The 133,110-nt window shown below is 39.5% G+C and overlaps 3 protein-coding genes across 9 annotated transcripts; all 3 read left to right on the forward strand.

Moving 5' to 3' along the window:
- The first annotated feature begins 6,404 nt into the window (after nucleotides 1-6,404).
- LOC128508389 (histone-lysine N-methyltransferase set-1-like) lies at nucleotides 6,405-14,935 on the forward strand. 6 transcript variants are annotated; one of them, XR_008355913.1, is made up of 11 exons: nucleotides 6,405-6,963; nucleotides 7,380-7,503; nucleotides 7,587-7,749; nucleotides 9,147-9,339; nucleotides 9,961-10,029; nucleotides 10,257-10,322; nucleotides 10,558-10,626; nucleotides 10,732-10,803; nucleotides 12,077-12,150; nucleotides 12,983-13,060; nucleotides 14,163-14,935. XR_008355913.1 is itself a non-coding variant. In XM_053479708.1 (11 exons), the coding sequence occupies exons 2-9, from the start codon at nucleotides 7,392-7,394 to the stop codon at nucleotides 13,058-13,060; spliced, it is 822 nt and encodes a 273-aa protein (XP_053335683.1). In that variant the 5' UTR covers nucleotides 6,405-6,963; nucleotides 7,380-7,391; the 3' UTR covers nucleotides 14,163-14,207; nucleotides 14,304-14,935. The 6 variants fall into 6 exon arrangements, 4 of the variants coding, with proteins under 4 accessions (XP_053335683.1, XP_053335681.1, XP_053335684.1 ...); XR_008355914.1 differs by having other exon boundaries at nucleotides 12,983-13,056; XM_053479708.1 differs by lacking the exon at nucleotides 12,077-12,150 and having other exon boundaries at nucleotides 14,163-14,207; nucleotides 14,304-14,935.
- A 5,295-nt stretch (nucleotides 14,936-20,230) lies between these two features.
- Nucleotides 20,231-41,432, forward strand: LOC128508390 (fucolectin-1-like). 2 transcript variants are annotated; one of them, XM_053479710.1, is made up of 8 exons: nucleotides 20,231-20,257; nucleotides 20,455-20,494; nucleotides 20,652-20,696; nucleotides 30,789-31,068; nucleotides 32,550-32,683; nucleotides 32,846-32,937; nucleotides 39,164-39,251; nucleotides 41,344-41,432. In XM_053479710.1, the coding sequence occupies exons 1-7, from the start codon at nucleotides 20,246-20,248 to the stop codon at nucleotides 39,239-39,241; spliced, it is 681 nt and encodes a 226-aa protein (XP_053335685.1). In that variant the 5' UTR covers nucleotides 20,231-20,245; the 3' UTR covers nucleotides 39,242-39,251; nucleotides 41,344-41,432. The 2 variants fall into 2 exon arrangements, with proteins under 2 accessions (XP_053335685.1, XP_053335686.1); XM_053479711.1 differs by lacking the exon at nucleotides 32,846-32,937.
- Nucleotides 41,433-63,881: 22,449 nt separating this feature from the next.
- On the forward strand, nucleotides 63,882-80,287 carry LOC128508425 (fucolectin-like). The gene is made up of 6 exons (XM_053479767.1): nucleotides 63,882-63,918; nucleotides 64,049-64,093; nucleotides 70,557-70,836; nucleotides 78,008-78,141; nucleotides 78,292-78,383; nucleotides 80,213-80,287. The coding sequence occupies exons 1-6, from the start codon at nucleotides 63,882-63,884 to the stop codon at nucleotides 80,285-80,287; spliced, it is 663 nt and encodes a 220-aa protein (XP_053335742.1).
- The last annotated feature ends 52,823 nt before the right edge of the window (nucleotides 80,288-133,110 follow it).

Below are 133,110 nucleotides of genomic sequence, written 5' to 3' on the forward strand. Positions count from 1 at the left end.
AAAAAATAACGTGCCTACCAGCCCACTATTATTTTCTGTTTAAATTTAAAGATCCCCACGCGTGTCTGCAAACAGACGAAGTACAACAAAGAATACAAAAGTGGTGAATATGCCACATATGTTATTTAAAACGTAAAAATGTGTCACCATCATTGGAAGACATATAATATATATATATATATATATATATATATATATATATATATATATTATATATCATTTATATATTATCATATATAATTATTTTATCCATTATTTGACCACGCCTCGGAATAAGAGCGCGATAGAAAGAGCAGCTGATAGAAAAGGAACAGCCAATCAGAAGTAGTGTGTGGAGCAGCTGATAGAAAAGGAACAGCCAATCAGAAGTAGTGTGTGGATGTCTGTGGTTGGTTAACACTGGACAAATTTGAGCGAGCGTACAGGCAGAGTCGAGCGCTCACAGAAAATAAAGGTTGCACACGCATGCAGGCAGAGTTGAGTGCAATTAAGAAGTCGCGAATGCGTGAAGAACATGTTGAGAGAGCAGGGGAGACACTGCACGCTCAGAATCGAGTTGTTGAGTGCTTTGACTGCTTCCAAAATGTCAAACCCCATGCTCAGAATTGTGGCAGAAATATATATAGTATATATAGTACACATGTATAATTTAAATTAAATGAAATCTTGTTAGGATCAAATTTAAGCAAAAATAACACAGTAAGCCTTTAGATTTTATTATGTGTAATTAGAAAAGCTATGCATGTAGGTTTTTTTGTGAGCGTGATGTGAGCTGCATTAATTATTGATAATGAATTAATTATTAAATGGTGGACACAAACAGCAAAAAGAACAATATTATTCTTTTAATAATTAATATCATGTTCTTTTGTTGTTTGAGTTCAGAGTTGAATGATTATTTGAAAACTGAAGCGTTTCGTGTAGATTCACGAACATTTTATCATACAAAGATTATTACGTTGTGCTCGGACCACTAAGCGTCTGTGGATTACAAAATTGACATTTTTACCGTTTTTTTAATCACTGGAATGGAAAAGATAGAAAATTTCCTTATCATAACATGCCTTGTATTGTTTTTAATTGCTCGATACACAACCCATTATTTTTCATGCTATTTTAATAGGGTAAATACGAATAAAATAATTTTATTTGGTTTCTTTATTTATTTTTAAATAAAATCTAAAATTAAAACATTGTAGAGTAATTAAAAACAGTGTAGAGTGATACAATGCATGTTATGATAAGAAAAATCTAATTTCAGGAATTAAGAAGGTAACAATGTCAATTTTAGAGTCTAGAATATTTTAAATTTACACAAATTTAAGAAGAGGCCTGAAGCAAGCTCCAAGATCCTCCCCAGTTTGCTGAAACCATGCACAGTGGGAAGGGGTGCATTTTAGTTTTTGTAAAGAAAGAGTGTAAAGGTGAGAACAGGCGATTCACACCTGGGGAGGGTGTCTAACATTGCAAAGCACACACAGTAACACTGAAAGAACAACAACCTAAAGTAAATGGAAATAAGAGGTCCTGATTATACTGCATAAATATTATTTAGTGAAACAAAATTCCTTCGCGCTCTCAAAAACTTTATGCGTGCGGTTGAGCACTGATTGGACTATGTAGTAAATTTGGGGGGAGAATTATTAAGCTGGATCAAACTTTAAAAAAATATTATTGATTAAATGTGTGCTGAAAAAAATTTTGTCACCAAAGATGTAACCAATGAGGACTCATGTCCATCAATCTGATATACTGTATGCTGAAGAAACTCCCAGGGGGAAAGACACAGCTTTGTGTCGTTAACATCAAAGACAAAAATAAATAAATGAAATAAACATCAACAACTTCCACCAAAGAGTCTGGAACGCAGAGTACAGGATGCGTCACACAGCCGCGAAATATTATACTATGACCATATTATACCAAAGATAGAAGTGTTTTTTTTTTTTGTTATTTTAATGTTATATTCTTAAGGTCTATTTTCCCAGTTATTTCTATATTTAAATTTTTATGTCTTTAAATGTAATTTCTTTTATAATACCAATAAACCGATACAAACAGACGCTACATAACAGTTCATTCTTTGTACAAACAAAATCATTAGCTAGTATATACTTAATTACTTAGTCTAAATAATAAAAATTAGTGCTTGTTTGGCCAGCCAGTTTCCTTGCTGTTTTCCCCAACGCATTCATAATCATTAGTCTACTTCTGCCGGTGTGGTGTTCCCCGCAAGAGGTTGGGCACGTGCGGTCCACTACACTGAAAAATTATGTAAGTATATTATGGCTGAAATCGGCGTGCGTTTCTCACAGCACCGCATAGACAGTGCTTATTTAACACATATAATTGTGTGTTTGTTGTATTTCTGGGAAAGAGAAATCTCTTATAAATCTCTCATATCGACGCGCGTTCATCTGATGTTACAGTAGTTCAAAACTCTGCAAAGTGAAAGAGCGCACACGTGCTGCGAGTTCACGCAAACATTTTACATTCACTAAAAGGTTTATTCACAACCACACTTTAGCCATTCACACACATGCATTTTTTTTCATCTCCCCTTTGATAAAAATGCTTTCGATACAAGCAGCTTTGTTTCAGTCAGAATATTAATCTATTATAAAGATAGATAAAAAAAGACATATACTGTACTTGCTGATTAAACTGCATTTTTTTTAAGTGAAAGCGCGTGCGATGTGAGCAGCTTCAATTATTAATAATTTAGTGATAATTCAATGCTGAACATGAACAGCTAAAATCACGATGATTATTATTCTTTTGATTATTATTATTATTATGTTCTTTGCTGTTTGGGTTCAGCATGGATCAAAAAGCCGGACGCACAACTCACTTTTACTTTGCACAAGGCAGTGTTTATTGCTTAGTGTATATTTAAAGCGCATAAACACAATAAAAAATAAACAATGTTTTGGGATAACATATACATCTTTGTAGTCTTTTTGGACATGTGCGTGTGCGTTACAGTAATAATAAGAATAATACCATTTATAAATTTGGAGCACTACTACTTCTACTAATAATAATAATACTGAATAGAGAATGCGCAGTTAAAAAAGTATCATAATTGAAGGACAAGAAAATGGAAAACAAATACATATCAGTATTTACAGTTTGAGCTTGACACGTTAATGAGCTCTGTCGCTTGCTGTCAATGGGTGCCTAAAAGACATAACACGTTTTCAGCTTCAGTAGTCACACAATACTTCAGACTGACCCACGACTGCCCTCTACAGGTAATTTTCACAGCTTGCCGCGGCAAGTCAACACGTGCGTTCTTAATGCCCAGATCTGTAACTGATAAGCTTAGCGCAATAGGTAGTGTGATTGAAGAGGAGGATTAGATTGTAACAGTGCTGGAGAGTTTGCCATCAAGCTATACTACAATTGTAACTGAGCACTGTAATTGTCAGCACTGTGTCTAGTGGTACTGCGACTAGTAGTGTGGCAGCAATGTCACACAAAATACAAGCTGTCTAGAAGGCCTCACAAATCAGTGGGAATCTGTTCCAAAAGCAAATTGCAGTTGGTCCATAGTGACGTCTGTGGCCCCATGCAAACTGAATCTATAGGTGGCTCAAAGTATTTTGTGAACTTTAATTAATGACTATCCTAGGTGTTGTAAGGTTTACTTTATGAAACAGAAAAGCAAAGTTCTTATCAAATTCAAGGGATTTGAGAAAGCATTCTCCAATGAGTGCAGACAGAGAGGGACAAGACTAAGAACAGACAATGGTGGGGAATACACATCCAAAGAATTTCAAGAATACTTGAAGGCTCAAGGTATTCAAGACCCATGCGCTTTCATGCTAAACTACCAAATTTGTACTGGGCAGAAGCTGCAGCCACTTCAGCTTACACACAGAACAAACTGCCCACATTTGCTTTGAAGCAAGAGACACCCTATGAGAGATGGTGCAACAAAAAGCCGGACAAAAAGTCTGTAAAAGATCAATATGTTATTGTTTGCTATTACACAGAACCAAGCACTTTGAAGGAGGCAATGACGAGTCCTAATGCAAAAGAATGGCAGGAGGCGGCTAATTTGGAATATGAATCACTGCTGGAAAATGAGACGTGGGATTTGGGGGAACTACCAAGGGATCTAAAGGCTAAAGGATCAAAATGAGTGTTCAAAGTCAAACATCAGAATGATGGACGAGTGGAGAGATACAAATGCCGACTTGTTGGTAAGGGGTATTCACAGAAGTATGGTACTGATGAGACTTTTTCACTTGTGGTAGGGTACTTTGCTGTCCTTTGCTGTCTCGAATAATTTACATATGCACCAAATGCATGTTGTAACTTCTTTCCTAAATGGACACTAGAACAGTAAAGGAAAATCTGGTGTGCAAACTGAAGAAGTCAGTCATCTATTGCAAAGAATCCAATCGGTCATTTAAGAACCAAGCACATTCGTTTGTGCATGCTAAATGGACAAATAGAACTGCAATTAAGTTCTACAGTTGCCATAAGGGCAGGTATATTGACTAAGCCATTGCTAAGACAAAAGTTTGAATACCTTACAAGTAAGATCAGATTTTGTTTTATTTAATTTGTGTTTAGTCTAATATTAAATAGGCTGGACTGTGTTTAGTGTTAAATATTTATGAATGGACTGTTGAACAGTTAACATGGTAAAAGAACAAAGGAAGAAATTTTGTTTCTTTGTTCACACTTATAAACCAAATAAAAATTTTTCTTAAGAAATAATAGAAACTCAAATAATTCATTCCACAACCCCCAAAAAAGTTTGCAATTTCATCCAGACATCAAGAGTCTTGCTCTTGTTTTTGCACATCTTGTATTGTCTCTTTTTTGGTTGTTTGCTGGTCTTGTGCTATTGTCGGAGGTTTTAGTTTGTTTTTTTCTTCGGTGCTTTTCTGCAAGAAAGCAAGAAGCAAGAAATTAACTAAAGGTAGGAAACATAAGATCTTGCAAACATTAAATTCTTCCAACACGCAAAATTTGTCACAGCTATAACAAATAACCTGATATTGTATGTGGCTCATCAGTGTCTCATTCTGAGGTGTCTCTGAGATGTATTGGAGAATAAACAGCAGGCTTATACACAAAATAATGAGTAAATAGTAAAGTACTTGTAACTCTAACAGCCTAATTAGCACAGCACTTGAGTTCAAAGTAGCAGACATGAGGAGCATTAAAAAAGGATTATCCTGCATATCTTATTATATTCATTTTAAATGTCACTACAAGATCCACAGACAATTCTCATGAGATGGGATGATAATATAAGGCTCTCTTTAACAACCTTAATAACGTTAATACAGTGTGATCTTGGATTATGAGCATAATTTGTTCCAGAAGCGGGCTTGTATTCCAAAACACTTTAATTCAAAACAATTTTTCTATAAGAAATAATGGAACTTAAATTATTCATTCCACAGCTCAAAAAAAAATACATAAAAATAATTATTAGAAAATATAAAGTAAAAAGAAAACAAATTTACCTGCACTTTACCTTCAAAAAAAGTAAAAATAAATCATGAAAAATAATTGTTTCCGATTATGCACACAGGCGCTGTGTGTGTGTGTGTGTGTGTATATATGTGTGTGTGCGTGCACACATGTGTGTTATAAGAAACAGTACACACCGCTGTACACACGTTTTTAAACACAAAATAAAATATGTTTTACACACACACGTGGTCACAGTGTTATGGTAAACAGACCCAGCAGGGTAAAACGACGACCCACAATTCCGCAGCACAAGAGAGAGAAAAAACTTTGGCTCAGTTGTGATCACATGACACGAAGCATAATACATGATACTCGGTACTCGTAAAACTCGTCTTGCGGTACACTTGTAAACCGCGTTACTCGCAATCCGAGGTTTCACTGTATTTAATATTGACTTCGTTTGCAGGCTCTCTAGCTGGACCAGGCTCCGCGCTGTTCTGATGATAAAGTTAGATGTTGTGGGACAGAGTGGTTCTGATTGGATCACACAGGATGGTTTTCATCTTATCATTTGTCTTTTCCTCCGTTGATCTTCCTCAGTTTAATATCACACTGCACGCAGTGTTTGTTCAGTTTGTTTAGCATTTATCTTTGCACGGCATTGCTAAGTGCTGCTGTACGTGCACGCATGTAAATTCTCACAGATACTTTTGTAAAGATCTGAGTTTTTATGTGTAGTGTCCAGTGTTGGGTGTAAGGTGTTACAAAGTACCTATTTAACTAATATTTAGTCATTTTTTCAAAAGTGTAATCTGTTTTTTAGACAATTTATGTAATCAGTGAGCCAGACAGCAGTCATTCCCAATCTATTAGTGTGTGTATGTGTATTTGTGTGTGTGTGTGTGTGTGTGTGTGTGTGTGTGTGCGTGCGTGCGTGTGTTGGTTTTTGTGGTTTAAGAGGACTTTTGACCTGAATACGCACCAGCATTAAAGGGACATTTCCGTTTATGAGGACAGGGGCCATGTCCTTATAAATCCGACCTTGTAGCAGTCATTATCTCAGTCTAGGGATCAATTCTGTACCGTTTTTGGCCCCATGTCCGTATAGACCACATAAACCTGAAAAAATACCACACACTGTGTGTTCTCTAACCCCTCCATGCGCCCCTGTAGACCGGTCGCGGAACTGCACCTACGTCATTAAGAATTTGCATATATACACAAGTGTAAGTTTTCCCGGTCTCTGATTGGCTGGCTACAAGAATCCTCGTCGGTGATTGGCCAGCAGTAACAGGAGAAGCGCTTCCGCTAAGGGGCGGGACCTTAGAGGGACCGTGCACATATAAGGCCTCGCTAAGAGGCGGGACTTCCTTTAAGACACAGCTGCAGGTGATTTAATACAGCGGGGTTTTAATCCTCGGAGTTTGTAAAGTAATATAACACACGACGAATTAATATCGAGTTTGGACTCTCTGCACCCTGGAGAAGAGGACATCGGTGTCGGAAGCCGCTGGCATATGAAAGGTGAGTTATAACGCCGTTTAATCGGTTTAATTACTGCACGTGAGTTAGTTTGGTTTGTTTATGTCAGTTAAACGGCGCCAGAAAGTGTCGCGTGCGCTGTTAAAGGCGCGCGCGGATACATATAAGTGTTTAAAATATTAATTTAACTTTTGGTCAGTTAGTTTTAAGCTGTTTTATTATATTTAATATATAAATTGAGCGTGTGACACGCGCCTGTGACGTCACGGTAGCGCGTCGTCATGACTACAGTCTTTGTTTGGGGGAGGGGGGGTGAGAGGGGGGTGAGAGGGGACTCACAGTACAGCGTTCTGGTTAAGATAAACATATAAATTAACACATATTATAAATAAACACAGATTAATATGAATTTGACCATGAATGAAGTGGTATAAAGGAGGTTTTCCTCTGTGAAACAGTCTGATTAAAACATGATGATGAGGAGGAGGAGGAAGCCCAGTCCACTGGAGGAGGCCACACACTTCAGCCTTAAGAAGGAAGATCAAGATGGCCTGGAAGCTCAGTTTATAAATGAGTTTAAAGGTGAGTGTTACGTGTTCAGGTGGGATTGTTTAATTAATGATTAATGTCTCAGGTACATGACATGCTGTACTCCTCTTATTTAGGGAGAGGTGTGTTTAGTTGTACTGACTTTGATAAGGTAGATTTCCTATTGGAGTACAGAGGGGATCTCATAAGCAGAGAAGAATGTGAGCGGAGGCAAAGAATATATCATGATGCCCTCAAAGTGTTCATGTATGAATTTCGATTCAATGGCAAATTCCTTTGGTATGTACAAATATTATATACATGGGGGAGATGTGGAAGTTATTTGCATGGTTATTTAGCACTAATGATCAGGGCTCATGTTCACCAAGCGTCTCAGAGTCGGAAATCGCTCCTACTGCAATTCCTAAATGGTCAAAAACTTCAGAATGATGCTATTTTGGCCTTATTTTCATGAGTGGGGAGGGGTAAGAGCTATTCATCAAGATTCTTAAAATAGGAAATCATTCCTATCTTCACCAAAATGTTGGAGAGCGCCGGAGGTGTCCTAACTGGTTAGGAATAGTGAGGAAGTGGTGTTCAGGCAGTAACACATGTAGAGGAGAGATGCTTAGAGCACAGAGCTCATAACGGGCATGTTTAGACAAAAATGGGGTGGGGGAGTAAAACTTTTTCTCTGGCTACTAATTCCAGCAGTCCGAAATAATAAATTAAACTTCATAGATCACGCACATTTCCCCACCATGCAGCATGAATGCATAATCCATGGCACATATTAAAATAATTATATTCATATATACATTTTATCTTGTATTAAATTATTTAAGTGAACTGTTTTCTTGTTTCCTTGTTATGAGCAGCACTTCATCGTTTCATTAACATGGCGTATCCCCATGTTTCTCACTCCTCAGGGGTACGTGTAACAAACTGACTGGTTACTCTGATGCTTTTACATATTGCATCCATTGACTTTTTATCTTTAGAGGTAAGAGTAGGACAGAATATTACTTCAATTATTTCTTTACATTTTACTCCCTTCGCCACAAGCAAAACACTCTCATCCTCTCGTTTTATTTGAAGTCATGTTGATCAGATTATGACTGACCTAGACAGCTCTATTATAGGGGCTTTAATCAGTTGTGATTGGAGCAGAGTGATTAGAATAACGTCATGCAGCGAGTCACACATCTATAGGTTTTGTTCATGTGCATAAAACCTTCACATAACTGCCGCTGATTTTAGCATTTCACTTTTTCACCGTTTAAAACTTTGTACACTTTACAACACCTCCTATAATGTGCAGACTACTTTGCGGCTCTGTGTCGTAAAAAGTGACGTCTCACACTTTCCTTGTCGCAGTCTTACTCCTTGCCGAAAGTAAGAATAGAAAGCTTTATAAATAACCTATATGTCCTTCTCTGAGGTGAGACTGTCTTTAGTCCTAAATAAACTTTGATTCCTATGAGTGATTCTGAGATGCTTAGTAAATATGGGCCCAGTTTTATTTTCTTAAAGACCATTGACCATTAAATATTCAATGATAATGTTTTCAAATAATATAATATTCGATGAGAAGCTTTTGGTGCTGATATTCTCAGTTGTTGTGTTTATTTGGAATAAGAAGTATGTATTATTGTAATAGTAATGCATCATTAAGAGATTCACTGTCATTTGTTCAGTGTTGATGCAGCCCTGGATGATGGCTCCCTTGGGAGACTGGTGAATGATGATCATCTAAAACCAAACTGCAGAATGAAGACCATCCGTGTGGATGGTAAACCTCATCTTTGTTTATTTGCCATAAGAAGCATCTGTCCTGGTGAAGAGATCACATACAATTACGGGGATTCTGAGTGGCCATGGCGATGCAAGGTATGTAGATGTTAGTAATTTTGTGCATTATTTTAAAGCATTGGTGTATATTAAATGCTTTAAGCAGTTTAACACACTTAACATCTGGTTTCTGCCAGAGAATGTGTCTTACAGTCTGTTGATATAAGTTCAGGAGCAGGATGCTAATTTTTCCTTTCAAAGTTTTTTTTTTTTTTTTTGCATCCTTTGTCTATGGAATCATGCTCACTGTGTTGTTAGGGATAGTCCATAAGGACGCTAGTTCTTGGGACAGTGTTCTGTATTAGCTTTTATAAATTGGTATCAGGTCTAAAACAGTGCTGATGTGCCTGTTCGCATGCAACATGTTTAGCATTCAATGCGAAAACATTGGCACATGGAGAAACACAATTGCAGCTCAAACTGTGAGCTAAATAGCGATATCCAATATTTAGCATGTCTGTAATGTAAGTTAACTGACTTTTGATAAATTCAATATTTAAGTTTGCATATACAGTAGTATAGCCACTTCTGTGTGAAAGCTTTATAAGATTATAAGAAATAAGATTGCTGAGTCGACTGATTACATGAAATAGCATAAAAATATTTTTGTTTGCTTGCTTTATGCCCGTAAATATTTAAAACCTTCAAAACTTTTTTTAGATGACATCGTCTAAGAATTCACCACCTCCAGAACAAAAAGATACAGCAGATAAAAAGGCATCCAAAAAGGTGATGTAGAAAAGAGTAAAGTGTTATTCTTACGATTACAGTTACTCTTACAAATGTGTGCACTGTTTATTATATCTGTGCACAGTGTGGACATTGTAGCATTTTTATTTTCTGAATATGCAAACTTTGACTTTATCTTTTGTATACATTGTTTGATATTCTGCTGGATAAGTGTTTTTTCTTTCTCTTAGTAAAAGTGTTTCTGAATGTGAAATTTTATTTCTTAGTGCCCGATAAGCGAGTTGCCATCAGACAGTGCTGCCTGTGAAGAACTGACCGTAGAAACAGACGAGGTAAATTAGTTATTCTGCATTTAAGTAAAGTTGTGTTTGTGAGAACTGTGTTGACGTACTCATTTAGTGCAGTGTTTTACCTTTCTGTAGCTGCATATAACCTGATAATTGTTTTGTTCAGCATTCTACCCATGAATTAAACACCTCATCTCAGTCAGAAGTCAGAGCTGAAGTAGAATTTAATATTCAAACCCTTTGCCTGTAGTAGAATATTTTTCTTTTTCTTGAATTTCAGGTTACCCTTGGTATGGCCCAATTGTCCTCAGAGAAGCAGAATTATATTGAGAAGAACGGTGGGGAGAAGGTAATATTGAGAATTACATGATTCAGGAAAATGATTACCTGTAGTCTTTACCTATTGAGCTATAAGTCTAATACCTGGATGTTTTTCTATTCTTAATATTTCCAGGTTTATCCTGTCAAAGAGTCGTTGGTTAAAGAGGAGCTGAGCTTTTGCTTATCAACACAAGGACTTGAACAGGTATTTAAATATTTAGATGGATATGTTAGACATTATTTACAGTATTTCACCTTTTTTATTAAAACTGGAACAACACATTGTCAGTATAGGTTTTAATACTGTGTGAATGTGTTTGTATACACCGTTCCACACTGTGCCTAACCCCAGGTTATCATCTTTCTAAACCCTACTTTTAACTCCATGTAAAGGAGTGTTTCACACTTGAAATTAAGGAGTGGGATTATCATCGCATTTTACCTGTTGTTCTAAAACACTGCTCTGTAGCAGGATCCACACCGCTTCTGCAGGGTTAACACCGCATTGTGGTGCCAAACATGTACAATGTGGAACAAAGCAGGGGTAGAATGTTATGACTTGATACTTAGCAACATACAACCAATCAGAAAGGCCTTGTGTAGAGTCACAGAAACTGACCAGCGTACACCTCATATCAATAACTCTACACGCTGTGTAAACAGCCATATCACCATCTGAGGAAAGTGTAAATACTGAAAGAATACTGTTATAAACACCTGAATTGGAGTAATAAAAAAAAAAAACATTGCAGAACTCTTAAAACAGTCGAATTATTATTGGGAAAGTGTTTTGTAGTGTTGATAAAGTTGTGTAAGACATAAATCTGTTTTATAAGGACATCCCCCTGAACATGTTCTAAGAGTATGTCCTGACTGAAGAATCTGTGTGTTGTGAGTTTTACAAAAACCTTGTCTATGAGGACACTAGTTATTATTGGGACAGTGTACTGTATTAGTGTTTATAAAATTGTGTATGACTGAAACCAGTTTTAAGAGAACACTGTTTTATTAGGACATCCTCAGAACATGTTCTCAGTGTTTGATCTGACTGAAGAATCTCAGTGTGTTGTTAGTTTTACAAAAATGAAATGCAGAAAGAAATGCAAAATTTTAATTTAAAATTTATATATAGAAACACAATTGCAGCTTAAACTGTAAGCTGAATAGCGATAGCCAAGATTAAGCATGTCTATGATGTAAGTTAATTGACTGATGTAAGTTAATTGACTGATGTAAGTTAATTGACTGATGTAAGTTAATTGACTGATGTAAGTTAATTGACTGATGTAAGTTAATTGATAAATTAAATATTTAAGTCTGTATATACAGTCTGCCTATACAGGAGTATAGCCACTTCTGTGTAAAAGGTAGTAACGAAATAAGATTGCTAAGTCGACTGATCACATGAAATGGCATGGAAAAAAATGTTTGCTTGCTTTATGCCTGTAAATATTTTAAACCTTTACAACTGTTTTTAGATGACATCATTTAAGAATTCACCGACACCAGAACAACAGGATACATCAGATAAAAAGGCATCCAAGAAGTTGATGTAAGTGACACTTTTTTTTTCCTTACGAGTACAGTTACTTTTGACAGCTAGTCAAGTTCTTCCACACCAAACGTGCTCATCCATGTCTTTATGGACCTTGCTTTGTGCACTCGTGTGCAGTCATGTTGGAACAATTAAATTCAATTTTATTTAAATAGCGCTTTTAACAATTGGCATTGTCCCAAAGCAGCTTCACACAATCAGGAACAGGAAGGGGACATCCCTAACCGGTCCCCAAAAAGTTGAAAGGATGAAATTGTCTAAAATGTCTTGCTATGCTTGAGCATTCAGAGTTTTTCACTGGAAATAAAGGGCTGAAACCCCTGAAAAACAACCTCACACCAGTTCCAACATGACTGCACACCAGTGCACAAAGCAAGGGTCCATAAAGACATACAGAACATCAACAGATGCCTTTAAAAAGCTCTATACTTCAGAGAGTTGATTTCACACACTGCCTTAGTTACACTGATTGAGGCCAAATTTAACAAACCATTAACACTATCATTCACCCAAGATGTACAGTGTCTTTATCAGTTCCTTGAGAAGACTGCAAATATGGCGTTTGGGAAACTCAAAGAAACATCATCTCAGGTCTACATTGATCTAGCCAAAGCAACACTTGCAAGAATGATTGTTTTTAATCATAGACATGCTGGCGATGTGTAAAAAATGCTGCAAGTTTTCAGGAAAGGGACAGTACTGCTCTTCATGATTTTGCCCTGGGCCTCAGCAAATTTTAACAGAAACTCTGCAGTCATTTTAGTCCATGTTTGATGTTGTGTGCATGTTAAACACATTTTGACATTTCTCATGTCACTTTTACTTTAAGGTGAGATTGTGTGACAGTGTGAAGCCAGTGGACCTGATGCTGAAGATAACGTTCCTGCTGGTGCCTCTAATCATGTAGGTATGGACTCATCTTTATGTATATCTGTTAATTTTTTAACCCATAATTGTATTTAGGGAATAATTACCCTATAGACTAAATGTTTTATATAGTTGAAATGTTTACATTTATTAATTAGTGCATGACTAGAATATTGTTGAAATTAGAGATGCTATATTTAGGACGAATTTAGTTATTTCTTTCCTTTAAATATACTTTTCCTCTGTATTACACAGCTTTAAATTTGTAATCAAGCAAGTTGTTAAGTGGTTAAACTGTATATGGTCAGGTTTTATAAAGTGTTTTTATAATTTCCATTAAATATGTGATGTCCATACTGTAGTGGCAATATTTTAAGGCATATGCTGTATGTATAGTGTTGCAGTACATGGGGAAGTTCCTATTATGCAGATGTACAATTCAGGGAGATTATAGGTAAAATGTCTTTCATATTGACACCAATATGCATAAAATTACCTTTTATAAAACTTGAGAATGTACACTTGAACTACTTGTTCAACTTAAGTCAATGAAACCTTGTTGAAACCAGATATTTACATACACTTTCAGAAAAAAAAAACAGTTCTTTCTTTACTGAAAAAAATAAGGGTACAAAAGTTCTCCTGTTTTACTTTGATTTAATGTTTGACAGTAAAGGAACAAAAGGTTTTTTTTTATTTAGTATTATTAATTAATTTTTCAAGTGCATGTAAGTATCTGGTTTTAACTGTATATAGCTTTTCTCAATTGTCATAAAGTAGTAGTTATAAAGCAGCTTTACGTAGAATAAACATGATGGAAATACAGAAAAATCAGGAAAGGATAAATAGTATCACTTGGCTGTAAAATGACTTGGCTTGACTTGTTGCACCACTCATTTTGGGCCCCACTTTGGCCTATTTTCGGCCCAGCAAAAAGAAGCCCCAGACCTTACATTTCCACCACCATGCATCACTGTTCGTAGAATGTTCTTTTTTTTAGAATTCAGAGTAGCAGTGATCAATATAGGTTGTTTTACATATTGTATTTTCTTCAGATGTTTGCTGGCCGTATAATTAGAATTTTGGGTATGTGCTTAAGAACTGTTGAGGTTTCTTATCAGTGCATTGCTTATGTCTTGCAGGTATTCAGAAGATGCCCACTGAAACACCTCCTGAAGTTTCTCAAGGTACCTGAGATTTTACATTGGAATATAGCCAGCAATGTAAGTACATGAACCTCCCACAAAATTCAGGCTTAATAAAGTAAGTATTCTTATGTACAGGAAATGAGTCCGGGACAAAGATTGGGAACCCATGAATAAGTTGAAGAGTGTGTTGGTCCAATGCTGGGATTTTTTTACAACTGTGATGAAACTTTTGAAAGCACATATAACTAAAGGGAAACTCGGCACTTTGTCTGAATGCCAGCAGTGTTAGACTTTGTAAGAAATGGAGGTCTTTGCTTGAAAAGGAAAGCCCAAAATAAGTGATACACAAGCAAGTACGTTATTTCTTTAAGATTTTTTTGTCCACTTATTTTGTTTTTCATTTATATATGCAGCAGATTGTTTTTAAATTCTACAGTTGTTCTTAAATTCTGCTTTAACATTTTATTTTGAATAACTGGTTTAGGTTTCATCTTATGTTTTATTGATTATATATATAGCTATGCCTTGTTTTATTTAGATTGTTTTGAATGGTTCAATGGATTAAGATGCCTATGAAAGTACATAGTTGTACATGATGGATGTCTGTTTCTTCACTTGGCATGCTTGAACTAAAAAAAAGTTTTTCAATATTATCTAAGGGATAAAAATTTTATATAATAGTACTTGTGTTTATCCTGGCAATGCACTGTTGTAAATTTTGTGTGTTGCATTTGGATATGTTCCAATAAAACACATTTGTCCCTGTAGTACTGTAAGATCTTTTATTGTGTGTTGTATTTGCAAAACGGTTCTTTCAAATCACCTTGGTCCTGGCAATGCACAGTATTGTCATGTTTGTGTGTTGTTTACTATAATGTGCCAGTAAAACACATTTGTTCCTATAAACTAGCAAATTTACTTTTTCTGTGTTGTAAACTGCATGGCGTCATAAATCAGTAGGACCTAGTAAACCCCAATTTTCACAGGGGCGGGTACTTTTAGGAGTGGGCGGGGAAGTCCTTATGTACCACTTAAATATCATGTTATCATATTTTGAGTTCTGTTGTGTGTATAGGAAATCCTGAGTGAGGTTCTTTTTCTGCAGAACAAAAGAAATTTTTTGATAGTATTCTCATCTCTGTAAAGCATTGGGAAAGGTGGGTCCCCTTAAACCACCACCCTACTGGTTTGGCCTTTAAAGACCTTATAAACCACAAAAACCAGTATGTGTGTGTGTGTGTGTGTGTGAAAGCCCCGCCTTCCGATAACCGATGCACGAAAAGATAATCACAGCGTCAAAGCTTGCGGTGAATCATAATAAACTGTACTGTATGTACAGCCACCGTGTGAAACTTGTAGGTGAGATAGGGGTATTAGTAGTTAACAGATTATGGGCCAAACTTTGCTGAGCAAAGATGGTAGAATAATTATAAAGGTCTTGACTTAAACAACATGCATGAGAAATCACAAAAAAGTTTTAATTTTCTGCAATGGAAAAGTAATCAAACTAGTTACTTTTATCAGAAAGTTAAACTGGCAGTGTCTGATAGACTTTAAAAGTTTTTATCTGTCTAAGATTTTTTAGCAGCCACATTTGAGTCAAATATTAATTACAACTCTTCCTCTTTTGAGCACGAGTAAGTACACATGTCCTGCCTACCTTGCTCGGGAACCCATGAATCATTCCTGAAACACCCTCTGTAATTGGTCCATGGATTAATTCCCAAGCTTGGAATGATTGCATGCTCACAGAAAAAAATCAACTGGTCCTGGGGCCAAGTGTTATCTAAAACAGTTCCCAGACCCCAGTGAGAAAACGCCCCTAATAACCCATGGTAAAAGCTTTCTGGATTCTCATTTTCCATCCTCTATTGGAGTCTTAGTGTTGTTCTGGGAAAAAGCTAAATGCCTCCCACTGTCCAGAACATTCCGAAGCGCTTCAGAAACCTGTTCAGCGCATGCCATCTTCCATACGTGCAAAAAAACTCTTTGAACCTATGAGTGTGTGTGTTTGTGTGTGCTTGCGAGCTGGGGGCATTGTATGTAGATTGTCCAGACTGTTTCGCTGTGAATAGCATGTGGGTATATCCTGTCTCAGGTTATTATCAAATAATAAAGTGTGACAGAAAGACTGTGCCTCTCCCTGGATTCATGCGGATTATATAAACTGAGATTGTGTAAGCTTTTTTATAGCTTTTAAGCTTTTTATAGATCTATTTCTAATGTCAGTGTGTAAACTACAGTGGCTTGCAAAAGTATTCGGCCCCCTTGAACTTTTCCACATTTTATCACATTACAGCCACAAACATAAATCAATTTCACGGCCTCAGAGATTGTCTAAGAGAATATTGGGAGCAACAACACCATGAAGTCCAAAGAACACACCAGACAGGTCAGGGATTAAGTTATTAAAAAATTTACAATACTACAAAACTACAAAAAGATTTCCAAAACCTTGAACATCCCACAGAGCACTGTTTAAGTGATCATTCAGAAATGGAAGGAGTATGGCACAACTGTAAACCTACCAAGACAAGCCCGTCCACCTAAACTCACAGGCTGAACAAGAGAGCGCTGATCAAAAATGCAGCCAAGAGGCCCATGTTAACTCTGGATGAGCTGCAGAGATCTACAGCTCAGGTGGGGGAATCTGTCCATAGGATTAATTGTGCACTGCACAAAAATGGCCTTTATGGAAGAGTGGCAAGAAGAAAGCCATTGTTAACAGAAAACCGTAAGAAGTCCCGTTTGTAGTTTGCCACAAGCCATGTGGGGGCCACAGCAAACATGTGGAAGAAGGTGCTCTAGTCATATGAAACCAAAATGGAACTTTTTGGCCAAAATGCAAAACGCTATGTGTGGCAGAAAACTAACACTGCACATCACTCTGAACACGCCATCCCCACTGTCAAATATGGTGGTGGCAGCATCATGCTCTAGGGGTGCTTCTGTTCAGCAGGGACAGGGAAGCTGGTCAGAGTTGATGGGAAGATGGATGGAGCCAAATACAGGGCAATCTTGGAAGAAAACCTCTTGGAGTCTGCAAAAGACTTGAGACTGGGGCGGAGGGTCACCTTTCAGCAGGACAACGACCCTAAACATAAAGCCAGGGCAACAATGGAATGATTTAAAAGAAAACATATCCATGTGTTAGAATGGCCCAGTCAAAGTCCAGATCTAAATCCATTCGAGAATCTGTGGCAAGATCTGAAAACTGCTGTTTAAAAACGCTGTCCATCTAATCTGACTGAGCTGGAGCTGTTTTGCAAAGAAGAATGGGCAAGGATTTTAGTCTTTAGATGTGCAAAGCTGGTAGAGACTTAACCTAAAAGACTGGCAGCTGTATTGACTCAGTGGGCTGTATAATTATGCACACCCTACTTTTTAGTTATTTATTTGTAAGAAATGTTTGGAATCATGTATGATTTTTGTCCACTTCTCACGTGTACATCACTTTGTATTGGTCTTTCACGTGGAATTCCAATAAATTGATTCATGTTTGTGGCTGTAATGTGACAAAATGTGCGAATACTTTTGCAAGCCACTGTATTTGTGGAGTTTCCAATTATTTTAACATTGCATTTCAGAAAGATATTCCAGGAGACTAAAAACTGTTCATTTTCGTTATACAAAAGCACAATGTTTTAATGATATTGTGAGTTTAACATAAATAAAACTATATCTTTTTACTGACTCAAATGATGTACTTTGCTTACATCTATGTAAAAAAAAAATGACAGGGTAGTTTAAGTTTTTTTCACGTTTACTGGAATAAAAATATATAAATAGTGCATGAACTATTCAAACATGTGAGGATAAGGATTTAGTGACTTAGTGAACACAGGTAAATAAAGAAGAACCTTACTTAAAGGCTCTGGAAGAACTGGTGTTTTCTATTCACAGGAGTAAGAGCTGAAGGCTGGTAGGCAGAAAGCGAAAGTATGAGATTTGACTGAAATGGCACTGTTAGATAGAATGCGAGGTTTGTCAGAATAGGAATCAGTTCAGAAACAAAAAAACTGATGATTAGCAGGCAGATGTAACATTGAAGACAGGACAAAAAAATTAATGAGTATTAATCACAGACACAGGCAGACAGACAGAATTAAAAAAACTATTGTTTATATTTAGGCATTTGGCAGACGCTCTTATCCAGAGCAACTTACATTTTTATCTCATTACACACCTGAGCAGTTGAGGGTTAAGGGCCTTGCTCAAGGGCCCAACAGTGGCAACTTGGTGGTTTTGGGGTTTGAACCTGGGATCTTCCGAACCGTAGTCCAATGCCTTAACCACTGAGCTACCCCTGGCCTGAAGGTAAAAATGCAATAATTTCTTTTAAACAGCTGATATTGAGTGTGTTAGCTACTTGTGCTCAATAAAGCATTCACAAATGTTTCATTAAGGTCTCATTGAGGTTTTCATTATGGTGTAATAGGTTTTGTGTATATTGTTAGTATATATAAATAAAAGTAGACCCTTTACAGATTTAAATGATGTGATACACTTATTTATACAATAAAAAATGATGGAGCATGTTAGGGTTAGGGTTCGATTTTCCGGTTAATGCAAGTGATCCTGCCAGCAAGTCCGCTGACCCCTAATTAAGAACTTGTTATGTATATAGGGTAGGACTCCTTTATGGCATGAATATCACAAAGTTTATAAAATTTTAGTTTAGATTATTTTATTTTATCTTATTTTCAAAAGAAAGCATATGCCATACTCTTATACAACTGAGACCAGCCTGGACTGTTAGTCTACCATCTTTTCAACCCTCTTCAATGGAAGATTTTCAATCTTTAAAGTATTGTTTTACTGAGTCCATGCCCATTGTCGTTTCTGTTCTTGGCTAACAGAAATGAAACCCAATTTAGTTATAGCTTATAGGATTGATTGTAGCTTTAATGCTTTGTGTAGTTAATGATGATGCTTTTCTGCTCACCACAGTTAAAAAATAAAATGTTACGTCAGGTTCTCCAAATATCTGTATCTAGATGATGTATGCATTGTCCTGTTGCTGCAAACTTGGAAGCTTGTATGCATGCTGCAGAAGCAAATAGGACACCAAACTCCGTCACTCCAGGAGCTTTGAGGAGCAGAAATGCAAAGCTCATGCAAAATCCTGATAAAGGGCAAGACCTTGGATTAAAGACATATTTTGCAATGTTGCAACCACTGAAAGAATCATTAAATTATTTCATAGCAAAATTAAATTAACTACTACTACTACTACTACTACTACTAATAATAATAATAATAATAATGTTTAATTTAAATAGTAACAAACACCCAGTTTACAATTACAAAAAAAACCCAATATTTTTAAATATAAAAATGAATTATTACATACATAGTTTTGCCACATTACTTGTAACACTCAGATTAAAAAAGATTACACGATGTTACACGAAAAGAAAGATGTGTGAAGAGAAGCTCCTGTGTGAACAAGAACAACAAAACAACGAATAATTCAAACAACCCAAACATGTATTATACAAAAGGAATATTGTTTTTTTTTTTGTTGGTTTTCTTGGTTGGTGCACCTTTTTGTTTAGTTTTTTGTATAATACACATTTGGTTTGTTTGAATTGGTTGTTGTCTTGTTATTCATGTTCACTGTGTTTTAAAGTGCCCTGACACAAAGAGACGGATCTCTCTTTCTGTGTAACATCGGGTGATCTTATTTTATTTGAGTGTTACATACTGATCTTGTGTTCCTCATACTGGGTGATTAATTAAATCAGTTTTAGGCAAAACATTTGTACTTTTGTCTTTTTTGCAGCAAACTTGTACCAAAGTTTTCTTAAATCAGATATAGATTGAATTATGCGTCAGTTGTCATGGCTGTATGATTTTTTTGAATTCATATAATTTATAACATTTATGTATAAATAAAACCTACATTTAAGCTTCTTGTTTTATGCTTTTTACTTAAAATGTTCATGTAAGGCAAATTCCATCTCATTTGTAAACACAAAGTGCATTTGCCTTTTAAATAACCTACATAAACATTTAACACAAAGCACCAAGTGGACAGCTGAGAGCTGAAAATGGTCAGAGTGGTGTCTTTTTTTATGTCAAGCAAGGTATGTAAGAAATCCCTTTATACTGTGCTGTAATAGAGTAGTTTTGGTATAAGGCATGTCATATAATTTGATGTGCACAGTAAAAGTCTGAATATTGAGAAGTGAATAATATGTTGCTTTCTTGTTTCTCAATTTTTCTTTTTTTCTTATTTTTAAATGTTGTAAATGATCTAAAGTTGTTTTTCTATTTTAAACAGAAAATGAAGAACTCTCAGAGGCTCACATTTCTGTTTTTAGGTAAGGTCTGATTTTCAGTATCCTGTAAATTATTATAAAAAAATTAAAAAAATTAAAAATGAAAATATTTTTGTATAGATTACAAAAAAACTATTACATTACCTTCCTGTTACATCTCTCCATAAATGGGCAATAAGCAAATGCTTTTTTTGCACAGGGGTATGCATTTTTTCATCACGGTGGATACTGACCCATCAGAAAGGTAAGAATAAGCTGTAGTACAATATAGAAACACACAAATATTAAACGTTTGATTTTTTTCCCTTAATTATAATTGAGAAACTATGTTAACTGCTTTTATAAAAAAATATTAAATTTTCCTCTTGTCTAATCCTTCTGTTAAAGCATGTGTTCAGACAACACTTAAATGACATTTTTGCACAAACTTGTGGAGTCCATGCCAGATATCTGAAAAATGTGTATTGAATATGTTAAACCATTCTAAAAGCTGTTCTAAAAAACATTGTGGCAATATTACCCTGCCAATATTACGGATGGTAGGACACAGTTGGTATTTGATTGTTTTTGAAAGGTAAAGTTACTGATGAAATGATGTTAGACCAGTGCTGACTACATTACTTTAAATGACTAACCCCACCACTTTGTTGCAAATATGATGTAGTGATGAACAGAGCGAGAAAAGCAGTCAATTGATCACATTCCAGAGACCCCCTCCCAGTCTGCATGTCAAGACACATGCCTTTCAATGAACAAAGGCATACAACATGGACACTACTTTAAACCATCTTTAAAGTGTGCCAGTAGGACAAAACGCGGATACATATACTTACTCAGTATGTTTTATTCCTGTGTGTATGTTTGATTATTCTTCATAACTTTAAAGGTGTAATCAGCATTAACAAACCCCTTTTATTAGATAAAGGAAAGAATGAGTGGGTAAGATACGTAATGTTTGATGTCAATCTAAAGCTGGTTTTATTCAAAGAACGTTGGTGAACACGGGAAATTGGTAGCATGAACCGAGCTCACGCAAAATTACTTTATAAAGGATATTAAAAACTTCAACCGGATGGGCCCCACGTGACAGCCAAAACACCGGGCTAAGGTATGTACAAAAGGGGGAACCACTGAGGTGTGGCTAAGCCCCGCAACCACATCCGATTTGACCAATCACCTGTGGGACTGACTGACCCTGAAGGAACAAAAACCCTAAGGAAATCTACAGCTAAGTAAAGTTAACATCACTACTGCAACCTACAACATCTTTCAAGCAGCTCGGGCTCAGTCTTTCATTTAAGAAAGCAGCTATTCAAATGCCAAACAATTGAAGTGCAGCCATGCAGCACGCACTAAACCTCAAAAGGAAATAAAAAAATAACCGCTCCTTTCACGAGGAGTATTCAAACTTCATGAATGACATGTTTGAAAAAGGTCATGCAGTCAAGGTCCCTACACCTCCCCTAAATCGACAAGATGGTCAAGTGTGGTATATATTGGTCATGGTGTATATCATCCTCAAAAGAAAAAAGCTAAGGGTGGTTTTTGACAGTGCTGCCAGCTATCAGGGAGTATCATTAAATAGCGAGCTCCTACAAGGACCGGACCTAACAAATTCAAATTCAAATTTTATTTGTCACATACACAGTCATACACAGTATGATATGCAGTGAAATGCTTAGACAACTGCTCGTAACCTAAGGATATAAATAGGAAATACATATGAAAATTAAAATAAAGGGTAAGTTTAACTAGGGAAGAATAAAATAGAAATATACAAATAAAAGTTAAAAATAAAATATCTGTACACAAAATACACAATATAGAAAATATATGGAAAATATATGAAAAAATGTAAAACAATAAGAGCAGCCGAATGAATGGTAATAAAAGAATGGTTATGTCCATGGTTCTGCAATTCACATATTAAAAGTGACTTGTGCAGTGCAAATATGCTTAAAGTGCTTTGTGCTGGAGTGATTTGATGTGATTTGATTTGATGACCACGAAGTGTAGTTGTGCAGTGGCCAATAGTGTAAACAAATGTCCAGAATGTCCAGTGTGTATGTAAAAACCAGATGTGTGGGTCAGTACTGTGTGGTGGTGTGATTGTGATTAAGAGACTGTATTGCCTGCGGGAAGAAGCTCCTCCTCAGTCTCTCTGTGTTGGCCTTTAGGGAGCGGAATCGCTTTCCTGACCTCAACAGAGAGAACAGTCCATTGTTGGGATGGCTGAGGTCCTTCACTATCTTCCTGGCCTTAGTCCAGCACTGCCTGCTGTAGATTGAGTGCAGGTCAGGAAGCTCCGTGCGGATGGTGCGCTTAGCTGATCGCACAACCCTCTGTAGAGCTCGTCTGTCCTGCATGGTGCTGTTCCCGAACCAGGTTGAGATGTTTCCCGTCAGGATGCTCTCTATGGTTAAAAGTTCCTGAGCACCTTGGAGGGCAGTCGGAAGTCTCTCAAGCGTCTGAGGTGGTAGAGACGCTGTCTGGCCTTTTTCACCACGGTGTTGATGTGACAGGACCATGACAGGTCCTGCGTGATGTGAACACCGAGGTATTTGAAGCTGTCCACTCTCTCCACTGGGCTCTCGTTGATGACAGGGGTCTGGTAGTTCCTCTCCCGCTTGGTGCTGAAGTCCACTACCAACTCCTTTGTCTTACTGACGTTTAGAAGGAGGTTGTTCCTCTGGCCCCAGTTCTCCAGATTCCTAATCTCCTTCAGGTAGGCCGTTTCGTTGTTATCAGAAATCAGGCCCACCACGACGGTGTTGTCAGCAAACTTAATGATAGTGGTGGAGCTGGTAGTGGCCACACAGTCATATGTGTACAAAGAGTACAGCAGGGGGCTCAGAACACAACCCTGGGGGGCTCCAGTGCTGAGAGTGATGGAGGCTGAGACATGTCCGCCCATCCTTAATGCCTGTGGTCTGCCAGTTAGGAAGTTGGAGATCCACTGACACATAGATGAGCTGAGTCCCAGGTGCTCCAGCTTGGTGGTGAGTGTGGAGGGAATTATGGTATTAAATGCAGAGCTGTAGTCGATGAAGAGCATTTTAACATAATTCCCCCTTCTAGTGTCCAAGTGAGTAAGTGATGTGTGGAGGAGATGTGAGATTGCATCGTCTGTGGAACGATTTGGACGGTAAGCGAACTGTAGTGGGTCCAGTGGGTCGGGTAGTGATGAAATGATGAAGTCTCTGACCAGGCGTTCAAAGCACTTCATCACTACTGAGGTGAGGGCTACAGGGCGATAGTCATTGAGGGAAGCAGGATGAGGTTTCTTTGGGACAGGAACAATAATGGACTTTTTGAAGCATGTAGGGATCACCGACTGAGATAAAGAGATGTTGAATATCTCAGTGAACACAGGTGCTAGCTGGTCTGCGCAGGCTCTGAGAATACGGCCTGAGATGCCGTCTGGTCCTGCTGCTTTCCTGGTGTTCACTCTCTTGAAGGCTCTCCCTCACGTCATGCTCGGTGATGATGAACGCATTTCCGGTGCTGGCAGTGTCTTCCTGTCTGCAACAGTTAGCGCCGCTAGCATTAGCATCGCTAGCGTCTTTAGCTGCATCCTCGAAGCGAGCATAGAAAGTGTTCAGCTTGTCTGCCAGAGTCACGTCCGCGTTCGTCATACCGGTTGTTGGTGTTTTATAGTCCTTTATTGTCCTTAATCCCTGCCACAGGCTCCTAGAGTCACTCTGTTGGAGTTGTGACTCTAGTTTCCTCCCGTAGCCCTGCTTCGCTTCTTTTACCAACCTCTTGATTGGAGATGTAGTTCTAATTATTGATGAAGGTTCTCCAAGAAATTCATGGGTCGTCGGAAGAATCACGAAAGTGTTTCCTGATAAAAAAGGACTTGTGAGACGTGTGCTGGTTAAAACTAAGACCAATACTCTGGAAAAACTAATTGACAAGCCTCATATGTGAAATGGACTGTTAACTATTACATAATTAATATGGTTATCTTCTTTGGTACATAAAGATACAAATACCTTAAGTTAAATAGTAAACAAAAGGGTTTAAAAGGTTAAGAAGGTTTAATTTTGTGGCTTCATTGTTAAAAACAACAACAACAACAAAACAACAAAAAAATGTGTGTAATTGTCAGTCTCCCTGCCCTTCAATTAGGGGCTGGAAATGTAGGAGCTATATTTCATTTTGTGATTTGTTGTTGTGTTTATTTCTATTTCATTAGTTAAGCATTTAGCATTTAATTTATTAGTTAGGCATTTAGTGTGATAAATGCATAGTTGCATGTCTATCATGCATGTTGGCTGTTGTTAAGATACGGAAGTGTGGAGGACACAAGCTTTTGACCGTAATATCGTGAGCTGAAAAATATAACAAATAAGTTGTTGTAACGATAATTCAAGACCGCAAGCTACAGGACACAGTAAACAACTTGTCGTGACCACGGTGGATGAAACTGTAAGAACTGTTGAACTTTGATGTTAAAAATAAAACAAGAGACAAAGAATTCAACAGACGTCAGTTTCGTGAGTAACCAAGTGTAACAACAAAGATACGCGTCAGAACTTGTGAATAACATGCCCGTACATACACTTATCAACTTATCAACATACACTTATCAACAAGTATCAAGAATGTGCATTTTATATGAATGTCCATATGAATGTCAAATATGAGACACAATCACACACAAACTCTCTCCGTGCATACACATGAGAAGCGCGCATGGACACACACAAACTCTCCGTGCACGCACACACAATCTCTTTGCGTGAAAACAACGTGAATAGCCTATATACAGTACAGTACATGTATTTGTCTTTGGTGCATTTCTGTCCGAGAGTGTCTGCATTTTTATTGATAAATTGCGAGCGATTAGCAGCATTTTGATCAAAACGGTGCCTTTTGTAAAGTAAAAATATGAGCCGCTGGTTTCCGCACGGCAAAGAACAGCTTTATTTTTTTCAGTCATAAATTCACAATCACATTCCAGCTCTTATTCCCAGCCGTGGTCAAATAACGGATAAAATAATTATTCACTGCTGGACACAAATAGCAAAAAACATGATGAAAAGCCTGAAGCACATTCGAAGGACATTTGCATAGTTAACACTATCAAATTATAAGTTAGCCTACTATCAGGTAATTAAATTAATTTAATTTAAGACCATTTAAACCGGGGCAATGCCATGTCTTTCATAAAGTCCTTCCATGCGCCATCTGGTGGATGTTCAGTGAAGCACAACACATTTATTTAAATTCCCGAATGTTGTCTTAATGGTGACATCTGTATTAATGGTGAAAAATGCGTTGGGCATTGTGTGCACATTAAAATGTCTATATTTATTGATGGACATTGATGTCATTTGTTGTCATTATTATGTAAACCCTACAATGATTTTTAAACCAAATTCAATCATAATTTTCTCCTCTCTCCGCTGGAATACATTCTTAAAATTCCCATAGAACATTAATTGTAGTGTTTGTTTTAATTATTTTTTTCTACAATTAAACTGATGCATTGAGTGGTACTCAAACCCTAGTCTTAATATTAACCGTGGTGCAAGCTAACCACTGGTCCATTATGGAACATGCTGTTCATGGTAGTGAATGCATATATATTCATTTACATTTAAGGATTTGGCACAATTCTGTCAAGGAATACCCCTATACTGTTTGTTCGCCCTGCTACCCTGCCCAGGGAACTTACTTTCCAGCCTCGCTGTTGGCAGGACTGACGACAACGCTCCAGTTAGCGTCAGTGGAGGGCCAGACGCTCCAATTAGTCTTTGTGGAGGCCCAGACTCTTCAGTTAGCCTAAGTGGAGCCCCAGACCAACCAGAAAGGCCTGCTGATGGACCAACCAATCCAGAAAGCGTCTCGGGTTACTGTGCTGTAACCCTGTTCCCTGAAAAAGCTGGAACGAGATGCTGCGCGAAAGCGCTATGGGAAACGATTCCTCGTGACCGGTTTTGAAGCACGTGTGTAAAACATGCCAAATATTTTGGCATGTATAACATCAGGCAGGTGACGTCAACCGATGAACTGCAACTGGAGGTTATAAATAGGCATGAACCGGAAACCCCCTTAGGTCAATTTTGTCTAAAGGATGTCCAGTCGGGGAACAGGGTTACAGCAAAGTAACCCGAGACGTTCCCTTTCAAAAGCTACACTCGATGCTGCGCAAAAGCGCTATGGGAATGAGAATACCCACTCCGCCGCACTGCAAGTGTCTGGCCCCCCAGGGTTGTGTAGTGTGCGCACAGTCGCCCCAAGGAGTTTAGGCGTAATTCTGGGATGCTGACTCAAGGACCCGCGAGCCTGGTATCCAACTATGAAGCCTGACAGATGTCTTGCGGAAAGGCAGCCTGCCGCATGACATACTTGGAAACCCCTCTTGCCAGAGCAATTGATGAGGTAAGCTTTCTGGTCGAATGGGCCCTAATCACTAAAGGCGAAGTGTGCCACGCGCCTTATAGGCTAGGGCACTAGCATCTCTAGCCCGACTCGTCTAATAGCGGCTGCCCTTCGGCTGCGGCCCCAAGACAAATGAAATCTGCTCTGATTTACGCCACTGGCTAGTGCGGTGGTGTACTGTAAATCCTGAAGAGCATGAACTAAACACAGTTGATAAAGTCTTACTGCTCCGTAGCTGTAACGGCGGAGAACAGAGGCTTCGAGGACAACTGCGAAAGATAGTTGGGTGAGGATGCAGAATAGCTCTAGCTAGCCAATGGCAAAGCCTAAGCACAATAGAAAGGCTGATGAGGCCCGCGAATAAGCCGGCAACCAATGGTGGTGATGGTGGTGGCCGTTAACGGTCACCGTCATGGTCCTGAGGCCTTTCTACTCTCATTTAACATGGTCCTCAGGTCCGTTCTCCTCGCGACGGCTCGTAAAGCGCAGCGACCTCCACCCCGGGGGTGCTCGGCTCGCCACACTCTCTCTCTGAACCCTACGCCTTGGGGCGGCCAGAGCTGAATGGCCAACAACTTCGCCTGTTGGGCACGGCAGGAAAGGAACCTCACAAAGGCTTCCTCATGGAGTTTTGTGTCCCGAAACTTGTTCATGATGTTCGTGACGGCGTCACCGAACAGTCCGGAAGGCGAGATAGGGGCGTCAAGAAGGAAAGCACCATCCCTGTCTTTGATGCCCGTAAGATTAAGCCAAGATTGTAGCCACCAAGGCAGCCATGGAGCGGCCAATAACTCCAAAACACACACTCCAAAAACGCTGCTTCGTTAGCAGCCCCACCAATGGTCAAGTCATTTAGCAAGTCAGCCTGGTATGCCTGTAGGACCGCCATGGTGTGCAGAGCAGAACCAGCTTGACCTGCTGCCTGACAAGCCTTCTCCACCAGCGAAGATGTCAATCTGCATGGCTTGGAGGGGAGCGTGGGCTTTTCCAGGGAGAATGACGTCCCAGGAGAGAGATAGCCCGCAAGCGTCTCTTCTATCTGGGGCATCACCACATAACCTCGTGCTTTTGCATTAATGACGTTCTAATAAAACGAAGTCGATAGTACAAAAATACGGGGAAAAAAGACTTACTCCAAGAACGAGATAACTCGTTGTGGAGGTCATCAAAAAATGGGAGAGAGCGGCGTTGTGGCTCCATCTCCTGGCCACCCGACAGAAATCTGTCATCTAATTTAGATTGTTTTGGGTGAGCCTGCTCCTGTGGCCAGTTAATATGCAGTCCTTCGGCTGCGCGCGTTATGACTTCGAGCAATTCCTCGTATTCTCTATCATCTTTAGACGATCGTTCTGAGAAAGCTACTTTCATTTTCACAGAAGCAGGAGAACGAATCTCTTCAACACACCCACGAGAAGCACCTAAGTGCACTCGTGAAGTGTAAGGAGAGACTTTGGGATCGGGGGAGAGGGTGAGAAAAAGGAGGGACTCCGTCTCTCGCACCTCGGCCAGATCTGCTTGTGATCCCCTCGAGTGCAGCGCGGCTCGTGGTTTCCTTAAAGAGCGCAAAGCGCGTGAAGCAGCTTTATGGGAAGAAGATCACAGTGCTCACACTTTCCATTAAGCCATTCGAGAGCGTGCTTTCCACCGCCCTCCACGAGCGTGCATATCGCCCTCAAATTTTCGCAAGGAGGGGGACATCTAAATCTAAACTCCGCCATATTATCTGGTGAGTTTTAGAAGTTTTAATTCTGGTTGTTTATATTTTATTATGCTTTTACTGACACGCGTACAATGCGGTAAAGAAAAAGTTCTGAGGAATGTTGCCGCTTCACTCCTATTTACAGTGGTGTAAAAAAATATTTGCCCCCTTTCTGATTTCTTATTCTTTTGCATGTTTGTCACATAAAATGTTTCTGATCATCAAAAACATTTAACTATTAGTCAAAGATAACACAAGTAAACACAAAATGCAGTTTTTAAATGATGGTTTTTTATTATTTAGGGAGAAAAAAAGTCCAAACCTACATGGCCCTGTGTGAAAAAGTAATTGCCCCCTGAACCTAATAACTGGTTGGGCCACCCTTAGCAGCAATAACTGCAATCAAGCGTTTGCGATAACTGGCAACGAGTCTTTTACAGCACTCTGGAGGAATTTTGGCCCACTCATCTTTGCAGAATTGTTGTAATTCAGCTTTATTTGAGGGTTTTCTAGCATGAACCGCCTTTTTAAGGTCATGCCACAACATCTCAATAGGATTCAGGTCAGGACTTTGACTAGGCCACTCCAAAGTCTTCATTTTGTTTTTCTTCAGCCATTCAGAGGTGGATTTGCTGGTGTGTTTTGTACAAAAATATTTTCATTGTTTATGACAATTAAAATTTTCACACATTATATTTTTATTTAGTTTATTTATTATTTATATTAGCATTGTCCTGATGCAGCACCCAAGATCGCTTCAGCTTGAGTTAACGAACAGATGGCCGGACATTCTCCTTCAGGATTTTTTAGTAGACCGTAGAATTCATGGTTCCATCTATCACAGCAACCCTTCCAGGTCCTGAAGCAGCAAAACAACCCCAGACCATCACACTACCACCACCATATTTTACTGTTGGTATGATGTTCTTTTTCTGAAATGCTGTGGTACTTTCACGCCAGATGTAACGGGACACGCACCTTCCAAAAAGTTAAACTTTTGTCTCGGCGGTCCACAAGGTATTTTCCCTATATTGTGCAACTGGCAACCCGGCCTGTTAGTTAAGAGGGCTGCGTTCCGATCGGTAAGTAGTTTCTGAGAAGTAGACTGCACAGGGAGCAGGAATCACACTTTAAAGTACACTGCGGCACGGACAGCAGCAATCGGCTCTCCACTGCTCTTCCTGTGATATCAAGGATGTGAAGACCTGAATTTTAGCGACTTAAATTACCTGAATTTTTGCAACTTGAATTTGTAAGATTGAAAAATAATGAAGATTGTATTTTTAACACTTAAGAATATTTTTGAACTGCAATTTAGTAACTTGAATATTTTTGCATTGAATTTTAAATGCTTGGATTACATTTTTACTTGAAATATACAACCACAATATATTGGACTGGCAAAAAATTCAAACATTGTAAATGCTCTATGTTTTTTTTTTCAATTCAGATTAAATTGCAATGCAGAAAAATTCAAACATTTTTATTGCAACAGGTTTTTTTTTTCAGTTAATGTAATTCAATGCGCTTAGCATTAGCGCTAGGTGGAATGTACACTCTAATCCTGCCCACTCGCCATGCTTCCAGTTCCTCGTACACCACTTTCGATGTCCTTCCTACTCCACCCACCGGCAACGCCGAAGGGTGGAGGCCTGGTTCCCGCAGCAAGCTGAGATCACAGACATTTTTCCACAGCTCATCGTGAATGTACTTATTGAGGTTTTTTTTCAAAATTGTCTGGTAGTGTTATATACAAACATTGGTCGCGCCAATGTCCATTTAACGTGTAAAACAAACATGCTACGACACCAGGCTGCTGCGTGATATTGCCGTGCCACCATCTTAGATCCAGTTTAGTAGTGATGAATTGGGGGAGGTTTTGTGAGATGATCCTGATCATTCTGGAAGGGATCTGATCTGAAAAGCAGGTAGCATACATTCTGTAAATGTGGTACAGTTCTGTTGTGTAGGAGATTGTTTTTTAATATTTTTAATGGGTAATCCATTCAACATTATTTCAAAATCATTTTATGAAAATCCCCTCCTAGCATTCAAAAACAAAGTTTTGCAAAAGTGTTTTAAGTGGTGGATGTTGTACCCTAATTATATAATTTTAACTGTATGGCATGGGTTCCTTCTGGGTTTTGGACTGTGTACACATAAAAACATGTATAAATGTGTATACATATGGATTTTAATATAAAGTGTGTGTGTATATAAAATGTTATAATCTCTTCTCTTCTCCAGTCAACTTGGCCTTAGGGGGAATAGCAACACAATCTTCTATATCTGGAAATGCTATTCCCAAGTTGGCTATTGATGGAAACACAGCATCTTCCTTCAGTTCTGGCTCATGTACCCATACAAATACAAACTATGGTCCATGGTGGAGGGTGGATCTGTTGGCAGAGTATGTTATTGGGAATGTAGTCATTACAAACAGAGGCGACTGCTGTTCAGAACGGATAAATGGTGCAGAGATTCACATTGGCAATTTCCTAGACAACAATGGCAACAATAACCCCAGGTGAATTATTAATAAATAAATAAATAATAAGTTATACAGTACCAGTCAAACGTTTAAACACACCTATCTATTTCAGTGATTTATTCATAAGTTATTTCTTTTCTTGACTCTAAAACAATACAATCGATTTCAAAACTATGAAATAACACTGATGTTATTAAATATATAAAAAAAACAACAACAGTCAATTGTTATTTTAAGATACAAACTCAACTGTTCAGGATCTGGTATTGCAAAAACACAATGGTCACGTGCAAAAACCCATCAGGCACCATGATGAAACTGGTGTTCAAGAACACTATCCCAAGAAAGCAGGACCGAAACTTACCTCTGTTACAGAATTAATAGTCTAAAAAATTACCACTTTAAAATACCTCATATTGGCATTATGAATTATTTACAGGGAGCAACAAATACAGCTATTCAAAAGAGTTGCATTTATACAGTGCATCCGGAAAGTATTAAGAGAGCATCACTTTTTCCACATTTTGTTATGTCACAGCCTTATTCTAAAATGGATTAAATAATTTTTTTTCTCAGTATTTTACACACAACACCCCATAATAACAACATAAAAAAGGTTTACTTGGGATTTTTGCAAATTTATTAAAAATTAAAAAAATGACAAAGCACATGTACATAAGTATTCACAGCCTTTGCAAAATTGAGTTTAGACGCATCCTGTTTTCCCTGACCATCCTTGAGATGTTTCTGCAGCTTAATTGGAGTCCACCTGTGGTAAATTCAGTTGATTGGACATGATTTGCAGAGGCACACACCTGTCTATATAAGGTCCCACAGTTAACAGTTCATGTCAGAGCACAAATAAAGCAGGAAGTCAAAAGAATTGTCTGTAGACCTCCGCGACAGGATTGTCTTGAGGCACAAATCAGGGGAAGGTTACAGATTTTTGCTGCTTTGAAGGTCCCAATGGGCCTCCATTATCCGTAAGTGGAAGAGGTTTGAAACCACCAGGACTCTTCCTAAAGCTGCATGGCCATCTGAACTAAGCGATCGGGGGAGAAGGCCAGTCAGGGAGGTGACCAAGAACCCGATGGTCACTCTATCAGCGCTTTAGAGGTCCTCTGTGGAGAGAGGAGAACCTTTCAGAAGTGAATACTTTCCGGATGCACTATATATATATATATATATATATATATATATATATATATATACACACACACACACCACTTTATCCTGTATTCAGGGTTGTGAGGGGTCTGGAGTCTATCCAAAAGTTCTAAATTAATCAAATGTGTTAAAAAAGCTAATATTGACAGCCCTGAAAATTCTTTGTTTATGTAGTTTGGAATTGTGATTAATATTTTTAATATGCCTAATTGTAAAATGAAAACTATTAAAAATTACACAAACTATTAATTTTTAAAGAGCTACACATAAGCTATCATTACTGGTTGTAAAGTCTTTTTTTAATTTTTTTCTGCATGCTTGTCATATCCTTTCTTTCTCTATTGTTCCAGATGTATTGTTATCCCTAGCCTCCCTGCTGGTGCCTCAGCAAGTTACACCTGCAATATGAGGGGTCGTTATGTGAACATTATCATTCCCAACATTAACCAGGTTCTCACACTTTGTGAGGTGCAAGTTTATCAAGGTTATATATTTATATTCAGATATTCAGGTTACATTTCCATGTGTGTATACAGTGTGTGTGTGTATGTATGTATATATATATATATATATATATATATATATATATATATATATATATATATATATATATATATATATAAAATGTTGAATCAAATTTTTGTAGGGCCTACTATTAAGTGGGAATTTCTAAAATTAAAGATTAAGAGCAGTGAGGATCTCAGCAACCCTACCATGAAAGAGAACATTCTTCAAAAGGTCTGTGTTTGTAAGAATATACACTTAGTAGTCTGTTTATAAGGTTCACATACACCTTGTACCTACAGTCACCGACCATTACTGATTGTATTTCCTTAGATCCACCACATAGTTTGCTGCCCCTGCTCTTTTAGCAAAAAGGGGCTTACTGTTGGCTGGACTACTACTCAACCTGCCAAAGACCCACCAATTTTTATTGCTTCAATTGATACACATGTAACAGTCCATTGCCATATTCCGTCACCATGTTATTATCACCACATGTTGTTTAGAATTTATTTAGTTGCAGTCTAGTAGCATTTCCTTTCCACAAAGTAATTCAAATCAAATTCACATTCTAATTTTATTTGTCACATACACAGTCATACACAGTACGATATGCAGTGAAATGCTTATACGCCTGCCAGTGACCGTAAAAGAAAAGAATAGTAAAAGCTTATACATAAGAAATAATAGGAATGAAAGAAATACTTTAAAAATAAAATTAATTAGTAAAGTATGCTGTACAAAGTAAAATATACTGTAATAACAGAAATACGTTGGAAAATAAGATTAACTAGTGCAAATGTACTGTACAAAGTAATAGTAAAATAAACTCTACAAATAAGAACAAGATATCTATAAAAAGCAAAATATTAATATATAAAATATAAAAATATAGAAAAGAAAGTAGAAATTTGTCCAAAACAGATTTAGAATTTTTTTAATGGCTGTGGTTGTCATGAACTAACCCGGATTGAACAGAAGACGTAGCGATTAGCGGTTAGCCCTTTGTAGCGTGGATGGTAAACCCAAACGCGGAAGCTAGCGAGTAGGCAGGATAACCACGCGAATTAGTCTAAGGACTCTCTCGGAGGGAGAGCAAGGGAAGAACACAAATTCAAGCCGCGCCCTACAAACACACACTCGAATCAGAAAGTAAACCCAAGAAAGTGAGTACTCACGTAATGGCAGACGGATGATCTGAACCGACATGGGCGAAACTCAATGACTGAGCAATGTGAAGCGCCATCTTGGCTCCTTTTATGCTTCCTGTTTGTCGACCGTACTACTTCCGGGTCCTAGTGCCGGTCGCAGAGCGGGTGTGTGTGACAGTACCCCCCCGTCCAGGACCGACTCCTGACGGTCCTGGGGTGGAGGATACCCGACGACGGTAGTCCCTGATGAGCTCGGGGTCGAGAATAAACCGGGCCGGAATCCAAGATCGCTCTTCGGGACCGTAGCCTTCCCAGTCGACCAGGTACTGGGTGCCTCGGCCCCTAGGTCGCGAATCAAGGATCCGGCGTACGGTGTAAGCAGGGCCACCGTCAATGATCCGGGGAGGAGGAGCAGGGGGGGCGGGTGGAATCATGGGAGAAGTGGTGAAGGGTTTCAACTGAGAGGTGTGGAATACCGGATGGATTCGGAGCGCCGCAGGCAGCTGGAGCCGGTAGGTGACAGGATTGATCCGGAGGGTGATGCGATAGGGGCCGATGAATCTGGGTGAGAGTTTCCTAGTTTCTGTGTGGAGGTGAAGATTCTTAGTTGACAACCATACCTTGTCACCTACATTGTACAGTCGTCCCGGAGGGTGTCGGCGGCGATGTTGAATGGCGTAGCGGGCGTTGGCCTGTTGGATCGCGTGGTTGGCTTGTCGCCAGAGCCGCCGACACCGGCGGACCAACTGTTGGGCTGACGGTACGTCAACCTCCGGTTCCTGGTGTTCGAACATGGGAGGTTGGAAACCGTGGCATACTTCAAATGGGCTTAGGTTAGTGGCCGAGGAGGTGTGGAGGTTAAGCGATAGTTCCGCCCAGATGAGGTAGCGGGCCCAGGAGCGCTGGCGGTCGGCGATGAAACATCTCAGGTAGCGCTCCAGTTGTTGGTTGGTCCGCTCCGTCTGACCGTTGGTCTGGGGGTGATACCCAGAGGATAGACTGCAGGTAGAGTCGATCAGACGGCAGAAGGCCTTCCAGAACCGGGCAGTGAACTGGGGCCCCCTGTCCGAGACGATGTCTTTCGGGAACCCATGCAAGCGGACTACGTGTTCTAATATCAGCTCGGCTGTTTTTTTGGCTGACGGGAGTCCGGCGAGAGCCACCAGGTGCACAGCCTTGGAGAACCGATCGACGATGGTCAGGATGGTGTTCTTTCCCTCGGAGACCGGCAGGCCCGTGATGAAATCGACGGCTATGTGTGTCCAGGGCCGACGCGGAACGGGTAGTGGTTGGAGTTCCCCTGGCGTTGGCTGGTTATTGTCCTTGGCCCTGGCACACACAGGGCACGCCTGGACGAACTCGTCGACGTCCTTCTTCATCGATGGCCACCAGAAGGCGCGCTGAATGAATTGGAGGGTGCGACGAGTGCCCGGGTGTCCAGAGAGTGGCGATGAATGTCCCCACTGAAGAACCTCCACTCGCATGGGTTGTGGCACGTAGAGTCGTCCAGGTGGCACACCTGCCGGTTCGGTCTCCCCGGTCTGCGCCTGGCGAACTCTCGTCTCCAAATCCCAGTAGAGTGGTGCGATGATTTTTGATGCAGGAAGGACAGGTGCGGGGTCCACCCGGGGGACGTCTTCCTCGTGTTGTCGGGAGAGAGCGTCTGCCTTGGTGTTCTTGGATCCCGGGCGGTAGGAAAGATGGAAATTGTAATGTTCAAAAAATAATGCCCACCGCGCCTGCCTGGGGTTGAGTTGTTTCATGTTTCGGATAGTAATGAGATTTTGGTGGTCGGTCCAGACAATGAACGGCTCCCTGACGCCCTGGAGCCAGTGACGCCATTCCTCCAAAGCCCACTTTATGGCCAACAGCTCGCGGTCCCCTACCCCGTATCGCTGCTGAGTGGAGTCAAACTTTTTGGAGAAGAAACTACACGGGTGTAGTTTCTGGTCTGGACCTCGTTGGGAGAGGACGGCCCCGGCGCCCACATCCGAGGCATGCACCTCCACAACGAAAGGTTGGTTTGGATCTGGGTGAAGAAGGATTGGTGCGGTAGTGAATCGATGACACAGTTCGTGGAAGGCGGAGATGGCGACCGGGTTAAGGGTGAAATGATGGAATGATGGGCGAGTCAGGGCGGTTAGGGGTGCTGCAACCGTACTGTAGTCCCGAATAAAGCGACGGTAGAAGTTCGCAAACCCGAGAAATCGCTGAAGCTGCTTGAGGGTCTTGGGTAGGGGCCAATGACTCACAGCTTCCAGCTTCTGCGGGTCCATGGCCACACCCTGGGGCGAGATGACAAAACCCAGGAACGTGGTGGAGCGCTCGTAAAAAGCGCACTTCTCCAACTACCAGTACAGTTGATGGACGAGCAATCTCTTTAGGACCGCCCTGACATGTTGGACATGTTCTTCGACTGTGCGTGAATAGATTAATATGTCATCTAGATAAACAAATACCCACCGCCCTAGCATGTCTCGGAGGACATTGTTGATGAATTGTTGGAAGGCGGCGGGTGCATTGCAGAGACCGAAGGGAATCACCAAACTCTCATAGTGTCCTGTAGGTGTAATGAAAGCCGTCTTCCACTCATCACCCTCTCTGATGCGCACCAAGTTGTAGGCGCTCCGAAGGTCCAACTTAGGAAAGATGGTGGCACCAGAGAGGGCGTCCAGGGCTGAGTTAGTAAGAGGCAAAAGGTGTCGATTCTTGATGGTGATGTTGTTGAGCCCCCGATAGTCGACACACGGGCGAAGTTCACCGCCCTTTTTTTTCACAAAGAAGAACCCCGCGGCGGCGGGTGAGGAGGAGGGCCGGATGGTGCCTTGACGAAGGGCGTTAGCTACATACTCCTCCATCGCCTGCGTCTCTGTGGTGGATAGGGAGTAAAGGTGGCCGCGGGGTGGAAAGGCACCCGGCTGAAGGTCTATGGCCAGGTCGTAAGGGCGATGAGGAGGCAGGTGTGTGGCACGCTTCTTACAAAATACTTCAGCCAGGTCCCGATATGCGGTGGGGATGGCGTTGGTGTCGACGTCGGGGGCCTCGGACTCCCTAGAACACGTCCCAGCCGGTGCCCGTAGACAGAGTTCGGTGCAGGTCGGCCCCCACTGTAATATCCTGTTCTGTGTCCAGGAGATGAGGGGGTCATGTTGGAGGAGCCACGGATGTCCAAGGATGATGGGAGGTGATGAAATGGAGGTGAGGTGAAACTGGATTGATTCGTGATGCTGGTCGATGATGAGGGTGATGGGTTGAGTCTGAGCAGTAATGGGGCTGGATGAGAGGGGGCGACCGTCTACAGACGTAATCCGAACAGCCCCTGGAGGGGGCTGTTATCGCCTCTGGGATAACGCCTCGATCTTTACCCCCAATTCTTTGGCATAGTTAGAGTCAATAAAGTTACCCGCGGCACCGGAATCGATGAACGCAGTACTTCGGACCCGTTTGTGGCCAAGTTGGAGGTGTACCTGGGCCGTGAGACGAGAGACGCTGGAGGTCGTGGCAGAGAGGTGAAGATGGCCCGGTGAGCTGCTCCCATCGCTCACCGAGCCTGGGCGTTTCCCGGGCGACGAGGACATACGGCTCTGTGGTGCTCAGCTGATCCGCAATACGCACAGAGCCCCTCTCTGAAGCGCCGTTCTTGTTCTGCAGCGGTCAGGGAGGCGCGTCCTAGTTGCATGGGTTCCCCGGCTCCGGTGTTAACCACGGCAGGAGGTTGAGAACCAATGTGTTCAGACGTGATGGAAGTGGCTGGGTTCGATGGTCGTTGAGTGGTGGAGGCGAAGGTGGGTGCTGGCGGCAGGGTCCTCGGGGCTGGCTTCGGACGAGAAAGAAGGCGCTGGTCGATCCGGAGAGCGAGCTGAATCAGCCCCTCCAGCGTGGCAGGAAGTTCTCGCCCGGTTAGTTCATCTTTGATCCTAGAAGCCAGCCCCTCGTAGTAGGATGTCCGGAGCGCGGCTTCTCCCCAGGTGGTCTGGACGGCGAGAGTGCGAAAATCAGCTGTATAGCGGCTCACGGACGATTCCCCCTGCCGCAGGTGGTATAGCTTGGTGTCAGTTTCCACCTCGCTCGCAGGATGTTCGAAGGTTAGCTTTAGCTGGCGTGTAAATTTCTTATATGAATGGGCGGTGTCTGAATCGGAACGAAGGACTGCCGTGGCCCACTCAGCTGCCTGCCCCGATAGCAACGAAATGAGAAGTGCAATGCGCAATCGATCTGTGGAGTATTTGGTGGAATTAAACTCGAACACCAGATCTAGTGCAGTTAAAAAAACACTACACCTCCCGTCCGTGCCGTCCCATTTATCCGGAAGGGAGATAAACACATCAGAAGTTGAAGGAGAAGAGGAGGGGGGCGGAGCTGCAACCACCGCGAAGGGAGGCCGGTTAGCCGCGCTAGTAACAGCTTCGCGGAGAGCCGCGTTCTCCCGCCGAAGCTCCGCCACCTCGCGGCGCAAGGCCGCGACGTCTTGGGCGCTCCGGCGAAGAGTAGCAAGCTCCCCGGTTAGCTTGTCGATTAGCTCAGCGTGCCGGTTCACCACATCGTAGAGGTGCGAGTGATCCGCTGGGTTTACCGCTCGAGGCTCAGTCATTCTGTCATGAACTAACCCGGATTGAACAGAAGACGTAGCGATTAGCGGTTAGCCCTTTGTAGCGTGGATGGTAAACCCAAACGCGGAAGCTAGCGAGTAGGCAGGATAACCACGCGAATTAGTCTAAGGACTCTCTCGGAGGGAGAGCAAGGGAAGAACACAAATTCAACCCGCGCCCTACAAACACACACTCGAATCAGAAAGTAAACCCAAGAAAGTGAGTACTCACGTAATGGCAGACGGATGATCTGAACCGACATGGGCGAAACTCAATGACTGAGCAATGTGAAGCGCCATCTTGGCTCCTTTTATGCTTCCTGTTTGTCGACCGTACTACTTCCGGGTCCTAGTGCCGGTCGCAGAGCGGGTGTGTGTGACAGTGGTGTGCAAGTATGCATAAAAAGTGACTTTGTAAAGTGTCTTATTTAAAGTGATTTGTGCCGTAAAGTTACAAAAAGATGGTAGTTAGTCCTGTGTTGTGTTGTGGTTAAGAGACCTTATCGCCTGCGGAAAGAAGCTCCTCCTCAGTCTCTCTGTGTTGGCCTTCAGGGAGTGGAATCGTTTCCCAGACCGCAAGAGAGAGATTGCGGTCCCCATTGTAGATGGGGAAAGAAAAGCACAACATTATCTCTGCTGAAGTTTGTAAATCTATATGCATATAAAGTGTCTCATATATTATGTGAAGTATTGTGTAACACATAATAGTACTTTTTTCTAGATAAAATCTGCCAATCTACAGTCATCTGTATTTCAAATTCGCTGGACAATGGAACCTGAACTGGAAACCAAAACTTAAGATAAGAAAGGTTAGAAGAATACTACTATTACTCGTACTCCTATTCCTTTTAGCACCAGTGCCATTACTTAAATTAGCTTGCATGAAGAAATAGTAGGATAGTAGTCCTCAGCACTATTTAGCTTGATGGGATTTAAATGATTGCTAATTGGTCAATGACAGCCATGTTTGGTTCATGATTGGATCATCATATCCTCATCATATCATCAAATCATTTACATATTAGCACATATACTCTGCTCACTCCCATCCCCCCACCCCCTCCCAAAAAAAAGGTACCTTTGGATTTAACTAAGCAAATATTTCAGAGCTTTTGAATAATTACTACAGTAATAAATATGCTTAGTTAGCAACATGTTTTACTGTATTACTGAGTTTCAGGAAGCTCAAAATTATTGGCTTGCATCAAGCCAGGAGAACGGATAGAAATATTGTTAACATTACTGGAATCAGGTTAAAAACTGTCTACCAAATTATTAAAACCTATGCAGAAGAAATGTGGCTGACAAAAACCCATGCTAGAGTGTACTGTAAATGGAGACCACTTAAACAGTTACTTAAGTCTCATCATAAAGATTAACAGTTGGAATCACAGCTGTTTAATAAGGAAAGTAAAATCAGACAGCCCCTCTCACCCCCAGACACATACATAATGCGACAAAAATCCCAAAGGACTGCTACTAAACAGCTGTATGGACATAATAAAAGATTATTTAAAAAAAGAACTATGCCAACAATAATAACACCAAAATCAATGTAAATGCTGTAGCAAGAAGCAGTTGATCATATATTCAAAGTTAAACAGAAATGATTAGTGTCAAAGATTTTGCAGGTAAAAATTGTTGCAGAAATTTAGTATGGCCTCATGTGATATAAAAACATTATTTGTGTCACGATTCTTAGGTCGGCTTGAGTGTTTGCGTGGCATAACTGCAGAGGCGAGCTGGCGGTTCAGTAAAAAAAATTTATTTAACTCAAAACACAAAAGTAAAGCTCTTTCTTTTGAGCACTTCTGAAGCTTTAATGTAACAGCTTACAAAAACACAACCGACATAAACCATAATTATAATAACAAAAGCTAGATTTTGTTCTCTATTTACTGTATAATTAAATTGATTACCTTCCTCTGTTCAGGTAAATGCCAACGTCACCTGACCGAGGTGTAACCTGTGAACTGAAGTTTCCACCTAAACAGAACCAAAAAACAAACGACAAACAAAGAGTCTTTGGGCGCATCGGCGCCCTCTAGGGGTTAACCCTTACAAGTTGAACCCAGATCATAGTTTTGTGAAACAATATTATGTTCCCAGACAAGTGGAAAGTACAAAGTTCAGAAGATACTGCCATAATAAAAAAAAATCTATTGAAGAATAAAGGATCATGAATTACTAACACATCCCTTTTTAGTTTTTGCCTGACATGGTGTACCCAAAAAAAAGAAAGAGCACTATTTCCATGTAAATTGAACTACATTAATGATACTGGTCTCGTTTGAAAGGTTATACCATAAAATTCTCCCCAGAACAAAATGTAAGAATTATGGACACAGAGAAACATAGGATGGAATGGATTATTAAATTTTTGACTGAATTTTAAACTGATCAATGTCTATATGACTAGGTTATTAGTTCTCAGTTTTCAGCTAGATAGTTCTCAGTTAAAGACATTAAATGTTTTTTTCAAACAGTTATCACAATACTATAAAATTCTATAAAAATCTTTAAAAACCTTACTGTACAAAATTTTCTTTTACAGTGCAAAAAATGTATATAGGCCACCAAAAATTGTATTTTTGATTTCAATGACTTTAATATTAGTGACGTTGACATAAGTTGTAGATTTGGACATATTGTCAGTTGTTTAATATGTACAGTATATACATATTGCATGCAAGGACATTGCCACTGATTGTGATTATAACAATATATATATATAATTTTTTTTTAGAAAACACTGTTTTCTCCTCTACTAGACATTTTAAGTCCTATCTGCCTGCTAATCATTAGTTATTTTTCAGAAATTTTGAGGTTTCTGACAATCCTCTCATTCTGTTCCATTGTGACATCTCTGTCAATTTACATCCCTTTGCTTTCTTCCTACAGGTCCATCTGCCTCCAGCCATTACTCCTGAACACTGTGAGCACGGTGAATGCCTCTATTCTATCACTATTCATCACACTTTGACAAAAGTCATGCATTATTATTGCCTTTGTACAATAAATATAGAAAATATTTTATCTAGTGTATTGTATTTGTGTCCTTTTCTGAGTCATGTTCCATGAATAACTGAATGCTTTTATTTATATATCTAATAAAGTTACATTTGCTCTCTAACACAAAGGGAAGGTTTCTGCTAAAATGTATTAAACACTTTAAAACTGTATATAGTCACTTGAAACTTAACCACACAACTTCTTTCTATTACATGATTAGTGAAATATAACTACCAGCTTTACAAACATTCTCATTGTTTTAATTTGTAGACAATGACTCACTACAAAAACACAACCAAAGCATAAGTTTACTATATGGTACATGAAACCCAACCAGCATATTATTAACACTTAAATTGTATGGTTTAATCACTATAAATACAAATTAGGATGATTTGTCCATTGTGAACAAATTGTAAGATACATTGTGCTGTAGTGTTTTGGCATTTGTCATGTTTCTGACTCAATTAGATAAATATATAGATTGGTAGAATCTTCCCAAACAAGATATTCAATGTTTATTTACATAAAAGTAGCATACTTTTAACAATATAACTGTTTTCCTTTTACAATATTCTGTTTTCCTTTTCATGGTGTACTGACATGGTGTATACTTTTTTCATGCAATAAAAACTGTAAACATTAAAGAAAGTATAAACAATTTTTTTATTTTATTAATCTCATTTGATGACCATGAACGAAGGTTTAGAGCAGGAGAGAAAAAAAAACTAATTTTTGTCTTTTTTTTATAATAGTGGTTCGGAATTATCAGTTAAAGATCTTAATATACTGTATTGTTAAATAATGGAACAAATGGCGTGTGGTGTGGCCTGTTCTCTAGTTACACTTGTTACTTTATAACTAATCAAGTACTGTATAACTAATCCATATCTACGTCAGATATGAAAGAAAGGCAGGATCCAAATGCACTGGATGTTTGGATCTAAATATTTAAGTAGAGCTTAAATATTATAAGGATAAACATGAAAACTATGACTATGGCTTGGAACTATTGTTACAGCTAATGCAAAATTCCAATAACAATCAACACAACATACTGAACAGCAACACTACTCAAACACAGGCTGTATATAAACAGAGATTTATTTAGGAGAAGAATTTTGGTATGACCCTGGACATGGGCACAGGGTCTGAGCTGTACCAGCAGGGTGTACCTGATGCTGAGCAATGGTGGAAGCACAGTGTTCTCAAAGCCCCACAACCGCAGTACACTGTTGTGTGTAGCTATACATTGCAGAGTATAGGTCAAGCAGAACTAGGTATATGTCAAGTAGAGCATGGCATGGAACAGGGCATTACTCAGCCATCCAATATCATAGAATGATGGAATGATTCTAAATTTACTATTCAGATGTCCCATAGCATGAAACAAGGCATGATTCAGACATCCCAAAGCATGGAACTGGTTATTATTCAGTCATCTAATAGAATGACTTCATTCTCAGAATTTACAGCTCCTTGAATCTTTGAGGTCTCTGGCCTCCTCCTGGAGCTCTGAGCTCTCATGCCTCCACTTGGGCTTCTGCACTCTGCACTGTCAGGCTGTTCTGCCCACAACCTTGCTTCTGCTTTGAGTATGGCCCCCTCAAGAAAATAAATAGAATTGGGAGGAGACTAGTACCTTTGTACAACTGCCAAGAGGTGACGAAGGCCCAAAATCTGCCAGACCAGTGATAATAGAGAGTATCCTAAAGTAGTTGTTATTGTGTTCTGTAGGGTATGGAGGAGAGACAGGATGCAAGTACAGATGGATGTTTATTTAAGTGTTTTACATTATAAACAAAATAAATACAAACATGAAAACTATGACTATGGTTTTTAACTATTGCTAATCCTAATGCCAATAGCAACCAAAACATGATGCTAACAGAATAAAATAGTAAACTAAAGTAATGATGGTACATAAAATACGGATGCTCTAAAATATGTCATGCAGAAGGGGAAGTTCCAAATAAAGCCTCAAGTCATGTGTTGTTCATATTTGAGTAGATACAGTAGGGAGTAAAGTCCTTATTGTCATGCCCTCTGTTGTATGAAACAGACGCAAATGCAGGTTATTTTGTGAATCAATCATTTCTTTTTTTTCTTCTCTTTGAAAGTCATCAAACAACAATAAACAAAAAAATACAAAAAACAAACACCGAACGCGGACTCCTCAGGCTGGGTCTGCAGGCGGGACTTGAACGATTGAAGAAGATTATTCGAAGAACATAACAGACGCCATAAGAGTCTCACACACAAGTGGACTAAGTTTCCACATTGACCTTGACTTTGGACTGCCGTCATTAACTGGCCCTGCCCAGTCCCTGCAGACTCTGCTCAGGCCTGAGGAGGAAACAAAGAACATAGAGTTTAACGTGGCACATAGACAAACGTGACAACAACAATGAACAGACAGAGGTCTACGGGTACGGATGGTTTAAATAGTGACACACGGGAGAGACACAGGTGAAACCAATCTATTACTGGGAGACATACCGACATAGACACACTAGGGGAAGACAAAGCGGCGGCTCAATAATCCGGAGAACCAGATCTTATTCCCCAGGACTGTGGTGGCACAGGTGTGACACTTATCATTCCTCTATTCAAATTTAATTACTGTGTAACAAGTGTTCGGCTACTAGGGGTGCACAGGGATGCTGATTGGAGATTGGAGCAGTCAGATGTCTGTCCATGTGAACAAGATTCAATTAAACCAGTTGAAGTGTCAAAATTAATTTTGCCACTTCAAAATTAATTTTTATTCATTAATTTGTCATCTGTTAGGTTCTTCGACTGATTTAATTAAATCTTGTTCACATGGATGTCTGACTCCTTTAGTCAGCATACCGTTCACCCCCAGTAGCCTAATACTTTTTGACTGGGGGTAATTTGTTTTTCACTTAATTTTCAAAGATTCAAAGAATGGTAGTAGTTAATGGCGCAAGTGTTTCATTTGCACAGTGGATTTTAAATTAGCACAGAGAGAATCATTAATAAAATATTACTTGCAACAGCATGTCCAAATTAATTGTGCTGATTGCAAAGGGTTTATTTGCTACACAAAATGTGGCCACTGGGTGTCAGTACAATAAGCTCTTAAATGAAGTTTCATGAAATTAACCTTTTGGTAAAACTACTGGCTGAGAAGCCTTGGCACCTAAATAAAACTTTTGTATTAAGCAAAAGTTTGGAAGCCTGTGCAAAACATAACTGCAGTTTTTGTGAAGTAAAGTGCAGTACTAACAGTTACAGTAGAATGCAGTAAAATGCAGTTGTATTGAAATATGATTTTGTAAATTTGTCCCTTATGAAAAATAACTGCAGTCTCTGGGATAAAAACTGACATTTTACTTCAGTTACGGACCTCTGTGTGCATGGAGTTTGCATGTTCTCCCCGTGCTTGGTGGGTTTCCTCCCACAGTCCAAAGATATGCAGGTTAGGCTAATTGGCGTTCCCAGATTGCCCGTAGGGTGTGAGTGTGTGTGCGTGTGTGTGCCCTGCGATGGATTGGTAACCGTCCCCCGCCTTCTGCCCTAAGCCTCCTGGGATAGGCTCCAGGCCCCTGTGACCCTGATTACAGGATAAAGCGGTATAGAAGATGAGTGAGTGGAGTATAATTCAGATTAAATGCAGTTGACATGCAGTTGTATTAAAGCATGATTCTGTAACGTTGTAGTTTTTGAACAGTTTATTGCTAAAATTTAATACTAAATTGCTGTATCAAGGTAATTAACTGCAGTAACTGCAGTTATCCTCCCCCGAAGTCCTGCAATCTTGTACTGTACTGCAGTAGCTGTTATCCTAACTAGGTTGTTTTATTATTATTATTTTTATTATCTGTTTTACTGTTTTACATTAAATGTTTATTTTAGGAAATTATTGTAATATTTACTTATGGTGGACTATTATTATTGCGTGTTCCTGACAAATACTATAACTAATCTGTGCAAAAGATGCATAGCATGCTAATTACTTATACAGGTTGCTAGGATGAAACATATAAGGTCAGGAGACTTAAAATGTAGACTATGTACAGCTTTTAAAAATGTGTGATAACATTATAATCACTGATCATCACAGTATGTGAACAAATATCATGTTTATTGTTTGGTTCAAGAGGTCCTACTAAATGCCTAATTTCATTTAAGTAATGTGATGTGTGGCTCAATTGTAGTTTGTGATTCTGAATCCTTGGTTTATTAAAAAATGCCAATGTCAGTCTTATTTTCAGGCACAGGCAAACAGAAACCAGATGGAAGCAGGTAAAAGCAAACAGTGTTTGTTCAAAGAAAACAATAATGTCTTCCTCTTCTACTCTTCCATTGTAAAATTTAGACATGCTTAAAGCCAAACTGTATGATTTGTCCACCAACCAATAAGACTGCAAGATCACATCTAATCCTAAGTAAGAGTCTGATCTATGGAGCATGCAATACTGTCAGGTAACCCGCACATGTGCGGTATGGTTCTCATGCATTCAGAGCTGCATGCACATGTATTTTTATGTTATTTAACTAGTTAATGTTTCGTATATGGGGTGTTAAGGCATTGTCCTAAATGTGTGAGTTTTTTCTAATGTTTACTTAGGTGCTATATTGTTAGCATGCTAGCTAGGTTAACCAGAGGTAGCCCACTAGCATTGGACTAAATGTATAGCCCAGTTTAACCATAGACTGTATAAGTGCAAGTTGCTGTTTTAATTTGTAGCACTAAGAGGTGAGAGGTGTTAAAAGGCTGATAAAAATGATTCAGCTGTAAACTTCCTGTGTTTGTTTCTGTAGTAGACCATCAGCCCTTAGAGGAGAGACAAGATCAAGAGGAGGGCTATGTCACTCTACAGTGTCTACAATTTCTCAGATTTTTTTTGTTGGTGGAGTCTCAGAACACATTTATATTTTTGCTTAAACCAGTCTTAAACCTTTATGTCTTTAGGTGTCAGTATGACGTCAGGAGGTAGACATCACTTTGTGGAACAAAGGTGTGTTTGAATTTTACTTGATAAAATATTACAGGATTATCTAAAATTACTTTAAATGCCTGTCATTCACTCTCTGTATGTATACATATATTCATTAAGTACAAACATATTACTTAGTCAACTGTGTTTACTTATAGTCTAAATATATATTTATGTAAATATATATTTTTACTACACAGATGTCCATATTTTATAGCCAGATTGTATAGCATACATTTATACTGTTAGTATTTGTTATTTTATTTTTATTTCCCCTACTTTTATTTTATTTTACTTCATTCTGTTGTTTCTTAATTTTAACTTTGTACTGTTTAGTTGCTGCTGTGGCAAAACAAATTTCCCACTTGTGGGACAAATAAAGTTTTATCTTATCTTATCTTATCTTACTGTATCTTATCTTAAAATCTCACGCAATCTTATAATTTTTCTAGATAAGAATTAGTTCTCTTTTGTTAATAGAATCTGCAAAGCCTCAAACTCCACACATGACACTAAGGAGGCCCTCCAGGCCACAGCCTCAGAAAAAGGTTTAAAAAAACTAACTAACAAAGAAATCACAAATATTAGTCTAAATCTCTCATCCAATGTTAACTGCCAGATTTGAGTCATCAAATTCACATTGCATTCTGAAATATTAATTAATTAACAGGATCACATCAAAAACAGCAAACTTAAACCATTATTTAACAATTGTTTATGACATAATAATGACAGAAACGGATCATTTCTATCATTATCACAGATAATTGTATATGGAATGATTTGATTCTAAATATTTAAATGTGTTTTCTCTTAACTCTTAATGATTATGTGTCTCGCTGTTAGCTTTTTTTCTTAGTTTCAGCACATGTCAAGAACATATTTAAAGTGCAGGAAGTAAAAGTAGAAGAGTAAAGGTAATAGTGCTTATGCGAACAAAGTTGAAGACTTTATTTGGAGAATGCATTGAACCTCTCCAGGGCTCCAGCTGCAGACATTATCCTTGTAATATACTCACATAATCATATTTTTTATTTTATCTTCATTTTTTTATTATTATTTAATTGTGAACTTGTTACGATGCGGCTCGCAGGAAAGCAGAGCCGCTCTTAAACAGGCAGATCCGCAGGCTGCTACCATGCGGAGTTCTGAACAGGCAAAGACGCGGCCATTTACGCACACGGGTGCCAGTTCAGGCTGATTGCCTAACGGCGGCGTTGCCTGGCAGCCGTGTGCGTAAATGGCTATCTATATAAGGGTCCTGATACCTCCGCACTTTGTGCGAATATTAGGTAGCACCGGTAAGGTATCAGGGCCAAGACAAAGAAGGAAAGAAAGAAAAAAAAAAGAACAAGAAAAGCGCGCAAAGAAAGACAGAGGCAAAGCCCCAACCTCCGCCTCCTTAAGAAGCCGGCAAGAGATACTGTAGAGATAGAGAGAGGGAGAGAAGGAGAGAGCGTCAAGCAGCCGTGTAGCGTGCGCTCTCCGGTTAAGTATTAGTGGGCATAAAACACAACCCCTCTTTCCTCATAAATCCTTGGTAAGGGCGAACGCCCCGAGAGGATATAGTTTTTGTTTTGTTTTCCAGAGCCCCGTCTATTCTTACGTAGACGGGGGAGCTCTGTTTATTTTGTGTTATTAGTTTTTATTTGTTTTCTTTTAAGTTCTCCAAACAGGAAGGTCTTTCCGTGCGTATCACAAGCACTGTCACAACGTCCTATTTCACTGATTTTCTTTAAAGGCCTGCATCAGGGCTTTTATAACCCATATAAGATCTCGTGGTGTGGCTCTCCATACCGCACCACGTAACAGAATATTTGCACCATCAGTAGAGCCCGCGGGCTTGGAGAGGATGCAGGAAATAGTTGAGGGTCAAGTAGGAGTGCTTGATAGGCACGAGGAAGCACTAACCACAATAATTTCGGAGATGCGTGGGATTAATAAGCGCCTCGAGTTAATTTTTGGCCAGCTCGAGGCACGCACCACTTCCGGGTTTCCATCTGCGAGTCAATTCCGGAGTCGACTCGCGCCCCCGGATCAGTGTCACTCTGTCTTGTCACATCTAGCCAGCTAATTAGGTCTCTAAGTTAGATAGTTTTTTGTTAATGTATGTTGTTAAATTCATGTTGTCATGTCAATCTGTCTTGTCTCAGCTAGCCAGCTAATTAGGCTCCTTAGTTAGCTAGTTATTTATTTTTTGTTCATTTACAGTGGTGTAAAAAACTGATTGCCCCCTTCCTGATTTCTTATTCTTTTGCATGTTTGTCACACTTAAATGTTTCTGCTCATCAAAAACCGTTAACTATTAGTCAAAGATAACATAATTGAACACAAAATGCAGTTTTTAAATGAAGGTTTACGTTATTAAGGGAGGAAAAAAAACTCCAAATCTACATGGCTTTGTGTGAAAAAGTTATTGCCCCGCTTGTTAAAAAATAACTTAACTGTGGTTTATTACACCTGAGTTCAATTTCTGTAGTCACCCCCAGGCCTGATTACTGCCACACCTGTTTCAATCAAGAAATCACTTAAATAGGAGACACAGAGAAGTAGACCAAAAGCACCTCAAAAGCTAGACATTATGCCAAGATCCAAAGAAATTCAGGAACAAATGAGAACAAAAGTAATTGAGATCTATCATTCTGGTAAAGGTTATAAAGCCATTTCTAAAGCTTTGGGACTCCAGCGAACCACAGTGAGAGCCATTATCCACAAATGGCAAAAACATGGAACAGTGGTGAACCTTCCCAGGAGTGGCCGGCCGACCAAAATTACCTTAAGAGCGCAGAGACAACTCATCCGAGAGGCCACAAAAGACCCCAGGACAACATCTAAAGAACTGCAGGCCTCACTTGCCTCAATTAAGGTCAGTGTTCACGACTCCACCATAAGAAAGAGACTAGGCAAAAACGGCCTGCATGGCAGATTTCCAAGGCGCAAACCACTTTTAACCACTTTTCGTCTCAATTCTGCTAAAAAAAACATCTCAATGATTGCCAAGACTTTTGGGAAAATACCTTGTGGACCGACAAAACAAAAGTTGAACTTTTTGGAAGGTGCGTGTCCCGTTACATTTAAAAGTAAAGGTAACACAGCATTTCAGAAAAAGAACATCATACCAACAGTAAAATATGGTGGTGGTAGTGTGATGGTCTGGGGTTGTTTTGCTGCTTCAGGGCCTGGAAGGCTTGCTGTGATAGATGGAACCATGATTTCTACTGTCTACCAAAAAATCCTGAAGGAGAATGGCCGGCCATCTGTTCGTCAACTCAAGCTGAATCGATCTTGGGTGCTGCAGCAGGACAATGCTAATATAAATAATAAATAAACTAAATAAAAATATAATGTGTGAAAATTTCAATTGTCATAAACAATGAAAATATTTTTGTATAGAAAAAAAAAACTAACAAATTACTATTACATCTCTTTGTTAGCAGGAATTAACCAAATGTATATTGTTCCACAGGGGTGTGCATTCTCATCACAGTGGATACTGACTCATCACCAGGGGCTGAATATACAGTCATTAGTAAAAGATAGTACCGAATGTATTACTTCTTTGTGTTTTTGTGTAAAAACAAAATAAAAATAATCTGATCATTTTGTTTTAGTATTAGGCAAATACAACTGACAGCGTATAACCTTTTTCCACCATGCCATTATTTATTTAACAGAAAATTAGGACAAAAAGAAGAAAAAAAACATTTGAGCAATACTAAGTACCCCCTTATTAGCAGATCTCTGTCAAACCAGAAGTTTTGCAGGCAGTTTGCTGTCTGGAGCATGCAGGTGTTTGTTAACTTAATGCCAAGAGGGAAAGATGTAAGAAGTGGTCTTAGAGAGACAATTGATGCTGCAGATCAATCTCGAAGGGGTTATAAAACTATTTCCACACTATTTGGGGTTAAATAGTCTACAGTGAGTAAGATTATTCACAAGTGGAAAACACTTAAGACAAGAAAGTTGCCACTCTTCCCAGGAGTGGATGCCCCAGCACATTCTCCCCAATGTCAGTTCGTGCAGTGCTCAGAAAAATACAAAAACCCAAGAGCCACATCTCAGGTCCTACAGGCCTCACTGAGCATGTAAATGTTAGTCCATAAGAGCTTAATAAAAATAAAAAAACTAACAAGGACAGTTTGTTTGGGTTAAGGCAGGATAAATCTTCTTATGTCTAAAAAGAACATGGAAGCACTACTGAGGTTTGTAAAATTCCACCTAAAAAATTTAAAGACTTCTGGAACAATGTCCTATGGACAGATGAGACTAAAGTAAATTAGTTTGGCCTTACTGCCCAGCAGCACACAGAATCTTACCAGAAATACCTCATACCTACTGTCAAACACAGCAGTGGATGGGTGATGACTTGGGCTTATTTTATAGCCACATGAGCCTGGTTTTAATGCAAATATTTAGCTTATGCTAGCTAAGTTACTGTCATAAACATAGCTTGCATTTACAATTATCTATTCAATAATGTATGCTAATAATTTTTTATTAAATGGATCATAAATCCAAGATGGCGGCATGTATGGTCTGATGTGTGTTTGTCCCTTTATCTATACTCATTGGTTTGTTTTTTATGCTCATATATGGAATAAGTTTTTTGTAGATTTTATTATTGAGCTTTTTGGTTTTTAAATGAAATAATTTTTATTGGATTATGGATTACTTTGCATCAGAAAAATGATTACATTTAAGGCTAGGTGTTTACATCAGTAATCCACTTAACTGAACCAGGCGCCAACAGCTAGCAAGAATCCATAGGCCCTGCTAGTCCTCCAGGCCCTAGCAGCCCAGTTACTATCTTTAGGCTCTACTTGGATTCTGAGGCCCTGTTAGCCTTTTCAGGCCCTAGCAGTCCAGTTACCATCTCTAGGCTCCAGGCCCTAGCAGCCCAGCTACCATCTCCAGGCTGTTTGGATATTGAGGCCCTCCTAGCCTCTTCAGGGCCTAGCAGCTCAGCTTTCGTCTCCAGGCTCTACTTCCTAAAGCCCTGCCAGCTCTTTAGGCCCTAGTAGCCCAGCTACCATTTCTAGGCTCCAGGTCCTAGCAGCTCAGCTACCTTCTTCCATCTCCAGCCCAGCTAACATCGCCAGGTTCTGCGTGGATCCTGAGGCCCTGCCAGCTCCTCTTGGTGTTGCTAACATCTTTTGCTAACATGGCTCTTCTCATAATGCTGCTTTGTTTATTGTTTTTGCAGAATTTAAGATCAAGTGATTTTTACTGGGTAAGTACTTCTTACAACATTTGTGGCTCTTTGGACATAGCCTATGGATTCAACTGTTCAAGCTTTGTGCATTCCCCTCAAATGCCAAAAGAGTTGGCAAAGGACTTAAATTTAGCCTGGTTTTTACCTTGAGATATACTTCAGCTTCAAAATCTGTTGATTTTAAATGACTATTTTGCATTTGATGGCAAACATTACTGGGACTCACATGTTAAAAACACATTACACAATACAGATTCCTCATATACTGATGGCAAACAGAGATGGTTGATATTTTTATTGCTGCTTTTATCTGGCAATGTGCAGCCAAATCCAGGCCCTGAGTTGCAGTGTATTCCATTGTCATCTGATGTAAAATCCATTTCTGGTTTGAGTGTAATTCACCTTAATGTTCGCAGTTTGTTATCAAAAATGGATCTCCTTAGAATTTGGGTGAATTTAACAGATGCAGATATTGTTGTGTTATCTGAAACCTGGCTGACAAAATCAATCACTGATATGGATATTGGAATGGTTGGTTATAACGTGTATTGTGCTGACAGACCAAGGAAGGGTGGTGGGGTTGCTATTTATGTCAAATCTAAATTTAATGTGAAGTTAATTTGTTCAGAATCAATCAGTAAGCAGCTGGAATTTCTGGCAGTGAAGGTGGAATTGGTCAAGGGCCTTTGTTACTGTTGTTGGGTGTTATAGGCCTCCTTCTGCCCTGAGTACTGCATTGCAGACTCTTATTCAACTCTTATCCAGATTGGACTATTCTGAAATTATTTTAGTAGGTGATCTAAACTGGGACTGGCTCAAACCTTGTTCAGATGAATTTGTCATTTTGTGATTCTGTCAATTTTACACAGCTACAGTAATCAATTCTCCCATTCATCCAAATCTTAAGTGCCAAGAGAAATCCACCTTAATTGATTTAATTTTGACTAATGCCCCGCACAAATTTTCTGCTGTTGGTGTTTTTTGCAATGACTTGAGTGATCACTGTGTTGTTGTTGCTTTAAGGAATACTAAGATGCCTAAATGTAAACCTCGCGTAATTTGTAAGAGGAATCTCAAAAAATTTAATGAACAGGGTTTTTGCCATGATTTGTTTAATTGTGATTGGAGTAGAATAGAGCTAATTCTCGATGTGGAGTCAGCCTGGATCTTTTTCCGGGATAGTTTTTTGCAAGTAATAAATAGACACGCCCCACTGAAGAGATTCAGAGTTAAGGGGCGGGATAATCCCTGGTTTTCCTCTGAGCTTGGAGACATTCTATATGACCACAATTTAGCTTGGCCCAAAGCAAGAAAAACAGGCTCCTCCTCTGATTGGCTTGTTTTTAGGCAGTTAAGAAATAAATGTTCTTCTTCTTTTATTAAGAAAGCAAAATCTGACTTTTATTCTGTCAGTTGCTACAGACAACTTAAATGATCCTAGAAAATTTTGGAAGGCTATAAAATTACTTTCTTTAAACAAAGATAGTATTAATGTTCCTTCTTTTATTATGAAAGGGTCTGCAGTAGTTAATGACAAGCTGGTGGTATTGAACTATTTTAATGAGCATTTTATTCAGTCTTGTTCTTTTTTTGACATTGCTTGTCCTTCTACTGTGACACCTTGTAGAGAGTAGTCTCTACAAGTGTCTTCAATTTCACTCCTTTCTTAGTGGCTGACGTTCAAAAAGCCCTAAAAGGGCTGGCTCCTGAAAAACCTCCAGGACTTGATCTTATAGAGCCCTAATTCTTAAAAATAGCTGCTGGTTATGTAGCACAGCCTCTAACGTACCTTTTTAATCTTACTCTAGAGAGCAATACTATTCCCAAAATATGGAAATCTGAATTTGTTTGTCCATTATTGAAAGGGGGTGACCCGTCAAACTTAAATAATTGCAGGCCAATTTCTAACTTGTCTGTTTTGACCAAAACGCTTGAATCCCTGGTGAGTGATCAGATGAAAGACTTCCTGTATGTACAGGACATTTTATCCCCAGTTCAGTTAGGTTTAAGAAAAAAACATAGCATCATCACAGCTGCAGTGAAGGTGATAAATGACATCTCTTTTGCTCGTGACAAGATGCAGCACTGTGCATCACTTTTTTTGACTTGTCAAAAGCTTTTGACACGGTTGATCATGATGGTTTAAAGATTAGGCTTCTTAACTCTGGGTTTTCAGAGAATACTGTCTCTTGGTTTTCAAACTATCTTAGTGACAGAACCCAGTGCATTAAGCATGATGGTGTTCATTCTTGTATTTTACCAATTCTTAAAGGGGTTCCACAAGGCTGTGTTAGGCCCTCTTTTATTTACTATTTATATAAATAACCTTGATTGGCATACGCCTGATGAAAATTTTTATTTTTATGCAGATGACACAGTTATTTACTGCTGTGCCCCCTCTCTTAAACAAGCTGTTGAACATTTAAAGAATGCCTTCATTGTGGTCCAAAACACTTTGCTACAGCTGAAACTTGTGCTTAATGCGGACAAAACCAAACTTATGCTCTTCACGGGCCCTCAGAATAGATCACTGAATGTTCCCTCAGTGATTACTCTTGACGGACGTAAAATACAGACTGTTACAACTTATAAGTATCTTGGTATTGTCATTGATGATTGCCTATCATTTAAGCCTCATTTTCACTGTTTAGTGAGAAAGTTGACGCAAAAATTGGGTTTTAATTTTCGAAATAAGCTGTGCTTTTTTTTTATGTTAAAAAATGGCTAGTGGCATCCACTTTTTATCTGTGCTGGACTATGGTGATATATTACATATGCATTCATCTGCTCAATGCCTTCATATGATTGACGCAGCCTATCATGCATCGCTGGGATTTATTACTAAATGTAAAGCATGCAGCCACCACTGTGAGTTGTACTCTCGTGTAGGGTGGTCTGCTTTGGCCACACTGAGGCTCTGTCATTGGTAGACATTTATATATAAGGCAATTATTGGTTTGATTCCATCTTATTTATGTTTACTTCTTATGAAAAAAAAGCACTAATCATTACTCTTTCCGATCTCAGGCTGTTGTCTTGCTTTCTGTTCCACATATTAGTACTGAGTTGGGTAAAAGGGCCTTTGTTTATTCTGCACCCTTTACATGGAATTTGCTGCAGAACAATTTAAAACTTGGTAAATTGATTCCATTGAGTGTTTTTAAGGTAAAAATGAGATGTTTTGAGTTGGACTCCCTTCATATGTCAATGTTTTTGATTGAGATTTCATTGTAAGTGTAAAATTTGGCTTTTAAATTGCTTGTAATGTGATGTAATTTAGCTGCCTATCTTGGCCAGGTCTCCCTTGCAAAATAGATTTTTAATCTCAATGGGCTTCTCCTGGTTAAATAAAGGATCAATTAAAAAAAATATATATTTTTTGGGAATGTAGCTGCTTCAACTTTATCTTCACCAGCACCTCACACCAGGACACACAGTTCTCAGTCTTCAGTGTGATCAAGATTTATACTGAATAAGCGCACTGACATGGACATAGTGATGTAAATGTAAATCACAATGCAAAAAGTATAAGTCCTTGTACGACATTACCAAGTTTGTAATGTCTTGTAAAGCTTGTCATTATGCATGACCAATAGTGATTAATAATGATGATATCAATGATATACAGTAGTTTTTTTTTTATTGTGCATTTCAGCATCCTTTTTTTTATTAGCAGTTGATTAGCCAACTGTTCGAAAGAGAGCAAAGGCAAACATGTAGGCAAAATACAGGCAGCCCACTATGTCATGGAAAACACAAACTGGAAATTACATGGTTGCACAGACTCTGCAATTTCTGTCTGCATGGGAACCTGGACCACAACTGGCCCTGAGGTATTTTTTGCATGGTCACAATAAGTACAGTATCTGTCTATTCTACCTATACAGAAGGACACTGTTCAGAGGAAGTGAAACCACAAGGTCCATGGAAAACAAAGAGATTTCCATGTCCTGCAATTATGATTGCATAAACAACACATGGGGGGCATTGACCTGTCCAATCAGCTGTTACAGTACTACATAGCACAGCACAAAACAATGAAGTGCTACAAGAAAGATTTTTTTACACTTCTTTGACATTGCTATGACCAAAGAGCCAAAGAGTTTTGTGTAGTCTCACAGCAAGAAGTCCAAAATTGACTTGTGACCATGTACCAGGAGCTGAGCAGCCCCCAGATGCCATGAATGTTGTCACTGCTGGTCACAGGATCTGTGTGCATTGCAAAGAAGGGCATGGTAAGCAGCAAAAAACACCATGGAAATGTCAGGTAGGCGATGTTCACCTGTGTCTTCAGTTAAACTTAAGTTTTGTGGGGCAGTGGTAGCTTAGAGGGCAAAGGCACTGAGTTACTGATCACAGGTGTTTGGCGGTTTGAGCCCCAGCTCCACCAGGTTGTCATTGTTGGGCCTTTTCCATTGTTTTATCCTGAATGTCTGTTTTCTCTGTTTTCCCATAAATTTGTACCTTCTGTACCACCACATGTTTCATGTGTAAATTCAAGTATGTGGTATAAGATCATCTGTCATGTTAATAATGTGCAAATGTCAGGACATGTTAAAACTTCTCCAGTACCACAAAACTTAGACCTCAGCGGGTTTTCATTTTGAATACTGAAAAGGATATTTACACACTATTAATGCTATTGTGCTGTTATAAACTACTAAGGTGAAACTACTGAGATGAAATCGTTAAAAAAAAAAAACTGGAAAATCAAGGCAATAAATGATACTGATACACAATGTTATACAACCTGACAAAGATATTAAATGTCATACTGCTAAACCTAAAGTATAAATTAAGCAGGAGTTATACAAAGGCCACATAATTGTGACAAATTTGCAAGAATTGAAAAAAAGCTTTTCTGGCTGCTCTAAGTGGGAACAGGCCACTGCCTGGAAAAAGTTCTTACTCACTACCTACATCGGTCCTCTCTTCTGGTGGATGTCCAACAAGTTTGTCCAAAGTCTGCATCTCCTGGAGCTGCTTAGGATTTAAAGAAACACCAAAAATGAAAGTCTCTTCTTCTTTGTCTTTCGGCTGTTCCCTTTCAGGGGTCGCCACAGCGAATCATCTGCCTCCATCTAACCCTATCCTCTGCATCCTCTTCTCTCACACCAACTAACTTCATGTCCTCTCTCTCTCCATCCATAAATCTCCCCTTTGGTCTTCCTCTAGACCTCCTGCCTGGCAGTTCCAACCTCAGCATCCTTCTACCGATATATTCACAATCTCTCCTCTGAACATGCCCAAACCACCTTAATCTGGCCTCTCTGACTTTATCGCCTAAACATCTAACGTGGGTTGTCCCTCTGATGAACTCATTCTTAATCCTATCCATCCTTGTCACTCCCAAAGAGAACCTCAACATCTTCAGCTTTGCTACCTCCAACTCTGCCTCCTGTCTTTTCTTTAGCGCCACTGTCTCTAAGCCGTAGAGCATCGCTGGTCTCACCACTGTCCTGTACACCTTTCCTTTTATTCTCGCTGATACTCTTTTATCGCACAACACACCTGACACTTTTCTCCACCCATTCCAACCTGCCTGTACCCGCCTCTTCACCTCCTTTCCACACTCTCCGTTGCTCTGGACCGTTGACCCCAAGTACTTAAAATCCTGCACCTTCTTTACCTCTGCTCCCTTTAGCCTCACCGATCCTCCTGGGTTCCTCTCATTTACACACATGTATTCCGTCTTGCTGCGGCTAACCTTCAGTCCTCTGCTTTCCAGAGCATACCTCCACCTCTCCAAATTTTCCTCCACCTGTTCCCTGCTCTCACTACAGAGCACAATGTCATCTGCAAACATCATAGTCCATGGGAACTCCTGTCTTACCTCATCTGTCATCCTGTCCATCACCAGAGCAAACAAAAAGGGGCTTAGAGCCGATCCTTGATGCAGACCCACCTCCACCTTAAACTCTTCTGTCACACCTACAGCACATCTTACCACTGTCTTACAGCTCTCATACATGTCCTGCACCACTCTAACATACTTCTCTGCCACTCCAGACTTCCTCATACAATACCACAGCTCCTCTCTTGGCACCCTGTCATACGCTTTCTCTAAATCTAAAAAGACACAAAGCAACTCCCTGTTACCTTCTCTGTACTTCTCCGCCAGCATCCTCAAAGCAAATACTTCATCTGATGTACTCTTTCTAGGCATAAAACCATATTGCTGCTCGCAAATGCTCACCTCTGCCCTTAACCTAGCTTCCACTACTCTTTCCCACAGCTTCATTGTCTGGCTCATTAGCTTTATACCTCTATAATTGCCACAGCTTTGCACATCTCCCTTGTTCTTAAAAATTGGCACCAATACACTTCTCCTCCATTCTTTTGGAATCCTCTCACTCTCCAAGATCTTGTTAAACACACTTGTCAAAAACTCTACTGCCACCTCTCCTAAGCACTTCCATACCTCCACAGGTATGTCATCAGGACCAACAGCCTTTCCACTCTTCATCCTCTTCAACGCCCTTCTCACCTCACTTCTACCAATATTTGCTACTTCCTGTTCCACAACAGTCACCTTTTCTACTCTTTGTTCTCTTTCGTTTTCCTCATTCATCAACTCCTTAAAGTACTCCTTCCATCTTCCCATCACCCTCCTGGCATCTGTCAGTACATTTCCATCTCTATCTTTAATCACTCTAACCTTCCCATCTCTATCTCTCTGCCTTGCCAACCTGTACAGATCCCCCTCTCCCTTCTTACTGTCTAGCCTAGCATACAAGTCCTCATATGCTTTTTGTTTGGCCTTTGCCACCTCTACCTTCACCTTACTCTGCATCTCCCTGTACTCCTGTCTACTCTCTTCAGTCCTCTCAGTGTCCCACTTCTTCTTAGCTAGCCTCTTTCCCTGTGTACACTCCTGGACGTCCTCATTCCACCACCAAGTCTCCTTGTCCACTTTCCCCTTACCTGATGATACACCAAGTACCCTCCTACCTGTCTCCCTGATTACATTGGCTGTAGTTGTCCAGTCAACTGAAAGCACCTCCTGACCACCCATAGCCTGTCTTAACTCCTCCCTAAAGACTTCACAACATTCTTCCTTTCTTAGCTTCCACCACTTTGTCCTCTGCTCTGCCTTTGTCCTCTTCACCTTCCTCACCACCAGGGTTATTTTACACACCACCATTCTGTGTTGTCTGGCTACACTCTCCCCTACCAACACTTTGCAGTCACTGATCTCTTTCAGGTTACAACGTCGACACAAGATGTAGTCGACCTGAGTGCTTCTGCCTCCACTCTTATGTCACCCTATGTCCCTGCCTCTTCTGGAAGAAAGTATTAACTACTGCCATTTACATCCTCTTTGCAAAGTCCACCACCATCTGTCCTTCTACATTCCTGTCCTGAAGACCAAACCTGCCCATCACATTTTCATCACCTCTGTTCCCTTCCCCAACATGTCCATTGAAGTCTGCACCAATCACCACTCTTTCACCTCTGGGGATGCTCAACATCACTTCATCTAACTCACTCCAGAATTTCTCCTTCTCTTTTAACTCACATCCTACCTGTGGGGCATAACCACTAACAACATTGAACATTATCCCTTCAATTTCCAGCTTCAGACTCATCACCCTATCTGATACTCTCTTCACCTCTAGAACATTCCTTACAAACTCCTCTTTTAGGATAACTCCTACTCCATTTCTTTTCCTATTCACACCATGGTAAAACAATTTGAACCCTGATCCTAAGCTTTTAGCCTTGCTACCTTTCCACCTGGTCTCCTGTACACACAGTATATCCACCTTTCTTCTCTGCATCGTATCAACTAACTCTCTTCCCTTCCCTGTCATGGTCCCAACATTCAAAGTCCCTACTATCACTCCTAAACTCTTGCCTTTCCTCTTCTCTCTCTGCTTACGAACACGCCTTCCTCCTCTCCTTCTTCGACTAACAGTAGCCCAATTTCCACCAGCAGCCTGTAGGTCAACAGCACCAGTGGCGGTCGTTGTTAACCCGGGCCATGACCGATCCGGTATGGGAATTATATTCTTGATTCGCATCATTGATTTGGCAAATGTTTTACGTCGGATGCCCTTCCTGACACAACCCTCTGCATTTATCCAGACTTGGGACTGGCACAAGAAGACACTGGATTGCGCCACCCCCCGTGGTTGCATTAAAAATGAAAGTCTATCTGGCCTTTATCAAAAATAAAATATATTCAATTCAATTTTATTTATATAGCGCTTTTAACAATGGTCATTGTCTCAAAGCAGCTTCACAAAAAATTTTTTAGAAAAAGAAAATATTTGGAAGTGTGTATGTGTGAGAAAAATGTGTCTAGATAATAATAAGATGAATGAATGATGAATGAATTGTCTCTGATGAGCAAGCCAAGGGTGACGGCAATGGTGGCAAGGAAAAACTCCCTGAGATGGCAAAAGGAAGAAACCTTGAGAGGAACCAGACTCAATCAGGGAACCCATCCTCATTTGGATATAACAGATAGAAATAACATAATGTGTGTTGTGCAGGTGAAAGTCCAATATAACAGAAGTTATTTAAAATAACATGAAATCCAGTTCAGCACAGGGAGTCAGTAGGTGTAGAGGGCAGATGGGGTCTGGGTCACTGGGAGCACAGGAGCAGCATGCTTAGCTCCAACCATCATAAAGCAGAATTCAGCTGGAGCTGGTCCTTCTCTGGATGCCTCAGAAACCTCGCAGGGTTGGCCTTTGTCTACTGAAGCTGGCACAATCTCCCGATGCCTCGGGATGGGTAGAAAATTACATAACAGATGGAGAGAATTAGCGTAGTTGCCATTCAGGATAGGTGTACTGGAGTATGAGGTCATGGGATGAGTTACGTGTATGCCAGATTAAAGAGATGTGTCTTGAGTCTACTTTTAAATTGGGAAACTGTGTCTGCTCCCCGAACACTGTCTGGAAGGCTTTTCCAAAGCTTTGGAGCTAAATATGAAAATGCCCTACCCCCTTTTGTAGATTGTAAAATTCTGGGAACTACCAGAAGTCCGGAGTTTTGTAACTCTTAAGGAGCGTGGTGGATTGTAGCGTATCAGAAGACTGGTTAGGTACAGTATGTGGGAGTTAAACCATTTAAGACCTTGTATGTAAGTAATACTATTTTGTAATTAATTCCAAACTGAACAGGTAGCCAGTGCAGGGATGATAATATTGGGGTAATATAATCATATTTTTTGGATCTAGTGAAAACTCTGGCGGCTGCATTTTGGTCTAACTGAAGCTTGTTTATTGAAGATGCAGGACAACCACCTAGTAATGCATTACAATAGTCCAGTCTGGAGGTCATGAATGCATGAACTAGCTTTTCTGCATCAGATACGGATAAGATGCTCCTAAGTTTGCCAATATTTCTAAGATGGAAAAAGGCTGTTGTTGTGATATTGGAAATATGAAATATGATATGCCCAGGTCTTTTACTGTTGAGCTAGTAGTAACAGTACTGTACAACCTTCTAAACGCAGGCTGAATTGTAAAAGCTGTTGTGTGCTGGTTTTTGGGCAGATAAGTAATATCTCCATCTTATCTGAATTTATTAAAAGAAAATTATAGGTCATCCAATCTTTTATGTCCTGAACACACTCAGTTAATCTAGACAACTTGGGTATTTTGTCTGGTTTTGTTAAGATATAAATTGGGTATCATCAGCATAACAATGGAAACTAATCTCATGTTTTCTAATGATGTTACCCAAGGGAAGCATGTATATTGAGAACAGCAAAGGTCCTAAAACTGACCCTTGTGGGACCCCATATTTCATTGGCATTACACCAGACGGTTCTCCATTTAGATCTACAAAATGGTATCGATCAGACAGGTATGATCTAAACCATTTTAATGCCTGCCTCTGAATACCTATATGATTTTGTAAGCGATCTATGAGAATATCATGATCTATAGTGTCGAATGCAGCACTAAGATCAAGTAAGACTAGTATTGAGATGCAGCCTTGTTCTAAAGCTAAAAACAAGTCATTTGCAATCTTAACTAGTGCAGTTTCTGTACTATGATGGGGCCTGAAACCTATTTTTAATATGAACGGAAGGTTTGAAATCGGTCTGTTATTTGTTATTTCATTTGCGTCCAAATTAGATTTTTTTAAGAAGCGGCTTAATAACTGCCAACTTGAAAGGTTTAGGGACGTGACCTAGATATAATGAAGAATTAATAATGTTTAGAAGTGGCTTTCCAACCGTAAGCATCACTTCTTTAAAAATCTGGTTGGAAATATATATTTATATGTGCATGTGAGTCCTACATTTTTGCATTGCATGGTTCTATATGAGAATTATAGTATAATACAATATAATGATTATATTAGAAAAAACAAATGAACAGTTTAAAAGTTACCAGATGTGTGGGAAACACTGCAATGGGTAAACAAAAAATAATAACAAACACACACAAACTGAGATATATATATATATAGGCTATAACAGTTGGTGGTTTAGTTTAGTTTTGCTGGGTCCATTCCCAGTGTAGTTTCAGATTCCTATTCTTAGTGACAGAAATAAAACCAAATATGGTGATAGCTTTGATTGCAGCCTTGATGCTATGTGTAGTTGATGATGTACATTTGAATTCTCAAATCAGCTTCTCTGTAACCAAAACTGACTGCGATCACATTTTTACCATTCTGATGTTTGATGTAAATACAAACTGAAGATACTCACTGTATCTGCCTGATATTCTGTGATCTAATCTAAAATTCATGCAAAATACTATTTTTCCCATCACTGAACAAGGCCAAAACCAATAAAATTGGATTTAAGGCACTTTAAGGCACAGCACCATTGATCAGTCATGTATGCAAACATTGGTCGGCACGTCTCAATCCCTCAGCACCATGGCAACAGTAAAGAGAGAACAACAGCCTACTTGTCAGTGGGTGGCACATTGCTTCTAAATAGTGTAAAAAATGCTCAAATGCAAATCTAAATTCACAGATGATTTACAAAGAAAATTCCTGAGTTTTTCGAATTCGTCAGGATCCATTTGAAGCAGAATGTGTGACGTGCAAAGCTGTCATTTACATGTCAGTGTCAAATAAATGTGCTAGCAACCTAGAAGCCCACTCAAGCTCAGCAAAACACAAAATTGCAGCTAAAGGAAAGAGATCATCAGATAAATTAACTGACTATTTTTTAAGACCAGGTAAAACAGATGATGCTGTTACTGCGGCGGAGGGAGTTTTTGCATATAGCTAATTTACAATATTTGTATCTAGATAATTGTATGAATTGTGCTGTCAGTACATAAATAAGCTTAGTTGTTTTTACTGCTACATCCTGCAGAATCATATAAGACTCCAAGAGCTTTGAGTAGCCTAAATGCAAAAGTCATGCAAAATGCTAATGAAGGCCAAAACCTCAGGTTTAGGACATGTTTCACAATGTTACAACCATTAAATTATATAGGCTTTAATAGTAAAAATTATAACTGCTACTACTAATGTTTAGTTTAAATAGCAACATGCACCCAATATCATTTTACAATCACACACACAAAAAAACATTCTTTTGAAATATAAAAATAAACCATCACATATCCTTTTGCTCATGGATATTGTGAATATTGCATGCTATTATCTCTGCTAGTAAGTTGCTGCTAGCAAGTTGAAGAACCAATTTCCCTTAAAATCTAATGCACATTAAACAGTTCAAATGTAGATGTAATTCATTATCTTGTGTCCTTCTCACCAAAATAAAGACTAGGTGATTTATTACATCTGTTTTTACCACATTTGTACCTCTGGCTTTTGTGCAACACATTTGTACTATGGTTTTGATTGACTTGATTTAGTAAATCAGTTGTCATGCTGAATAAATTTTAGATGTATAAAATACATCAAATGTTTGTATAAATAAAACTTAAACTGAAGCTTCTTGTTTTATGTTTTTTTTTTTTTTTTGGACAGGTAAGGAAAGCTCCATTGCATTTGTAAACACAGTGCATTTGCCTTTTAAATAACCTACATAATCATTTAACACAAAGAACCAAGTGGACAGCTGAGAGTTGGCTTTTTTGATTGTGTCAAGCAAGGTAAGTGAGAAATCTATTTATACTGTGCCCTAATATAGTGGATTTGGTATGAGGCATGCCATACTGTATACAGTAATTTGATGTGCACAGTAAAAGTCCAAGTCTTGACTAGTGAATAGTATAGCCCTTTCTCATTTATCTATGTTCTGTCCTTTTTTGAGTGCTGTAAATGATATAAAGCTGCTCTTTCTATTTGAAAAGGAAATGAAGAATTCTCAGAGGCTCAAGTATTTTTTTTTAGGTAAAGTCTGATTAAAGTATATTGTGAATTATTATAAAAGTTGATTTTTTATTTTTATTTTATAGATTAATTTTTTTTTCACAAAACATTGCCATAAGCAGGCAATAACCAAATAAATATTTTGTCACAGGGATATGCATTTTTTCATCACAGTGGATACTGACCCATCAGAAAGGTATGAATATACTGTAGTACAATATAAAAACACACGTAAGATTAAGGTTTTTTTTATATTAGAATTTGGTATATTGTCTTTTTGCTTTAATGAAAGAATACACTAAGGCTGGCATTGAATCCACAAGTTTTTTCAATCTATTTTATGATCGAATCCATCGGAGTGTTGTCTAAACACAAGTTTTAACAGAAAGATTAGACAAAAAAAGTCAAAGTTATTTTTTTTACATTTCACTGAAGATATTTTTGGTAATTGGAAGATTGTGGGAATATTAGCTTGCCAAAATTATGGACAGATGGTAGGATACAGTTGGTATTAGATTATTTTTGAAAGTCTGAAATTATAATTGGACCAATGACTATATTACTCTAAATGACTAACCCCAGCACTTTGTTGCATGGTATCTCCCCTATGCAATAGTTACCTCCCCTCTCAGCTGAAATACATTTTTAAAATTCCCATACTGATGGTAGTGATTGTTTTATTAGTTAACTGATGACCTTAGTGGTGTTTAAATCCCCTGTCTTATTGTTACCAGTGTTGAGAGCTAACCACTGGTCCACCAGTGAACCTGGTGTTAATGCTACTGAATGCACATACACTTACTGGCCACTTCCTTAGGTTGCCCCAGTTGGTGTCAGTTACTTTATTTCAGTTATATTTTTCTGCAAATTGTATTTCAATGACTGTTTCAGAAACCATGCTTTATTTTTGTTTATCTTAAAAGAAGCCCTGTTTTTCTGTGAGACATTGGAATGTATAGGCATGAACAGCTGGGTCAATAGGAGTCCTGGGGAAACCTAGTGTTACTTGATCCAGATGTGAAGTCATATATTATTCAGTGAAACAGGGGTTCTGCTGAAAAAAATCAGTAACTTTGCCCCAAATAAAAAGTCTTTGAGTGTTTTTATTTAGTTGTTTTGCTATAAGCAGACACACAACAGTTTCATGAACTCAGTTCCGTGTTCATAACATGCTGCCAGGTTTATTTATTCTCCTCTTCCTCTGTTTTTCTGCTAGAGTTTAAAATTGTATTTTTGTTTGTGCAATTTGACATGTTTAAAAGTTGCACATGAATCTAACATATTTACATCAGCCACATTATGAAAGTCCAGTTTGTGCTCATGTGCACGTGATTCCCCACTTTACTAGCTGACAATTTTTTTTATTTATTTATTTATTTATTTATTTTTAAAAATAATTAACTCTTTTTATCTTTTAATTGTTATTATTTAAAAAAATAAACTTTCAGAATGGAATAACTCAAATTAATAAATGTTTTATAGGATTATTTTTCAGGAATTTTGTTGTACCAAATACTATATATGCAGTATAAACAGAGCATCTCAATTCGCTATTTATTCTTATTTGTTATTGTTGTTGTTTCTAATGTCAAACAACATTCAAATGCAAATAATTTAACCTGTTCACACCAATACATTTAAATTTCTCATACAAAAACAGTGAGACAGCGAGCAAAACAAAAATGCACCCTTCTTTAAGATAACTCAAGTCTCCTGGGATGAGGATTACTTTTAATAAGCCTCTGGGATCTTTCTAAAGACACTCCAGTGCTTCAGGCCTTTTCTTAAGTTTGTGCAAAAATTAATTCTGGATTCTAGATTCTAAAATTGACATTTTTACCATTAATCCCTGGAATGCAAGAGACCGAGAATTTCTTTATCAAAACATTTGTTGTGTTTGGTTTTTAATTACTCCATACACAATCATTTTCTTTACTATTTTTAATAAAATTTGACAATTTATATGTGATGTGATGTGCCTAACTTTTTTTCCAGCAGAGCCTTTGTTTCACTGAATAATTCATGACTTTTCATGAATATGTAAAACATATTGATTATTAAGGTAGCACCGGTAAGTTATCAGGGCCAAGGAAAAGAAAGACCAGACAGACAGACAGACAGAGCGCATAGAGTACAAGACAGAGGCAAAGATCCAGCCTCTGCCTACCTAAGATGCCGGTGAACGAAAAACAGAAAAAGAGAGCAAGATGCATCAGTTATGTGTGCACTCCCGGTTATTGTTAAACTCTCTGAAATGTGAATGTGTATGAATCAAAAACTCTCTGAAATGTGAATGTGTATGAATCAAAATTATATGATTGTCCCTGATGAGCAAGCCTAGGATGACGGCGACAGTGTCAAGGAAAAACTCCCTGAGATGGTAATAGGAAGAAACCTTGAGAGGAACCAGACTCAACAGGGAACCCATCCTCATCTGGGTGAAAACAGATAACAGGGATTGATGTGCATAATAATATGCGAGACTGGAAGTTCAGTATAAAAGGAGATGTGTAAAATTTAAGTCCAGTTTGTCCTGGAGGCTCAGGTAGACTGTGAGAAATTCCAGTCCTGAACTATTGAGCGACTGAAGTCACAGGTCCTCAAAGAACAGCTGTCATGGAAAAGTCACAACACGCATTCCAGGCAGACCACACGGAGCATCCATGTGATGAGATCTCCAACCAGAAGCAGGACTCCAGGATGAGTTAGACAGGTCCAGCGGGCAGAGGAGGTCTGGATCACTGGCAGCTCAGGAGCGACATGTATAGCTCGACAGAGAGATAGGTAGAGGAAAAAGGAGAGACAGAGAGAGAGGATAGAGCAGAAAAGGAGAGAGCAAAAGAGATGGAGAAATAACAGTTAGGTATGGTCACAGTCGAACAATGTATAAGGTGAATGTATATTTAGTGCAGAGTGCAAGTAGGGACTCCGGCAGGACTAACTATGACAGCATAACTAAAAAGGGAGAGCCAGAAGGAAACACAGATATGAGGGCTTCCAGAGATGTAAAGCAACCAATCACCTCACCATCAACAAACCTGAGTGATCAGTGAGAGTGGGGAAGACAGCATCTAAACATACCAGTTCACCTAATACTCTACGTCCATGAGTCCCCCAGATCTGCTCCTTTACCTAAGGCTAATCTATTTACAAAAATGCTTGGCTAAATAAATAGGTTTTTAGCCTGGACTTAAACACTGAGACTGTGTCTGAGTCTCGAACACTTTTTGGAAGACTATTCCAAAATAACTTTGGGGCTTTGTAAGAAAAAGCTCTGCCACCTGCTGTAGTTTTAATATTACGCAGTACTGACAAGCAGCCTGCATCCTTTGATCGAAGTAGGCGTGGCGGATTGTAAGACACTAGCAGTTCACTCCGATACTGCGGCGCGAAACCTTCTAATTCTTTATACGTCAAGAGTAGTGTAAGGGCCATATTTCATTCTTGTGATTTGTTGTAATGTTTATCTTATTTCAGTTTATTAGTTAAGCATTAAGCATTAAGTATCATACTCATAATGTGTATTGTGACATCATTTCATGAGTTGTTCTGTGACATCATCCCACAGTTATGCAGTTTCATGTCTATCACGCACGTTAGTTGTTAGTTGTTGTTAAGACACGGAAAGATACAGAAAGGTGTGGAGCACACAAGCTTTTGACCGTGAGACAGTAAGCTAAAAGGAATACAGTAAAATAAGTTGTTGTAACTGTAATCTATCGAAGCTACAGAACACAGCAAGCGACTTGTCGTGACTACAGTGGATTTATGCAAGAAACTGTAACAACCGTTGTTTTTAATGTTGAAAATAAACAAGAGACAAAGAAATCAACGAAACGTATGATGTCGTCAGTGACACTGTGTAAGTAAAGACACGCGTCAGAACTTGTGAATAACATGCACCTACAAGTAGTATTTTAAAATCGATACGAAATTTCACAGGAAGCCAATGCAATGTGGATAATTAAATTCTGGTTCGAGTGAGGACTCTCGCTGCTGCATTCTGGACTAATTGAAGCACCTAGTTGAACAAACAGACAGTAAGGCGTTACAATAATCCAACCTAGATGTGATAAAAGCATGAACTAGTTTTTCTGCATCATTTGGTGACAATATATTTCTTATCTTGGCAATATTTCTGAGGTGAAAGAATGCTATCCTGGTAATATTATCTACATGTGCTTCAAATGAAAGGCTTGAATCTATAATCACACCAAGGTCTTTTACTGTTGCACTTGATGGAACAGAAAGGCCATTTAAAATCACAGTGTGATCAGAAAGCTTACTTCTACCTGCTTGTGGTCCTATGACTAGAACTTCTGTCTGATCAGGATTAAGCAGAAGAAAATTAATTAACATCCAATTTCTTATGTCCTGTGTGTCATCAGCATAACAATGAAAACTAATACCATGTTTACGAATTATGTTGCCTAGAGGAAGCATGTAAAGGGAAAAAAGCAGTGGGCCTAAAACAGAACCCTGTGGAACACCAAACTCAACTTGAGAACATGAGGAATGGTCACCATCTAAATCTACAAACTGATAACGATCAGTCAAATAGGATCTAAGCCATAAGAGGGCCGTTCCCTTAATTCCTACTACATTTTCTAATCTGTAAAGGAGAATACTATGATCAATAGTGTCAAAAGCTGCACTGAGGTCGAGTAACACAAGTATAGTGACACAACCCTGATTAGAGGCCACTAGGAGGTCATTTACTATTTTAACGAGTGCTGTCTTTGTGCTGTGATGAGGCCTAAATCCTGACTAATACAGTTCATGTATGCTATTCCTATGTAGTTATGAACATAGCTGCTGTGATACTACCTTTTCCAGAATTTTAGAGATAAAGGGGAGGTTTGATATCGGCCTGTAATTGGAAAGCTGACAGAGGTCAAGGTGAGGTTTTTTGATTAGTGGTTTAATAACTGCTAATTTAAGGGATTTAGAAACATACCCACTGCTGAGTGAACAGTTAATTACTTTTAACAGAGGTTCTGAACATCTAGTTATGTGGCTTTTCAATCCGTACCACATAACATTGGTATCCTTTTTTTTTTTATCTTGCTTCCGTTTCTTGCCAAATTTGTTACACTTGTTTTTTTTTTTGTTTTTTTTTTACTTCGGTTTGGCCAATCTGATGCAGGCTGCTTGTCAGTACTGCATATTATGCAAACTGCAGCAGGGGGCAGAGCTTTTTCTGCTCCAAAGTTTCCTGCCCCTTCTAATTAATGTTCAAGAATCAGACATAGTCTCAGTGTTAAATTCTAGGCTAAAAACTAATTTATTTAGCCAAGCATTTTTGTGAATAGATTTGCCTTAGATAAATAGCAGATCTGGGGGACTCATGGATGTCTTATTGTGAAGTGGAATGTCTAGATGTTGTCTTCCCCACTCTCATTGATCACTCAGGTTTGGTGACGGTGGAGTAATGGGTTGCTTTACTCAGGGAGCCCTAATTGCCTTTAACAGGAACATAGTCGCATTTTTAAAAAAGAAAATTATGAAAATGTGTATGAAATGTAAAAAAAAATTTGAAAAATCAAAATGATCACATTGTCCCTGATGAGCAAGCTCAGGGCGACAGCAATGGTGGCAAGGAAAAACATCCTGAGATGGCAATGGAAAAAAACCTTGATTTATGTCTAAATTTTCTTCTGGCTTTCCCGTTTAGTTATGCTGTCATAATTAGTCTTGCCAGAGTCCATGCTTGCACTCTGCACTAAATATACCTTGTATGTCTCTTCTCTTCCTCCCCATCTCTCTTTGTTGAGCTACACACGTCGTCCTGAGCTGCCAGTGATCCAGACTCCCTCTGGACCTGTCTGAGTCATCCTGGTCTTCATGCGACAAGACCTCCAACCAGAAGCAGGAGGCCAATGTGGTCTGCTTGGGATGTGTGTGGTGACTGGCGACAGCTTTACTTTACCATTAATATGGTTCTAGTATACAGCTGTTTTCTGAGGACTTGTGACTGCAGTCGTTAAATAGTTTAGAACTGGAATTTCTTACAAGCTACTGGACCCTCCAGTAACAAACTGGACTTTGTTTTAACTTAACACATGAATTGTTATATTGAACTTCCAGCTGCACAACAATTCCTGCTATCCGTTATCACCCAAATAAGGATGGGTTTCCCTTGAGTCTGGCTCCTCTCAAGGTTTCTTTCTATGGCCATCTCAGAAAGTTTTTCTTTGAAACCATCCCTGTCAATGTTCATAGTCACATCTTGCTCATCAGGGACAATTTGATCATTTTGATTCATACACATTTTTTCACATTTTATAAACATTCCCATAATTTTCTTTTGGAAATTTGTGACAATGACCATGGTTAAAGGAAAATACCTGGTGCTACCTAATGTCCGCAGTGTGTCTAAATGTGTATGTGTGTGTGTGTGTGTGTGTGTATGTATATATATATATATATATATATATATATATATATATATATATATATATATATATATATATATATATATATATACACTGTACATATACACATATATACACACACGTATTCAGTTTTATTTGTATAGCGCCTTTAAGAATGGTGTGTGTGTGTGTTTGTATAACATCTGCAGACATTAGGTTGCACCAGGTAATTAATATTATTATACATTATATTTCTTATATATATCCTTTTCTTCTTTTCTCCAGTCAATTTAGCCTTAAAAGGAATAGCAACACAATCTTCTACATACAGCACTTATTCTGCGAACTTGGCTATTGATGGTAACACAGAATCTATCTTCGGTTCTGGCTCTTGTGTACACACCAGAGAAGACTATGACCCATGGTGGAGCGTGGATTTGTTGGCAGTGTATGATATTGGAACTGTAGTGATCACAAACAGAGGCGACTGCTGTCCAGAGCGGATAAATGGTGCAGAGATTCATATTGGTGACTCCCTAATCAACAATGGCAACACTAACCCTAGGTGATTTATTAATAAATAAATAAATCAGTAATACATTATAGTTTGGTACCAAGTCAAAAGTTTGGAGACACCTTCTAATTAATTTTTGGAGATTTTAAAATTGTGAAGGAACTTATATGGCATTAAGTAGTAAAGTAACAGTAACAACACTTGGTTGTTATTTTAAGACACGAAATTCAGCTGTACTGAAACAATTATTGTAAGAACAGAATGGCCAAGTGCAATTGAAAAAAAATCATCAACCACCATGATGAAACTGGCTCTCATGAACACCATGCCAGGAAAGAAAGACCAAAACTTACCACTGTTGCAGATGATAACTCCATTTAGGGTAACCAGTCTCAAAAATTACCAAGGACCTCAGATTAGAGCCATTAATAATTCTTTACAGAAAATAAGCGTTAGACACAAATGTTCAAATGTGCATATTTTGGATGCCTTCAGCATTGATCATTTAATTAGTTGGTGCGTCCAAATTTTTAAATAGTGATATGTATGTGTGTGTGATATGTGATATGTATATGTGTGTAAAGAAATTATCTAGTTTAATGACAACTTTAAAATACTCAGAATTACTTGTATTAAAAATGTGCAATGTTAGAATAAAGAAATGCATGATAACATGTATAGGGAAAACAGAATGTGCAATTTTTATAGTATCTTAAACATTACACTCCAAACATACAAACAACAAAACAATCCAACCATAACCCAACCGCTGGGTCACTATTGGGCAGAACAAGCGCTGGGTTGTTTTGATCCAGAATTCTGTGTTGTTCCTCTGACCCAACCAGTGAGTTAAATTGACATTCTAGCTGGGTTAAATATTAAACTGCTGGGTTATTTTATTTAACCCAACCAGTGGGTAAAATTAACACTCTTGTTAGGTTGACACATTCCATTAGATTTTTATTCATTTTACAAAAATGTACATTCTAAAAAATGTTGCTTTGTTTCTGTAAACACATTGTTGGGTTGTTTACGCTGGGTCAAAATTCTGGGTTATTTTGGGTACTTTAAACACATTGTTGGGTTGCTCTATGTTGGGTCAAATGAGATGTAGTGGGTCATTTACAAATAAACACCTGGTTGGGTTATTTTTACCCAACACCTGCCTTATTTTTTATTCTCTGGTTTCTCCAAACGGCAGCCTGCAATATGCTAAATATTACTGTTATTGTGTCATAAAGTATAGTTTTAAGAGTTGTTTAAGTGAGAATGTATATGTGTACAGCTCAAAACATCAATCAGTTATTAAAGATGGTGTCTATTTAAAAAATTTCCCTATCAATTTAGGAGATTTGAGCTCCAGGCAATCCTGCAGCGCTCTGTCCTCATGTATTTGCCCAACACAGCCTCACTTCGGAAAGAACCTCTAAAAACTGGTGATGTCTACTGTAGTGGTTAAACGGGGGATTTATTTCATTTTGTGTATTTCTAACAGACAGTCTTTGGTATAATACGGTTATAGTATAATATATCGCGCTGTACGCCGCGTTCCATTTGCAATATACTCGGTGTCCTCAAACCAAGTCAAGTCTGTTGTTTGCGTTCTTGGAATTATGACAAGGCATGACGAACTTTCTAGATTCTTTACTTTTAAAGCGAGGGGTACGCCACTTAAAGCTGGCAGTTTATGGTAAGTTAATATGAATTTTTACCTGAACTTTAAATGTTGCTTATTTTCATGTTTATTCGCTTTTCCACCTTTTAGGTTACATTTTGATATGGGGGTGTGTGGGGAGTTCATGCTTTTATATTAGTGCCAATAGTCGGCTATACTGTATTTTATGAGAAAAGTGCATTGTGTGTAGCACACAAATAAAAAACCTAAATTTACCAAATGTACTGTAGTCTTAAATGAAATTTTAGGTAAATTACTAGTAATCTTTACTAAAGTTGTGTGTGGAAAGTCTGTTGAGATATTTTGTAATATTTTGTAGTTGTCTGAAGATGCAATTGGGATATGTTTAATGACAGTCTTAATAAGTCTTCTGTTTCTGTTTTAAAAAATTTTTTGTGTTATTTTCACCCAGCAGCTGGTTTATTTTTTGGCAAACTTTCTGAATTCTTTACTTCTGACTGGATTATACTCAGAGCACTCAGTATTTTATGGTAGGTTAATGTGTTTTTTTTTTTTTTTTTTTTTTTTTTGTGGTAGGAGCAAGCATAATGCTCAAATTAAATGCTTTGATATGGTGGTGTGGGATTAGTTTTTTTTCCCATTCTGTTTATTATTCATAAATTGAAAATGCGTCATCATTAAGTTGTAGTTTTAAATGAGCTACATAACCTTATGGAATTTTTATTATAAGTTGTAAATTCATCATTTAAATATTGTATTAATCTCGGAATTGTTAAGAATTTGAAAATGGATTAATGTTTCGTATTAAATCCAGATGGAGCGCCATAACCTGTTATCCCTCACACAGTAAACAGTGAAGTAAATTAGTCAGAAATTCATGCTCACATTACAGTATGTATTTTTGTGTATTGACAAGGTTGCAAGGTTTTGCATTAAATACATATGTAGCCGTACGTTCTTAACAAAAATGCTTGATGTAAATGTTAGTTATATTGCAACACTAAGTGATGGAATGTAATCCACAGGTGGGAACCAAAATGATGGGAATGATATCTGAGCATTATTCCATGTTTTGTGCATTGGGGATGAGACAAGAGGAACCTAACAGATCTTTCCCATTGTTGGAGGCAATGCTATTGATTGACTGTTTGGTGGAGGCTGTTGTTTGTTTTAAAGTTTTTTTGTCATTGATGTAAACTACACAAAGCAGTTGTGTCTTCTCACCTGAGAGCATACTGTAGATCAGATTAATTGACACAATACTCATGTGTTAAAATTTTGAGGTGTTTTCTGCTCACATTTAATTAATAATATTTTAAAAAGTTTTATTGTTTTTGTTTTTAATGTCACTTTTTTAATTTTTTTAATTTAACACACTGGTTGGGTCAGATAAACAAACCAGAATTCTGAGTTAAATGGTTAAACCCAGCACTTGGGTCAAAACAACCCAGTGCATGTTCTGTCCAATATTGACCCAGCAGCTAGGTTATTGTTGGGTTGTTTTTTAACCCAGCAGTTTTTTAGAGTGTACACAACTTGTAAATATATTGTCACAGAATAAGAAAATGTTAATAACTTAATTTTGACAGAAATGTCAGACAAAACCATATAATCCCAAGTTGACCATTTAAATATAAAACAAGTGTAACATAAACACTCTGTAAAGCAATAAAAACAAGAGGCCCCTGTAAATTTGATTTGAATTACATTTTTTGCATTTAATACAATGTTGAAACACTTTTAAATAGAAGTTTTTAATACAAATCGTATAATGCCCAAATGACATCAAACATTCCCCATCTTAAAATATTAACTATTACTGTAGTTATTTAACTATTACTATTTTATTTCCTTTAAAATGACAAAATTTAAAACACACAGTAAAACTTTTTTTTTTTAAATATTATTGATTAAATGTGGGGTGAAAAACTGTTGTCCTCAAAAATTTAAAAGATGAGTACTCATGTCCTCATGTTTTGTTAGGGACGTACAGCTACATATGTATTTCATGCAAAGCATTTTTTTTTTCCTTGACAATACACAAAATACATAATGTAAACATGAATTTAGTGTATATTCCTGACTATTTTACCTCACTATTTAACATGTGAGGGATAACAGGATATGGCGCTCCATCTGGATTTAATACGAAACATTCAACCCTTTTCAAATTCTCAACAAACCCTAGATAAATATTATATTTAAGTCATAAATTTACAACTTATAATAAATATTTTAAACTAAAACGATGATCCATTCTTCTTTTTTAAATAATAAAAAACAGAATGAGAATAAAATATTAATTCCACAACACCATATCAAAGCATTTAATTTGAACAATAAAATATGCTTGCTCCTACCATTACTAAAAATAAGTAAATCTTGATAAACCATACTTACAGCCACTGCGCATAACCGTGTAGGTGAGATAGGGGTATTAGTAGTTAACAGATTATGGCCCAAACTTCGCTGAGTGATGATAATAGAATAATTATAAAGGTCTTGACTAAAACAACATGCATGAGGAATCACAAAGGAGTTTTCATTTTCTGCAATGGAAAAGTACTCTAACTAATTACTTTTATCAGAAAGTAACGCTGTAATGTAATTGATTACTTTTTACAGACAATAATTTAGTAATGTAATAAGTTACTTTTAAAAGTAATGTCCCCAACACTACTCCTACCACAAAAACATCATTTTTAAAATTTAGGTAAAAATTTATATTAACTTACCATAAAATACTGCCAGCTTTAAGGGGCGTACCCCTCGCTTCAGAAGTGAAAAATGCTGGACGTTCATCATGCCGTGTCTTAATTCCAAGAACACAAAGAACAGACTTGACTTCGAAGTGCAAACTTGAGGGTTTGAGAATGTCTCGGGTTACTTTGCAGTAACCCTGTTCCCTGAAAAAGTGGGAACGAGATGCTGCGCGAAAGCGTTATGGGAAACATTTCGTTGTGAAGCACAGGTGTGTCAAACACACACCAAAATTTTGGGCATATATAACCTTGTTCAGGTGATGTCAACCGATTAGGTGCACCTGTAGGTCATAAATAGGCATTAACCAGGAAACATCCTCAGGTCAATGTCTGAAAGATGTCCAGTCACCCATGCAGTGTGGCATTGGAGTGCAGCATCTCGTTCCTGCTTTTTCAGGGAACAGAGTTACAGCAAAGTAACCCGAGACGTTCCCTTTCAAAAGCTACACTTAATGCTGCCCGAAAGCGCTATTGGGAATGAGAATACCCATTCCGCCGCACGGCAAGTGTCAGGACCCCCAAAGTTGTGTAGGTGCGCACAGTCCCCCCAAGAAGTCTTATTCATAATTCTGGGATGCTGACTCGAGGACCCATGAGCCTGGCATCCAACTATGAAGCCTGACAGATGTCTTGCGGAAATAGGCCGCATGACATACTTGGAAACCCCTTTTGCCAGATCAATTGATGAGGCAAGCTTTCTGGTCGAATGGGCCCTAAACACTAGAGGCGAAGTGTGCCACGCGCCTCATAGGCTTGGGCAAAAGCATGTCTCACTCTGGGGATTGGCCCTTGGATGAAATCCCCCGGCTCTTAGCCACCACTGAAGCAGTGAATGTTACCTCCTGGCCTAGCTTGGACTCCTTTAGGGTGCTATAATGGACCTGGCGCGCGCAGGAGACAGCTGTGCCCGCATTGCGGTCGGATTCTGCATGACACTCAACATCATACCTTGTGTAGGAAGGAGGAAACTTTTTGTGGCGTTAAGACTTCACCCTGAGGAAATGAGGTGAGCTAGGGCGACGTTTTGATGCCAAATGGCTCTGTCTGGAAGGGGAACATGTACTATGGCCCCTTTTTCCAGCAAGCCTGTGATTTTGAATAAACAGAGGCGCTCACTGTGGTTTCACGGAAGTGGAGAACCCACGCCGTTGAAACGCAATGATTGAATCCTGTAGCCAGGGAGACATGCTTGGCACTAGCTTACACGCTGCCGGAGATTCAACCACGGCCTCTGCCAGTGCTCAGCTCTCAGTAGGTCAGTCTGGTATGCCTGCAAAGCTCCTGTGTGCAGGACAGCACCAGGCTGACCCGCTACCTGAAAAATCTCCTCCCACCAACGAAGATGTTAGTCTACACGCTTGGTGGGAAGTGTGGGTTTTTCCCTGGAGAATTAGCTCCCAGGAGAGAGATGGCCCGTAAGCGTCTCTCTGATCTGGGACATCATCATAAAGGACCGCACTTTCATCAATGACATTGGTACAAATCGATGTCAATAGCACAAAAACACAGGATAAATACAGCTTATTCCATGAAAAAGTCAACTTATTGGAGGTCGCCAGGAGGGGGAGGGGCCTGTCGTCTGACCTTAAGCGTTTGGGAGATTTATTTTTTTTATTTTTACGGCGAATTGAGGTGCACGCGTTAGACCGCGCGTTACCACCTCTAACAACAACTAACACACTGGGTTATCACTAAAGGAGCGCTCTGAGGTGATAGTTTCCATCTCCGCGGAAGCGAGAGAGAAAGGTTTTCCCCCCTTCACAAGAAGCGCCGAAGCGCGCTTAAGAAGTGAAAGGTAAAAGCTCATGATCCGGCAAGAGAAAAGGAAAATTCCGTCTCGTGCACTTCCGCCAGATATGCACGCAAAAAATGCGTCGCGGCTCGCGGTTTCGTTTTAAGAAAGAACGAACCCGAGCGAGAGGGACTTTAATAGGAAGAAATCGCAATACTTACCTGCTCCCTCAAGCCCGAGATAGCGTGCTCTTCCCCCAAACACTGAAAACAGAAAGCGACGAGATCGCCCACAGCAAGATATTCGGAGGGACGGACTCGTGTCTAACTCTGCCATCTTTCTGATGAGTAATAAGACACTTGCTATTTTCGCTTTCTTTTTTTAAAAAAAGGGCTTGCACACACGCACACTCACCAAGTGGATCCTGAAGACAAAAAGATCTGAGGATGTTTCCGGTTCATGCCCATTTATAATCTCCAGGTGCACTATAGGATGACGTCATCTGACGTTATATATGACAAAAATTTTGCCTTTTTCAGAAATCGTTGGGGCAATTTTTTTTTAATAAATGCTATCTTTAATAACCAATTGATGATTTGAGCTGTACACGCATACATTCTCGCTTAAACATTTGCACTTTGTGACACAATAACAGTAATATTTCAAACATTTTTTAAGCTGCCGTTTGGAGAACCCAGGGAATACAGAATAAACCAGTTGCTGGCTCAAAATAACCCAACCAGGTGTTAATTTCTAAATGACCCACTAGATCTCATTTGACCCAGCTTGAGCCAACCAAACAATGTTTACAGAAACGACCCAGCATTTTTTTTATAGTGTAACACACAAATTAAAACATTTAAAAATTTGAATGGTAAACTACTTTTTATAATGAAACATACTGTCCAGCACAGCTGGTGATGTTTCCTTAGTCATATTATTACCTGCATTAAATGTGCCATTATCACACAGAAAATAATAGTAACCCAATAAAATTTCTAGATTAATCACATGTGTAAACATGCTTATTACTTTACGAAGTAAATGTTTGCTGCACACAGTCATACCCTCTCTCTTTCTGTCTTGATCCAGATGTGTTGTTATTCCTGGTATACCTCTTGGAGCCTCTGCAAGTTACACCTGCAATATGAGGGGTCGTTATGTGAACATTATCATTCCCAACATTAAGCAGTATCTTACCCTTTGTGAGGTGCAAGTTTATCAAGGTTACTTATTTATATTCATTACATATATATATATATATATATATATATATATATATATATATATATATATATATATATATATATATATATATGTCAAATTAATTTTTACAACAGTTTTTAAATATTAACATCATTGATTTTTTTTTGTAGGGCCTACTATTAAGTGGGCATTTCTAAAATTAAAGATTAAGAGCAGTGAGGATCTCAGCAACCCCACCATAAAAGAGAACATTCTTCAAATGGTCTGTGTTTGTAAGAATATACATTTAGTAGTCTGTTTATTTACATACCTTGTACCTTGTTTACTGGCCATTACTGATTGTATGTTCCTTTGATGCACCACATAGATTGTTGCCTCTTCTCTATTAGTAGAAAGGGGCTCACTGTTGGCTGAATAATTACTCAACTCATTATTCAGCATATTTCTACTTCTGCACCTGTTACATATGTAACAGCCCAATGCACACATATTCGTGTTATACACCATGTTAGTGTCACCAAGTTCCGTGTTAAGAGTGGTTTACTACCCAAATAGTATTTTTTTGTGGTATTTCAGTGGTAGTCCCTTTCCATAAAGTAGGTGTGGTCAGTCAACATCATAAATTAGAAAATTATTTAGAAAAGTTGATTTATTTTAGTAAATTAATTCAGATCTTTTTACATTCATGGACACTATGGACAATTCCATGCACATCTACCTTCTCATCTACACTACATGTTTATGTTTACATTCTGGACTATTGCACAAAGACACTTTATTAACCATTGCACAAAGACACTTTTTTTCTAAGCATATTTGCACACCATCTTTCTTCCAAAAATATAAAAATTTCTCAATTTCTTTAATGTTCTTGTACACTATATTTCTATTTGTACAGTATATTTCTATTTTTATGTACAGCATATTTCTATTTTTAGTTCTATTTTTCCCAGTTCTATTTAATTTTTCTATTTATTTTTTCTATCATATTTCTTTTATTCATACTTATTTATTATTATAAGCTTTAATTCTCTTTTTAGGGTAACTGGCAGTCGTATAAGCATTTCACTACATTTCATACTGTGTATGACTGTGTATGTGACAAATAAAAATTTTATTTGAAAAAAGTGAAACTAATGAAAACCCAAAATTCAGCATACTAGAAAATGGAGGCCATCAGTCTGTGGCACTGCTGAGCTGTTATGGAAGCCCAGGTTGATCTGATAGCGCCCTTCAGCTTCTCAACATTGTTGGGTCCAGTGTCTCTTATCATCCTTTTCACAATAACCTACTGTATAGATTGTCTCTGGGGTTTAGGTCAGGCAAGTTTGTTGACCAAAACAGTCCCTAAAACAGCTATTAGTAATTTTGGCAGTATAGGCAGATATGCTGTTGGAAAATAAAATCAGCATCTCCATAAAGCTGATAAGCAGAAGGAAGCATGAAGTGCTCTATAACCTGTTAGACAGCTATGCTAGCCTTGGACTTGATAAAGCACAGTGGACCAACACCAGCTGATGACATGGCTTTAAAATCCATCTCAGCAAATTTTATACTGCGCCTTAAGCAACTTGGATTCAGTTGCTCTCCTCTTTTCCTTTAGACGTTGATTTCCAAATTGAAATGTAAAATTCACTTTATCTGAAAATAAGACTTTGACCCGCGGAGCAGCAGCCCAGTGGTTTATGCCCTTAGTTGTTGTCTCTGGTTCAAAAGTGGCTTGACACAAGGAATGCAAAAATTGTAGCCCATGTCCTGGATACATGTGTGTGATGGCTCTTGAACCACTCACTCTAGCTACTGAAGTTTTTTATAATATACAAGTTGTTTGAGATATTGAAATTAGGGTTTCCATTAACTGCAAGCCATAATTATCAAAAATTAAAAGAAATAAACACTAGAAATATATTGGTCTGTGTGTAATGAATCTATATAATATACAAGTTTAACTTTTTTAACTAAATTACTGAAGTAAATCCATGTTTCAATGATATTCTTATTTATTGAGATACATCTGTATGTGTACTAAGTGTATTACATATCGTATGTGAAGTATTATGTAATACATAGTATTTTTTCCCCATACTGTAGATAAAGTCTGCCAATCTTCAGTCATCTGTAATTCAGATTCGCTGGACAATGGACCCAGAATGTGAAGCTTACTAGTGGTGAGAAAGATGAGAAGAATACTACTGTGAATACTTCTACTCATAATTGCAGGTGTAACTTGCAGAGGCTCCAAGAGGCATACTAGGAATAACAGCGCATCTGGATCAAGAGAGAAAGAGAGAGGATATAAAAAAAATTACTTTGTAAAGTATATGAGACTTTAAAACCAGTAATGCTAAACCGCTAATGATAAACTGGCAAATGTTCGTAGCTGGCAACTTTTTTATGACTGCAACATATATAATAAGTAGCTTCTCATTTCTTAAATAATAATTTTGGGAGATGTATCTCATGGTAATAGAAAAAATGACACTGTGTTCCAAAAAGGTAAAAAAATATTTAGCCTGCATCAAGCAAGAAGAAAAAAAAGAAGATAGTTTTGTTTAAGGGTCACTTAAATAGTTAGTGAAGTTTTATATATATATATATTTTTTTTTAAACAGTTACAACATTGGTTGAAATCACAGCTATGTTTAATAATGAAATGAAGGGCATTTCACTAACCACAATGTCACAATAACCAAGAGGATTGGTATTAAACAGCTGTGGAGTCATAAGAATACTACTTGGTGGTGATTCTAGATTTTTCATATGCCAAAGTGATGACCATGATATGATAATGAAAAAAAGTATTCATTCGTTTTTCTCACTGTACAAGGCTCAAGACATAATTGCCACAGGTCTAGGCTCACCAGTGTAACATGATCATAAGATATTTTAGATACCAGAAAGAAATGTTGAAGCCAAATATTAGTGTGTGTCACTTTTTATTTCTCAGGTTCCTGAGAAACAGTTAATTGACCTTAGTTCTGTTCCATTTATATATTGAAATTCTGCATATGATCTCAGAATCTTATTATGCGTATAGCATGATAATTATTATTTAAACAATAAAAAAAGTTCTGAAAAGCTAAGTGATGAGTAATTTTCTCTGGACAAGAGTCTTACATACTTAAATAATTTATTTGATTGTATAAAGCTGCTTTGTGACAGTGACCGTTGTTAAAAGTGCTATACAAATAAAATTTAATTGAAATTATTATTGAAGATTTTATTTTGTTTCTTAACTCAAGCGCTGCTCTGTTGGCCATGGGCGTAGCACATCAACCCCCTAGCACATCACCCCCCTTAGTTGCTACAATATCATTTCATTTACAAAAACACTTGCAAAGAGAAAAAAGATATTGGCAAAGCTGGCTCCACTTTGTTCTCTCCAAGCAAAGAATAATACTCGCGCAATTCAGTTGTAACTAATGCACATTTACAGGTGTGTCAGGACAATCACACCCAAAAGCTGCATGTATTTGCACCTGATTAAAAAAGATTGTGAGCAGTGATGTAATATTATTCAAAGGGGTAAATACACGTCAGTATTCATAGTGACACTAACATACTTGCATTGCGTTTAATCATGTAGCACTTTTAATATTCATAAAATAATAAAAGCAATAAGCTAATAAAAACAATTAAGAGAAAATTGCATTCCCACACATGCATGTGTGTGTGTGTGTGTGTGAGTAAGAGAGAAAGAGAGAGAGAGAGATTCATAATCATACTGTACATACAGCACAATACCACTATAATATTTAGGATCTTCATTTTTCATTCATTTTTCTTTTGTATCAATAATGATTCTTCTTTGACTGTGCTTTCTCCATTAATTGATTATTAATAATATTGTAGCGTTTTTACGCCGGGAAGAATGCTGGAGAGACGAGTGAGCTTATTTGCTACCCAATGCAATGGCTGGGAGTACTTTATTAAGCACACAGCATGTAAGGCATGAGCAGCACCTTCACTCAGGAGCCTACATCCAATTCAGCACTAGCTTGAACTGGAGCACATTTCACACGTCACACACCCCTCACACAAACAGGGCCGAAGCCACCAACCCAAACACCTTTCCCCAACATGGTGAACACACACCGACATCCCCGCAAGGCATGCTGGTCGTCAGCCGCCGCCCCGCCCACGCCACACTGCCCCCACCCGAGCTGTGACCGTCCCTGGTCACCATGACGAACTCCGTTTCGGAGGCGTGGAGGCGGTCGGCGCTGGCGGTGGGAACGCCGGCGTCCTTTGGCAGGTGAGGAGTGAACGCGAATGTAGTCCTGAGGCGGTCCGGCCTCCAGAGTTCGATGGTTCCCCGGCGTGCGGCTATGGAGGCGCAAGACGGTCCCGGTGGGGCAAAACTCGTGCCCGCCCTGCCAACCGCACCCGGTAGATAACATCGGAGAGCCGAGCTGGCTGTGAGTGTCCACGCCCATTCGCCCCATAGGTGCCCCCACCCAAAAGTCTTGCGCGGTGCCCGCGAGCGCTGGGCGGGGCCCTTCTGCCTGGCGATGAGCGGTTCACAGTTCCACAACCCGTGGGAAACAGTGGAGCCGGTGTCCACGAGTGCCCGCAGTAAGACGCCGTCCGGCACACAATCGATGTAAAGCCCCGCGGGGCTCCCCAACCGTCCACCCAGCGCTAGTTTAGCGGCTGCTGGTGTACGCTGTCCCTCAGGCCTGAGGACGTTGAAGCGGTAGTCCGGCTGTCCCTCCGGCCTGAGAACGTTGCAGTGATAGTCCGGCGGTCCCTGGCCTCGGCGTCGTCGCGGAATCTCGGAAGCGGTGTCGAGGCCTAGCCGCGACGGGTAGCCCTGTCCCCGGCTAGGTTCACCTACCAAGCGCCACTGAGCTGCGGGCGGTCGCTCGGCTCTTTTGCCGTGATGTGCCGCCATTATGGGCTCAGCGCGCTCGACCTCGCACAGCGCCTCCTTACGGTCACCCGCGCCGTCGCCTCGCCGCGAAACGTCGGAGAGCTGCTCGTTGCCTAGCCGCGACGGGTAGCCCTGTCCCCGGCTAGGTTCACGAACCGAGCGCCACTGAGGTGCGGGCGGTCGCTCGGCTCTTCCGCCGCGATGTGCCGCCGATATGGGCTCAGCGCGCTCGGCCTCGCGCAGCGGCAGATCGCTTTGCCGGCTAACAGCGCACGGAGCTGTATCTTGCTCCGGCGCTTGCGCAGTGCCAGCCTCCGCCCCGAGATCCAGCGCCGGGATTTTCTGCTTCCCGCTCCGCGTTGGTTGACGTGGTGTGCTCGCGCTAGCTCCGCCAGAAAAGCGCTTCTTCTGCGTGAGTAGTCGCTCCGCTACTCGGCGGCCCGCTTGGATTTTTAGAAGGTCCTCCTTTGTGCGCTCGAACCCGTTATTCTCCATCCCACTTCTGACACCAATGTAGCGTTTTTACGCCGGGAAGAATGCTGGAGAGACGAGTGAGCTTATTTGCTACCCAATGCAATGGCTGGGAGTACTTTATTAAGCACACAGCATGTAAGGCATGAGCAGCACCTTCACTCAGGAGCCTACATCCAATTCAGCACTAGCTTGAACTGGAGCACATTTCACACGTCACACACCCCTCACACAAACAGGGCCGAAGCCACCAACCCAAACACCTTTCCCCAACATGGTGAACACACACCGACATCCCCGCAAGGCATGCTGGTCGTCAGCCGCCGCCCCGCCCACGCCACAATATTATTATTATTAGCTTTACTTTTTGCATTTCTTTTTTAGTAGTTTTCATCTGTAGTTTCACTTTGTGTGACTTCACAGTTAAATGTGTGAATATATTTTCAATCTGTTCAATTGTTTTTATTTTATGACTTGATTCTGAGCTTCAGCAATACGAGTATATGCTGGAGGCGTCATACATTACACATAATATTCCATGTATTTTGTAGGATTCTCTTTTAATCATGTTTATTCCTTGAATGTTGCTGTAAATATAAATATTGATGCACTGTTTTGTGTATAATTACGCTCAATGCAGATACTGTAATTTTCTCTGTCTCCCTAGAAAATGCAGGGTAAGGTGTATGGTGTATGAGCAATAGGGCGCTATATTTGCAGTTGTGCAAAACCAAGACCTAATTTTTAACCTCTCACTCCAAGCTTTTCTGAAAAGTGGGCAGCTATGCCACAAATATTTAAAAAAAAAATGTATTGTGCATTGGACTTATAACATGTCCAATGCACATTTTAAATTTGTCAAAGCGAACTAACCTGAAGTGACCAGAAGACCTAGCTTAGCGGTTAGCCCTTTGTAGCGTGGATGGTAAACCCAAACGCGGAAGCAAGCGAGTAGGCAGGATAACCACACAAATTAGTCTAAGGACTCTCACAAAAGGGAGCAAGCGAAAAACAAACAAATTTAACCCGCATCCTATAAACACACACTTAAATCAGAAAGCAAAACCCAAAAAAGTGAGTACTCACGAATTGGTAGACGAACAGCCTGAACTGACATGGGCGAAACTCAATGACTGAGCAATGTTCCATAGTTTGTTTACCCCTTTAATACTTCCTGGTTCGGGTCCTAGTGTCGGACGCGGATTGAGTGTGTATGACAGTCATCATAGGTGATGTGATGAAGGGTTTGCGTTAGGAGGTATGAAATACTGGATGAATCTGGAGCGCCGCAGGCAACTGGAGCCGGTAGGTGACAGGATTGATACGGGGGGTGATGCGGTATGGGCCGATGAATCTGGGTGAGAGTTTCTTGGATTCTGTACGGAAATGCAGATTCCTTGTAGACAGCCAGACTTTGTCACTTACATGGTACAATCGTCCCGGTGGGTGTCGACGGCGATGTTGGGCGATGTAGTGGGTGTTGGCTCGTTGAATTGCTGCATTGGCTTGGCGCCATGCCTGTCGACACCTGCGGACCAAATGTTGGGCCAAAGGTACGTCAACCGTGGCACACCTCAAATGGGCTTAACTTGGTGGCGATGGACACGTAAAGATTGTGAGAAAGTTCCGCCCAAGTGAGGTGGCGGGCCCAGGAGCGCTTGCAATCAGCTACGAAACATCTCAGGTAGCGCGTTTCAGTTGTTGGTTGGTCCGCTCCGTCTGACTATTAGTCTGGGGATGATAACCAGATGAGAGGCTGCAGGTGGAGTTGATCAGACGGCAGAAGGCCTCCATGGATGGCCACCAGAAGGTGCGTCGGATGAATTGAAGGGTGCGCTGGGTGCCTGGGTGTCTGGAAAGAGGAGTGGAGTGACCCCACTGGATGACTTCATTCCTCACGGCGTTGGGTACATAGAGTCGTCCAGGCGGCACACCTGCCGGTTCGTTCTCCGCCGCCTGTGCTTGGCCAACCCTTGTCTCCAGTTCCCAACGGAGTGGGCCGATGATTTTGAATGAAGGGAGGACAGGCGCGGAATCTGGCCGGGGGGTGTCCTCTTCATGTTGTCGTGAGAGAGCGTCGGCCTTGGTGCTCTTGGACCCCGGGCGGTAGAACAGATGGAAGTTGAATTGTTTGAAGAACAGGGCCCACCGCGCCTGTCTGGGGTTCAACTCTTTTGGGTTACGGATAGTGATAAGATTTTGATGATCAGTCCAGATGGAGGTGGGGTCAAATTTTTTGGAGAAGAAGCTACAAGGGTGCAGCTTCTGATCTAGACCTTGTTGGGATAGAATGGCCCCAGCGCCCACATCCGAGGCATCCACTTCCACAACGAACGGTTGATTTGCATCTGGATAAAGGAGAATAGGGGCGGTGGTGAATTGGCGGCAAAGCTTGTGGAAGGCGAGATGGCAGCAGGGTTGAGTTAAAAGTACTGAGCTGATGGTTGTGTCAGAGCGGTTAAAGGGGCCGCAACTGTACTGTAGCCCCGGATAAAGCGACGATAGAAGTTTGCAAACCGAGAAATCGTTGAAGCTGCTTGAGGGTTTTGGGTAGGGGCCAATGACGCACAACTTCTAGCTTCTGCGGGTCCACGGCCACACCCTGGGGCGAGATGTCAAAACCCAGGAACGTGGTGGAATGCTCGTAAAAAGTACACTTTTCCAACTCACAGTACAGTTGGTGGGCGATCAATCTCTTTAGCACCGCTCTGACGTGTTGGATATGTTCTATAGGGGTGCGTAAGTAGATGAGTATATCATCTAGGCAGACGAATACCCACCGGCCAAGCATCAGAACATCATTGATGAAGCGTTGGAAGGCTGCTGGTGCATTGCAAAGTCCAAACGGTATGACTAGGTTCTCGTAGTGTCCTGTGGGGGTGATGAAGGCCGTCTTCCACTCATCACCCTCTCTGATACGCACCAAGTTGTAGATGCTCCGGAGGTCCAACTTCATGGAAATGGTGGCACCAGAGAGGGCGTCCAGGGCTGAGTTGGTAACAGGCAAAGGGTGTTGGTCCTTGATAGTTATGTTGTTGAGCCCCCGACACATGGGCGTTGTTCACCGCCTTTTTTCTTCACAAAGAAGAACCTCGCGGCGACAGATGATGAGGAGGGCCGGATGGTACCATGACGAAGAGCACCAGACACATACTCCTCTATCGCCTGCATTTCGGCGGTGGACAGCAAGTAGAGATGGCCGCGGGGAGGGACAGAACCAGGCTGAAGATCTATTGCAAGGTAGTAAGGTCGATGAGGCGGCAGGTGGGTAGCGCGTTGCTTACAAAAGGCTTTAGCCAGGTCCGGATAGGCGGCTGGAATGGCGTTGGTGTTGACGTCGGGGGTCTCGGACTCCCTAGAGCACGTCCCAGCCGAAGCCCCCATTGTAAGATCCGGTTTTGGGTCTAGGAGATCAACGGGTCATGTTGTAGGAGCCAAGGGTATCTGAGTATAATAGGTGGTGATGAGACGGAGGTGAGGTAAAACCGGATCGTTTCGTGGTGCTGGTCGATGATGAGGGTGATGGGTTGAGTCTGGGTCATGATGGGGCTGGAGGAGAGAGGCCAACCGTCGACTGATGTGATTCAAAACGGCTGGGATAACGCTTCCAACTTCACCCCCAGTTTTTTGGCATAAGATAAGTCAATGAAGTTACCTGCGGCACCAGAGTCGATAAACGGAGTACTTCTGACCCGTTGGTGGCAATATGACATAATGACAAAATGACATAATTTTTCTAATTAGTCTCACTAACAACTGGTTTTCTTATTGTCACGAGCCATCCCGATCAGCCAAGCACATCCAGGTCATGAGTTTAGCTAATTAACTTCTTCATGCACCTGTAACCTATTGGCAATCCAGCACGCTATTAAATAGTAGCTTAGAAATCAATTTACTGCTGAAGTATCTTATTTTGTCCCTTGCCCTCTGGATTATTATCTATGGTTGGATTTGCTTCTGTGTATGACCTCGCCTGCATTACGGACTGTGATTTCGGTGCGTGCTTTCTGGATTTGGTTTTTCTCTTTGCTGGACAACTGGTACGACCCTGCCTGTCCCTCTGACCTCGATTAGGGCTATCCCCCGCAATCTGTGTGTGTGTGCATGCTTGTGATCACAGGTATTTGCGAATAACGGACAAGAGTGTTTTGCCGGCATGCCCAGGCATTTCATTCTCTCCCATATTCGCACTTTAAACATCAGGCCCTGTGCGCACAAGCTGCCTTATCCAAATACTCACGCTCTTTTGGAGATCTGCTTTCACTCCACTTCTGGGGTTGTGGAGTCATCGTCATGCCTTCTCTCTCTTGTCATAGGGTATTCACCTATTCATCCCATTCATTCAAACACGCAACTCATCTCCTGCTGCGCCTGCATGCTAAACCTTCTTTGTGCCTTTGCAATAAAGCTTTCAGAAAGGCTTTGTCTGCAATTGGGTTTACTGCTATTTAGCCCCACCCCTGACACTTATGACCACATATGTGTTTAGGCTTGCTGCGTGAACCAGGCCTTGAAGCCTCGGGGTTGCCTGATGCCGGAGAAGGGGACATCGGAAGCTGTGCGCGAAGAAGCGAAAGCACGGCAAGCGGGCGGGAGTCTGTGCTTAGCTAAAAACAAACCTAGCCGACCAGCTCTCTTGTCCATCATCTTATCCAACGTCTGCTCCATGGACAATAAACTGGACTACATCTGACCCCAGCAGGCTACACAGCGTTAGGTTAGAGACTGCTGTGTCTTTGTTTACACGGAGACATGGCTCAGTGACAGAGTACCGGACAACACTATTCAGCTAGATGGGCTAGCCTCGTTTCGCGCCGACAGAAAAGCAGCTTTGTGCGGTAAGACTCGCGGTGGCGGCTTTTGTGTTTACATCAACACGAAATGGTGCAAGAACTCTGTGCTAGTTTCTAGTTATTGCTTATCGCTGGTGGAGTTTGTGACTGTTCGATCCAGACCTTTTTATTTACCATGGGAATTTACCACTGTTTTAATTATTGGGGTGCACATTCCACCTAGCGCTAATGCTAAGAAAGCGCTATGGGAACTGTATACAAAGATCAGTGAACTGCAAAATACACACCTGTATAGATTGATTACTGTTGCTGGAGATTTAAACCATGCAAATCTAAAGTCAGTGCTTCCTAGATTCCATCAATATGTGGACACAACGAGAGGGGAAAACTTTTGTGTTTACACACACATCCCCGGTGCATATTGGGCAGAGCCCCGCCCCCACCTCAGGCCACATCTCTGTTATGCTAATTCCAGCATACAGACCACTCGTCAGGCATTCAAAACCGGTTCTGAAGCAGGTAAATAACTTGGACAGCAGGAGCCATCTCTGCTCTTCAAGACTGTTTTGAAAACACTGACTGTTTAGGGAGGCTGCAACTTACGGCGACTTCACTGGAGGAGTACACGTCATCAGTGACCAGCTACATCAACAAGTGCGCCGATGACGTCACTGTCTCCAAGAGCATCATCTTACGTCCCAATCAGAAACCGTGGATTACTGAGGAAGTGCGTGCACTTTTTAGGACCCGAGACTCTGCATTCAAAGCGGGAGACAAGGTGGCCCTTAGAAGAGCAAGGGCCAAACTTTCTCGGGCCATCAGAGAGGCAAAACGCACACACGCCCAGAAAATCCACAACCACTTCATAGACAGCAGCGACACACGGTTGCCTGTGACAACTTCTAAGCTCGGTTCGACAGGCAGAACGAGGAAGACCACCCCTCCTCTGAACGACCAGCCGCTGTGTCTCACCACAGCTGATGTGAGGAAAACTCTACGCAGAGTCAACCCATGTAAAGCTGCTGGACCAGACAACATCCCAGACAGAACAGCTGGCAGATGTTCTCACCGACATCTTCACCATCTCTCTGAGCAGCGCCATTGTTCACACGTGCTTCAAGGCCACCACCATCATTCCCGTGCCCAAGAAGTCTTCTGTGTCCTGTCTCAATGACTACCGTCCCGTTGCACTTACACCCACCATCATGAAGTGCTTCGTGCAGCTCGTCATGAGACACATCAAGACCCTGTTGCACCCCTTAATTTGCGTACCCTCCTAACCGCTTAATGGATGACTCCATTCCCCTTACACACTTGGACAATAAGGACACATACGTTCAAATGATGTACATACAGTGGTGTGAAAAACTATTTGCCCCCTTCCTGATTTCTTATTCTTTTGCATGTTTGTCACACAAAATGTTTCTGATATTCAAACACATTTAACTATTAGTCAAAGATAACACAAGTAAACACAAAATGCAGTTTTTAAATGATGGTTTTTATTATTTAGGGAGAAAAAAAAAAAACATCATGGCTCTGTGTGAAAAAGTAATTGCCCCCTGAACCTAATAACTGGTTGGGCCACCCTTAGCAGCAATAACTGCAATCAAGCGTTTGCGATAACTTGCAACGAGTCTTTTACAGCGCTCTGGAGGAATTTTGGCCCACTCATCTTTGCAGAATTGTTGTAATTTAGCTTTATTTGAGGGTTTTCTAGCATGAACCGCCTTTTTAAGGCCATGCAACAACATCTCAATAGGTTCAGGTCAGGACTTTGACTAGGCCACTCCAAAGTCTTCATTATGTTTTTCTTTAGCCATTCAGTGGTGAATTTGCTGGTATGTTTTGGGTCATTGTCCTGCTGCAGCACCCAAGATCGCTTCAGCTTGAGTTGACGAACAGATGGGTGGACATTCTCCTTCAGGATTTTTTGGTAGACAGTAGAATTCATGGTTCCATCTATCACAGCAAGCCTTCCAGGTCCTAAAGCAGCAAAACAACCCCAAACCATCACACTACCACCACCATATTTTACTGTTGGTATGATGTTCTTTTTCTGGTTCGCTGGAGTCCCAAAGCTTTAGAAATGGCTTTATAACCTTTACCAGACTGATAGACCTCAATTAGTTATGTTCTCATTTGTTCCTGAATTTCTTTGCATCTTGGCATGATGTCTAGCTTTTGAGGTGCTTTTGGACTACTTCTCTGTGTCAGGTAGCTCCTATTTAAGTGATTTCTTGATTGAAACAGGTGTGGCAGTAATCAAGCCTGGGGGAAGAAATTGAACTCAGGTGTGATAAACCACAGTTAAGTTATTTTTTAACAAGGGGGGCAATCACTTTTTCACACAGGGCCATGTAGGTTTTAATATTTTTTCTCCCTAAATAATAAAAACCATCATTTAAAAACTGCATTTTGTGTTCAATTATGTTATCTTTGACTAATAGTTAAATGTGTTTGATGATCAGAAACATTTTGTGTGACAAACATGCAAAAGAATAAGAAATCAGGAAGGGGGCAAATAGTATTCACACCACTGTAGATTTCAGCTCAGCATTTACCACTATCATTCCCCAACAACTGATCAGGAAGCTGATCCTGTTGGGCCTGAACACCTCCCTCTGCAACTGGATCCTGGGCTTTCGGACCAGAAGGCCTCAGTCAGTACAGATCGGGAACTGCACCTCCAGCACCACCACACTGAGCACTGGGGGCCCACAAGGCTGTGTGCTCAGTCCCCTGCTGTTCATACTGCTGACTCACGACTGTGTAGCAACACACAGTTCGAAACTCATCATAAAGTTTGCTGATGACACGACCTTGGTGGGAACTATCGAGAGCATCCTGAGCGGCTGCATAACTGTCTGATTTGGGAATTGTGCCATATCGGACCACAAGACCCTACAGCGGATAGTGAGGACAGCAGAGAAGATCATTGGGGTCTCTCTCTCCTCTATTGAAGACATCTACCCCACACGCTGCATCCGCAAAGCCACCAGCATTGTAGCTGATCGGACAGACCCCTCTCACACACACACTTCACACTCCTTTTTCCAGATGGCAGGTACCGAAGCATTCGGGCACACACATCCAGACTGTGCAATAGCTTTTTTCCACAAGTCATCAGTCTTCTCAACAAAAAGGGACTAGACTCATCAACACATGCACAGACACACTCGCGCGCACACAAACATTATCACTCAGCTTAACTTAATTACCTCAAAACATTAAGACTGGACTGACTAATCAACACAAGCGCGAACACACTGACCCTCACTAACAAACTATCGTATACACCAACTCTAACTGCTCTTTTGCACAGTATTAATTACTGGATTACTTTTTGCACTAACTTCTTAATTCCTGCTGCTACATTAATGAACATTTACTGTTTCTCTACTACCTCGACTCATCATCTCAACACCATATTATTATGTTATCTTATGTCGTGTTTGTCACACTGTCACTTTGTTGCTCTTGTTTGCACATTTGCACGTGCACTTTATATTGTCTGTAAAAAAACAACAACCTGTAGATAGTCTTCTTTAGCTAGTTAGTTTTTGGTAATTTATGTTGTTAAATTTATGTTGTCAGGTCAACCTTTCTTGTCTCCGCTAGCCAGCTAACTAGGCCTCTTAGTTAGCTAGTTTTTTTCTGTTAATTTATGTTGTAAATTTATGTTGCATGTAGCACCTTGGTCCTGGATGAACGTTGTTTCGTTTCACTGTATACTAACTGTATATGGTTGAGGTGACAATAAAGTCTACTTGAACTTGAACATGGGTGAGTCAAAAACTATACACACTCTGGTTATATTGAAACTTCTACTACTAATAATAATTAACACAAAATATAAAGTAAAAATAAAAAAAATTAACCTGCACGTTACCTTAAAAAAAGTAAAAATAAATCCCGACAGATAAGTGTTTCCATTAATGCGCACAGGCTCTGTGTGTGTGTTTTTCTCTCTCCTGCGCTGCAGAGTGTGTATGTGTGTGTGCAAGCGCACCCCCTCTGTGTTTCACACGCACACACACGCGCACACACACACACACATTAAAGGTGTGAGAGAGAAAGAGTAAACCGGTAGGTGTCAAATTATGCGTGCGCGCACACATAACACACACACTCAAACACTGATACACACTAACAACGAGAGAGAGAGAAAGAGAGTGTGTGAGTGCGAAACCTGCTCGGTGTCAAATTACGAGAGCGCACACACACAACACACATACTCTGCAGAGCAAGAAAAAGAAAAACACACACATAACACACACACTCAAACACTGACACACAGTGAAGACGAGAGAGAAAAAGAACGTGTGTATGTGTATTTGCGTGTGAACTGGCGTGGTGTCAAATTATGTGCGCACACACAACACACACAGACTGCAGCACAAGAGAAAGAAAAAAACACACACACACTCTAACACTGACACACAGCAAGAGAGACAGAGGTGTGTGTGTGCAAAGTAACCCGCAGACGTTTTTCTTTCTCTTGCACTGCAAAGTGCGTGTGTTATGTGTGTGCGCGCGTAATTTGACACCGTGCCGGTTCACACACACATAACACACACTTTGCAGCGCAAGAGAAAGAAAAATGTCTCGGGTTACTTTGCCGTAACCCTGTTCCCTGAAAAAGCAGGAACGAGATGCTTCGCGAAAGCGTTTTGGAAAACGTTTCTCATGACCGGTTGTGAAGCACGTGTGTGTCAAACATGGCAAACATTTTGGTATGTATAACCTCGGTCAGGTGACGTCACTCGATTAGGTGCACCTGGAGGTTATAAATAGGCATGAACCGGTAACATCCCCAGGTCAATTTTGTCTGAAGGAAGTCCAGTCATGCATGCAGTGCGGCATTGGAGCGCAGCATCTCGTTCCCGCTCTTTCAGGGAACAGGGTTACAGCAAAGTAACCCGAGACATTCCCTTTCAAAAGCTACACTCGATGCTGCGCGAAAGTGCTATGGGAATGAGAAAACCCACTCCGCCGCACTGCAAGTGTCTGGACCCCCAGGGTTGTGAAGTGTGCACACAGTCCCCCAAGGAGTCTTAGACATAATTCTGGGATGCTGACTCGAGGACCCGTAAGCCTGGCATCCAACTACAAACCGGATTCCAAAAAAGTTGGGACACTATACAAATCGTGAATAAAAACTGAATGCAATGATGTGGAGGTGCCAACTTCTAATATTTTATTCAGGATAGAACATAATTAACGGAACAAAAGTTTAAACTGAGAAAATGTATAATTTTAAGGGAAAAATATGTTGATTCGAATTTCATGGTGTCAACAAATCCCCAAAAAGTTGGGACAAGTAGCAATAAGAGGCTGGAAAAAGTAAATTTGAGCATAACGAGGAGCTCAAGACCAATTAACACTAATTAGGTCAATTGGCAACATGATTGGGTATAAAAAGAGCTTCTCAGAGTGGCAGTGTCTCTCAGAAGGCAAGATGGGTAGAGGATCACCAATTCCCACAATGTTGCACATAAAGGTGTTACCCAGCGAAAAATTGCAAATACTTTGCAGTTATCATCATCAACTGTGCATAACATCATCCAAAGATTCAGAGAATCTGGAACAATCTCTGTGCGTAAGGGTCAAGGGCGTAAAACCATACTGGATGCCCGTGATCTCCCGGCCCTTAAACGACACTGCGCCATAAACAGGAATGCTACTGTAAAGGAAATCACAGAATGGGCTCAGGAATACTTCCAGAAACCATTGTCAGTGAACACAATCCACCGTGCCATCAGCCGTTGCCAGCTGAAACTCTACAGTGCAAAGAAGAAGCCATTTCTAAGCAAGATCCACAAGCTCAGGCGTTTTCACTGGGCTAGGGATTATTTAAAATGGAGTGTGGCAAAATGGAAGACTGTTCTGTGGTCAGACGAGTCACGATTCAAAGTTCTTTTTGGAAATCTGGGATGCCATGTCATCCGGACCAAAGAGGACAAGGACAACCCAAGTTATCAACGCTTAGTTCAGAAGCCTGCATCTCTGATGGTATGGGGTTGCATGAGTGCGTGTGGCATGGGCAGCTTGCATGTCTGGAAAGGCACCATCAATGCAGACAACATGTGCTCCCATCCAGACGTCTTTTCTTTCAGGGAAGACCCTAATAATGCCAGACCACATTCTGCATCAATCACAACATCATGGCTGCGTAGGAGAAGGATCCGGGTACTGAAATGGCCAGTCTGCAGTCCAGATCTTTCACCCATAGAGAACATTTGGCGCATCATAAAGAGGAATGTTAAGTGTTGTAAGTAGAAGGAAAGATGCCACACAGTGGTGAAAATGGCCTTTTGTTGGATGGATTTGTTGACACCATGAAATTTTGAATCAACATATTTTTCCCTTAAAATGATACATTTTCTCAGTTAAAACTTTTGTTCCGTGATTTATGTTCTATTCTGAATAAAATATTAGAAGTTGGCACCTCCACATCATTGCATTCAGTTTTTATTCACGATTAGTATAGTGTCCCAACTTTTTTGAAATCCGGTTTGTATGAAGCCTGACAGATGTCTTGCGGAAAAGGCAACCTGCCGCATGACATACTTGGAAACCCCTCTTGCCAGAGCAATTGATGAGGCAAGATTCCTGGTCGAATGGGCCTAAACACTAGAGCCGAGGTCTGCCACACGCCTTATAGGCCAGGACACTAGCATCTCTCACCCGATTCGTCCAGTGGCGGTTGCCCTTCGGCTGCGGCCTCCTGACATACACGGCCTCCTGCTCTGATTTACGCCACTGGCTAGTGAGGTGGTGTGCTGTAAATCTTGAAGAGCATTAAGTAGACACAGTAATTTAAAGTCTTACTGCACCATAGCTGTAACGGCAGAGGACAGAGGCTTCGAGAACAACTGCGGAAGATAGTGTGTGGGTGAGGATGCAGAATAGCTCTAGCTAGCCAATGGCAAAGCCTAAGCACCATAGAAAGGCTGACGAGGCCCGCGAATAAGCCGGCAACTAAGGGGTGCTTTCCACTAGCCCCATCAGTCAGGGCGTATGCCGGTAGCGGAGCTTAGTCTGCCCAGGCAATATTTACAAGACTGTCATAGCGTTGTCCATCCGTGCTAGGACATGTTAACCTCTTGACTGCTGGAGGGAGTATTTCAGGGCCCGAAATACTTATTGTTTCGAGGCAATTGATGTGCCACACGAGAAGATGACCTCTCCAGATCCCTTGAGCTGGATGGCCATCTAAGGAGACAGGAATCCCCCAGGACTTAGCCACCACTGGAACCACTCTGGGAGCAGTGACGTTACCACCTGGCCTAGCTTGTACTCCTTTATCCAAGCGCAATGCGGGCACAGCTGTCTCCTGCACGTGCCAAATTCATTATAGCACTCACTGCATCCCAAATCATGGCGGAGGATACTGGGGACTCTCTGTTATCAGACCAGAATTGAGATAAACAGTCTGAAACAAAAAGACAAAAAGAGTCACTGTTTAAGAGGGATGTGTTAAACCTCCAGTATGAGGTTCTAGGAATAGTGAAAGCAGGGTCTATCTGCAAATGTACTGCTTCATGATCTGACAGAGTAATATTGTCAATACGACAGGACTGGATCGCATTCAAAAATTGCTTAGGGATAAAAAAATAATCAAGCCGAGAATAAGAATTATGGGGGTGTGAGTAAAATGTATAGTCCCTCACTTTAGGATTTAATTGGCGCCATGTATCTATCAAACCTGTATCTATACATAATTCGTTAAGAACCTTAGATGATTTGGGATTCGATACATTTGCAGACAAGGATTTATCTAGAGAGGCATTCATTACACAATTGAAGTCTCCAGCTAAAAAACCTAGACCTTTACAATAATAATTAAACAATAAAATGATATGCGATATGAAACTAGGCGAGTCAAGATTTGGTGCGTAGACATTTAAAATTGTTATATGATGATTATAAATTGGAAACTGTCCAAGCCTTGCTGAAATAAGACTGGGGAGCCATTCCACCCCAATACGTCGCCCTAGCTCACCTCATTTCTCAGGGTGAAGTCTTAACGCCACAAAAGCGTTCTCCCTCCGACATGAAGTATGAAGTTGAGTGTCATGCAGAATCCAAGCGTAATGCGGGCACAGCTGTCTCCTGCACGTGCCAAATTCATTATAGCACTCACTGCATCCCAAATCATGGCGGAGGATACTGGGGACTCTCTGTTATCAGACCAGAATTGAGATAAACAGTCTGAAACAAAAAGACAAAAAGAGTCACTGTTTAAGAGGGATGTGTTAAACCTCCAGTATGAGGTTCTAGGAATAGTGAAAGCAGGGTCTATCTGCAAATGTACTGCTTCATGATCTGACAGAGTAATATTGTCAATACGACAGGACTGGATCGCATTCAAAAATTGCTTAGGGATAAAAAAATAATCAAGCCGAGAATAAGAATTATGGGGGTGTGAGTAAAATGTATAGTCCCTCACTTTAGGATTTAATTGGCGCCATGTATCTATCAAACCTGTATCTATACATAATTCGTTAAGAACCTTAGATGATTTGGGATTCGATACATTTGCAGACAAGGATTTATCTAGAGAGGCATTCATTACACAATTGAAGTCTCCAGCTAAAAAACCTAGACCTTTACAATAATAATTAAACAATAAAATGATATGCGATATGAAACTAGGCGAGTCAAGATTTGGTGCGTAGACATTTAAAATTGTTATATGATGATTATAAATTGAGCCTGTAATCATAATGAATCTTCCTTCAGGATCTGATTCCTTGTGCTCTAGGCTAAAAGGTAGATTCTTATTTATAAGAATGGCCACCCCTCTCTTATTCTGTGAGTAAGAAGAAGAATGAACCTGACCTACCCAATCTCTCCTCAGCTTTAAACTTTCAGTATCAGACAGTTTAGTTTCCTGGAGCAGTACTATGTCGGGCTTTTGTTTTTTCAGATGAGTTAAAATTTTCTTCCTTTTTATTACATGGCCAATCCCTTGAACATTCCAGGTAACAAGTTTAAGTGAACCAGTCATGAAAAGCAACAGATTGAAAATTTAAATGGCAGAGAGTCAACCTTGTAAAACTAAACCATGAAACACAGTGAACAAAATTGCAGCGCTTACCCATCCCTATTCTGTCCCCAAACGACAGAACAAAACAACCCCTAATGAAGTCACCAAACACATTAAACATACCGTAGTCCTAACTCACCTGAAAGACCACAATAACAACTTAGTCGCCAGAGACAACATCCAAACCCCGGGTTAAATAGAAAAAAACTTAAATCAGGGTCCCCTTTAAATAAATAAAAGAGGTGTGCTTAAAGAAACTGAAATCTTATATGTGTAACGTTTTGAGACCAATAACAGTACAAATAAATTAATAAAAATAAGAGAGAAATTAAAGATAATAGTAGTAATTATAATAACAATAACAAATAAGAAAACAAATCATAAAATCCCGATTAAAAATAACAAATCCCGAATCTCTGTCACTGAGGACAGTTACAGTAACCATGACACTCGGCTTTCTGCAATGCAAAAGACAGTGGATATGTTACGGCTAAAAGTCGATGACCTGGAGAACCGCGGACGTCGGAAAAATCTGAAGATCATCAATCTCCCGGAGAGGGCAGAGGGCTCTACCCCGCTCGCGGCCTTTCTTCAAAATCTCATCCCGAGTTTGGTCGGCCTACCTGCTGACTTCCCGCCGCTGGAGATTGAACGCGCTCATCGGACTTTGGCTCCAAGCCCGTTGGCGAACAAGCCTCCGAGAAGTGTCCTGGTTCGATTTCACCGGTATTCTCTGAAGGAAGAGGTGCTTAAGGCAGCTTTAAAGAAGCGTGATATCTCCTACAATGGCTCTAGCTTACGGTTTTATTCTGACCTGTCTGCGGAGGTTTTGCGCAAACGCCGCGAGTTTGATGCCGTGGGGAAACTAATGGCCCGTCGTAACATGTATCGAGGCTTTGCTTATCCAGCACGGCTTCGCTGTCTTTATAATGGGCAGATTCGCCTTTTTGACAGTCCCGAGACAGCTACCGCTTTCATGGAAAATCTTGACTGAGGTATTTTATTTATTTTTTTTTTTTTTTCATTAGTTTTTGTTTGTATTGGAGGAACGTAGACTTGACTTTCACTGAGTCCCTGCCTTTACTCTTTACAGTTTTGAATGACTGTGCAACTCGTTGAAACTGAACCCATCCTCTTATTTGTTATTGTTATTATAATTACTATTATTATCTTTAATTTCTCTCTTATTTTTATTAATTTATTTGTACTGTTATTGGTCTCAAAACGTTACACATATAAGATTTCAGTTTCTTTAAGCACACCTCTTTTATTTATTTAAAGGGGACCCTGATTTAAGTTTTTTTCTATTTAACCCGGGGTTTGGATGTTGTCTCTGGCGACTAAGTTGTTATTGTGGTCTTTCAGGTGAGTTAGGACTACGGTATGTTTAATGTGTTTGGTGACTTCATTAGGGGTTGTTTTGTTCTGTCGTTTGGGGACAGAATAGGGATGGGTAAGCGCTGCAATTTTGTTCACTGTGTTTCATGGTTTAGTTTTACAAGGTTGACTCTCTGCCATTTAAATTTTCAATCTGTTGCTTTTCATGACTGGTTCACTTAAACTTGTTACCTGGAATGTTCAAGGGATTGGCCATGTAATAAAAAGGAAGAAAATTTTAACTCATCTGAAAAAACAAAAGCCCGACATAGTACTGCTCCAGGAAACTAAACTGTCTGATACTGAAAGTTTAAAGCTGAGGAGAGATTGGGTAGGTCAGGTTCATTCTTCTTCTTACTCACAGAATAAGAGAGGGGTGGCCATTCTTATAAATAAGAATCTACCTTTTAGCCTAGAGCACAAGGAATCAGATCCTGAAGGAAGATTCATTATGATTACAGGCTCAATTTATAATCATCATATAACAATTTTAAATGTCTACGCACCAAATCTTGACTCGCCTAGTTTCATATCGCATATCATTTTATTGTTTAATTATTATTGTAAAGGTCTAGGTTTTTTAGCTGGAGACTTCAATTGTGTAATGAATGCCTCTCTAGATAAATCCTTGTCTGCAAATGTATCGAATCCCAAATCATCTAAGGTTCTTAACGAATTATGTATAGATACAGGTTTGATAGATACATGGCGCCAATTAAATCCTAAAGTGAGGGACTATACATTTTACTCACACCCCCATAATTCTTATTCTCGGCTTGATTATTTTTTTATCCCTAAGCAATTTTTGAATGCGATCCAGTCCTGTCGTATTGACAATATTACTCTGTCAGATCATGAAGCAGTACATTTGCAGATAGACCCTGCTTTCACTATTCCTAGAACCTCATACTGGAGGTTTAACACATCCCTCTTAAACAGTGACTCTTTTTGTCTTTTTGTTTCAGACTGTTTATCTCAATTCTGGTCTGATAACAGAGAGTCCCCAGTATCCTCCGCCATGATTTGGGATGCAGCTAAGGCCACTCTACGCGGTCATCTCATCTCTTACACTTCTCACCTTAAAAGAGTCAGGGACGGGAATAGGAAAAAGCTTGAAAAAGAAGTTTCCAGATTAGAGCAAATTCATAAGGAATCCCCTACAGTTTTAAATTTAAAAGCGCTGGTGAATGCAAGAACCAATCTGAGTATGGACCATACCAGCCACATTCAGAAGCTTTTGCTCTTTACTAAACAAAAATATTATGAATTTGGCAATAAATCCAGTAGACTGCTTGCTCACCAACTAAAAAATCAAAATAATGATCGTTCAATTGTTACGATACGGGATGAGAATGGTAACATTTTAAGAGACCCTTTAACTATAAACGGAACTTTTAGGGATTTTTATACATCTCTTTATAGCTCGGAATCAAAAGCGACAGGCCTAGACATTGCCGGCTATCTAAGCAAAATTCCATTATTGTCGATTTCAGAGGACGATCGGTTTAGCTTAAATGCTCCTTTTACAGTGGAGGAGATCTGGGCGGCCATTCAGTCTATGCTAAACGGGAAATGCCCTGGTCCGGATGGCTTCCCATTGGAATTCTTTAAAAAATTCTGGCCTAAAATTCACCCAATTTTTGTACCTGCTGTTAATAAAATTTGGGAAGGCGAAATACCACCCTCTTGGAAACAAGCTTCTATTAGCCTGCTCTTAAAAAAAGATAAAAATCCCCTTGACCGCTCATCCTATAGACCAATTAGTCTTCTTAATGTGGACTATAAGATAGTCACAAAAGCACTGGCTCGCAGACTTGAAAAGATCCTTCCTAAAGTTATAAATCCTGATCAGGCAGGTTTTGTGAGATCTAGATGTGGTATGGACAACGTTCGTCGTGCTCTTAATGTTATTCACTATCTTAATACCCAAAATAAGCCAGCAACGATTTTATCTTTGGATGCCGAAAAGGCTTTTGATCGCGTGGAGTGGCCTTTTTTGTTTTCAGTTTTGGAAAAATTTGGGCTAGGCTCCAACTTCATTAATATCATTAAATATCTGTATGCAGATTCTGTTGCTACTGTCAATACGAATGGACTGATGTCTGAGGGGTTTCCAGTACGTAGAGGCTGCAGACAGGGGTGCCCTCTATCACCACTATTGTTTACATTATTTATTGAACCTTTAGCAGAATCTATCAGGATTAATTCAGATGTTACAGGTATCACAGTTAATGGGAAAAAGCATGTAATTTCCTTGTTTGCAGACGATGTACTTTTATATCTGGAGAATCCACAATCCTCGATACCCGCAGTTTTGAACGCCTTAACCTCGTTTAGTACCGTGTCAGGGTACAAAGTTAACTTAGGAAAATCTGTCTCGATGCCCTTTAATTGCCCCCGTAACCCATCTATACAATGTCCTTTTCAGGTTTCAGATAGGGGTCTTAAATATTTGGGCATTTTTCTCACTCCCAATTTGAAAAATTTATTTGAGACAAATTATTCCCCTTTAATTCGAGAAATTAGAAAAGACTTGGAAAGATGGACCTCTTTGCCGACTTCCCTCTTGGGGAGAGTCAATGTTATAAAAATGAATGTATTGCCCCGTCTATATTATGTGTTCCAAAATCTTCCGTGTTATTTAAATTCATCCTTCTTTAAATCACTAAACGCTTCTATATCTCGTTATATCTGGAATAATAAAAATCCGAGAGTTGGTCTCTCTAAACTCTGTAAACCAAGAGATTTGGGGGGTCTCTCGCTGCCCAATTTTCAGCTTTACTATTGGGCTGCTCAACTCAAAATTATAACAAGCTGGATTACGAACAGGCAGGACGCTTTATGGATTGACTTTGAATCCTTATTTTGTTATCCCAGGAGATTAGAATCTCTTTGGTTTATTAATAATATCGATCAGATAAAACATCTCACTGATAATATGATTATTTATAATACATTACTGGTTTGGAAAGATGTGAAAAAATATTTGGGCATTCCTCACATTATTTCTGTCCATTCTCCCTTGGCATTTAATCCTGATTTTCCAATTCAGATTAGGAGTATTGGGCTGTCGGAGTGGAGTTCTAAGGGCGTGTCTGACTTTTCAGACCTTTTGGCTTGTGATACCCTGAAGTCATTTAAAAAATTAGAGCAGAGTTTAATATCCTCTCTGTAGATTTTTTTAAGTACCTGCGGGTCCGGCATTTCTTTGAATCCCTATTAAGGCAGAACAAATTTCGTACTATTTTATCAGAATTGGAAGAAACCATCATTTCAACTAAAGTTTTTAAAGAGGCCACCTCTAAGTACTATGCTTTATTAGCGCACTCAGATTCCTCAGCCTATGACTCTCTAAAATCACTGTGGGAACAGGATCTGGGGGTATCATTTAATCCAGAAGTTTGGACCACAATTTGTAAAGGCATTTTCCCAAAAAGCACTTCAGTATCTTTACACGAACAAAATTTTAAATTTTTTCATAGAATTTACTTTACACCTGTACGTCTTCACAAAATGTATCCGGGCAGTTCCAATCTTTGCTTTAAATGTAAAGCACATAGGGGTACATATTTTCATGTATTCTGGTCCTGTGACAATATCCAATCATTCTGGAAGGGGGTTCACTCTGTAACTTAAGAGATAATTGGAAAACATTTTTTTCTGTCTCCTGCATTGTATTTGTTGAATCATATTCCTGAAGGCCTTTTTGACAAGGACTCCAAGCTCTTGTTTACAACCCTTTCATTTTTGGCAAAAAAATGCATTTTGCTAAAGTGGTCCACTCCCCAGGTTCCAACTATCACTATGTGGATATCCCAGCTGTCATCTTTTCTTCCCTTGGAGAAACTAACTCATGATCTTAATCACAGGTCGGACAAATTTTGGAAACTCTGGAAACCTCTCCACTGTTTTTTGCAAAAACTCTGAATGTTTATTTTAACAGAGGTTTCTATTTTCCCCCTCATGTTTTGCTTTGCTTAACTTCAGCAGGCAGAGTTTTATATTTGCTTGTACATTGCATATTGTTATTTTTTCAGCGCTGTGGGTGGGTGGGTGGGTGTGTTTGTTTGTTTGTTCGTTTGTCTGTCTGTTTGATTGTGTTTGTATTATTTGAAAATCCTTAATAAAAAAAAATAAATAAAAATAAACATAGCTATTGTTTTACTGTTGATTATTATACCATGGAACTTCACCATGGTATAATATGAACTTTATTCAAGTGTTGAGATTTCCATTTATGATTTTTTTTTCTCTACAAAGTTGACACTAAAATGCATTTTTCAGCAGCAACCTCAGTTAGAATCAGTGCAGAAAATATGGCACTCTTTATAAATGCACATAATTTTAAAACAAGACAATGAGTAGCCTACTTAACTTTTACTTAAAATATTAATTGTTTCTTAATTTTTATTTCTATGTAATGCAGTGGAAGCTTTATAAAATGATGACTAAAGGTGTCTTCAGGTAGAGCATTTACAAGAAAAACATAATATCTCTAGTGCTAGGTCATTGCTAGGCCACACCGACATTTAAGCTTATGACAGTGTGCAGACCTGCCTATGGTTAAAAATATATATATATACGGGTTATAGAGAGAACACTAAATGTATCATATTAAGAAAGAAGATAGATAGTCTAGCCAATGAATATGGTTAATATTTTGTCTACTTTAACATATTGTTTGTTTTTAGATTGTTAGTTCAATAAATATTGCTTATTTATATCTAATTCTGCTCAATTTATTGAAGCAAGCTTTTTACTGTAGGAGGCAGGATTGTAGTGGAAGGACTGGTGTGTCAGGTGTGTCAAGAGAAAATAGCTGATGAAACAGCGGATAGGAGGGCCTTCTAGCAGAATTTTGCCAAGGGCCCCAATAAAGTTCCAGCTCCGGCTCTGATTCAGCGACTATTTCCTTTTATTTTTAGTGAGGAGATTATTGGATAATGACTGCTTACAGTGTGTGAGTTGTTTTTCAACAGACACCATGAACCAGATGTGGGGGTGTGATGCAGTCAAAACGTTCTATAGTATTTTGCATAGAATTTGCATTGCTTGAAGTGCCTGCTTTTACATTTATACCATTATTGGCAGCCCTTATCCTGAGCGACTTCTCTTTTTTTATTTCATACATCTGAGCAATTGAGGGTTAAGGGCCTTGCTCAAGAGCCCAACAGGGGCAACTTGGTGGTTGTGGGGTTTGAATCCAGGACCTTGACCTATACAAAATGTAAGTTAATGCCTTAACCACTGAGCTAACCCCAGCCCTTTTTACTTGCATCTATATATACATTCATCAGCCACTTTAAGAATACTTTAGAAATACTGAGTGGGACCCCATTTGCTCTCAAGACAAGCGAAGTTCCTTTCTCATGTCCTGGATATTTATTTGATATTCTGATCCTTATTGATAAAAAAAAAAATAAAATACCACCAGCAGCTGCCTGGACTGTCGGCACAGGGCAGGTTGGGATTTATGCTGACTATGCCAATTTTTCCCTATTACTTACATTTTTAAAACCAGCTTTGTCAGATCAGGGAAAATATTAATTTAAAACAATAATCGGCTTACAATGGCTGGACACTACAGATGACTACTGATAAGTCACATTGGGCACTGAGTCTGTGCTACTTGTGGCGAAAGAGATTTTTGTTAAGTGTTCGCTGCGAATGAGGAAAAAAGGAAAAAAGCTGGGTAAACAGTCAGGTAATGTGATTGTGCCCATCTGTGTAATATTACCAGCAAACTGCTTAAAGTGTGTATTGTTTTTTTTATTTTATTTTTATTTCATTAAACACTGTGAGCCAGATCATAAGGTAGATGGCACAAGCAACACACATTGTTCTGTTGCTACAAGAACACACTAGTTAATAAATTCTACAAAAGCAAATAAGAAGCTTTGGGTAGTCATATGCAAAATGCATGCAAAAATATTATTTTCCTAATAAAATATTAAAGAAGGTCAAGACCCTTTTCACTGGATCCAAAGCACTTGACACAGTGTAACACTGATACAATCATTTTTATTACATTTTGCCATTTTAATAATTATCATCATTTATCATCATTTTATATAATTTTATATCATTTTACTTATTTTACTGTATCAACACTCATCTGCCGCTTTATTCTACCTGCAACATCATGCTGGATTTTTTTATATAGTGGCCAGTAAGTGTACACAAGCAAGTAAAATAAAAAGGGAATTAAAGAAAAATTTCACTTGCATATGTCTTGTGTCCTCTCTGAGAATTTGTAATTTAATTATTGTATTAGTAGCAGTGCAAATGGTTTTGGCCCTTTTAAGATTCATTTCTTTATTATTAATTTTTGCTGAACAAAGCTTCTAACTAAGCGCATAGATGTGGCAGCAGCACAATTCAAATAATTAAGCAGACACAATTTAGTTAAATTCTGTTAGTATTCACATCAAACATCAGAACCAGGGAAATAGTGACCTTAGTGACTTTTATATAGAGCAAATCTCTTGGATTTACACAAAGTCAGAAAAAAGCAGACACTAAAGGCTGTGGTAACGCTAATTGTTTACAACTCTGGTAAACATTATTATATATAAACATAATACCAAATCAGGTGGAGCTACAATTAAACAAATTCAAATTCAAATTTTATTTGTCACATACACAGTCATACACAGTACGAAATGTAGTGAAATGCTTACACGACCGCCAGTGACCTTAAAAAGAGAATTAAAACTTATAATTAATAAATATCAATAGAAGAAATATGATAGAAAATTTAAATAAAAATTTGACTAGAAAAAATAGAACCTGAAAATAGAAATATATTGTCTACATAGAACTATAGTTTTGTGCAAGTATGCATAGAAAAAGTGACTTTGTGCAATGGTTATTAAAGTGACTTTGTGTAATGGTCCAGAATGTAAACGTGAACATGTAGTGTAGATTTGATGTGCATGGAGTTGTCCATAGTGTCCATGGATGTATAAAGATTGATTGATTGATTTTGAGAATTGTGAAAATATTGTGTTAGTTTTGCCTAGTGGTGTGGTTGAGAGACCTTATCGCCTGCGGGAAGAAGCTCCTCCTCAGTCTCTCTGTGTTGGCCCTCAGGGAGCGGAATCGCTTCCCAGACCGCAACAGAGTAAACAGTCCATTGTTGGGATGGCTGAGGTCCTTCACGACCTTCCTGGCCTTGGTCCAGCACCGCTTGGTGTAGATTGAGTGCAGGTCAGGGAGCTCGATGCGGATGATGCGCTCAGCTGATCGCACCACCCTCTGTAGAGCTCGTCTGTCCTGCATGGTGCTGTTCCCGAACCAGGTTGTGATGTTTCCCGTCAGGATGCTCTCTATGGTGCAGGAGTAGAAATTCCTGAGCACCTTGGAGGGCAGTCTAAAGTCTCTCAAGCGACTGAGGTGGTACAGACGCTGCCGGGCCTTTTTTACCACGGTGTTGATGTGACAGGACCATGTCAGGTCCTGCGTGATGTGAACACCGAGGTATCTGAAACTACCATCCACTCCTTCATGTTGGCGAAAAACATGTGTAAGAATAATTTTATATATAAAGGAGTTATTTCTACTCTTGCTCTCTTTCTCATAGATCTGATATTAACATGTTAAATCTTCCCTGCTGCTATCTTTTTGTCTCCGTTTGCATCTGTTCTTAAAAGGTGCGAATGCTCCCATGCTCACCTTCTCATTCTCTCTTTGTCTCTCTCTCTATCTTTCTCTGTCTCCCTACCCATCTCCCCCTAACTCGAGCCAACATTTTGTGTATTTGTCTCTGGATAGACACCTCTCTGTCTTCCTCTCCTTTTCTTTGGAATTCTTTAGGATCTCACCTGGACATTTACAATGGTTTATGATCTTTGTAGTAACATATGTTTTGGACTTTTGGAAGTACAAATATTTTTTTCTATTTGTACTTCCTTCCTTGGTCAGAAAAGTTTTTGAACCTATAGTTTAGTTATGTAGTAAATTGGCATATATTTGGGGTATATTTAGGAAAAAAGAAACTTTATTTGTGTTAATTAATTTGTGTCTCGCATTGTGTTTGACATTACTTGCATTGATTTAGTGATTAAAATTACATCGACTGTAGCAATTTCAGCTCATTGAAAGTTATAAATAAAACTAGGTTCCTAACTGAAAATGAACCGGTGTTGTTGGCTACAAGCTAAAAACATACACAGCGCTGTCGTTGCAGAGTAACTACGTCATCAAAACCGCGTCCAGTTAGAGGAGACGCGCTCCTTCTTGTGTGTTTTAAAAAGTCAGACGTTCGGTAACTTCTGTTGTTTATGTAATTTATACATTACAAAATTTGTAATTCAGTGAGGCATTTGTAGTGTGTGCTTTTGCATAAGCTGGCCCTGGCCAAGATGTGCGTGGTTAACACATAAATAAATAAATAAATAAATAAATAAATAAATAAATAAATAAATTGATTATAATAACCATATTCCTTAGAATGTTCTTTGGAACAGGGAGCGGCGTGCTTTTACAGTTTTACACGTGTGATGTGCATGATTTTGTGTTGATTCTCTTCTTGGCGTAGAGATGTGCGAGCTTGGCCCAGCACTCCTGTATGGGTGAGTTTTTCCAGATGCCTTATTAATTTACTATATTTGTATTTCATAAATGTGTGAATAATCTCCAAATGTGTAAAGGCACGTAAATCTAAAATAAAATTCATGTTTCTGAGAGTTAGGTGTCCTCAGGAACACAGAGCTATTGCACATTTTGATAATACAATTATAAATTACAGTATTCTTCAATTTTAAATATATACTTGTACACCCTGCTTGAACGCCCCATTGCCAGTAATTAAAGTAAAAAAAAAAAAAAGATGAAAGTGCCCGCTAAACTTCGATACGCTTGGTTTGTTTACTAACAAAATGGAAAATGGTCGTCCCAAACAATCTGTTACTCCTAATGATCAAATCAAGGATTTGGAATCTTTGTTCAACCTTTCATTAACAATTTGGCTGGATGGACGCTGGGTTCTTCTCAGTAAAGACCTTATCCTAGAGAAGGTTAATTTCACAATTCTGACATTACTACATTCCAATCTTGTATCTCATCTCTTACAGGCTAGTTTGCTTCCTTCACAAATTGCTATTCTCTATGTACACATAGTGAAGATCAAAGGTTATGCATCTACTGACTCAGGTTTTTGGGGATACAGTGTTCTCTGTGATGTCCCTGTCCCTATTTTTGTCATCTGACATTGACATAGCCTTCTTGCAAACCCATTCTTTACCCAAAGATCTACATTTTTGGTCTCATCTGGCAGCGATGTGTTAATTCGTGATGAGGCAAGTCGCATAGCTCTTTCAGCAGCTGTCCTCCCATTATTAGTGAGTCATTTTCATGGTATTTCACTTGTCACAAAACAGGGGGTAATCCGTATGATTTGAGGACAGATTTTGCATTCGCAATATACACTTGTTCTATTAAATTCCTGCTTGATCTGTGCTCGTGCAAATACACGAGGACAACATGTTAAACATGATGCCTTGACAATGCCTATTGCACCATTTCAGTGTCTACAAACATGCCACCTGTCAGAAATCTTAAATACATGAGTAGAGGCATTTCCATGCTCAAAAGAAAATGCAACAATAGTAGATAAAATTCCGCCTAAAGAAATTATTCCTAGATACAGTATTTCAACATCTATTGACAGTGATAAGGGCACTTGTCTACAGTAATTGTAAAGTATTTATTTTATGTTTTGGTTTTTAAATGTAGGCTGTGAGTGGTGTGGACATCCTCGACTTTATTTCTTGGGGTTTTGGTAACTGGGACATGAAGCAACCAGTCAATCCACTGTCAAATTTTTTGTCCACTCTCCCATCCCAAGGAGACTTTTATCTGTGCAGATGTTGCATGGCTTCCATTTTTCAAGATGGTAGGGCTTCTGTAGGATTGCAGTCACAGTGATCCAATTATGGCAATATAAACCAGAGTCTCAGAAGAATGTTTCCATTACATTGTGGAATACATGCCATGAGGAATTGAAGTTGATTTTAGTGCAAAAATGGTTTAAAGTATTAGTAATTGTTATTAGGTTTATTAAGTCTCCTTAATAAAGTGGCCAATTGTTCTGCATTTGATAAAACAAAATAAAAGGATACAAAGATCAAAAGAACAAAACCAAGCTTCTTAGGTTGTCAGGCCCTAATTTGAGCTCAAGTGTAAGAGTTTTGTATTGACTGCTTTACCTTCTTTGTGCTCCGGCTCACAGTGAAGAAAACACATACTGTAAGCAGGCTGCTGGTAATGCCATGCAGGTGGAAGCAATCACTTCATCCCCATCTTGCAAAAAGTTTTTTTTTCACCAAAAATGTTAGTGTATAGTAGGCCAAAAGACTTTACATCATGTTAAATTTTTATACTTTCACTCAACATTTACCAAACATGAGACAGAATACCTTGGAAAATAAACAAGAGAAGTGAATGGACAGAGTGGTTAGAACTAAAACAAAAGCTACAACAATGATTATTATTATTTGCAGCTGTAGTGAGCAAAAAGCATGTGGCTCTTTCATCCCTCTGCTGTGGATCCCAATGGCTTTGGAAAGTAAATGAGTATTTAATGTAAATGTATTTTATTTCATCAGTTTTTTTATGAGATTCTACATATAAAGATTATGGTGATCTTGTGTCATTAAAATAAAACTTGTTTAATTTTTGTCGCTTAAAATATGCAACACAATTACCAATGTGCCCGCTAAATAAACCCAATAAAATAATGATGTCACACTAAGGCAGACGCCATTTTAGTTTTGCTGCAGGTGGATATTTTATGTTCAGCTTTATATTTCATAAATACGAGAAGAACTTAAATGGACATTGAGTATTTTGTTATTTCTTTCAGGGTTCAAAATGTTTTTGTTGCATACGGAAATAAAATTTCGTTTCTCTGTAGCAGAGCAACACACTATAGCTTTGTCATACATAGCATAAAGGTAAAAAAAAGAAATGCAGTTTTGTCTTTATTTTAGATGTTAAAAAAGTTTTGTGGCTCCCGGTGTTTTCTTTTCTGTGGGAAACTGGTCCAAATTGCTCTTTAAGTGTTTAAGGTTGCCAACCCCTAACCTAAACTGGCACCTGACCGTAAAACTTGATACAAAATTTAAGATTTAAAGAATTTTATTATTCCCAAAGGGAAATTGATACAAAAAAGAACTTAATTCATTTATTCATGGTCCAGTACTGATTATCCTACATTATAGCAGCTTTCATTGGTAGATAGTGGTCAGCATGTTATATTTTGACCAGTCTACAGTTATGCAAGCTACAATGCACACAGAGTAAACCCCATAAAATCTTTACACTTGGCGATTTTTTTCTGCTTCTAACACAGCAATTAAAAACTAAATGTTATCTGGCTGAACATTATGTACCACTTGACAAATGCCACTGTCATTAAATAATTTCCTTAAAATTTTCCTTTTTAATTTCCTTTAAATTTCCTTTATGGCCCAAACATGTGTAAATAATTCAGGACTGTATGGGTGATATGGCAATCTCCACAACACTCTACTTCACAGGTGTGGTGTTTGTGAATGATTGCGTGTGAATGATTTCCACAGACAGATGCATCTCTTCCACAAATTAGCATAATTTTTAAAATTTGTTTATTGTTAAGAATCAGGCTTTCCACTCACTGAATGTGAACAAATTAGCCACCATGGCCAAGATCATCATTCATGGACATACAGCCTTCTTTGAATTTGGACATTAAAATGTTGTACTACAGCGAAGAGTCTTACCAATGTACTGTTTAAAGATGTCTTCTATATATGTCTGATGTGTGTGCACAGAAATGGGCCCAATACAGATGTGGCCATTTAGACTGCGCGTGTTTTTCCACGAGACGCCGCAATTTAGCGCGCATCGTGCTGCGACTTGCCGTAAGCAACATTCGGGAATTTAAATGTGTTGTGCTTCACTGAATATCCGCCAGATGGCGCATGGAAGGACTTTATCTAAAAGCCGGACCAAGTACTGTACAACGAAGAACTGTGTATAATTACTTAGCCTAAAACAATATTGTTTCCAATGCTGAAGCAAACATGAATTTTATTTTTGCTTTACAACAGATCTTTCATGATGAATCTGTGTATATGTGCTTCATATTATTTTCATAATGATGAAATGAGATGCCTAAATTCGTGCTTTAAAATTCTTAATAAGTTTCTTATTTATTTTTTGTAATGTTTTACCAGGGACAAAACAGTGAAAGACATGGCAATGTCTCGGTTTAAATGGTATTAAAATTAATTTAATTTCCTGATAGCAGGTTATCTGATAGTCTTAACTATGCGAATGTCCTGATTAGTGAATATGCCAATATATCTTATTTAAAACTTAAAAATGTGTCGACATCATCAGAAAACATGAATGAACTATATATATATATATATATATATATATATATATATATATATAATATTATTAAGTGAATATTATTTTATGAACACGAACTTCTTCGGGCTTTTTATAATAATCATCATATTTGCTGTTTGTGTCCAGCATTTAATAATTATTTCATCCAATATTTAACCATGGCTGGAAATAATAGCTGGAATGTGATGTGATTGTGAATTCATGACTGAAATAAAGCTGTTCGTCTTTTGTAAAGTACTTTCACTTTACAAAAGGCAGCGTTTTTATTAAAAGGTTGATAAACGCGTGTTGTACAGTATATACACCGCGACAGTGCGCTCAGTTACTCACTTCTCACCTTTCATGTAGGTCTGCTCGGACTTATTAATTCGTTTTAAGCCCCTCAAAAATGTGTGTGTATACAGCTCAAAACTTCCATCAGTTATTAAAGATAGCATCTATTTAGAAAAATGCCCCAGTGATTTCGGAGCTTCAGGAAATCTCCCGGCGCTCTATATTTGGAGAAAGGAAAGAATAATGAATAAACCAGTTGTTGGGTCAAAATAACCCAACCAGGTGTTCATTTGTAAACTACATCTCATATGAGCCAACATGAGCAACCCAACAATGTGTTATGGCTTCTTCTCTGTGTATATCCGTCTATATCCCGTTTATAATAAACAATGCATTAAGGTGACTGTCTAGTTGCAAACTGTGTACGTAGTCGGAAAACTATATTATGCTTACCTTTGTAACGTTAGATGGTTTATAACGATGTCTGTCAAAGATTAAGAAGTCATGTAAACACATCAGTAAACACATCGCGTCCGTATCTCTCTCGGTAAGTTTCTCCGCTTTTTGTTGTTGTTGTTCGCGGCAGCGCAACAGCTCATTAATTCATGCCCATGCAGTGATGAGAGACAAATCGAGTCGATGCATGTCCATTCTTTAAATTTCTGCGTTGTCAGGCGATATTACAAACTTCCGCGTAGGTTCCGTACTTAAATCAAACCAAAAACGACTGAAGAAAACAGGCTCAGGCTCTATATTACAGCGTTTTCCAGTTTGGACTGCATTACCCACAAAGCATTGCCCGCACTGGACTACACTTCCGTGGCTATACCCCACGTGTCACGCCCCACAGAACTGGGGGGGGGGGGGGGCTCAGCAGAGGTCATGAGCATTTAAATTAGCATGTACTGAAACAGGTTGCTGAGAACAGAGCTAGTTTTTACCAGGTAAAAGTAGTGTTTTTTTTTACACAATCCTTTAGAATTTTTAATTAACGTATAATACAAACTTTTCATTAGGACCCTAAAGATCATATTAACATTTATTGAAAAATATGATGTGTAGGACCTTTAAGCCTGTCTTGTTCTGTTGGACACGGACAAGCATCAGCACATTACTCCCCTCAAACAGCACTTACTGTAGATACATACTTGGACAAAATTGTTGGTACCCTTCGGTCAATGAAAGAAAAACTCACAGTGGTCACAGAAATAACTTAAATCTGACAAAAGTAATAAGAAATAAAATTATTTGAATGTTAACCAGTGAAAGTCCGACATTGCTTTTCATCCATGCTTTAACGGAATTATTTTTAAAAAATAAACCCATGGAACACGCATAGACAAAAATGATGGCACCCCTAGAAAATGTAACCAAAGGGACATGTTAACTCAAGGTGTGTCCACTAATTTGCATCACAGGTGTCTACAATCTTGTAATCAGTCAGTGTATTTTAAAATAGTATAATAGTATTAATCAAACAGTATTTTACTATTTATAATCAAATAGTATTTTTCTATTTTTCATTTTTTCTGTAAAAGGGCCCCGGGTAGTCAGTGTGTTGTTTGGTGACATGGTGTGTACCACACTCAACATAGACCAGAGGAAGCGAAGAAAAGTGTTGTCTCATGAGATTCAAAAGAAAATTATAGACAAGCATAATAAAGGTAAAGGCTATAAGACCATCTCCAAGCAGCTAGATGTTCCTGTGACTACAGTTGCACATATTATTCAGAAATTTAAAGAGGTCCTATTATGCCATTTTTAAGGTTTCTGATATTGCTTAATGAGTCTCTTAAAACAGGTTTGCATGTATGCAAGGTAAAAAAAATAGATGGATTTAAAAATAGATTTAATTTTACCCCATTTCTAAATGATTCGTAAACGACTCGTGTAAAGCAGTTTAAAGATTCAGTCTGTCTAAACCCCTTCTTTCCTTTGGTCTACTAGATGGCTAGTTTTATATTAACTGTGGCTACAAAAATTGAGAGGTCTTTTATCTTTGTGTCGGTGTTGCGTTAAAAGGTCAGTGAGCAAAAAGGACAAACACAAACAAGTAGATAAAGCAAACATGTATTATACAAAACTAAAAGTAAAAGAAAAAGGTGCACCACCACCAAACAAGATATAAACAATATTTCCAAACTACATATAATAAACGGTACGTGTATGTGAACGCAAATGAGTGGAAAATGTCCAAAGTCCGTGTTTATTGTGTGTGTGGTATCCGAGTATACCGAGTATGGTTCGGTCTCACTGGGGTTAATGAAGTCCGAGAGGCCGATGACGGAGGAAGTCCGGGAATATGTTCAGTCAAAGATAATCCGGTTAAAAAATCTTCGAAAGAAAATGCTCCACAGCAATCTCTCCTTCTCTCGTCCAAACAAATAACGGCAGCGCTAGTCCACTATTACTACTTCTTTCCCCCCTGCTCTTTCCCTGCCGTTCCTTTGGAAGGGCAGGGAAAGGGCAAGGCGCACGCGCACTTCTACGGCAAGCCCAGAGGGAGAAAATGCATCCAGGCAAGTTAGTCGCGACGTAGAACGTGGGTGGGCAAGTTGTTCGCTTCGTAGAATGTGGGCAGACATTATGCAAATATGTTATGGAGTGACGTGGATCCGTAACAGAGTAAAAAAACAGATTTACTAATGACTCGTTTAGTCGAATGTGAGCCGATAATTTTTTTAATAGACAAAAACTCTATTTATCGCGCACTGTCAGCGTCACAGATAGTGCAGATAGTTTGTGTTCACATACAACTACATGACACACTGCATATAAGATCATATTTGAAAAGCATAAAGGGACCTCTTTAAGATCCATGGGACTGTAGCCAACCTCCCTGAACGTGGCCGCAGGAGAAAAATGAATGACAAATCAAAGAGACGGATAATCTGAACCGTAACAAAAGAGCCCAAGAGATCCATGGTGAACTTCATGCTCAAGGAACATCAGTGTCAGACTGCACCATCCGTCGTTGTTTGAGCCAAAGTGGACTACATGGGAGATGACACAGGATGACACCATTGTTTAAAACTAATCATAAAAAATCCAGACTGGAATATGCCAAACTACATGTTGACAAGCCACAACGCTTCTGGGAGAATGTCCTACACTGTTAACCCGAATTAGTTGATTTTACTATAAAATGCTTGTAAACCCGTTGCACTAAACAATTTTAAATTTTAATCAGGGTGAAACTAATCAGATTGAGTTGTATTTACGTAGAACTTTTAGTAGGTATAGCAGACAAATTAAGCTTGCATTAGTAGTCTTTACTAAAAATCATTAGTTCACATAACTAATTTTTTAATAAAATATTTTAAGTTGTGATAATTGTTATATTTAAGAAATGTATGCTAATCTTAATTTTAAAATGTTAATAAAAAATATTTTAAAGAATTAAAAAGTTCAATGCTTTTTTTTTATTGTTGACATAGTTACTTATGTTGACAATAAAACATAGTACTTAACTTTTCAACCAAAAGTTATTTTTTGCATTAGCAAACACTTTTGCTTGTTAACAATCAATTTTTTATTAGAGAATACGAACACACAGTATTCAACAATATGCTATATCCATATGAATGACTGAAATTGCATTAAAACTAGATAGGCATCAAAACCTAAGGCAAACCTCTGAAACTTTAATATTGACTTGACATTCAATTATATTAATACAACAACTAATTTAAACACTTGGCACAGAATTAAAAACTTGGCACAGAAACTAAAGTTTGGATCACTTCCAGTAGTGACAGCATGATCATAATCAAATTGCAAGTTGATTTTTTAATGATTGAATCTTGGGTTTTAAGTTACTGTGCCCCCACATGAGGAAAACTTGTTGAATGAATTGAAATGTGTTTTCGCATTGTTTTGGGATAGTTCAAATGCAGTGCATATGCAAGCCAAAAAGAGAATGCACACAGCTTTATGGGTTTTGACTGACATGAGGGTGAGTATATGATGACGATAATAAAGAGAGGTTGGAAATAGCTTTTGCTATTTGTTAGGTTTTAAATGATGATGAAGTATGTCCGAGCTAAGTTTTAAGCTAAGAGAAGAAGAGTTTTAGCTTGTTGTGTCCGCCGCACCTTGATACACTTACCGGTCCGGGCCCGATCGACCGGGAGAGACAAACACACACACACACGCAGGCATGATGTCTGAAGATCTCTGTTTATTCTCAGCAAAGAGAGCACATTTAAATGGTGCTACGTCCCGAACATCAAAAGAACCATCATTAACATGTCAGTCATAGAGGAACCCGGAGACAGACAGGTGAGAGGAGATACATTTACATTCTCCTGATTAAACTAAAGGATTCTAGCAGACAGGAGCCATTTGGATGTCTCCTCGTCTGGATACAGGATATAGAAGGTGTTACCACAGAAGACATGAGGAAACACAGTGAGGGGTCTGTTCTCAGAGCACAGGAATCTTCTCATTAGATTACATTGTCTTACTACATTATAAAACCTTACAGTGCCCCCTTAAATTCTAACAGAATTTACTACAGTTTATGGCATAGAAGATATTTACAAAATCAAATTATAAAAATTTAACTAATCAAAACCCTGTGCTTGTGTAAAGAAATGAGAAGATATGCCCCCTTTTGTGGTGTCTTCATGACGCCTGTGGTTCTATTAAGCTACAGGAACTGATAATGAACTTCCTCTCTGTAAGTTTAATATTTACCTCTAGAGACAGAGCCCTGAACTTCAAACCTCCGTTTAAGAATTCAGCAGGCCATCTCCAGCCCTTCTGGTCTTTTATCAATAGACTCCATTCAAAACCAGTTCCCCAGACCATGAAGCCAAACATCTCTCTCCACAATTGACTAGGAGAGAGTAAAAGACTTCAAGTCTGACTAATCTACCTGTACATCAGATATAACATGTGAAGGTGCCAATCATAACTTCATACATCAGATATAACATGTCAAGGTGCCATGCATAACTTCATACAGTCTATAATGTGTGTACAATTCTGCCATGTGTGTTTTCAGACTATTACAGTAGTGTGTACTGTATGTGTATGAGGTAAGGTGAGGAAAATCAGTGTCCAAAACATCCAAGTCATCTTCCAAGCTGATCTCTTCTTCGACCCAGATACTTTACGTATAGTAGAGAGTCAGTTGGAGCCCATAAGAGAGGTTACTAGCACTTCATTATGGGCCCATGCCTTTAAGCCTTCACTACAGAAGACACGTATCAGCATATGAATTAGTAAAATCTCAGATTAGAGTTACATATGGGTGATTTAGCGATATCTCTGATGAATTGTTCCCGAATTCCTCCTTGTCTGATGTTGCTATGAGAAAGCCTTTGGTTAGATAAAACAACATTCATAAATTTCATTGGACACAGTAAAGTCAACCATTAGCTGATCCAATGGAATTTCTGTATCTAAAATAAAAGAGAAGGTTGTTTAATGGCATCACACATTGTCACGATTTGTTATGCGGCCTGATTCCTTCCAGTGTACTTTTGTTCTGTTGAGGAAATTATGATTAAATCTTGCTGCTGCTGTTCTTCTGTAAAAGCAATATAGTTATGGGTAAACAAGAGTACAGTCATATACAACATGGAAGACATGAATCTTTTTCACATACAATCTGTACTAATGTTTGTCATGTTAGGTGTGTTAGTCTGAATATTAGTTGAAGTCAGTCAGTCAGTTCTTTGTCTGTGTCAGGAGTGCACATCGCTCGGTCACGAGCTCCCAAGCCGAGGCTTGTGCTGAATTTGGAGCAGCGGAGCTCAACGCTGCATAATTTGGGATCCAACTTGTGCCAATAGTTGGTTATTTCTCAATCAAGAATTAATCTATTTACTTACTTATTTTCGTTACAGCAGTTGTTACATTGTGTGCACACATGTAATAATTTCATAAGCATGCTTTGATTGTTGGTAAATTGTAGTGTATCAAAGTTAGGCGGAAACCTCAAGATGATCGGGTTTAATTACGGACACGTTAAGCTCGTTTCATTGAATTATTTCAAAATATATACCTTTTAAAATTTATTTATTCATTTTTCTTACAGGTAGTGTGACGTTCAAACAAAGTGTATAAGTATATACTGTAATTTATAAGAGTATTATCAAAAATGTGCAATATCTCCGCGTTCCTGATAACACTACCAGGAATATGGATTCTATTTCAAATCTCACGTGCCTCTACACCTTTGGAGATTATTCACACACTTATCAAATACCACAATAGTAAATTAATAAGTATATATTTAAAACTGAAGAATACTGTAATTTATAGGTGTATTATCAAAAATGTGCAATATCTCCGCGTTCCTGATAACACTACCAGGAATATGGACTTTATTTCAAATCTCACGTGCCTCTACACCTTTGGAGATGATTCACACATTTATCAAATACCAATATAGTGAATTAATAAGGCATTCGGCCAATCTACCCTGTTTCTGAGAACACTCTCAGAAAAATGAACCTCAGGTGCGCCGGGCTGAGTCCACACGCCTCTACGTCAGGGAGACAATAAAACTCATGCACCTCCCACGTGTATAACTGCAACTGCACGCCGCTCCCTGTTCCAAAGAACACTCTAAGGAATATGGCTATAACCAATTAATTTATTCATTTTCTAGCCACGCGCCTCTACGCCAGGGCCAGCTTATACACCAAGTGCACGCTACAAATGCCTCACTAAATTACTAATATTGTAATGCATAAATTACGTAAACAACAGAAGTTAGCAAACGTGTAACTTTTAAAACACCCCTGAAGGAGCGCGTCTCCTCTAACGGAACGCGGTTTTGATGACGTAGTTACTCTGCGACGACAGCACTGTGTATGTTTTAGCTTATTGCTAACAACACTGGTTCAGTTTTAGTTAAAAAAAAAACAACAACTTAGTTTTATCTATTTATTTCAATTAACCACAATCGCTACAGTCGCTGTAATTTTAATCAATAAATCAACGCGAGTAATGCCAAACACAACGCGAGACAAAAACTAATTAAAACGCATAAAGTTTATTTTTCTTATTTATTATATATATTTTTTTCCAAAGAATATACCTCAAATATACGGCAATTTACTATTGGACTAGCCCCCTTAAATTACCGAAGGGAATTTAAATTAGACTTTTCTATAAAAGGGAACGAAAACTAATAAATGCAACTTCTTTAATTTCAGGTATAGCAGGTGAACAAAAATATTTATCTATCAGTATTAATGTATTATTATTATTATTACTATTATTAATGTAATTATTTGTTTTCATGTTTTTTTTTTAATTAATTAATTATGTTTCTTTTTCTTTTCTTTTTTTTTTTTTAATTGACGAGCAGAATCTATTAACCCAAAAACAAATTAAAATGTCCTGTGGCTACACTTCGTGTGATGGAGAACTTGTTTTAAAACTGTTAAAATGTACACAAAAATTTTCTAAATCTTCTTTCTGCCTGTACTCCATCTCTAACAGTTACTTCTGGATAAAGTCCTTATTCCTTCTATGCACATGTCCACAGCATCTTAATCTGGCCTCTCTAACTTTCTTTCCAAATTGCCCTACTTGCACTGTTCCTCCAATATACACATTCCAAATCCTGTCCATTCTTGTCACTCTCAAAGCAAATTGCACTATCATTAGCTCCACCCCTACAGCCCTGTTTCCTTTCTTGTCATCAGCACCAATGTCTACAAATCATGCAACACTGCTGGTTTTACAACAATTCTATAAACCTTTCTATCCGTACTTGCTTATACTTTCTGGCACAGATAATTCCTGGTACTTTTCTCTGTGTGGACTCTCATTTTCACACAAAACTGCTTTCAATATTTGTTAAATTCCAGCACTCTAGATTTTCAGTTTGTAACATTCCAAACAAGTGACAACATTGCACAACATTAGCTAGGCCAAGTTAGTACCAGGAACAAAGCACAACAGTGTAACACTGCCACCTACTAGACACGAGTATCAATGAGCAAAGCCCTCCAGATATTACTAGCCAAACAACTATCAAAGTTACAATCCACACACGCTCTATGCATTCACAGTCCCTCGTGATGACCGTCGTGTTAAAACCTGCATTTTAAGCACTTAACTTGTATGTAGTATATGTACACATGTAGATTATAACCTTAACAGACAGATGTTGCTTCAGCACGGACATTGCATGGCGACAAAGCAATACAAGCACACTTACTGTTAGTAATAGAACACTCTAATTAAAAATACTACAATAGATCAAAATGTTGCATTTAGTGCCTAATGGATTTTTTTTTTTTTTTAATTTTTTACCTGGAATAATGCCAAAGCTAACCACAAGCAAGCCAACAGTTATCATGAATATCTTAATGAAGAGCCACATGAAAAACAAATGAACATCTGAATGTAAATTTGCCCATTTCGGCATTCTGACCACGTTACAGCGCATACAGTTAAAGCACGCTGACTGCGGGTCAGCGCCCGCGTCTAGTAACCCATAGCAACCGTGGGCGCGGCTTGATGACGTAGTAAGTTAGCCACAGAAGCGTTGTAATGTTTCTATTTTACTAAGTGCAGAGCTGTTGTAAATAACAGTAGTTCGCATGCTTATCATAAATACTTCCACAATAATTAATCAGTCATACCCATTTCAGTTGTTGTTGACCAGATGAATTAACAAGTTATTAAAAGCGCGACTTGAAACGCGGAACGAATTTAGTTATTAAAAATAAACAACGGTTCTATAAAACACGGCGGTACTGACACCACAACGAAGCTTTTTAATTTAAAACACCGCGGATATATATATTTATTTTAATATTCCAATATATAAAACTTGCTCCGGAAAACAAAACCTTTTAGACAAGACGAGTAAAATTAATTACGGTAGACAAAACTTATTTAGAAAACATAACGTATTTAAAATTTATTTTAACCAAATCTCACGAGTACAAAATCTTCCCTGACCGAGAAAAAAATCAGAAAGAGCAAAATAAACACTTACTTTTTTCCTCTGAGAGGGAAGACCGGACTGAGCCCCCAAATTGTTAGGTTTTAAATGATGATGAAGTATGTCCGAGCTAAGTTTTAAGCTAAGAGAAGAAGAGTTTTAGCTTGTTGTGTCCGCCGCACCTTGATACACTTACCGGTCCGGGCCCGATCGACCGGGAGAGACAAACACACACACACACGCAGGCATGATGTCTGAAGATCTCTGTTTATTCTCAGCAAAGAGAGCACATTTAAATGGTGCTACGTCCCGAACATCAAAAGAACCATCATTAACATGTCAGTCATAGAGGAACCCGGAGACAGACAGGTGAGAGGAGATACATTTACATTCTCCTGATTAAACTAAAGGATTCTAGCAGACAGGAGCCATTTGGATGTCTCCTCGTCTGGATACAGGATATAGAAGGTGTTACCACAGAAGACATGAGGAAACACAGTGAGGGGTCTGTTCTCAGAGCACAGGAATCTTCTCATTAGATTACATTGTCTTACTACATTATAAAACCTTACACTATTCTAAGTTTTAATGGTTTAAGCTATGTGTAAATGTTTATAAAATAGAAGGACTATCTATTATTAAAATGCTTATGTTTTCATGGTACTCCATGTACTACATGTATTTGTGATAACATGAGAAAATAAGTTACTTACAAAGCATACTTTGAAGAAGTCTGTGGGTTTGTCACCAAGAAGATTCGGCAGCCCTCCAAGCACCAGTGACCTAATATCAGTTGACTCCTGAGTCTGTTGGGTAGTTTAAAATAAGAGGATAAATAGCTACAACAATAGGAAATTATCTAGAAGAGAGCAGAATAAACAACTCACAGTTTTGTTGGACAATTTTATTAGACAACCAATGTAGTATCACTTGTAACATTTTTAACAACTAAACTGTAAAAAAAAAAAAAACAATGCAGTAATAATATGGGCCAACCTTAGTTTGTTGCAAAAGCTTCGTCAACAACTGGCCGAAATTTTCTTACTTAGATCGAAAGATCTCAATTAGACGAAGAATGTGTCGATCAATACTTTCATTAAATTCCTGCTTGAGGTTCTTTCCCACAATCCTGCTGAACTCCATGAACACCTGCAAAATAAGAGAAAATACAGAACATTATTATTTTTAAACTAAATTACACTGTGGTTAGATGCACCTGCATTGTGCGTGAGAAAAGATTAAAGGGATACTTGAAAATTAGCTTTTACACTGCCTTATATTTGTCCCAGATGTATATAAAATAATTAAGGTGACACAAAAATGATTACAACTGATTATTAATCAACTGTTGCTGTGTGGATTGTGTTCGCTTTGTGTGGTTTTTGAAGGGCAACTTTAGTGGTCCTGTATACTTGCAATATATGGTCTAACTACATAACTGTAGATGTTGTATTCATCTGAAGAAAGTATGTGAGAGCATAAGACTGTGTTAATGACCATGAACAATGACAAAATAATTATAGAAAGAGAAATTATAAAATTCTTAAACATACCTGATCTTCTGTAAAAAGAGCAGGCCAGCGTTCCACCATCAGGCTTATGGCAGGCTCAGACCCAACCACCTCTTTTCTTCTAAGTGCAAAAGTAAGGTCCATCTTTTCTTTCACAAGTTGTCCATTTAGTGTTCCTTTCTGCATTTCTTCGACTAAGACCTCTCGTGCATACTCAAGACCTGTCTGATCAAGTCCCTCTGGAAAGTTGGGCAAGTAGTTGAGTTCGCCTTTCTTTGCTTTCTTTATATTTTTGTTAGCTGGTTCTCCTGCAGTTGAAACACATTTACGCTTACCAGCATTTACCACAACATCAAGACAACCAGATTGTCTGAGCTTTGACCTGTAATTAGCCATTTTATATCGCAAACTATTCTTCCAACAACTACAGCAACTAGTTGAGCCCTTTTCTTGAAGACAGGAGTGCTTGTTGTTCAGTGCAGCTGCAACACTTTCAAATTGACCATTGTTTGGGTATGCTGTGAAGCCATACATGTTCTCTGCCAATTTCTCGAGAATCTCATGTTTAGGATCTTTTGTTACTTTAAGTAGAGTCCCATTACTAAGATACAACAAATCTGCTTGCCTGAGTCTATACTCCACATCAACGGAGAAACATGGAATATCAAATAACTCTGGCCACTGTGCTTGCCGCTCATGCGATGAGACTGAGAGGATCTCTGTATCTGCTGTACTGAGGTTGTCATCCAAGCTTTCTGCAGATGCTGAGCCAGGAACCAGTTCGAGTATGGGGATTTGACTGTTGGTTTTTCTGAAAGATCAGCAATATCAGTCAGATTGCATAGTTCATGATTAAATTTAGGATCTTTGTACTGGAAAGTGAATTTGTAGTCAAGTCCCAGCAATAATATTGCTTATCAGTTCCTCCACTGTATCAGGCCTCTTATTTAGGATGAGCTTTCTTATATCTGCCTCAGTGAGAATGACCCTCAATGTCATTTTTTTTTGCCATCTGCATTACAAACAAAGCATGTTAAAAATATGCATGCAAATATGAAATGAATGAGCAAAATGAAAATTACGTGAAGACTGATTTACATAAATATTTACATAAATAGCAAGAAAATGTTTGGCACATCTATGAAAAAACTGAACTGTGACTATTTAGGCTAGGAATGACTGCACTTGCCACACTTTTTGCTGTTTACCACAGGATATAGCGTCTGAGTAACAGTATTAAATTGTCTCCAAATCTGTAAGCTGGAAGAGGGAAAACATCATTTGGCTCAATTGGTTGCACGACAGACAGAGAACAGTTAGTGCTATCACAGAGCTTAAATGATCTGAAATGCTCATAATACCATGCAGTCATCTCTTTACAGACCAAGAGGATCTCAAAGTTTATTGCCACAATCTTTTTGATCTCCTTGAATTTAGGGAGACCTGAACATGAACCAACAGAGACCATCATATCAGCAGAGTATTTTATTGCATCTAAAGAGACTGAAGATGCAACAAGAACGGCTGCAAGCTGAGGAACTCTCTGGCAGAAAATTTGTTGGACATTCTCAGGGAAAGATGTAATTGATAATGAAGTAATCCTGTCCATTTCAACTGCTGGATTAAAAAATGAGCTCAAGTCTAAAAAGTAAGCAATCATTTTTAGATGCTTAACGGACAGTGTAAAAGCTACATTTCTATTCTGAATATTTTTTTTTTATTTATGCTTTGGCATACATTTGTTTTTATTTGTAGCATTAATTTAATAACAAACATTTATTTGGCTATACATTTTTTAAAAAGAAAACCGTCTACTGTTTGTCTACTTATTTTTTCTATGGTTTACAAAAACACTTGCAAAGATAATCAGTGATTGGTTGGTTAAGTAAAATAAAAAAAAATAACTAGCTATTAGTAACCCTTAGCCAAAAAATAGATATTTCCCTATATTTATATTGAATGTATATTAATTATATATATTTATATATTAATTTCGTATATTAACCTATCTATATATTGAATGATTTAGTGTTATGATCTAAATATAGTCACAAGACCATTATTTTGACAGATTTTGCTGGTGTCTGTTATATTGTGTAAATTGTAAATTTATTACACAATAATAATTGTATGTTGTATTTTGCACATTTAGTTTATTCCATTTATGTATTTATTTTTACTCGTGGTCTCGATTTACAAATTAGTAGTAATAATAAACTGTAATATTTTTAATATTGTTAACCTACTGGCTGTGATGAACAGAGGGCAGTATGGACACTGACTGATCTTAGGTAGTGTTTGTTGTGGCTTATCACTGTATGCTGTTAATTGAGGATTTTTTATATGTTCAATAAAAATAATATTTTTCATGTTTTTTTTTTTATTTTAATTTTTCATTCATCTCATTTATATCTGGCGTTAATCTCATTCAGGGGCGTGTCTAGAGGGGGGGCATGGGGTGGTACTGGCTTAGAGCACTGTCACTCACTTACTGGCTAAGTGACCGTCAGTCACTGCTTGCTTTGCAAAGGGGAATTATAGTTCCACAAGTTTCAAAACAGAGGAGAGACGCACAGTACAATTCAAGCAAGACACGTCAGACTGTTTGTGGTGTGTATACAGTCAATTCTAAATTTTGTAATGTCCTTCTGATAGTATGTTGGTATTTAGTCTAATTATTTTTGCGTGACTGATCAAGACTGTCAGACTGCTGATAAAAGATGATTCTTTATATATAAATAGTAAATAGATAAATGTTACTTCATAATTTTTTTAATGCTTAAGGTACAAAAATATTTTTCCAAAAATGCTATGATAATGTTCCTTTCATAAACATAAATATATTTGAGAATGTTATTTAAATAAATGTAAGTCTGTAATTAAGAGACGTATGTTTTTTTTTTTATAATATTATTTTTAGGCAAAATTGAGCAGAAAGGGTTAAAAATGAATAGCGGACAGAGACAGACATAGCAGAAGGATATCCAAAGTTTCTTTAAAAAGAAACCATGTCAGGGATCATCAGAGACAGTGCAGTCCAGTGCAGAGCAGAGTTAAAGTTCCAATAGTGCAGGCAAAGAAATTAGTAAGCCTGGAACCGCAAGCACAAAACATAACCTGTCAGAGAGGACCAGTGAGGTCTACATCAGCAGCCAGCTATATGCAGTAAGAGGTAAAAGCCACAACATAAGCATTTTATGATTTTTTTTTCACCTTTACAATCAGTTGACAAGATACCACATCACAGATGAAGTAATAAACAATAATATGGATTTATGTGGTAACACTTTTCAACATGTTAACAGTAGTTAACTATAATAGTTACCATGAATAATAAACGTATTCCTGCAGAATTTTTTATTTTTTATTTTTTTTATTAGATTAGTTAATGCACTGTGGAGAGGTTAGCCATCATTGCGTGGAGTCAACTTGCTTAGCTGCTGCAAAAGAGTCAACTCCACCAGTGTAAAGCTTTCGAGTAGGGCAAGCCAGAACACAGACACTGGGATGCAAAGATAGGCTCTCTTATTAAACAAAACTTAAGGGGTGGAAGGGAAAGGGAGGTAAGAGTCAGGGATGAAAAGGTGCAGAGGGTGAAGGGGAGGAAGATAAGAAGGCAATCAATGTTTAGTGACAGCCCCTTTCTGGCAGTGTGCCCCATCCAGAGTAGCCAGAATTTCCCCACCAGCCATGGTGAGTTAGGTGCCCCACCCCTCTGGTGTGTATGGCGGAGCTAGCAATGGTGCTGAATGCGATCTTTGTCAAAATAGTTACAACAAAAAGTGTACTTGGGAAATGTGCTTAAAGTTTACTTACAGTATGTTTACTTAAGTAAATAAACTGGTGTAAGTTTTACCAGTGCCCACAGCTGTGTAATATTTATGTTCATAGCTGACATGAGGGAACCCTAATATGTGGCTTATCTGCCTCATTTGCATTTACATGTTGGAAGTTGCATGATGCTTTCCAAAACACTTGAAAATAACTTCTGTAGTCTTCTTGTAAGGTGTACCCTGTTTGGCTGATCTCTTTTGACTCTTTTTGAAAAATCTAGTAACTATAGCGATAGCATCATTACTGACACTATTGTGCTCACATTTTTCACCAAACTGATGTTTGATGTAGACACTAACTGAAGCTTTTACAGTATCTGCATCTAGATGATTGTATTCATTGTGATTTTGCCACATGTATGAGCTTAGTTGTTTTTACCAAAACATCCTGCAAAAGCCAATAAGACTCCAGCTTCTGTCACTCCAGGAGCTTTGAGTATCCTAAATGCAAAATTTATGTAAAATACTGACGAAGGTCAAAACTTTAGATTTTTAAGATTTAAGGCACATTTCATAATGTTATAACTACTGTAACATACATTTATGTTGTAACATTTTATGTTGTTTACTTGAAATGGTCATGTGAGGCAAAAGTCTTTGCGCCTTTGTAAAACACAGTGCATTTGCCTTTTAAATAAACTTCATAATCTTTTAGCAAGAAGCATCAAGTAGACAGATCATAGCTTAAAATAGTCATAAGAAATCTTTTTATACCATGCCTTAATACCATGTTTTTATAAGGTAATTTATATAATTTGATGTGCATTTTATGATTTATCTATTTGTTTTCTTTTTTGTATTGTAAATGGTCTAAGGTTGTTCTTTCTATTTAAACAGAAAATGAAGAATTCTCAGAGGCTTGCGTTTCTTTTTTTAGGTAAACTCTGATTTTTGGTATCTTGTAAATTGTCATAATAATTTACAATTTTTAAATCCTTTTTGAAAAAAACATACCTTATACCTAATACATTTTCTCCCTAAGCAGCCAATAATCAAACCCATATTTTTGTACAGGGGTATGCATTTTCTCATCACAGTGGATACTGACCGATCAGCAAGGTATAGATACAATATACTGTATTAGAATATAGATATGCATTCAAATATTAAGTTAGGCATTTAAAATTGAAAAAAATTTTTTTTTTAATATTTTGAATATCTAATATTAACAATTCTGCAATATTTCTAGGTCTCTATTTATAGAACAAATTAGTTATATTGTTCACTGCTTTGCAGTGATGCCTAATCCTTATGTTGAAGTATGTGTTCAGACAACACTCCAATGGATTTGATTTATAATCAATCATAAGGTTTTGCATAAATTTGTGGAGTTCATACTAAGTTGAGTAGACTGTCATTAAAGCAAAATACATATTTCTGACAACTCTGAACAAATCACACTCCTAAACTGATCTATTGTGCAAGACTTACAGGCTTGCTGTAAAAAGGTGTGGTTTCCATACAAGTTTCTTTTGTTTATTCTAGGTATTTTTGTCTTTAGTATATTTAATTGATTTTTAACCTTTTAGCTTTCCTTTGGGGCAGCGTGGTGGCTTGGTGGTCAGCACTGTCACCTTGCACCTCCAGGGTTGAATGTTCGACTTCCCTGTCGGGTGGGTTTCTTCTCATAGTCCAATGACTTGTAGTTATGACATCCAGGGTGTACCCAGTCCTGTTCCCCAAGTATTCTGGGATAGGCTCCAGGCCCCATGTGAGCTTAAATAGAGAATAGAGGATAAAGTAGTATAGACAAAGAGTGAATGAGTGAGCTTTCCTTTGGCACGACAATGATCTGCTATGGCCACGATCCGCCATTTTTTTTTAGATCTTTTCTAACACAGAATAGTTGCGATGTGTGCCTACTAATTTTGCTTGTATAGCGTCATTCCAACTGTTTGAGGTGCAAAGCTCAAAGTGTAATATAATTAGAGAATGTTTGCTTTGTTTACAATTTATGTGAATGCTGGTTCATAGTTTCCCTAGGTTGGAACATTGGGGCAGGGGCCCTGCGTCGGTCGGCGTTGGTCTTATACCTCTGTACTGCTCTCTGTAGTTGATGATGAGCCTCCTCCCAGACTCTCTCGCTTTCTGGAAACCAGAAATCAACTGCGGGGAGATCTGACGGGTCCCCATTCCAGGGAAACAGTGGCGGTTGATAGCCTAAAACACACTGGAAGGGGGTGAGACCTGTGGAGGATTGGCGCAGGAAGTTCTGGGCATACTCGGCCCACCCCAGGAACTGGTGCCAGGAGTTCTAGTGATTGTGGCAGAATGTTCGAAGGAAGCGCCCAATTTCCTGAATCTTTCTTTCCGTCTGTCCATTGGTTTGGGGGTGGTACCCGAATGATAAGCTCACGGTCACTCCCAAGAGCCGAAAGAATGCTCGCCACACTCGAGATATAAACTGGGGCCCTCGGTCAGAGACAATGTCCCCCGGGATCCCAAAGTAACGAAAGATCTGGTTGAATAACAGCTCTGCGGTGGTCATGGTAGTCGGTAAATAGAGTAAAATTAGACGGCATCCTTTGGAGAATCTGTCCACTACCACCAGCACACAGGTATGCCCTTCAGATTCAGGCAGGTCCATGAGGAAGTCGATTCCGAGATGTGACCAGGGCTGTTGAGGAATGGGTAGCGGAGTAACCTTACCAGTAGGTAGGTGTCGAGGAGTTCTGGACATGGCACATTCTCTACATCCTTGGACATACCTTCTGACATCTTGTTCCATATTGGGCCACCAGAAACGCTCTCACAGAAGCGAGAGAATTCGTTCTATCCCCGGATGCCCCTGCCTAGTGAGACATGTACGGAGTGGATAAGAGGGTCGCGATCTTGTTCAGTGATGAACCGGCAGAGTGGTGGACATTCGGGTGAAGGGATTGGTGCCGGTTCTGAAAGGGACTGAGGCATTTCCCACTGAATAGGATTGACAAATAACTTTTCGGGGAGCACTGGCACGGGTTCTTCCTTGGATTCGAGGGGAGCATGCAGGCGAGAAAGTGCATCTGCCTTGATGTTTTTAGTCCCCGGTAGATAGGAGATTTTAAAATTAAACCGGGTGAAGAACATGGCCCACCGTGCTTGTCTTGGATTTAGCCATTTTGCTTCTCTTAAATACTGCAAGTTTGAAAGGATTGGGTGGACCCCTCCAGCCAATGCCTCCATTTCTCTAGTGCCATCTTAATTGCAAGCAATTCTCTGTCTCCGATGTCATAGTTCACCTCGGTTGGACTGAACTGCCGTGAGAAGTACGCACATGGATGGAATACAGGGGGGTCCCCGTGTTGCTGGGAGAGATTGGCTCCCACTCCGGTGGTGGACGCGTCAACCTCTACCTGGAACAGAACCTCGGGGTCGGGATGAACAAGGATGGCAGCAGAAATAAACGCTTGTTTCAAGTGCTGGAAAGCGGTGGTCGCTTCAGGAGTCCATTTCAAACCTTTGGGTTTTCCGCGAAGAAGGGAGGTCAACGGAGCGGCTGTGATGCTGTAACTCTTAATGAATCTCCTATAGAAGTTGGCAAATCCTAAGAATCGTTGCATCTCCTTTACTGTGGTAGGTTGAGGCCAGGTGTTGATGGTCGCCACTTTCTCCCCATCCATACTAACTCCATTTTGATCTATGACATAACCAAGGAAGTGTACTGATGGCTGGTGGAACGAGCATTTCTCGGCCTTCAGAAACAGGTGAAAATCCCGTAGACGGTGAAGTACCTGCTTTACATGCAGGCGGTCCTGGATTTCAGATTTGGAGAATATCAGAATGTCGTCGATATACAAGATGACGAACCTCTGCAGGAACTCTCGAAGTACCTCATGCATAAAGTTTTGAAACACTGCAGGGACATTGACCAGTCCATTGGGCATGAAGCGGTATTCATAGTGGCCGGTCGGTGTCACAAACGCTGTTTTCCATTCGTCCCCTTTCCTTATTCACACCAGGTTATAGGCACTTTGCAGATCCAGCTTTGTAAAGACTTTGGTGCTGCGGAGACATTCAAGGGCAGCTGGTAACAAAACTTCACCGTGGCGAGGTTGAGTGTACGAAAGTCTATGCATGGCCGTAAACCACCTCCCCTTTTGGCCACGAAGAAGAAACTGGACGCGGCTGGAGAAGTCAAGGGGCGGATATAGCCATTTTGAAGTGCCTCCGAGATGTAGTTCTCCATGGCTTCCGGCTCGGGGAGAGGTAGAGGGTATATGCGGCCACGGGGTAGTGATTCTCCGGGAATCAGGTTGATCGCACAATCCCATGGTCGATGAGGTGGCAGTCGAGTTGCCCTTTTGGGGCAGAAGATGTCCGCGACAGAGGAGTACTGCGGAGGGATACTCACGGACTGTTGTTCCACGGGGCTTTCGATGGAGGTGGTCTGGAGTGACAATGTTTGTGGTTTTACGGGAAGCCTCGGAAAGCACGTGGTGGCACACTTTTCTCCCCATTTTAGTACTTCTCCTGTGTTCCATGAGAGGATTGGGTTATGTTGGATCAGCCACGGTCATCCCAGGACGACATCGGAGGTGGAGTTTTCCAGCACCAACAGCCTTATGTCCTCCTGATGGAGAAGGCATAGTTGTCATCTCACGGGGCCCGCGAACAGATGCACTGATCTTTGGGACCGGGGTTTTGTTGTTATGGATTGAATTTGGTAGATCTTTTCGGTCGGTGTGGGCTTGAGTCGGAGGTATCGGCATAATTTCCCGGATATGAAGTTGCCGGCTGACCCAGAGTCGAGGAGAGTGGCCACTGAAACAGTCAAATGACAAGTAGTGAGGGTCACATTGGTAGTAAGCGGTTGTAATTTCCCAATTTGGGTTGCAATAGAACTCACCACAGTGCGCGCTGGACGAATGGGGCACTCGGTTCTGAGATGTTGAAATCCTTCCCCTTTCCATTAGCATTGGTTCTTTTCTGGGTTCTGGAGGTGCCACCCCTCTCTGTAGTTCCGCTCCAGGGACGGCAGTGTTCCCGGTGTCCGTTTGACAGGGGGTGAACCATACCGAACTGCGAATTGAGAGCTGGATGAACTTTTCCAATCCCAGGTCGTCATCACAAGTCGCCAACATTTGTCGAAGGTTGGGTTCTAACCCCTGGCGGTAAGTGGTCAGGAGAGCTTGCTCATTCCATCCACTCGCCGCTGCCAACGTACGAAATCGTAAGGCATACTCCTGTACGGACAAATTACCTTGAACCAGATGATAGAGCTGTTCTCCGGCTAATGCCTCACTGTCTGACCGTTCAAAGACCTCCTTGAAGTGATTCATGAAAAGATCATATGAGTTGATTAATGGTTCCCATGTGACCAGATAGCCTCTGCCCACTGTAAAGCCTGTCCAGACAAAAGAGAGATGAGATACGCAATTTTTGACTTATCTGTTGGATAGTTGGAGGGTTGTAGGGCGAAGGTGAGCGAGCACTGGAGCAAAAACCCCGTTGCAGTTCCCCTCCGTGCTGGAGGGCTGGAGACCGGAGGCGCCGATGAAGCGGTGGCTGGGGCCGGTAATGGCGGCGGTGGTGTTCATGGCGGAAGTAGGTTCACCAGCTCCCGCAAAGGGTCTGTTTCACTCATCTTGTCGTGTTCGTTTGGTCCGAGCTTCTGTAACAAGGATGGACTTCACACAAAGGTAAGTCTTAAGATGAGTAGTTTTTTTTACTTTTTACGTACTTAGCGGCAGGCTATGGCTAAGGAGCATCAGCCGGGAAAGAAAGTAAAACATTAAAGGGTTACTTGTGACGGAGCACGACCAACGGTGACTCGATTCTTCTACTTAGTGCCCGAGGAAATACTACCACACAGGAGCGAACCTGGTGTCGAGGAGATTCGGCGGAGACCCACACACCACGGTACTGCGGCGTTTCCTCGTCCCGGGACGGTGAGCGGGAAAGCTTCTGAAAACAGAGATACAGGTAAGTACACAGGTAAGTCTTTATCTTCTTATTCGGAATGTCAGCAGATGAGTCCACACTCATATGTACGAACTCGGACGACGACGTGGTGCGTGGTCTTTATGTGGCTTCAGGTGGTGGTGATTAGTATTCTGGTGATAGAGGTCGCTGTGTCTGATTGGTTTCGGAGCCTGGCCTGACTGTGACCTTGTCCAGATTGAGTTCACATAAATAATAATAATAATAATAGTAATAATATTAATAATAATAATTAGACCTGTCTCTGTATCTGATTTGTGATTTCCGCTGTTCTGAATGGTATGAAAAACAATCATATATGAACAAAACATATTTTGGAAACCTTTGCCTGCACAAATAGACCACAGATAAATGTGCAATCAGACATTGATTATACAGACAATAAGCACTTACATAAGTGCTGAATTCTCTATAAACACATATTTTTATTTATTTTATTATTTTTTTTGGTGCTGCAGGAAACCAGTGAAGGTTGAATGTCAAGATGAGGTAGAGCCGCAAGTAGTGAGTGGTAGAAATAAATATTTCTGTTGTTGTTAGTAAGAAACTAATACGAGCATATCAGGTTAGATGTGCAGGTTTGGGGTAATTAATTAATCATTATTATACCATGATTTATCAAAATCCTTCTAATATTCAAAAACAATCTGCATGACATTGTGTTTTGGATGGATAACGTTGCAAGTTAGTTACAACTATACAGTGGGCAGAAAAAGTATGTAAATTTGTAATCGTGACTCATGGTTTGCTGCATTAATTTTATCATAAAATGTGATCTGACCTTCATTTAAGTCAACATGAAAAAAAATTCTGATCTTTCATGTCTGTATTGAGAAGAAACATAAAAACGGGGTGGAACATAAAAACCACATAGTGAAAATGGAAAAAAGCATGTGAATCTGAGGTAATGACTTTAAAAAAGCTGATTGGAATCAGGTGTTAGCATACCTGGAGTCCTAAAATTGAGTTCTGTAAAGGTCAGCACAAGACTTACCCTAGAAAATGTCCTTGGAAATGTAGTATTGTTTGTTATTGTAGTGTAGAATCGTCTGTTCCCACAACACAAAGAACTCATAGGTGCTGCAGAGTACTGGGGGTACTAATCTCACCTTGCACCTCCAATGGGAGGCAGTCCTTTTATTATTTTATATTGCATCCAACTACAACTTTAGCAAAGGAAAGCAATATGGTAAATAAGTATAACTAAGCAAAGGGTTAAAGGAAAATAAAAGAACACAAAGTTTTGTGAACTTAAATTAACAATGCCTGGCAACACTGCCTAAGAACATTATCGAAGTACAACAGAAATCTTTTATACCCTGGTCCTGTGACTCATGTTCTAACAGCCTTACGCTATCTTATAAGGTAAATACTGATCAACTTAGCTGCTCTTTACTGCTCCTAAATAGATTTAACATAATCAGCAATATACATATTCTTGTCATGTGTCTTACAAACTGCCAGACAATATCTTAAGAAGTGCGTTAACCGCAGACATTACACCACACAATACATCTTAGGTGTGAAGAACATCATTGATAACGTCTCGGGTTACTTTGCTGTAA

Source organism: Clarias gariepinus, chromosome 20 (assembly GCF_024256425.1).
Source record: "Clarias gariepinus isolate MV-2021 ecotype Netherlands chromosome 20, CGAR_prim_01v2, whole genome shotgun sequence".
Classification (NCBI taxonomy): Eukaryota; Metazoa; Chordata; class Actinopteri; order Siluriformes; family Clariidae; genus Clarias; species Clarias gariepinus.

Excerpts from the sequence above, each read along its gene's own strand:
- LOC128508389 (XM_053479706.1), top strand. The coding sequence starts at position 7,392 with ATGATGATGAGGAGGAGGAGGAAGCCCAGTCCACTGGAGGAGGCCACA. Across the intron at positions 10,030-10,256 it reads ATAAAAAGGCATCCAAAAAG|TGCCCGATAAGCGAGTTGCC; the intron begins GTGATGTAGAAA and ends TTTATTTCTTAG. Across the intron at positions 10,627-10,731 it reads AGAAGAACGGTGGGGAGAAG|GTTTATCCTGTCAAAGAGTC; the intron begins GTAATATTGAGA and ends TAATATTTCCAG.
- LOC128508425 (XM_053479767.1), top strand. The coding sequence starts at position 63,882 with ATGAAGAATTCTCAGAGGCTCAAGTATTTTTTTTTAG. Across the intron at positions 63,919-64,048 it reads GCTCAAGTATTTTTTTTTAG|GGATATGCATTTTTTCATCA; the intron begins GTAAAGTCTGAT and ends ATTTTGTCACAG. Across the intron at positions 78,142-78,291 it reads TGAGGTGCAAGTTTATCAAG|GGCCTACTATTAAGTGGGCA; the intron begins GTTACTTATTTA and ends TTTTTTTTGTAG.
- LOC128508390 (XM_053479710.1), top strand. Across the intron at positions 20,495-20,651 it reads GCTCACATTTCTGTTTTTAG|GGGTATGCATTTTTTCATCA; the intron begins GTAAGGTCTGAT and ends TTTTTTGCACAG. Across the intron at positions 32,938-39,163 it reads AAGAGAACATTCTTCAAAAG|ATAAAATCTGCCAATCTACA; the intron begins GTCTGTGTTTGT and ends ACTTTTTTCTAG.